The 144,179-nt window shown below is 35.0% G+C and overlaps 1 pseudogene; it reads right to left on the bottom strand.

The window, feature by feature from the left end:
• Window positions 1-53,810: 53,810 nt before the first annotated feature.
• Window positions 53,811-56,300, bottom strand: LOC131065153 (cold-responsive protein kinase 1-like; annotated as a pseudogene).
• Window positions 56,301-144,179: the final 87,879 nt, after the last annotated feature.

Genomic DNA, 144,179 nt, shown 5'->3' with positions numbered 1-144,179 from the left:
GGAGTTTATTTCCAAACTTCTCAGAGAATTTGTTTATTTCCAGGATTCATTTCCAGTGTTCACAGGAGGATTTGTTCATCTGATATTCACAGTGAGGTCCTTGTTCAACTCACAGGGAGATTCAAAAATAATCATAGGGAGGGAATTTAGAATAACCATAAAGGAAATATTCACAGAGATTAAAAATAATCATAGAGATTTAAATAATTACAGAGAGAAATTTAGAATAATCGTAGTGAAATCTATCCTTATTTTCAACTAAATTTTCACAGAGAATTTATATAACCAGATAATGAAATCGAATGAGAATATCACAGAGGGAATAATCACAGCGAAATCTCTTTAAAGGATGAGATTCAAATTTCTATTCGAAAACCAGAGAGGTGAATTTAGAGAAAGGAGATAAGATGGACCTAATCTAGTTCTTCAGCAAGAATCGATCTAATTCTTATCAAGAAATTTAAACAAATTGATCTAATTCCTATCAAGAATTTGAAATATATTGATCTAATTTCTTAAAAAAATTGATCTAATTCCTATCAAGAATTTGAAACAAATTGATCTAATTTCTTAAACAAATTGATCTAATTCCTATCAAGAATTTGAAACAGATTGATCTAATTTCTTAAACAAATCGATCTAATTCCTATCAAGAATTTGAAACAAATTGATCTAATTTCTAATTTGCAGCAAGAACAAGATGCATGATTCAAAATAAAATAAACTAAATAAGAAGAACCTGGATACTTGCAATTGATGTAGAATCCCCTACGAATCTTTCAATTGGCCTCCCTTGATATTCAAATTTGAAAGAAATCCTCCAAAACAATCTTAGCTTTTTTTTTTTTTTTTTTCAAAAGAATGAAATATGACTACAAAAAAAATTTACTTGAGAGAAGAATTTCTTTATGGAATATCCAACTTCCATTTTTGAAAACTTGCATATCATTTTATAAGAAACCATCCCTCTATTCCACTATCTATAATTTTAATTAAAAAATGAGATTCTTTCCCAATTTTGGTCTTCATGCAAAATTGATTAGACTTAGTGGGAGGAGTTACATGAAAGGTGGTGGAGAATCCTCTAGAAGCTTCTTATTCTTCCTACAACATGTGCCATAATTGGGTGAGGAAAATTAAATAAATAATTAAGAAAAATGTATATTTTCCATGTGTGTGTGTGAGTTTTATTATTTTTATCCTTTTATGATATTCATTCAATCATTTAAATAGTTTATCCAAAAATATAATAGAGTTTGTATTTTAAATCCAAAAGTGATAAAGGAGGGTTGTGACAAAATATTTCAATTAGTGATTTAGTTTCATCATTTAATTTCATGTCCAAACTTTGAAGTCTACCACTAAAACTCCAACAATGGTTTAGTGGATCACTTTCAATTGTGTCTCTTCTTTCAGCCGCTCTGGATAAGGTTCTACGATGTTTGTTTAAATAGCCATTTATATCACTTAACATTATTTTATTGACAACTATTTTGTTAACTATAGCAGTTGTTATAACTTGTCATGCCACATTCTTATCTTTAGATCAGCTTGTTTTTCCAATAGAATCAATGGCACTGGCAACAGTAGATACAACTTTCTTATATGATTCATCTTTCCTTTTTGGTATTGTATAAATTCATAAATTTTTCATGACTTTACACATTTTTAACATTTTCATTAATTGTAGCATTTATTGGCATTGGAATCCTAGCTTTTTATTATAGAAAAATTATTTATATAATTTGTTTGCATGTGTTCTGATTTATCTCCAAGAAACTAAACCATTAAGATTATCTAACACATTCCAATCAATAGTATACAATTTACATTCATTTTCATTTAAAGAGGGTGGTGTATTATTTTCAATTTTCAATTCTTTTCGTTCAGGTGTATTAAATTCATATCCAACTTCCTTTAAGTCATCAATTTGATTTGCATCATACTCTTGGGGATTTAAAAACATACCAGGATTCGCATCCACATGAAAATTTTCATCATCAGTCAAAGTTTCATCTAAAGATGCACTCATATTTGGTTCTCCATTGCTTGTGTCCATCATGGTCTCTTCAAAGGTTTCATCTACAACAGGCATTGAACTCGATGCTTCAGTATTCTTCAATTGTCATAGTTGTGATCTTCTATCTCTTTGGAATTTTGCCTCTTTCTCTCTTTGTGCCTGAATTTACTCTGATTTCATTGTCTTCCTTTGTTTCTTTTGACATTGCTTTGAACCCATCTTTACAAAGTCCTCTTGAATAAAAAATTGATTTCTTTTCAACAAAAGATTAAATTTCTTGCCTTCTCGTGAATTTTGAGTAAATGGTTGTAAAAAATTGAGCCAAATTGTGTAAATAGTCTATGTCAGTACGGATCCCAAGAGATTGTCAATAATTTTCAGTCCTTTTTTTGATGGTAATGACTATTTTTACAACAGGCCCCCATTTTTAAAACGGGGGCTCGTTATTAAAAATAACGGTAAAAAAATAAAATGGGCCCCCATTTTGTGAAAGTTGATCCTACAGCCTGCCTTCTGCATTGGTTGTAGGTTTGGGATAGGCATGGAATGCCTAGACCTTACACTTGGACCTACAAATCCAAACTTGGATCAATGAAAGAACAAATACGAACTTCTACAATATTTTACATGCCTGTTATTAGACAATTTTTTCACGAAATTCAAAACCTATTTCACATTATAATGTGTAAATTTTGAGCATGTAATTTTTTTAAATTTTTTATTATTTTCTCCCATTTTCATTTAATTTATACTGAATCTGGTCCATAAACTTGAAATATCAACTAATTTTGTTTATTGAATAATTTTTTTGTTTTAATGTTTTTTGAAAACAAATCATGTCATTAATCTAAACACCAATATTTTTTATTTAGAAAAACACTTTCAAAAAATAATAAGTTTAGGTCAAATTATGTGGGTCGTACATGCCAAGTTTTTAAAACGATAGTTAGGGTCAATAAAAAATTAATAAAAAATTAAACATTCAAAAAAAAATACAAAGAAATATGCTCATCAATCTTGATTGTGTTACAAATCATCTCCCAAGACGGTTTGAAAAAAGACTTATTTTTGTCAAGAAGTGTGGGTTGTACATGTGCATGGTATGGTCTAGAAATGGGCATTTTAAAATAAAGATTTTTAGAAATACATTTTGAATGTCAATTTATATTATGTGGTATTAAAATAAATTACATATTTGGAATGTAGACTCGGAGGGATATATTTTTTATTCTTGACTTTTTTCAAGATTCAATCTCTAAGTGCTTCAAATTTTCAGCTCAAATGTGGCAAAATCTGAAAATTAGGGAAAACACTTCCACTTTTTGGACAAAAAGTTGACTCAGCTTCTTGCACTGACGCTTATATGGTTCAAAAGTTAAGTAAAAAAACTTTTATTTAAAATAAAATAGCTCCATATTGATATCATAATATATTACATTTATATGTATACACATTAACAAATTAATTAAGTAATTCATCAGATCATTTTCTCAAGTCTCTAAAGATTGTCGATATCATTTTGTTGAGTTCAAATAATAATAGATAACTCTTTATCTTAGAATTGACTTTTTAATATGTAGGAATATTTATTCATATTTGAGACTTTGTATGTAATTAATTATCTTTTAAATCATTTGTTAGATTTTATTAGATGTGCATTTCTATAACTATCCTTGTTAATATATATAATATTAATTTTTTAATTAAAATAATATAAAATAATTTTCAAAGAATAAATATATAAATAATACATTTATTTATTTATTTTTCATGGAGGTCAAGACCTGCGAGCACGACAACCCGCAAGCTACCAGCCTAGTGAGGGCCACTAATACATTTATAACAATATTATCATTCATAATTATTTTCTTAACTCTCCAAAGAATATATGAATAGAATATGGATATCATTTGGTTGAAATCAAAGAATAATAAGTAGCATTTTATCTTAGAGTTGACATTTATAAATGTAGCAATATTTATTCTTATGTGAAATGTGATTATTATTCAATTGTTTTTTGTATCATTTTTTTTGATAAAGATAAAACGGGTTTCACATGGACCTGAAACCAAAAGTTTTACATAAACTGGCCATCAGCCAAACAGACATGAACCAACATCAAAATAGGGGAGCACCCCTGAACAGTCACAAAAGCAAAAGAGATGCAGACAAACAAGACAAAACAAAATAAAAACCCTCAATTAAGAGAGTGCACCAAATCCTTGTTCTTTTGGATGGAAATCTTGTTGATTTCCTCCAGCTCCTCCATAATGAATCTGGAGGTACCCTTGTGGCTACTCATGCTTCTGGTTGTGAAACTAGGACTAGTGGTTTTGTTGTCTCCAGCAGCCATATCTTCCCCTCCAAGATCTTTCACTCGTTCATTGTGGTGGGATCTGTAATCAACAACCATGGCTCTTTTGTATCATTTGTTACTCTTGATTAGATGTGCATTTTCCTCACTATCTTTTTCAATATATATAATATTAATTTTTTATTTAAAATAATATATAACACTTAATCTTAAAGAATAGATGTATGAATAATATATTTATAATAATATTTTCATTCATAAACTTGTTTATTCGACTTTCCTAATAGTATATGAATAGAATATGTATATCATTTTCTTGAGTTCAAAGCATAATAAATAACTCTTTATCTTAGAGTTGACATTTTTAAATTTACAATCTTTATTCATATGTGAAATTTTGTTAGTAGTCAATTACCTTTTAAATCATTTGTTATATTTGATTAGATGTGCATTTCCATGACTATATATAATACTAATTTTTAATTAAAATAATATATTTATAATAATTTTATATTTTTTTTCAATAAAAGTGGATTATTCCACTAAACTTTTAAATTAATATTTTTTATTTTTTACATAGGATTCAAAGAGCATACCAGAGGAAAGAACCCTAGGAAGAAAACCTCTGATCACACCTCATAAAATAAACCTATAGTATCTAACAGATCAGTTTATACACCCCATCCAAAACCACATATAAAATGTGGTCACAACACATATAATATCAGTTTTACATAGAGCCCATATAATTTTCAAATGTAGACTCCATAGCTGCTATCAATGGAAGAACACAAAATTTTCCAAAGCCCTCTGCCAAATCCCATGAGCCAAAAACCTTCCTCCCAAAAAAGAAAGTATCAAAAAATCTTTGGAAAAACACTATTGTATCAAATACCTTGAGCTCAAACTCTCCTCTAGACAACGAACATGAATACTTGAAATGAAAGGGGAAAGTGAGAATAATTATCATCATAAAATTTTACATCAACATTACTCAAAAAAATCACATAACTATTGTTGCGAACCTTCCCATACCCTAGAAGAAATTTCCTCAAAACCCACCTCTCGCTGATTAGCATTGCTATCAATGGCTAAATTTGCCAAATAATCTGCAATCTTATTAACTTCTCTATAACAATGGGATAACAAGAAAGATTCAAACAATTCTAATTTTTGTAAAATGAGATCAAGTATATATTGCAAATTCCAACAATTTGATTTATTTTTCATAACACATTGAATAATCACCATAGAATCACCTTAAATTATTAAGTCCTTAATTCCCAAAGAGATTGCCATATCCAATCCAAAAGAAAAAGCATGAAATTCCACATAATTATTATTTTTAAAACCAATAGCATGACACTTAGCTCGAAAAACATTTACATTGTGATAATAAATTACCATGCCTACCCCAGCTGGCCCAGGGTTACCACGAGAAGCCCCATCAAAATTTAGTTTAAAGTGCCCCTACGGAGGAGGTTTCCATCTAGCAGAGCATCTCTTACCTATTGCATCATTCTTTTTAAAAATTGAACCATGAGAGGGTAAAACCGACAACATCTTCCAATCTCTAGTAACTCTACTATCCCAGTGTGAAAAAGAAGTAATATTGTCAAAATTCTTATAAATAAACAAGAAAGCAACCTCAAAGATTGAAGACTCAATTTTTAATAGAACCTCAGACACATGAGAACTTGTTTTTTTAAATATCCTATTGTTTCGCTCTAGCTAAATATTCCAAATCACAATAGATGGAGATATGATCCAAAGACATGCATAAAAAGATGAGGCAAACATAAAGAGCCAAGATCTAAAATGGGAAATGAGATCCTTACCAATAACAAAGGATATATTTAACTTCTCAAACAACCATTGCCAACATTCATAAGCATAATCACAATGTACGAAGATGTGTGAAGGAGATTCCAATTTTTTTTTACAAAGCACACAAGGGAAAACAACAGTAATACCAAGCATGTCTAGTCTCATAGCTGTAAGGACTCTGTCCTAAACTGCCAACCAAGCAGAGGCTCTAGCTTTAGGAAGACAAGGCGAATGCCAAAACAACTTATAAGGCCAGGATGATAAATCTTGAGCAACCATAAGAGAGTTGTAACCATCTTTAACAGTGTAGTTACCAGAAATATTCTTTGTCCAAATAAGTTCACCCTCAGAATCAGAAAGAAATACAATTCTATCCCCCAAAATCTTCTCAAAATCTAATTTCATACTTTGATCAACATCTAAGAAATCAATCGACTTCCATCTAGCTAGCTTAAGGGGTCCACTAGTCACAATTTCAAAATAATCTGCTACAAAAACACCCCAAAGGGAGGAAAGAATAGTGATCAGAGGAGACCAATCCCTAATATTCACCAGAGGTGTGTGTCCATTCCATATTTATAATAATATTATTATCATTTATAAAACTGTTTTCTCAACTCCCCAAATAATATATGAATAGTATATAGATATCATTTAGTTGACATCAAAGAATAATAAATATAATTGCCATTTTTAAATTTAGGAATATTTATTCTTATGCCAAAGTTTGTTACTAATCAGATATCTTTTCTATCATTTGTTAGACTTAATTAGATGTGCATTTTCTTCACTATCTTTTCCAATAAATATAATATTTATTTTGTATTTAAAAAAATATAAGACACTCTTTCTTAAAAAATAAATATATATAATATATTTATAATATTATCATTCATAAATTTGGTTTTTCAACTCTCCAAAGAATATATGAATAAAATATGAATATCATTTTGTTTACATTCAAAGAATAATAAATAACTCTTTATCTTAAAATTGACTTTTTTAAATATAGAAATATTTATTCTGAGTATAATTAATTACCTCATTAAGATAACCAGTAATGATGGTTGATGTTTAATATAATTTTAATGCCCCCCATTAGAGTAGATCCAAAGACAACACTTTTGTCATACCTATGCAGCCCTGTCCCCAAGAGCAACGCCACACTCGGATGAGAAAGCAATTTTATTTTAGATATAGAAATTAGAATTATCTATGCATAAATAGTCGCAATTTATACAACTTATGCTAAGTAGATGGTAGCTACTCGTGCATGTAAGGAAGTAGTGGTTATAGAGGTTGTGATTTATTATTTGGATTGAAACAAAAAATTGTATGCAATGAACATGATACTTACGATATAATATATTTGACCAATAACCTTATTTATCATGTTTGATGAAAGTATATTAGAGTACAATATATATTTTGAAGAGAAATACATTAAAGAAAATGGGTAATACCTTCATGCATATAACAATATTCTTGATTTATTTGACAAAGATATTAAATATATTAAGAAATTTTATTGGCATATAGAATAGTAATGAGCATAATTGCTTTAAACAATTGATAGTTTAGAATTATAGATATTTATATAAAGTATTTAGCAAGAGAGAGGATGTTAGTAATTTTTTGTATACTTGTATGTTCTATAGTTATGAGAAACTTCAACATACTTTACATTGTATGTTATATAATTTTTGGGTTTTTTTTATACTACTTTGGATGTATGAATAATTTACTATTTCTAATATTCATACACGATTAAGGATGAAGTATGAGATTCATTATTGTATAAGAAAATGGTTGAGTTTTATACAATAAAAAAAAATATTGCTATACTAGAAATTCTTTTTTTTTTTTAAAAGATGAAAATATTACATATAATATATATATATAATACTAAACATATATGATTTAATTAATATATAAAAGTGGTAAAGATGAAAAAATATGGATCAACCTCAACTACGTATAAGACCAAAAGGGAGGGAGACATTCTCAAACTCAACATAAGTGTTTGCAGATTTCTAATAGCCCTTCCATGGAGGGAGACTAGCTCGACCTCCAATCAAAAAGACTATAACTACTATGAACAAACTGACAAATTATATACGGGGAATGAGGAAGCAAAGCTCAGCCGCCAAATACAAGAAGTTTACATTATAATTACTTGAGGAAACTAGCTCAACCCAACTCGAGCCATAAAAAGAAGAGTATTTACAAAGAGAAAACATTGAACTTCAAAGATTGATGCAATGGATGGGTTAGATTGAAGGTCCTCTCAAAAAAAGAGGTCTGCAAGCTCTGCTTGGCCCTTAGGGAAGTTGTAACATCTAACTGCATCATCAAACATTTGGTTAGGCAAGTATTCTCTATGAATGAATTTACCAACAATGTTGCCATGTTGACCGAAGTCTTGACACAGGTCAAGACAATTAGAAAGGAAAATAGATAATAACTGCAAAGGGAAGAGAAGGGGAGGAGACGAAGCTGACAAGATATGGTCAGCAATTAATTCCCTAATTTGGGAATTTTTTAGAGCAAAGATACTACTCAAGTGAACTTTGGAGCACTAACATGGAATGCGGAATTCCCATTTTCTCATCGACAATTTTATTCTGAAATTGTATTGCATACAGGCCTGATTGGAATGATTTGGAGAAGTTGCCGTGTTGGTCGCCACGAAGAAAGACCTAGCTGCTGCTAACGAACCAAGAAGAGAATGTGGACAAAAGACCTAGATTGAGATTTAAAGGGAGCTACACATGTGGACAGCTTAGTTGGATTGATGGCAGGATAGGGAAATCGTCCTACTAAAGATGTGCTGATAGAAAAAATGATTAGAGGCACAAATGAGCTAGGACAGAAGTGGATATGAGCTGTCTAGTCCCCCAAGCTGAGAGATAAGAAATTGTCACCTACAACTACAGTCCTCAAACTAGTTGCTCTTGCAATGAGAAAAGGAATAACCACCTACCAGTATGGCCCTCGAGCAAAGTGCATTTTTGATGTGCAACCATGGGATACTAAATTATCACAACAAGCTAGAGATCAAGTCATGTTGATCTCAACATGATGTTCATGATGTGACTGACAAATACAAGCACCTTGATTAAAATTTGCCTCAAAATAAAACGAACACCTGCAAAACAAACAAAATCTAAATGAAAATCAAAATAATATAGCCAGTTCTTCCCCGAGATTGGGAAATGAGAATAACTCATGATATGTAAAATGCCTTTCACATTGAAGGCTAGCACCTATATGATGGTATGATGAATTAATAAGGATCCTAACAACTACTAAGAGGGGGTGGGGGGTGAATTAGTAGATAGAAAATAGACTAATCTTTAACCAAACTTAAAAACCAACTCATAAAACAATTCGTGAACTAACCGGTTAAAACACTGAACAATAAACTATAACTCTAGTTACAAGTTTACCAGTTAACTGATATAACAAAATGACAGATTTGAAACATCAAACCATTTTACCAAAATATGAAACCACTTTACTAACAATAGCAAAAGTACATTTCATATTACTTCCAGCCAACTTAACACATCTAAGTGGCTTTATCAATTAAGCAAATTAACCATATAAAAAACATAACCACAAAAACCATTCACCACTTGACACAATGATTTTTTATGTGGAAACCCAAATGCAAAAAACCACGGTGGTGATGAATACCCACAAGTATTCTGAACTCTTCTCAAGTTTGCCCTATTAGGAGCTAAGCCTGTTAAAATTTTACAAAATGTCCTGTTAAGAACAAATCCTGTTAGGGACCACCCTGTTAAGGGATTGACTATAATTCCTTATTAGAAGCAATACCCTGTTAGGAGTAACCTCAATAGAAGATTTGAAATCCAAGCTAATAGATCACCTAGATAGAGGATTTGTTGATCTAGTAAATAGCACTACTCTGCTTGATCAGATCCTTTGCATGCTCCTATCTACCTTCACACATATTGTGGATACTTCTTCTGGTTCGGCAATCATTCACATTGACACAACCAAAATTGCCAACACTACAACAAAACAACTCATCGACCTTATAAGCAAAACAATAGGTCGGTAACACATCACAAACCTAAGATCTCATAGATATTAGAAACACAAATCGGTTCAAACATAACCATTGGATTTACATAGAAATCATTGCACATTGTTCAAGACAACCTTGACCGCTCCTTCATCACTACTCATCGATTCTTGTAACTCATCACACAGTTTCCTCTTCATGCAATGTACTCTCTTATTCCCAAGATAAATCTGTTATCTCTACATGACAAAAACACTTTGAAACTCATCACATGCAATATGCATACATGGCATAATCATTACAGATCACCATTTGATCATAAATTAATATAACTGATTCATAAAGCTCAATTAGTTAGGGTTTGGTATATCAATAGGTAGGGTTATCAGTTGATCTCACTGCTTCTAGAGTAATACCAATTTCCTTCACTTGCTCAACTACCGGTTGCATAACAATATTATTACCGATTACAATTGATATCAATGACAACACAATAGTTCATCAATGCAATCTTCAATTAAATTCCAACAATCTCCCCTTTTGGCATTGATGGCAATACAAATATCAATACCCTTGATTGTGATGATTGAGAGTAATGCACATACATAGGTATAGGAATCATGGTTTACATTTTACCATTTACTCTCCTTCAAATCTCCATGTCTTTAACTAGTAACTCACTACAGTTCTTCTCTTAGTTCTTGTCCCTCATAATCATACAGGTCTTCTCCCCCTTTGACAACAATGCCAAAGTGAAAGTAAAACATGCAATGTTGTACTTCACTGTTTTACATCAAGTTGCTCCCCATGTGGAGTAGCTCCACTCTAGACCAATCCGTCTTCAAGATTCTTCAGTTAGCACTGGGACTAATGTCATCCACATCTATTCAATGGACCTCATGTAGGGGCACAACCCCTAGCTGACTTCTAAGGTACTCAAAAGTAGCCTTAGGTAGAGGTTTAGTAAATATATCCACCAACTGTTCCTTAGTGGATACATGCTCCAGTATCACATCTTTACTCTACACTTTCTCTCTCAAGAAATGATATTTCAACTCAATATGTTTGGTTCTAGCATGCAACACCCAGTTCTTTGAAATATTTATTGCACTGATGTTATTACAAAAAAATGTGACTGGTTCTGTGATCTTCAACTTAAAACCTTGCAGAATGTGTTTCATCCAGATTCCTTGGGTACAATTCATATACGTTGCAACATATTCAGCTTTAGTAGTTGACTATGATGTACAAATTTGCTTCTTGTTGCTCCAAGATACAAGTCTTCCTCCAAGAAAGAATGCACCTCTGGTTGTACTCTTTCTGTCATCAACGTTTCCTGCCCAATCTGCATCTGTATAAACTTTCAAATCAAAGTTACCTGCATATGGATACCATAATCTATAATCAATAGTACCTTTCAAATATCTGAATATCCTTTTATTTGAAATTATGTGTGTCTCCTTTGGGTTCTTCTGAAATCTGGCAACTTAACTGCATCAGCAATATCCGGTCTGCTATGAACAACATAATGCAATTTTCCTATCATTGATCTATACTCTTTTTCATCAACGAATGTGGCATCGTCCTCCTTAGACAATTTACAACCTATAACCATTGGTGTCCCAACTAGTTTATAGTCTCCCATTCCAAATGTCCTCAATACCTCTTTTACATATTTGGACTGTGTGATAAAAATACCACTCTTCATTTGTTGAATTTGCAAACCTATGAAGAATTTTTATCTCTCCTACCAGAGAAATTTCAAATTCACTTTTCATCCCATTTGCAAAGTCATTACTCATGTCATCATTGCCTCCAAAAATGATATCATCCACAAACACTTTACTAACCAACATCTTATCTCCTTCAGTCTTGAGATATATATTGTTGTCTTCACTGGTTCTCTGAAAACCTATCTTCACCAAATGTGAATGCAGTATTTCATACTATGTTATTGGTGCTTGTTTTAGTCCATATAATGCCTTGTGCAGTTTTCACACCATATCCTCTGAATAAGTCAAAGTATAAACATCTGGTTGTTCAATGTAGACTCCCTCTTCTAGTATTCCATTTAGAAATGTTGAATTCATATCCATCTGATATACTTTGAATATCCTATATGCTGCAAATACAAGTAGAGTCCTAACACTTTCCAATCTTGCAACTAGTACAAATGTCTCACCATAGTCTTCTCCTTCTTCCCAAGCATAACCTTTGCATACTAGTCTGGCTTTGTTTCTAACTACTACTCCATCTTCACTCAATTTATTCTTGAAAACCCACTTAGTACTTATTACATTTTTGTTCACCGATGTGGGTACTAGGGTCCATGTCTTGTTCTTCTCAATCTGGTCATGCTCTTCTTCCATAGCTTTGACCTAGTGCTCATCTCCGAAAGCCTCCTTTGTTGTTTTGGGCTCAATAATGGATATCATACAAGAATTCTCTCTAATTTTTATTCTGGTCAACACTCCAACATCTTTATCACCAATAATCTGATTAGAATCATGATTGAGTCTTACATACCTTGGAATAACATGATCAGGATCATCAGATTCTTCTTCCTCACTATCTTCATCTTCTGTAGAACCTACTTGTTTCGGTTGAACTTGTATTGCAACATTCATCTCACCAACTTTTGGCTTCAATGGTTCTGGCGCCAAGATCAAAATGTAAGGTTCATCTTCCTTCTCTTCACTGGTCTCTCCCGAATCTTTAGAACACTCTTCCACTCGGACATTAGCACTTTCAACAATTTTTATGTCTGGTTGTTGTAACATTTGTAGGCTTTGCTCTTGGTGGAGAACCCAAGAAATATGCCTTCATCACACTTAGCATCAAACTTACCAACATAGTCAGCTTTCTTGATAAAATATTTACTGCCAAAAACCTTAAAGTAACTGACATTAGGTGATCTACCATACTAGTATTCATAAGGAGTTTTATCCTTACCTCTTTTAACCAATACCCAGTTCATAGTGTAGACTATTATGCTGACAGCTTCTATCCAGAAAGTATTAGCAAAGACACCTTGTATTAGCATAGTTCTAGCAGCTTCAACAATTGACTGGTTGTTCCTCTCTGCAATACCATTCTGCTATGGTATCCCGGGTGCAGAAATCTACCTCTTAATTCCATTGCTTTCACAGTATTGAGTGAATTCCTGAGAAATAAATTCGCCACCTTGATCAGTTCTAAGACACTTTATCTTCTTTCCACTTTCCTTTTCAACTAGGGCCTTGAATGCCTTGAACTTGCTAAATGCTTCTTTTTTGTCCTTCAAGAATGTGACCCACATCATTCTTGAGAAATCATCAGTGAAGATCATAAAATATTCATCACCTTGAATGCTTTTGGTCCCAATTCGTCCACGGAGATCTATATGAACCAAATATAGCAAATGTTTTGCTAAGAAGGATTTCCTCTTAAAAGTCGAGGATGCCATCTTTCCTAACTGACATTCCTTACATAGAGCATTCATCGGTTTGTTCAACCGAGGCAAACCTCTTACCAATTTGGACTTACTGACTTTGACAATGTTATCAAAGTTTACATGACAAAATCTCCTATGCCAAAGCCAACTATCATCTACTTTAGCAATTAAACAGTTGTTGACTTTAGGATTTAGATGAAATAGATTACCTTTTGTCTACTTTTCGGTTGCAATTAGTTCACCTTTTCTTCCATATATTTTTCACATTCTATTCTTGAATTCGAATAGATAGCCTTTGTCGGTGAGTTGAGCAACACTCACAAGATTGTGTTTCAAGCCTTCAACCCAATACACATCATCTGCACTGATCTTCCTATTAAGAGAAATGGTTCCTTTTCCTTTTACCATACACGGTGTGTCATTTCCAAATATTTCTGCACCTCCATCAAATTCCTTCAGAGTAATAAATTTACTCCGGTTACCGGTCATGTGGTGTGAACAACCATTGTCAATAGTCCAATCATCAGAACTATCCTTCTCATCAGATGTCTCCTCTTTAATGTCAACAAAGACAATATCTTCATTAGAACCATCTTCAGATTCCACATCTGTGATTCCTCCATCACCAACAATGAGATAATCTATTTTGCCTTTGTCTTTGTACTTCTTATACTTCTCTCATTTATGCTCATTGTCTCCATTTGGACAGTTAGTTGCAATGTGTCCAATCCTGTTACATGAAAAACACTTCAAAGGTAATTTACCTTTGTACTTACTAGTACCTCTGGGTAACCTCTTGGCCAGCAATGCCTCAAGATCAACCAAATTGTCTTCATTTTAAACTTCTCTACTGGATCTAGATTCATGACTATGACTAGCTTCTCTTCTTTACCTTACCGGTGGATTAGAAACTAAAGGTCTAAATGCAGACTCTAATTTCTGAATACTCCCATCATAACTATTTAGCTCAAAAGCAGTCAATTTGCCAATGATGGAGTCAAGAGTTACCTTAGTTTTACCAATAGAGTTTAGCTCCTGAATGGCTTCAACTCTGATAGCATAGACTGGTAAAAGGGGTCTCAACACCTTGCTAACCACTATGGTATCCTCCACTTTAACACCAACACTTTTAATCTCATCGACTATCTCCTTGATCCTCTGACCATACTATTGAATATTCTCTCCTTTAGCCATCTACATGTCATCAAATTGACCTCTCAAACTGTCTTCTTTGGCAATCTTCACATACTCATCACCACTGTAAATATCTTCAAGTTTCTTCCACACATCATGAGTAGTCTCCAAACCATGGACATCAACATACTCTACATTAGACATGGAACTAATAATGGCCTCCAATGCTTGATTATTCTCTTGTAGTTCCTTCTTTTGATCATCAGATAAAATCACACTAGGTAAGGTATATTTGGTAACCACATGTTCCCAATATGGGCTTCCTAGTCTCTTAATATATATTTTCATCCTATCACTCTAGATTCTGTAGTTTTCTCTATTGAACTTTGGACCTTCTTTCTTCATCATGTTCTCCTAGATCTTTACCTCAAGCTGTTAGGCTTAGACACTACAAGACCTAAAATGTTTTGATACCAATTTGATGGTATGATGAATTAATAAGGATCTAGTGAACTACTGAGAGGGGGGGTGAATCAGTAGATAGAAAACACACTAATTTGTCACCAAACTTAAAAACCAAATCATAAAACAATTCCTAAACTAACTAGTTCAAACACTGAACAATAAACTATAACTGCACTTACAAGTTTACCGGTTAAATGATATAATAGAATAATAGATTTGAAACATCAAATAATTTTACCAAATAATGAAACCACTTTACTAACAATAGAAAAAGCACATTTCATATTATTGTTGATGAACTTAACACATCTAAGTAGCTTTATTAGTTAAGAAAATTAACCATATCAAGAACACAACCACAAAAACCATTCACCACTTGACATAATGATTTTTGACATGGAAAACCAAATGGGAAAAACCATGGTGGGGATGAATACCCACAAGTATTCTGAACTCTTCTGAAGTTCTCCCTGTTAGGAGCCAATCCTGTTAAAGCTTTACAAAATGTCCTGTTAAGAACAAATCCTGTTAGGGACCACCCTGTTAAGGGATTGACTATAATGCCCTGTTAGAAGCAATACTCTATTAGGAGTAACCTCGATAGAGGATTTGAAATCCAAGCTAATGGATCACCTGGTTAGAGGATTTAGATAGCACTAGGCTTGTTAAATCTTACCTGGTTAAGGGATTTAACTATTGTAATTGTTAGAGAACAACAAGGGTTTGCTGATTTTGTAAATAGTAGTACTCTACTTGATCAGATCCTTTTCATGCTCCTATCTACCTTCGCACATACTGTAGATACTTCTTTTGGTTTGGCAATCAATCACACTAACACTTAACCAAAATTGCCAACACTACAACAAAACAACTCATCAACCTTATAAGAAAAACAATAGGTTGATAACATATCACAAACCTAGGATCTCATAGAGATTACAAACACAAATCGGTTCAAACATGACAGTTCAATTTACATAGAAATCATTGCACATTTTTCAGGACAACCTCGACCACTCCTTGATCACCGCTCATTGATTCCTATAACTCATCACGCGGTTTCCTCTTCATGCAATGTAATCACTTATTCCCAAGATAAAATTGTTATCTCTACGTGCCAAAAACACTTTGAAACTCATCACATGAAACATACATATGTGGCCTAATCATTATTGATTATCATTTGATCATAAATCAATATAACTGATTCACAAAGCTCCATCGGTTAGGGTTTGGCATATCAACAGGTAGGGTTACCGGTTAATCTCACTGCTTCTAGAGTAATATCGGTTTCCTTCACTTTCTTAACTACCAGTTGCATAACAACATCATTACCAGTTACAATTGACATCAATGACAACACAATAGTTCATCAATACAATCGTCAATCAAATTCCAACACTATATAGGCTAGAAAATATGATATATTATTCTCCTCCTTGTAGTAGTGTGACATTTGATAGCTTTGAAAGGAAGTCAATATTTCATAGAATTCTTAGAAGATATATTTCTAGCCTCAATTGTTAATCTCTCAAAGACTTAGTACATTGAGTGTTGGTAGAGAGTCTCCTTCAATGGCTAGATGAGAGTTATTCTTTGTTTTTGCCAATTTGAGACCAAGGAATAAAGCCTAAGCTCTAGTTATGTTATTTGTTCATTTTTTATTTATTTTTGGATGGAATAGCTAAGATGGTCAAACCTATATGTGATCTAAAAATACATCCCAACCTTGAGGGGCCAAGATTACCTCTTATAGAGTTGTCAAAAATTTATTTGAAAAAACTATATTGGGGAGGTTTCCATTTTATAGATTTTCTATCCACATTGTATGGAAGGTTGAACAAAAGGCTTTCCTTGAAATGGAAGGATATCTACTTCCATTCATTTAAGTGATATGAGTCATAGGATGTGAATAAAGAAGTGAAAGATTTAACATTCATAGAGATAGAAGCCTCAGTCCCTTTAATCACCTTTTATACTAATTAATTTTGATACATAAAAATACTTTTTCTTCTTTACCATCAAAGGTTTTAGATGAGTATTGTAGGGGAAACTTTCCATATGCATCCAAAAAAACCATCTTGATGAGGAAAAGGCAAACAATTTAGAAGTTTTGAGAGTGAGTTTTGTAAATGAGTTGTCCATTTCAATTTGTTAATTAACCAAACCCAACAAATATGAGTGAAATCACATTATAGAAGGAGATGGTCTTAGGTATCAGGTGAGAGTTACACAACACACATTTAAAGCTATCAAAGATGCCTAGTCTTGCAAGTCGATCATTGGTAAGGATTAATTGGTTAATGGAAATCCATGTAAATGTACTCACTTTGGGTAAAACCACTTGAATCTAATAAAAGAGAAATGCTTGAGAAGATTGTGCAGGTCTTGGCAATTCAGGTATTCATAACCTTTTCTTACACAATAAGAGCCTGAGGGAGAAGCTACCCATATCAAAATATCTTTTTTTGAAGAAGGGTACAAATCTCTATGTTGAAGTAGCTATGTGAGAAGATATTTTTGGTCTTGTAAAAAAGGGAGGTTAGAAAAATATTTCCATTTTTCATGGGTAACATTATTCTCTTGATACCAAGTCATATAATCTCTAAATTTAACTTCCCAATGGATTTGAAGGATATATTTTGATTGTGAGAGAGTTTGGTTATTAGCAAGAGGGTTTTGACCAAGACAAGAATTCTCCTAGAATAATGTCTTATTGCCATCATGAATAACCCAAATTAGATGTGGAAGGGTCACTTCTTTGCACTTCATCATGAAGTTCCACATTTTTTATCCTTGAGGAGGATCCACTACTGAGAAAATTCTTTTAGGATCATTTGGGTCTAGGTAATTTTTGTTAATGAATTTTGCTCACTTTGAAGATGGCATATAGTATAAGTTCCAAACTAATTTGGCCCCTAAAACCATATTTCTAGATTCTAAATTATGAATTCCTGAAGTCCCTAAAGATTTGGATTTGTAAAGGTTCTCCCATGAAATGAGTGGAATTTATTTCTTGTTATCCATGTTCCCTTTCCATTAAAAAATCCTCATTTTTTACTCTGAATTTGATAGAATACTCTTGGGTATTGGCACATAGATATTAAGTAATTCAAGATAGTTGAAAGAATTGAGTTAATGAGAATAATTCTAGCAGCAAATGATAGCCATTTACTCTCCCAGGATCAAATTTTTCTTTGAATTGAAGAGGAGATTGTAGAATAATAGGAATATTTATTGTTGGCATTACGTGAACCGGTATATGAACCAGTATGAGGATATAATGACATTGTATGTTGTCATTGATGTCAATATGCTGGAAAGGAGAGAACCGGCATATGTGAGAACTGGTATAACATTGTGAATTGACATTTGTGCCAAAGTGAGGCAGTGTGTTTGTTTAGATGAACCGGCATATGATTATGGAAACCAGCACATGGATGCGGTGTATGACTATTGGTTGGTGGTCTAAACTTCAGGGTTTCCGGTTGGAGTGCTTCAAGTCTGTGTGGCTCAACCAATGACATTGTGTGATGAGTTAGCATTGTAAAGAAGAATAGATCATGTTGCCACTTAAGCCTGTGTTTGTGGAGGATCTTGCATGAGGAAGATTGCTCCTATCCACCTTGAGAATGTGCGAAGTTTGTAAAATGGTGATAACGTGTGATCGGTTATCAGCCACTAAGAAATCAATGGAAATGGATGATGGAGAATGTCTTGAGATTGGATCAACACTATTGCATTTAATGTAGTGTTCTCAATGGTCAGGATTGAACCGTTTGAATTCCTTGACCTAACAAGTTCAGGGTTTAGGGTTTATGCTACTGACCTACCTGTTGTCTTATAAGGTCAATGTTGTGACTCTTTCAGAGTTTGTTGGCAAAAGTTGTGTGTGTGTATCTAAGAGAAGAGATATGTGATTCTTTCTAGACCAAGAAGAGAGAAGTGATATCTACAGAGTGTAAGTGCAGATGGTGAAGAGGAGCTTAAGCGGATCTGCATTAGCATAGAGTGCTATTATCAGGTCATTTATATACCTATTGATCTTTAACCACTTCAATAGTTGTGAAATCCCGTAACAGGGTAGTCTTAACCAGCTTGTTGTGAAATCCCTTAACAGGGTAGCCTTAACCAGCCTATTGTAAATCCCTTAACAGGGTAACTCAAAGTTACTGAGATCTGGAGAGCTAGAGAGCTCTAGGAATCCTTTAGCTATTGAGTTCTTGAAATCCTCTAACAAGGTGCTCTTAATAGAGTTTAACCCTTAACCGGGTATTGTAGCTATCGCTTAACCGGGTGATCCCTAACAGGATCAGTTCCTAATAGAACCTATTGTATCTATCTTTAACCGGACAAGGCTTCTAACAGAGCAGACTTCAAAAGAGTTCAAAAAGTTTGTCGGTATTCATCCTCACCATGGTTTTTCCCAGTTGGGTTTCCACATGAAAAATATGTGTGTCAAGTGTGATGAATTCTTTATGTGATGCTATGATTTGTTTTCAGTTAAGTGGTGATGCATGCTGATCTTGTAGTGCTATGTACATTTGTGATGGTAGATTATTTGCTCATGCCTTAAGGTGAAGTGGAAATAAAGTGTTAGTTTTTATGAGATGATAAGAGTCAACTGGTCTATGCTTATCTCAGACATTCTGGGTTTGCCAGTTGAACTCTATTGAAGAACCGGTGTCACTGTTTGTCTGTCTGTGCACAGTGTCTCCTGACAAACCAGTTTAAGTTTATGTTTTTGTCTATACTGATTCACCCCCCCCCTCTCAGTACCAGTTTGGTACTAGTTGTTCATCATTAAGTTATCAATTGGTATCAGAGCTAACCTCCAGGTCCTCTGTGTTGTAAGCTTAACCGCTTGAGGAAAAGATCCTACTGAAATGATGAAGAGGGAAGGTCCAAAGTTCAACAGAGATAATTTCTGTATATGGAAAGATAGAATGAAGATATACATTAGAAGCATGGGTGCTCAACACTGGAGCTATGTTGAGAATGCTTATGTTGCCCCTACCGGTACCCTTACTGATGACCAAAAGAGAGAAATGTAGGAGAATGGGCAAGTCATAGAAGCCCTAATTAGTAGCTTATCTGACATTGAGTTTATTGATGTCCAAGATAAAGGAAATCTGAAAGAAGTATGGGAAGCTCTTGAAAATATTTATGGCAGTGATGAGAATCTAAAACGAGGCAAGGAAGAAATCCTTAGAGGAAAGTTTGAAGACATGTAAATGGTTGAAGGTGAGACCATTCAACGGTATGGAACAAGAATCAAAACTATTGTTAGAGATATCAAGAGTGCAGGTGGTACCATGGATGATGCCACTGTGGTAAGAAAAGCTTTGAGAACCTTATTACCGGTCTATGCAATAAGGGTTGTAGCTATTCAGGAGTTGAGATCAATAGACAAGAATAAGGTATCTCTAGACTCCATCATTGCAAAACTGATTGCCTATGAGCTAAATAGTTTTGATGGCAGTGTTCAAAAGACTGAATCAGCTTTTAAATCTTCTGCTACACCATCCAAAAAAGGATAAAGAAGCAAGCACCAGTGATGGAACAAGATAGGGTAGAGTAATGGATGATGAGGAATTTCTAATGGAATTTGAGGCTCTTCTTGCTAGGAAACTTCCAAAAGGAACTAGTAAATACAGAGGTAAGCTTCCTCTGAAATGTTTTTCTTACAACCGGATAGGACATATTGCTGTAAATTGTCCTAATGGTGATAACAAGGACAAACTGGAAAGGTTCAAGAAATTCAAAGGAGGAAACCAGAGAAACTATCTTGTGGTAGTTGATGAAGGTGTCACAGATGAGGAATCAGAGGATGAAGAAAATGAAGACATTGTGTTTGTTGTTGTCAAGGAAGATACATCAGACAAGAAAGCTCTAGTCCCCTAGTTTAAAAATTCCAATGAGTGGATCATTGACAGTGGTTGTTCTCACCATATGACTGGTGACCGGAGCAAGTTTCTATCCTTGGAAGAGTATGATGGAGGTGTGGTTTGCTTTGGCAATGATGCACCATGCATGGTCAAAGGAAGAGGGTCCATCTCTCTGAATGGAAAGAGGAGTGCTGACAATGTGTACTAGGTTGATGGTCTCAGACACAACCTTCTGAGTGTTGGCCAACTGAATGACAGTGGACTCACTCTATAATTCAAGAATGGAGTGTGCAGAATCAAAGGAAAGGACGATGACATTGTGGCCACCAGCATGCAAACCAAAGGTAACCTATTTTAGCTGAATGCAAATGTAAGTACATGTCTTATGGCTAAATTTGATGATAGCTAGATATGGCATAGGAGACTCTACCATGTAAACTTTGACAACATTGTGAGGGCTAGTAAGATCAAGGTAGTTAGAGGGTTGCCGGTGCTAAGAAAACTGGATAATACCTTGTGCAAAGAGTGTCAATTGGGGAAAATGTCTTCCTCAACCTTTAAAGGTAAAACTTTCACTGCTGACAATTTGCTTGATCTTGTGCATACTAACTTGTGTGGTCCTATGAAGACTAGAAGTCTGCAGGGTGACAAGTACTTCATGATTCTCACTGATGACTACTCAAGAATGATGTGGGTCACATTCTTGAAAGATAAGTCTGAAGCCTTCGGAAAATTCAATGCTTTCAGAGCATTAGTAGAGAAGGAAAGTGGCAAAAGGATCAAGTGTCTAAGAACTGATCAAGGAGGAGAATTCACTTCCGGTGAATTCAACAAGTATTGTGAAGAACATGGCATCAAGAGGCAACTGTCTGCCTCTTGGACTCCACAGCAGAATGGCCTAGCAGAGAGGAATAACCAGACTGTGGTCGAAGCAGCTAGAACCATGTTGGTTCAAGGAAAGGTAGCTCACACCTTTTGGAGAGAAGTGGTGAGCACTACAGTCTACACAATGAACCGGGTACTCATCAAGAAAGGTAAGGATAAAACTCCTTATGAGTATTGGAATGGTAAGACACTAGTAGCTAGCTACATCAGAGTGTTTGGTAGAAAATGTTACATCAAGAGGAGTGAACACCAAAGAAAATTTGATGCTAAATGTGATGAGGGAATATTCCTAGGATATTCCACCAAGAGCAAAGCTCTCAAGTGTTTCAATAATAAGACTCAGAGAATTATGGAAAGTATTAATGTAAGAGTTGATGAAACCTTTGAGAAAACTAAGGAAACTGGTAGTGAGCAAGCGGCAAATGAACCGGTTGTAACCTTCTGGGAACCGATTGTCAGTCAACCAAGTATTAGTAACAATGTTCCTACATCGGCAAATGTAGATGCTGATACTGATGGAGATGAGGATGAAGAAGAAAAGAAAGAGGAATCTGTTAAGACCATTCCTCAGTATGTCAAGCTGAATCATGATCCTAAGCAGATCATAGGAGATAAGGATGTTGGAATCCTTACAAGAAGAAAGGTCAAAGAAAGCTCATGTTTGATCTCTGAATTTGAGCCTAAGTCATTCAAAGAGGCACATAGAGATGAAGATTGGATCAAGGCAATGGAAGAGGAACTTGACCAGATAGAGAAGAATGGTACATGGTCCTTGGTACCCAGACCAGAGCATAAAAATGTCATTGGTACCAAATGGGTTTTCAGAAACAAGCTGAATGAGCATGGCATAGTGATTAGGAATAAAGCCAGATTGGTATGCAAAGGATATGGTCAAGAAGAAGGAGAAGATTATGGAGAAACTTTTGCACCAGTAGCAAGGTTGGAAGGAGTTCTCATGATTCTTGCATATGCAGCTTTTAAAGGATTCAAAGTATACCAAATGGATGTAAAATCTGCATTCCTAAATGGTGTTCTTGAAGAGGAGGTGTACATAGAGCAACCAGATGGATTTGCCCTATCTGAAGATAGTGACATGGTGTGCAGGCTACATAAAGCCTTATATGGTCTAAAGCAGGCACCTAGAGCATGGTATGAATGTCTGCACTCCCATCTTGTGAAGATTGGATTTGAGAGAACAAGTGAAGATAGCAATAGCTACTTGAAGTTTGAAGGAGATCAGATCCTGATCTGTGAGGTTTTTGTTGATGACGTTATCCTTGGTGGAGATGACAAGATGAGTCATGAGTTTGTTGATGAGATGAAGAAAGAGTTTGAGATGTCACTCATAGGAGAGATCAAGTTCTTCATTGGAATGCAGATCCAATAGATGAAAGATGGAATCTTTATTGCTCAGTCCAAGTATGTCAAAGAGGTGTTGAAGACCTTTGGCATGTAAGATAGCAAACCGGTTGGGACACCAATGGTGACCGGTTGTAAACTATCCAAAGAGGATGACTTAGCATTGGTTGATGAGAAGGAATATCAATCAATGATTGGTAAGTTGCATTATGTAGTGCATAGCAGACTAGATATTGCACATGCAATTGGCATTATTGCAAGGTTCCTAAAAAGTCCGAGAGAATCCCACTTGATTGCAGTCAAGCAGATTCTTAGGTATCTGAAGGGAACAGTTGACTATGGATTGTGGTATCCATATAGCAAGGACTTCAACTTGAAAGTATTCACAGATGCTGATTGGGCTAGTAATGTAGATGACCGGAAGAGCACAACCGATGGTGCATTCTTTCTTGGTGGTAGACTGGTCTCATGGATGAGTAAAAAGCAGAGTTGTATCTCTCAGTCTATAGCAGAAGCGGAGTATGTTGCAGCCTTCATGAACTACACTCAGACAATCTGGATGAAGCATGTACTAAATGGCTTCAAAGTTCCTGTATCTGAATCGGTAAGCATATTTTGTGACAACACAAGTGCTATCAATATTTCAAAGAATCCGGTTTTACATTTTAGAACCAAGCACTTTGAACTTAAGTATCATTTCTTGAGGGAAAAGGTTCAAAACAAAGAGATTGCACTGGAACATGTTTCCAGCAAGGACCAATTAGCAGACATATTCACCAAACCTCTCCCAAAGGCAACATTTACCCACTTGAGAGGTGAATTAGGGGTGCTACCCCTTCACGAGGTGAACTAAAGGTATGTGCTCCACATTAGTCAGGTATTGAATGGTCAAATCTTTTCAGGATTGATGTTTTGAAGGATGCTACTCCTCAGGGGGAGTAGCATAATGGACCAGGGTAACGTGTGCCTCCACTTTGGCATTGTTGTCAAAGGGGGAGAAGATATGAAGCGGAGAAGATATCTGCAGAAATTTGGGGAGAAGATGTGAAGCGGACAGATATCTATGAGTATTGCCATCAATGCCAAAGGGGGAGATTGTTGGCATTATGTGAACCAGTATATGAACCGGTATGAGGATATAATGACATTGTATGTTGTCATTGATGTCAATATGTTGGAAAGGAGAGAACCGGCATATGTGAGAACTGGTATAACATTGTGAACTAACATTTGTGCCAAAGTGAGGTAGTGTGTTTGTTTAGATGAACCGACATATGATTATGGAAACCGGCACATGGATGCGGTGTATGACTACCGATTGGTGGTCTCAACTTTAGGGTTTCTAGTTGGAGTGCTTCAAGTTTGTGTGGCTCAACTAGTGACACTGTGTGATGAGTTAGCATTGTAAAGAAGAACAGATCATGTTGCCACGTAAGCCTGTGTGCATGGAGGATCTTGCATGAGGAAGATTGCTCCTATCCACCTCAAGAATGTGTGAAGTCTGTAAAATGGCGATAACACATGATGGGTTATCAACTGCCAAGAAATCGATGGAAATGGATGATGGAGAATGTCTTGAGATTGGATCAAGACTGTTGCATTTAATGTAGTGTTCTCAACGGTCAGGATTGAACCGTTTGAATTCCTTGACCTAACAGGTTTAGGGTTTAGGGTTTATGCTACTGACTTGCCTGTTGTCCTATAAGGTTGATGTTGTCACTCTTTCAAAGTTTGTTGGCAAAAGTTGTGTGTGTGTATCTAAGAGAAGAGATACGTGATTCTTGCCAAACCAAGAAGAGAGAAGTGATATCTACAGAGTGTAAGTGCAGATGGTGAAGAGGAGCTTAAGCGGATCTGCATTGGCATAGAGTGTTGTTATTAGGTCATTTATATACCTTTTGATGTTTAATGACTTCAACAGTTGTGAAATCCCCTAACAGGGTAGGCTTAACTGGCTTGCTGTGAAATCCCCTAACAGGGTAGCCTTAACCGGCCTGTTGTAAATCCATTAACAGGGTAACTCAAAGTTACTGAGATCTGGAGAGCTAGAGAGCTCTAGGAATCCTTTAGCTATTGAGTTCTTGAAATCCTCTAACAAGGTGCTCTTAATGGAGTTTAACCCTTAACTGGGTATTGTAGCTATCCCTTAACCAGGTGATCCCTAAAAGGATCTGTTCCTAATAGAACCTGTTGTATCAGTCTTTAACTGGACAAGGCTTCTAATAGAGTGGACTTCAAAAGAGTTCAAAAAGCTTGTGGGTATTCATCCTCACCATGGTTTTTCCCAGTTGGGTTTCCATGTGAAAAATATGTTTGTCAAGTGTGATGAATTCTTTATGTGATGCTATGTTTTGTTTTCGGTTAAGCGGTGATGCATGCTGATCTTGCAGTAATATGTACATTTGTGATGGTAGATTATTTGCTCCTGCCTTAAGGTGAAGTGGAAATAAATCATTAGTTTTTATGAGAAGATAAGAGTCAACTAGTGTATGCTTATCTCAGACATTCTGGGTTTGCCGGTTGAACTCTGTTGAAGAATCAGTGACACTGTTTGTCTGTCTATGCATAGTGTCTGCTGACAAACCTATTTAAGTTTATGTTTTCGTCTGTATTGATTCACCCCTCCCCCCTCTCAGTACCGGTTTGGTACTAGTTGTTCATCATTAAGTTATCATTTATTAGTTGCAATGAAAAAGGGAATGCCAAGATATTTACAAGGAAAAAAATATTTTTTAAAGCCAAGAAAGTTTTAAATTTAGTTGGAGATTAAGGTCTGAGTGATGAAAAAGAATACCTTTGATTTTCTTGCATTAATTTCCTAACTTGATAAGCAATACTTGTGTAGAGATGATTTGATAATATTTAATATTTATTTATTCTATCATTTTTAAGATCTTATATGCACTAATTTTATTATACCACTTCACTATGTTTTTTTTCTTCTACAACAAAAGAAATTTTTCTCTAATCTAAAATATTAAATTAAATTTTTTTACTATTCAACCATATTTGTAACTACAACTTAAAAATAAGAAAATATGGTTGTTTATAATTACAAACCATAAATTACCAATATTTAGAGGTCAAGAACACATAATCCAAATATATCACATCATAATATTTTAATATCACTAAGCTTGTTCAAGCTTAAAAAAAAAGTAAAAATTTGATGCACAAAGAGACTATTGTTCCTTCTTAGTATTATAAGTCAAATAATTGCACTAATAAAAAAATAATCAAAAAAAAATTTCAACAAAGAATTATGATATCCCAATTTTTTTTTTTGTTTGAATATATTGTCTTACTATTTAAGTCACATCAATATTATAAATCTCAAGGAAATGGGTTTATTGACAACTTCAATTTTCATTAATTTTGTTGGAGAGACATCCGTTGTGTGTGTACAATGTTTTCTTGTAGATGATTTGTAGTTATCATTTTTAGTTTTCTTCTCTTCATTATATCAAAGGTAAGTTAGTACAGGTGGGATAAGTTATGATAGGAGTCATGTATGCTCTAGCAACAAATAGGTAATCTCACATTTCATTCCTAACTTATCCATTTTTTATTATAAAATATTTAGTGATCATCATATCACACTCTAACCTTGTTCAAAATATTTTATAATAACCTCATAACACCTTTTAGAAAAAAGCATAACCTTAATATTATCAACATAAACAAAAAATTCATAGTGTTTAATAATTCTGAATCTCAAAATGAGGTTATTGATGTTACTACTATAATGGTGAAAAAAAATATCACCAAATATTCTAGTTGTGGATCAATTGATTTCCTCCAAAATATCAAATTTAAATATATGGAATCTTTAGTGTGGTGGGTGACAACAATAATATGATGGAAACCATTGTGTCGTTGAGAGAAAAACGTAACTCATGAATGCCTCCCTTGCTGACTACTAAATGCATGCATGACTCTATAACAATTTTTAAAAAAACTCTTCTACAATAATATAGTCTAACACAAGAGTTTTTGATAGTATATCAATCTCTCATTGGATTCTCTCTCTTTCATAGTTTTAGACACTAGTTTCATGCTTGGCTGCCCTAGTTACAATGCCTCCTCTTGCTTACAATATAGTTGTGGATATTCTAATTATTGATAGTGTTGTGGTCTTGATGCATGCACATACTCCTATCTATTTGACTTTGGTGAATGCTTCCCCTATTTTTGGGGTTCCTGATCATACCCATCGAACAGTACTAGCAATTGATGTTGGTGCTACCCATGTAGTTGAGTTGGTGGTTTCTAGTGTTGCCCTTGTTAGGATAACCAATGAACAACTGAGAGGGGGGTTGAATCAGTTGTTAACAGATTATAACTTTTAATCCACAATACAACCTTAAACAAATCATTTGCCGATAAAGCACATACAAATGCCGATATGGAAAGATATTGGTAAACAATAAAACTTAAAAATTAACTAGATAATCAATGCAAAGCAACCATACCACATAACACCATGATTTGTATGTGGAAACCCCAGAAAGGAAAAAACCATGGTAGGAAGCCTACCCATAGTTAGATGATACTTCTGCAGAAAGTATGTGTTACAACAAGAGGCCTACACTTGCAAGAAGGCACACTTCCTAGAGCGTACTGCTCATTACAAAAGAGTCTCACTGACTACAGAGAGGCTACAACCATCTCAAGATAAATAGACAACAATCCAATAGAGTGAACTGCTAGAAATAGCCTCTACCATGCTTGATTACAGTCCCGGTTAAGCTCAGTGCTGAGGACTAAAATCGTCTTCTAAATCCAATTCGATCACCAATGATTGACCAACTCCTTTGCCTAAATGATATTATAGTATTGACTTATTGCATTCCTTGATCATGACCTTTCCAATAACCATGATACTTTACAAAGAGTTTCTACGTCTTATTTATACAAACCCTAAGGCCTAAACCAATTAGGCCAGCCACCTAAAGATATTACAATAAGATCATTACATAATTCCATTTACAATGATATTCCATGTCGTCTTAAGACCAAAACAATAATAACAAATTGATAAATCATCTCGAGACATCCTAGTAATGTGTAAAGTACATGTTAGCATGATATTGGTCATAATCTAGATAGGTATCGGACCTATTCTAGGTCCACCATGCCAAAGCAATTTCTTCAAGTAGTTGAAGCATGATCAAAGAACATCTTCAAAGTAATCCATGAAGAAGCTGCACCAACACCAATTATGCATCTTGTCACAATTCATAAATGGAAGCTCTGTCGGTAAAGCCTTAAACCAGTGTCGGTAAGGGTTTACTAGAATGTATGATAACATCCGATTACCATGACAATACAAATTGACCAAAACATGCTCATGGAGCATATAACACATGCAATCAAATATACTTCACTGAACCAAACATGTCGGAAGTGTCCAACAGATAGTCTCTTCTGTCGATAACACTAGATCTTCTACTGGTAACCAAAACTTGTTTATCGGTAACCAACCATAACAGCTAGTGTTGACATCAATGACAAAACATCAATGACAAAACATCAATTCAACACATAATCAATTCATTTGTTATGCCAACAATCTCCCCCTTTTGCATTGAGGGCAACACTAGATGTGAAAAACATCTAAGTACCAAGAAATGCCAAACAAGTCTCCCCCTATGGAAGACAACCAACAATCAATAATTCTCCCCTATGAATGATATCTTTGTAAGGTTTTGAATGATTTTTCACATTACTATCACTCCCCCTTTGACATCAATGCAAAAAAATTGACAAAAATATCAAAGCAATGATATAAACCTCTGATCTCAAAGCTGACTACTCCCCCTTAGTAGTAGCACCACTCATCAGTGCTGAAATGAATAATGTCTCTGGTAATGCATGTCATACTGATGACAAACTTCATCAATCAAGTCTCTATCGGGGGAGTAGAAACCCCTAACCTATCTCTCAAATAATAAAATGATTCCTTAGACAATGGTTTAGTGAATATGTCTACAATCTATTCTTTAGTGTTCACATAAACCAATTTGACTTCCTTTGCTTTAACCTTGTCCTTTAGAAAGTTATACTTTATTGAAATATGCTTAGTCTTAGAGTGAAATACCAGATTCTTAGACATGTCAATAGCTATAGAGTTATCACTGTAGATAACTACCGATTCACTAAAGTTGACCCAGATATCCTTCAACATTTGCTTCATCCACAAGACTTGAGTGCAATTAGTTGTTGCTGCAACATACTCAGCTTCTGCAGTAGATAAAGAAATGCATGACTATTTTTTGTTGATCCATGAAACCAGTTTCTTTCCAAGAAATAAAGCTCCACTAGAAGTTCTCTTCCTATCATCAGTATCACCTGCCCAATCTAAGTCAGTATATGCACATAAGGTGAAATCATCATTTCTGGAATACCATAAACCATATTTTATTGTTCCTTGCAAATACCGAAATACCCTCTTTACTTCACATTCATGATTTTCTTTAGGATTAATTTGATATCTTGAAACAATACTTACTGCATTCATAATATTAGGTCTAGTCTAGTTAGATATAACAAACCACCAATCATAGACTTATACCTTATCAGATTTACCAATGTAGAAGTATCCTTGATAGATAATTTCTCACTTGTAGCCACAAGAGTACTTACCAGTTTGGAATTATCCATACAAAACTTTTTAATCAATTCCTACAGATACTTAGTTTGACAGATAAAAATGCCTTTGTTAGTTTGAGTAATCTGCAAACCTAAGAAAAATTTCATGTCCCCAATCATGGATATTTCAAATTCATTCTTCATCTTGTTAGCAAATTCCATGCACAGTTTATCTTCTCCTCCAAAAATGATATCATCAACAAAAAATTCAATAATCAGATTATCATTATCAGTGACCTTATAATATAGATTACTATTAGCATTGCCTTTAGTAAAACCAAGCTTCAAGAGATATTTATCCAACCTTGCATACCAAGCTCTAGGAGCCTGTTTCAATCCATATAAATCTTTCTTCAATCTGCAAACCATATCTTTATCATCTGTCAGTGAAAATCCACTAGGTTGCTTAATGTAAACTTCTTCCTCAAGCTCACCATTCAAAAATGCACATTTAACATCCATTTGATAAACCTTATAGTTCTTATAAGCCGCATAGGCAAGAAATAGTCTAACAGCTTCAATTCTAGCTATGTGTGCAAATGTCTCACCATAATCAATTCCTTCCATTTGAGAATATCCTTTACAAACCAATCTATCCTTGTTCCTTATAACTTGACCATCCTCATTCAGTTTATTCCTAAAAACCCATTTAGTTCCAATAATATTCTTATTTTTAGGTTGGGAAACTAAAGACCAAGTTTCATTCTTCTCTATTTGATCTAATTCATCTTCCATAGCCTTTAACTAATGTTTATCCTTACAAGCTTCAATAATAGTTGCCGGTTCAACTTGAGAAATAAGACATGCCTCGTTATTTTCTAGTTTTCTTCTTGTCATAATTCCCTTGTTTCTATCTCCAATAATTTGATCTTCAGAATGATTTAATCTTACATACCTTGGTGTCTTTTTAACTTCAGGTTCACTACTTTGATCATCAGTCATAGTTGATTTTTTTGATTGTGCCTGTATAATTGTCTGATCTTCCTGTACTGGTTGAGGCATTATTGGTTTTGGTTCATCTTCCATCAAAGCATAGAACACCCATTCTTTTCCATTTCCAGATCCACTAGCAAAGTTTTCTATCAGTTCATCTCTAGAGTCATCAGCTACTCCTTCCTCATCTGCTATGTAGCATTGTTTTCTTTTCTTGAATCTATATCTATTAGGGTTTGGGTTAAAATATTTCTTAACTCTTTCCTCAAACCTTGCATTCCTTTTAGGACATCTAGATGAAAAATGACCAATCTTATTACATGAAAAACATTTAAAAGGTGCTTTTCCTTCATACTTACTTCCAGTTGGTCCTTTAGGTATTCTTCTAGTAAATAAGGCTTCAAGTTTCTCAAGTTCTACATCTTCTTTCCTCATGTCTTCCAATTATTTTTCTTTCTTTTAGTAGATGTTAATGATGATCAATGAAAAGAAGGTTCAGACTTTACAGCTCCAAAAGATCCAAATTCTTCAAGCTCAAAAGCAGATAATTTACCAATCAGAATGTCTCTGTTAACTAAGGTGTTTGCCATTGTTCTTAACTCATTAATTGCAGTTGCCTTCATCTTGTAAGCTAGTGGAAGGGCTCTCAAGACTTTGGAAACTATTTCATCTTCACCTAGAAATCCTCCACAACATTGAATTCCCATAACAATCTCATTTACTCTTTCCATAAACACAATAATTCTTTCATTATCTTCCATTTTCAAGTTTTCATATCTTACCCGATAACCATCAAGTTTAGCAATTTTGACAGTACGATCACCTTCATTCAAGGTTTTAAATTTGTCCCGCATAACTTTAGCCGATGATTTGTCAGTCAATCCATAATCTAGTGATCAATAACTGCACACAAGAGGGCTTCTCTAGCTCTGCAATCATTTTCAATATTCTTATCCAGGTCTGCAGGAGCAGGATTGCTAGATGCCAGATCATAAGGTGTGTATCCTTTCTTAGTGATCTCCCAAATATCCTTTCTAAGACATCTAACATGAGTCTCCATTCAAATTTTCCATATCCCATAATTTGTTCCATCAAGCTTAGGGATTTCTCTTCTGAAAATAGTTACCAGTCGATTAGTTGCCATAGAATCTACCTCAAGTGGTTCAACTTCTACAAAAGAGGACCAAAGCTCTAATACCAATTGTTAGGATAATCAATGAACAAATGAGAGGATGGGGGGGGGTGAATCAATTCTTAACAAATTATAACTTTTAATCCACAATACAACCTTAAACAAATCAAGTACCGATAAAGCACATACAAATGCTGGTATGGAAAGATATCGGTAAACAATACAACTTAAAAATTAACCAGATAATCAATGCAAAGCAGCCATACCACATAAAACCATGATTTGTACATTGAAAACTAGAAAGGCAAAAACCATGGTGGGAAGCCTACCAACACTCAAATGATACTTCTATAGAAAGTATGTGTTACAATGAGGGGCCTACACTTGCAAGAAGGCACACTGCCTAGAGCGTACTTCTAATTAAAAAAGAGTGTCACTAACTATAGAGAGGCTACAACCATCTCAAGATAAATGGACAATAATCCAATAGAGTGAACTACTAGAAATAGCATCTACCATGCCTAATTAAAGTCCCGATTAAGCTCACTGTCGGAGGACTAAATCCTCTTCTGAATCCAATTCGATCACCAATGATCGACCAACTCCTCTACCTGAATGATATTACAATATTTGCACATTACATTCCTTGATCATGACCTTTCCAATAACCATGATACTTTACAAAGAGTTTCTACCTCTTATTTATACAAACCCTAAGGCCTTAACCGATTATGTCGGCCACCTAAAGATATTGCAATAAGATAATTACATAATTCTATTTACAATGATATGCCATGTTGTCTTAAGACCAAAACAATAATAACAAATCCATTAATCATCTCGAGACATCCCAATAACGTGTAGAGTACATGTCATCATGATACCGGTCCATAACCTAGATAGGTATCGGACCTATTATGGGTCCACCACACCAAAGCAATGTCTTCAAGAAGTTGAAGCATGGTCAAACAACATCTTCAGCATCCTAAAATCCATGAAGAAGCTACACCAACACCAATTATCCATCTTGTCAAAATTCCTCAATGAAAGCTCTATCGGTAAAGCCTTAAATCAGTGCCAGTAAGGGTTTACAAGAATGTATGATAGAGTATGATAACCAAGCCAATACCAACTAACCAAAACATGCTCATGCAACATATAACACATGAAATCAAATATACTTCACTAATCCAAACATGTCAGAAGTGTCCAATAGATACTCTCTTCTACCAGTACCACTAGATCTTCTACCAGTAACAAAAACTTGTCTGTCGGTAACCAACCATAACAACTAGTGTTGACATCGATGACAAAACATGAATTCAACACATAATCAATTCATCCATTATGCCTATAGCCCCCTCTCTTTCATTCACCTTTTCTGTAATCCTTGCAGTGCTTCTGCTCGTGTGAATCAGGTTGCTACCTAGAAATACCTCTCCAATGGCTCAAAAACCCTTGTGGTGCTTCTAGACTAGGAGGTGTCTAATAATATTTCACTTTTTAAGAGAAAAGGTTTAATTCTTAAGTTAATTCATCTTTGGCTGATGTTGTTGGAATTTAATAATTTAATTATTGTGCATTAGATTAATGTGGTGGATTGTAAGATGGAAATTTACCATTGTCATGAAGGGTTCTTTGTTGTCTATTTTTCCTCTCATAAAGATCAAGATGAGGTTATTGATGCGGGGGACTAAAAATGGGTTTTTTTTCCCTCTCTATCTCTCTCTCTCTCCATTCTTGAATACACTCCATTTACTCATTCAAGCAATATATTTATGTTCCCTTTATTTGAGTAATACTTCCCTATCTTTCCCTACTATTTTTATGTAAACTAGCTAATGAGGCTATTGGTAATGCTTTGGGTCTTTTCCTTAAGGTGGACTTGGGTACTAGTAATTTCTAACACACTTCCTATTCCGATATCCTTGTCAATATGGATTTAACATTTAATTCTTTGTTGGGAGAGATTATTCTTCAAGTGAATGAGTGTATTTGGAATCTAATAATCGATTATGAAGGAATTCCATTTTGTTGTAGATTATATTTTTCTACTAGATATTTGGCTTGCACTTAATCCTTTGACTATTGTTTTAGGTATTCCTCTACTTGATGGAAGACTTCTCTTCCAAGCCATCTCATGGTATTTCCTGACAACTCAAATGATTATTCAAGCGATTCTTTTGATTTGATGCCCCCTGTAGACACCTACCTATCCTAATTAAATAAATAATTTATTTATTTTATTATTTTTTACAAAGCCTTCTATTTATGTAATTAATTCACTAATATTCTTCTAGCCTTTCCTTATTTAATAAATATTTTTATTTATTTAAATATCTTTTACCTAAATTAAATAATTTTTTTTTTTACTTAATTGGCCCCACCTCTTCTATTAAATTAAATAACTCTTTATTTATTTAATTAATTCATGATATTTTTCCCTCAATGACAAGTATCATTCATCTCTTAATTCACCTTTTACCACCTCACTAATATTTTCCTATTTTCTCTATCTACCCTCTAATCTGAGATGACCATTTATAATCTGTCCACCTTTTAATCCTAGCCCTTCATTTCTAGGGTATTGTCTATATAGAGGATCCTTTCCTTATTCTTCCAAAAGGAGAATTGAAGAATAAGTACCTACATTTTGTCAAATTGAATACACAACAACTATCCATTCTGTATTGACCTCTTGTGCACACAAAATTTGAGAGCAACCAATATCAAGAAAGATCAATGGAGATAGGAAACAATGGAGATCAAACCCTATGATCATGTGAAGGTATAATCTTGCTATTTTGGTTGTTTACAAGTTTTTAGGTTCTTCATGGTGCATGGCAGATTTCATTCTAGAACTAGGGTTTTATGTGGTTGAATCTTTATAGGCTTTACAATATTTGAATTCCCAATTTCATTGTATATATTTTGGCATGTCTAGTGGGACATGGATTTAAATTAGATCTATATTTGTGTAGTTTTTTCTAACCCTATATTTTTTATTTTGTACAAACATTTAGAGGCTAACCTTGTGCAAGTAGGGTTTTGGACACAAGTGTGGAGTTTTGGAAATATTTGATCAGATCTCACAAACGGAAATGAATTTTTGCACAATGTTTATTTCTACATGATACCAATGGTATAAAGAGTTCTGAGTCCAAAAATTTGAATTTTTGGATTAGTTTTGAATTATTTATAGATTTTTCATGATTTTTCATAACAAATAATAATTTTGAGAGCAAATTAACAAATGTTTTGGATTTTATCATATTTCTAGAAAGATCTCAAAATTCTAGAGGGGGTGTATTCCCACCTCTTCTATTAATTAAATAAATCTCTATTTATTTAATTTTAATTCATTTTCTTTTTCCCTCAATGACACTTGTCAATCATCTCTTAATTTACCTTTATCCACCCTTCATTAACATTATCCTATTTACTATACCTACCCTCTAATTTGAGCCAACCATTTATCCTTCAACCTCTTAATCCTACTCTATTTCTAGGGTACTCTCTATAAAATATGATCTTTTTCCCTATCCATCCTTAATTATATAGTCATCAATCAATCAAGTGTTCACACTCTGCTGAATTACACAAAGACAATCCATTCTTTATTGAGCTCTTGTGCATAGTACAAAATCTAATAGCAACCATAATTAAGATTATGCAAGATCAATGAAGATAGGAAACAACGGATATCAAAACCTAATGTGCATGTGAATGGTATAATATTTCATATTTGTTTCTTTGCATGTTTTTTAGGTTCCTAATTGGTGTATGGTGGATTTTATGTAGAATTAAGGTTTTACGTGGTTGAATCCTATTTGGTTTTACAATATTTGAGTTTCCAATTCCATCACACACATTTTGCCATGCTCGATTTTTTTGCATTTCTTTCTTGTGTGTTCTCATATTTAATGAAAAATCCAAAAAAAAAAAAAAATTCAAGAAAGAATAAATAAATAAATGTTTCAATATCAAAAATAACCTCCTCCACAAACTCATACAACCCAAACTCAAAATTCAAGGATTGTATTGAGAAAATAGTTATTAAAGTTAAAGAACTTAGGCAAAATCCCCAAAATCACGCACACATTTCTCCAAAAAATAAATCCTTAAATTAATTTTTGGAATACACATACAACAGAGGAATAAAGATTAAACTCTGGGTGAACCAACAAAATCAACCTTCTAATAACTTGTTGCTAATAAACTTATTATGCTTCTTGAGAATAAACCTTTGAGCCTAGAATGAAACCCTAATGGCAGAATCATAATTAATTTTGTGAATACCATAGGAGCCATGGACATAAAACTTATAATTTCTCATGATTGAAACAATTCATTCAAAACTTTATTGACCAAGGTGACACTACAATTGTAGAAAACATAAATAATTCACCTAATCAGGAATTAGGCATGTGTCAAAATACTCCTTTCAAGTAGTATGATCAAAATCATATACCTATTTATAGAAATGACTCATCCTAAAATAAAGTTTCTATCTCTCCCACCATTCCCTCATCTCCTAAATCTTTAAAACCTAAATCTCTACCATCTCCGTGAAACAATGAATCCAATTATAGTTACACCATTCAAGTTTATCTTCAAGGGCTATCCACAATAGAAATCCAAGATAATCCACTTCTTGATCCTACCCATGATTTAAAAATCCTATAAATAATGCCACCATATGCTCTATCTCCAATCAAACCCACTCAAGAGAGTCACATCCAATATATAGTCCCATCATGCCAAAACATGGACTCTATCCCAAAACCCCCCATCCATATATCTAAACTCCTACCCCAGTTCAATAGGATAATCTAAAGTATCGAGAAAAAAGTCCTAAAATGAATCAAGATCAAGATCCCAAAGCTTTTTCATGCCATCCAATTTTGGACCAAGATCCCATCTCCCTAGAATCTCATGTTGATCCACTTTTACCTTTTTTATTCCATTCATGATATCCCTTCCATCCTTTCCAATGATCTTATTCAAAATTAAGAGAATTTAGGCACCCTTTCCACTCCATCCAATGATCCTCTTCCATGTCAAGCTCAAAGTATCCCTTCATCCCATTGTCATAATCCTCCATATCCTCCTCAAGATCCTTTCATCCCTCCTAATCCCTTGCATGATCCTAATCCTCCTCAAGATCCCATCACCCCTATCCAAGCTATTTATGATCCCCTTACATATCAACTTGGTTCATCCACTTTCATAAAATTAGGATTACTCCATTAGCTTATCATTCCCTCCATACCATATCCTCCCCGAAACAAACTTGCATTATATTTTAAAATCAACAAGTATCTGATTGCTAATATGATTTGTCAAAGAATTCACTATCAAGGAAAATGGTTAGGCATCCATGAACAAGGTATATTGGAACCCCTTAATTTAAAAGCAAATACAAATTGTCACAGCCTTGATTACATAGCTGACTCTCAAGACATTGGTATCCATGTTGAGTCTCACATTCCTCCATCTTAAACCAAACATACACATCTCTCTTCATCCTTTCCACCCATATTAGGTCCATATGCCCCAAATCCAAATCCTTCATTCCTTCCATCCATCTTGTGTCCTCATATCCCTCCATCTACTATCCATATCAACCTTACCTCAAAATCAAATTACCATACCATAAATTAAGGTCAATAAAGGAACACATCCTTGAGAACCTTCCAATCATGTACCTACATGAAGCCATCCAAAATACCTCCATATCACTCTTACACATCCATAAATCCTAATGCTTTTGGAAGCAATTTGGATGTCAAGCATAAAATTCATGTGTCCAAAAATCTACATGTGTGTAAGGATCAACATGTCACATCTAAAAGACTTGCAAAAATAAAGAAAAGTTTGATCCAAAATTTTAAAAAAAATCCTCAAAGGCCCATCAAGAAAAAAGAAAAAGAAAAAATCATGTGGATTCCTAAGTTGCTCATATAAGCAATGCTATTTAAAGAACCACAAAGGAAATAAAAATTAAAAATCGTGTGGATTCCCAGTTTTCTTATAGAAGAATTTCATCGTAAAGAAAAATTAAAATTGACATCCAAAATTACTATTGAAAAGACTTCTTCACTCCTCCAACTAAACATCTCCTAAAAACCACTAGCTTCAATCCCCCATCATCTCCTTCCTCCATTTTAGGTCCTTATGTGCTAAAATCCACATCCACTTCTCCATCAAAATCTCTAAATCCAAAATCTATTGTTATTAGATCACTCCACCCCTTAAGGTGTGTTACAATATGAATCTTGCCAATATTTCCATCCATCCCTACACAAATATTTGAACACGCCATCCATTATCCAACACCTATTTTCTATCACTCCACTCCTCTGATCCAATCTTTTGCATAAATTCTTACCATATTCCATCTCATCATCCATTTCATCTCCCTTTACCATTATCCTACCAACATCCTTGAGCATACCTTCAATAGCCATGGTCCACTGTAGCACATCCTTCCAAGAGTATTATCCAAAGAACAACAAGATGCTTGACTCCTCTCTCCATCTCCTATCATGCATCCATTATCTTCCAAAAACACCAAAAAGAAAAAGAGAAAAAAGAAAAAAAAAATGAAAAAAAAACGTAAAGAGAAATAATTCCTCCAATGGTGAAAAATACTTCGTGTGGCACCTTGGTGATGCAGAGGGTTTTGTGTTAATGAGAAAATTCTTTGGTTTCTTTCAAGGGTTAAAACTTGGCACCATCCAATGGTCCAATCTCTCCAAAATTCCAAAGGTTATTAAGATTCTCCTTGATCCTTCCCAAGGATCAATCTACTTAGGAAAACTTAGTTTCTCTAGGAGACTCCTACTCCTATGTACTCAACCCCTAAACCAAGACACCTCACAACCCGAAGCCCTTTGCCAACAAGACCTTTTTCTCAAATGGTAGAGTTTTTCATATGTGAGTGTTTGTACATGTTTTTCATGGTATTTTTATTGACCTTGAACCCTTGGGTTAGTATTTACAAGTCCTTTGTGCCTTTTGTCCTTAGGGACCTATGAAATAGGGCTACAAGCAATTAGGCCTTTGTTTTGACTTTTCCCACTTTATCTACCAAACTCTTTGAATGACCCCCTGAAAAAATTTGATATTCGAATACCCTTTTGGGAATTCTTAAATATTTCAAACTTCTGCATCTGGGTTTTGAGTGCAAGTGTTCAAACCCTATTGGGCCTATTTGGGTCTAATTAGTCGGTATAGGGTTTTTGGCCTCAAAACGTTCACCAGTCAGATGGAAATGAAGTCAGGGCTCTTGGAGAGGGACTACACATGCCTAAGGGTCCCCTATAATAAATTTTTTACCACCATTGTGTCCACTATCCCAAGGATTCATTCAATCCTTCACTACATAGACTTGCCACATGGAAGAACCAGGAAATCACTCCAACAGTACAAGGTGAAACCTTCTGCTCCCCAAACCAATAAAATCACCTAGTATACATGGTAATCCAACATTCCTCAATGTTTCATACCTTTCCCATTGACAAATGTTGAATGGTGCCTCCTTTTGCATCCAAACCCTGGTTTTGGGGGTTTTACTAGGCAGCGAGAAAGAAAAATCAACTACTCCTCAACCAAAAAACTTCAAGACCTCAAAACTACTTCAAATGAAATTTTATTCACTACTACAACTATTTCAAGGCATCAATCCTTCCAAAAATCCATACAAATTTGTACCAAATCTAGGAACACAAGAAAAAGTAGTAAAAATGACAGTTTCAGATTAGTAGGAAGCATAAATTTCATTCAAAGTCTCAATCTAACCTTTGGGAATCATTCCTCAGGATTAAATAAGGCCAAGTAATCCTTCCAACCACTTCCCAATGTACCAATTCAACCAACTAGCCATTGGGAAACCACAACTCAAAAATTTGCAAAATTGCTAATGACAACATGGCAACTTTTGACAAATTATAACATCACACACTTGCCTTTGTATCAAATGTTACAAAATGGACAGACAACATCTCTATGACCCCTAGACACCAAAAAACATAAATAAAATAATCATACAAGGCTTGTGACCAAGTATACAACTTTCGAGCCTTGGGGCTTATTACATAGAATTGGACCTACCATATCCATTTAGGACCTACATAAGAAACCTTCAAGGAAACACATCATGTTTCTTGCAAACACATGTTCTATCACCTTTGAGTGCCCCCACACCACTTGGAAATTACTGTGATGGAAACCTGGGAAATAGGTGTCACATGTAATCCATTTTCTGCTTGCACTCTACACTTGGGGGCAATTTCCATCCATACTTCCTATCTACCTCATCCTCCATTATCTATCACCCACCATTATCACTCATAGCATTGGTTATCTCTCATTCACTTTATCTATATCCATATCCACTCTTCCACCTTTGATCTTGACAAGATTAGGTATCTCCATAAACATCATACATCCTTTTTTACTTCACCTTATCTACACCCTTCAATCTATATCAATTGTCTTATCCATATATTGCTTCAATCATCCCTTACAACATATGATCTTCCTTATCCTATCTTTATCCTATCTCCATCCTTCGATCATGATGAAAACTAAGGACATAAAATACAAAATATATTTTTAGAAAACTTCTTGACATGTCCATTCCTATCAAACCCATGCTATCCAAAGCACCATTCCATTACCTTACATTACAATATTGATCCCTTAGCTTGGGTTCTCATTGTGAGATAATCCTTGAAAACCAAATCAGCCTTGATTCCATAATAAGTTACCTCCATCCTTCACTTATCCATTTCCACCCGCATAATTTATTCATTTGCTCATATTTTCCCATGCCTTGCTAGACAATAGGGACAAACCTTGATATATGTCTTATAACTCAATCAATGACATGAAAAACTTTTAAAAATCTAAAATATTTAAAAAAACTTTTAAAATCTAAAAAATATTATAAAATTTGAAAAATACAGATAAATAAATAAATTGAAAAACCTCTAAAATAAAAAACAATAATTTTTTTATATAAGTCTAAAAAATTAAATCCAAATAATCAGAAAAACTTTTTAAAATCACAATATTTTTCAAAAAGAAAAAATCCGTAAAATCCAAAAAAAAAAAAAATATTTTTCAAAAATCTAAAATCTGCAATAAACTGTCTTTTGCATAGACAATAAACTTTGCACAAACACAATTAAAACAATGAGCTTAACAAATCATGGATTAATAGACAAACTACAAAGCTAAATTACAATCTTACCAACCAAGTAACTGCCTATCAGTTTTAGCATCTTTATCAAACAACATGCATCTATAAACACATCATTCCTAAAATAGGCACCTTATTATATATCATTTCCTATGGATACATGTTGTTGGCAATATGGATGAATTGATTATGTGTTGCATTGATGTTTTGTCATTGATGTCAACACTAGCTATTATGGTTAGTTACCAGTAACACTAGCTGTTATGGTTAGTTACTAGTAGAAGATCTAGTGTTACGGGCATAAGGGACTATCTGTTGGACACTTCCAGCATGTTTCTATCAATGAAGTATGATTGGTTTTATGTGTTACATGTTCCTGGAGTTTGTTTTGTTCAGTTGGTATTGACTTCGTGATCGATGCTATCATACACTCTTGTAAACCCTTGCCGACATGGGTTTAAGGTTTTACTGGCAAAGCTTTTATTGAGAATCTTAGACAGGATGCATAAGTGGTGTCCAACAGATAGTCCCTTATGCATCTTGTCTAAGATAGTAAATGAGATTGTTATGGGAATTCAATATTGTGGAGGATCTCTGACTGAAGATGAAATAGTTTCTAAAGTCTTGGGAGCCCTTCCACTGGCTTACAAGATGAAGGCAACTGCAATTAATGAAATGAAAACAATCGCAAACACTTCAGTGAACAGAGACATTCTGATTGGGAAATTATCTGCTTTTGAGCTTGAAGAATTTGGACCTTTTGGAGCTGCAAAGTCTGAACCTACTTTTCATGCATCATCATCTACTGGCAAGAATGATTGGAAATCCTTATATACAAAGGAATTGGAAGATATGAGGAAAGAGGATGAAGAATTTGAGCAACTTGAAGCCTTATTTTCTAGAAGAGTACCTAAAGGACCGACAGGAAGTAAGTATGAAGGAAAAGCACCTTTTAAATGTTTTGCATGTAATAAGATTGGTCATTTTGCATCTAGATGTCCTGAAAGGAATGCAAGATTTGAAGAGAGAGTTAAGAAATCATTTAAGCCTAATCAGAACAGATATAGATTCAAGAGAAATAAACAATGCTACATAGCGGATGAGGAAGGAGTAAGTGTTGACTCTAAGGATGAACTGGCTACAGACTCTTCTAGTGGATCTGACAATGGAAAGGAATGGGTGTTCAATACTTTAAAAGAAGATGAACTAGAACCGGCAATCAAGAATGAAGAAAAGGCCTTGGGAGCAAAAGTTGATGTTAAGGATGAATGGGTAATTGGTAGTGGATGCTTGCATCATATGATTGGAGATAAAAGGAAGTTTTTGTCCCTACATGAATACAATAATGCTCAAGTCATATTTGGAGATGACAAAGCATGTATGATCAAAGGCAGAGGTAATATTTCTCTGGATTGTAAGCATAATGCTGATAATGTCTATTATGTAGAAGGTTTAAAGCAAAATCTTTTAAGTGTTGGTCAATTGGTGGACAAGGGATTCCAACTTCAATTCAAAGATAGAAAATGCAAAATCATTAACAAAACTAGTTTGGAGATTGCAACTGGTATTGAGACTCGAGGTAATATCTTTCACTTGAACATTGGTAATAAGACATGTTTGATTTCTCATATTGATGAGAGTTGGCTATGGCAGAGGAGGTTGTGTCATGTTAATTTGGATTGTATTGTTAAGATCAGTTCAACCAAGGAAGTTAGACATATACCTAAGATTATGAAGCCTCATAATCTAGTATGTAAGGAATGTCAATTGGGAAAGAAAGTTAGAACCTTTTTTAAGCGCATACATGATAAATCTAATGATTTTCTTGATTTGATTGACACTAACTTATGTGGTCAAGAAAGGACTAGAAGCTTTCAAGGTGATAGGTTTTTCATGCTGATAATTGATGATTACTCTAGGATGATGTGAGTGAATTTTCTTAGGGAGAAGTCTAAAGCCTTTGAGAAATTTGAGATCTTTAAAGAAAAGGTAGAAATAAAAACTGGATTGAAAATCAAATGTTTGAGATCAGATCAAGGTGGTGAGTTCACTTGTCATGAATTTAACAGTTACTATGAGACAAATGGAATTAGTAGATAGTTATATGCACCTCGTACTCCTTAGTAGAATGAAGTAGTGGAAAGGAAGAATAGAACCATTTTGAATGCAATAAGAACTATGATGATGGAAGCCAAATTGCCTCACATCTACTGGAGAGAAGTAGTGAGTACAACAGTCTACACATTTAACAGATTTCAAAGAAAAGGTGAAACCGGTAAGACCCATTATGAATTATGGTTTGGACATACACCTACTATTAAATATTTCAAAAATTTTGGAAGTAAATGTTATATCAAGAGGGATGATTCAGTTGGGAAGTTTGATCCTAGATGTGATGAAGGGATATTTCTTGGATATTCAATTCAAAGAAAAGCATATAGATGTTATCACAAAAGATTGTACAAAATTGTTGAGAGCGCAAATGTGAAAGTGGATGAGCAACACAAAAATCAATCTATATCATATGATAGGGAACCGTCAGTGGAAATGATCATAATTAAACCAACAACACCTCAACCAGTACAGGAAACTGAGACAGTTACACCGACACAATTAAATTTCACAAATGTGAAAGTGGATGAGAAATACAAAAATCAATCTATATCATATGATAGGGAACCGTCAATGGAAATGATCATAATTAAACCGACAATACCTCAACCGATATAGGAAACTGAGACAGTTACACTGACACAATCAGAAAATTTAATTGTGATTGATGATCAAAGCAGTGAACCTGAAGTTCAGAAGACACCAAGGTATGTAAGGTTAAATCATTCTGAAGATCAAGTCATTGGAGATAGGAACAAGGGAGCTATGACAAGAAGAAGACTAGCGAATGAAGAGGTATGTCTAATTTCTCAAGTTGAACCAACATCTGTTATTGAAGCTTGTAAAGATAAACATTCGTTAAAGTCTATGGAAGATGAATTAGTTCAGATACAGGAGAATGAGACATGGACTTTAGTTCCCCAGCCTAAAAATAAGAATGTTATTGGAACTAAATGGGTTTTTAGGAATAAACTGAATGAAGATGGTCAAGTTGTAAGAAACAAGGCTAGATTGGTTTGTAAAGGATATTCTCAAATGGAAGAAATTTATTATAGTGAGACATTTGCACCAGTAGATAGAATTGAAGCTGTTAGACTATTACTTGCCTATGCAGCTTATAAGAACTATAAGGTCTATCAAATGGATGTTAAATGTGCATTTTTGAATGGTGAACTTGAGGAAGAGGTATACATTAAGCGACTTGATGGATTTTTACTGACAGATAATAAAGATAAGGTTTGCAGATTGAGGAAAGATTTATATGGATTGAAACAAGCTCATAGAGCTTGGTATGCAATATTGGATAAATATATTTTGAATCTTGGTTCTACTATAGACAGTGCTGATAGTAATTTATATTATAAGATCACTGATGATGATATTTCTAGATTATTGAAGTATTTGATGATTATATAATTTTTGGAGGTGAAGATAAATTTTGCATAGAATTCTCTAATAATATGAAGAATGAATTTGAAATGTCCATGATTCATGATATGAGATTTTTCTTAGGCTTGTAGATTACTGAAACTGACAAAGGCATTTTTATCTATCAAACTAAGTATCTAAGGGAATTCTTGAATAATTTTGGTATGGATAATTCCAAACTGATAAGTACTCCTATGGTGACAAGTGAGAAATTATCTATCAAGCATACATCTACTCTGGTAAATCCAAAAAGGTATAAGTCTATGATTGGTGGCTTGTTATATCTAACTCAGACTAAACCAGATATTATGAATGCAGTGAGTATTGTTTCAAGATATCAAAGTAATCATAAAGAAAATCATGAATGTGCAGTAACAAGGATATTCCGGTATTTGCAAGGAACAACAGAATATGGTTTATGGTATTCTATAGATGATGACTTCATTTTATGTCCATATACAGACTCAGATTGGGTAGGAGATACTAATGATAGGAAGAGCACTTTTGGTGGAGCTTTCTTTCTTGGAAAGAAATTGGTTTCATGGATCAGCAAAAAATAGTCATGCATTTATTTATCTACTACAGAAGCTAAGTATGTTGTAGTAGCAACTAATTGCAGTCAAGTCTTGTGGATGAAGCAAATGTTGAAGGGTATCAAGGTAAATTGTTGTGAACCAATAGTTATCTATTGTGATAACTCTGCAACTTTTGACATGTCTAATAATCTAGTATTTAACTATAAGACTAAGCACATATTAATAAAATATAACTTTTTGAAGGACAAGGTAGAAGAAAAAGAAGTCAAACTAGTTTATGTGAACACTAAAGAACAAATTGCAGATATATTCACTAAACCACTGTCTAAGGAATCATTTGAATATTTGAGAGATAGGTTAGGGGTTTCTGCCCCTCCGGCAGAGACTTGATTAATGCAGTTTATCATCAGTTTGGCATGCATTATCAGAGATACTATTCATTCCAGCATTGATGAGTGGTGCTACTACTCAAGGGGAGTAGTCAGCTTTAGGATTAAGAGGTTTATATTCTTGCTTTGATATTTTTCTCAGATTTCTGGCATTGATGTCAAAGGGGGACTGATAGTGATGTGAAAAATAAATTCAGAATTTTACATTCATAGGGGGAGAGTTATTGATATTCAGGAGATTGTTGGTTGTCTTCCATAAGGGGAGACTTGTCTAGCATTTCTTTGTACTTAGATGTTTTTCACATCTAATGTTGTCATCAATGCCAAAGGGGGAGATTGTTGGCAATATAGATGAATTGATTATGTGTTGCATTGATGTTTTCTCATTGATGTCAACACTAGCTATTATGCTTGGTTACCGGCATACAGGTTTTGGTTACCGGTAGAAAACCTAGTGTTACCAGTAGAAAGGACTATCTATTGGACACTTTCGGAATGTTTGGATCAATGAAATATGATTGATTAAATGCGTTACATGTTCTTGGAGTTTGTTGGTCAGTTGGTATTGACTTGGTGATTGATGATATCATACACTTTTGTAAACGCTTACTGGCATGGGTTTAAGGTTTTACCGATAGAGGTTTTATTGAGAATATTGGACAGGATGCATAAGTGGTGTTGGCGCGGCTTCTAGATGGATTTTAGGATGCTGAAGATGCCCTTTGATCATGCCTCAACTGATTGAAGACATCGCTTTGGCATGGTGGACCTAGATTAGGTCCAATACCTATCTAGGTTATGGACCAGTATCATGTTAACATGTTCTCTACATGTTACCGGGATGATTTATGGATTGGTTATTATTGTTTTGGTCTCAAGCCGACATGGCATATCATTTTAATATGGATGTATTTAATTATTTTATTATAATATCTTTAAGGTGGCTGACCTAATTGATTTAGGCCTTAGGGTTGGTATAAATTGATGTAAGATCTCATTATAGATCATGGTATGGAATGAAAATGTAATATCATATGTGAAGGAGATTTGGTCGATCATAGGTGATCGAATTGGGTATAAGGAAGAGTTCAAAGGCCTCCGATATTAAGCTTAACTAGGAGTATAATCAGGCATGGTAGATGCTATCTCTGGCAGTTCATTCTTTTGGATTGTTCAATTATCTCAAGGTGGTTATAACCTCTCTGTATTTAGTGAGACTCTTTTGTAATGAGAAGTATGCTCTAGGAAGTGTGCCTTCCTGCATGTGCAGGCCCCTCATTGTATCACATACCTTCTATAGAATTATCATCTGACTATGGGTAGGCTTCCCACCATGGTTTTTTCTCTTTCTGGGTTTTCCACGTACAAATCATGGTGCTATGTGGTATGGTTGCATTGTGTTCATTATCTATTTTATTGTTAAGTTGTATTGTTTACCAATATTTGTTTCTGCTATTCTAGTACTTAATGTTTATATGCTCTGGTTAAAGGTTATTAAGTGGTTTGATTGATATAATATGTTAACAACTGATTAACCCCCCCCCCCCCCCTTCTCAGTTATTCACCGGTTATCCTAACACATATTTCCTATAATAGGCATATATCATGTCCTATGGATATATATTTCCTACAATGAACATCCTATCATGTCCTATGGACACATCTTTCCTACAATGGACATCCTATAAAACATCATTTTAATAAGAACACTTGACAAGAAGATCTAAATAATTATTGACTTGTTTGGTCCAATGAGTCATATCTTTTCTTTGATTTATCTTTATCATGTTTGTATTATATTCCTATGCTATTCAAGGATATCCACAAGTGATTAGACTGGCTAGGATGGATAATGTTTTTTATCATTTGATTGTTTTTTTGTGGTTTTTCTTATCACTCCTTTCAAATAGTATGTGAGTTATCTAGGTTTAATCATATCTAGATACTTGTCTCTGCTTTCCATAATAAACTCAATGATGTTATATCACAAGAGTTCATCACTCTTATTCATCTCTATCTCCAATATCCACTCTAGCCTATAACCACTTATGTTTCCATTGATTTACCATATCCTTATCCATACCCCCTTCATCATCTATTTCATTCTCTTTTAGCCTTATCCACTATCTTTCCTTTCAAGAGAACACATGTGTTCTCCTAACCCATATGTCCTCTCTCGAGGGTGTCATCCTAACTCATCATCCATCCTATGGATAGGGCATCATGCTTCTTGTCATTATCCCTATCTTAGCCACTATATTTTTATCTTCTTTGAAACAACGTGACAAGTTGCATTGTTTCAAAGAGGGGAAAAATGTAGACACAAAAAAATGTCCTCGTCCAATTAAATAAATATTTTATTATTTTATCCTAAACCTTATATTAATTAAATAGATCATTTATTTATTTAATTAATTCACTAATCTTCTTCCAGCCTTTCCCTATTTAAATAAATAATTTTACTTATTTAAATTATCTTTTCCCTAAAGTAAATAAATATTTTATTTACTTAATTGGCCCCACCTCTTCTATTAAATTAAATAAATATTTATTTATTTAATTCATTAGCTTTCCCCCTCCAGCCCAAGTGCCATTCGTCTCTTAATTCACCTTTAACCACCACCCAAATATTTTCTTATTTTCTATATCTACCCTCTAATATGAGCCAACCATTTATCCCTCCACCTCTTAATCCTAGCCTCCATTTATAGGGTATTATTTCTAAAAGAGGATCCTTTCCTAATCCTTCCAAAAGGATAATTCAAGCATAAGAACATTCTTTTGAATTGCATACACAACAGAAATTTGTTCTTTATTGAGTTCTTGTGCACACAAAATATTAGAGGAACCAATATCAAGCAAGATCAATGGAGACAAGAAATAGTGGAGATCAAATCCTATGAGCATGTGAATGTATAATCTTTCTATTCTTATTGTTTGCATGTTTTTAGCTTCTTCATCGGTGTATGGTGAATTTCATTGTTGAACTAGGGTTTTATGTGGTTGAATCTTTATAGGTTTTACAATATTTGAATTCGCAATTCCATAAGATACACCTCCCATGCCACTTTGACTTATTTGAATATTGCAGAAAATGTGTCCTCTTTCGTTATCCTAATACTCAGTGGATATAGAAAATCTCCTCTTTCTTTGGTTATCTTAGATACTTAATATCATCTTTTGGTTTTTCTACATACTCAATCTCTATTGTGAGAGGTGTGTCTCTCTAGGTTTGGTTCTCATTTTTATAGTCTTTGATAATGACTCCTCCCCTACTCCTAAAATTTTTACTCATGATGATACTCCTTGGATAGTTGTTCAATGCAAGAAAAACTCATTATTTGAAGGTATCTCCTTCTTAGGTTGTTCCTTTGGAGATAAAGTTGGGTCCTCGATTTTAATTGATTTTTCAAGTTTCTTGTTGGTTTTTTGTTTCATAATAGGATTGTTGTCCTACAAGCTAGTTCTTTTTTTTATTTATCTATTATTTTATATTGTTTCTAGTTAAACCTCTGGTAACCTCCTTGTTTTTTTCCAAGGTTCATGTCCTATGGAAAACCCACCTTACCTTAAAACATAAATTATTTCAATAAAATTAAGTTGTACACATCATACATGATTCTCCATGACATGTTCAATTGTTAGTTCCATGTATGAATAATTTTTTGGTTAAAAGTGTGATTTGAAAAAAGTTAACATGTTTTTAATGCTCATGATAAGATTGAATGTCTTTTACAATTTATTTTCTATTGAACCTAAAAAATGTCATAAGATGATGGAAGAAAAGAAGATCATTGAGTAGACATGGATAAGAAATGGATGAGGATGGGAAACAAATTAAAAAGTTAAAAGATGATTTGAGAAAAAAAATTCTTAGATAAAAATTTGGATGTGCTAGAAAATATAATTTATTCTATTTTTTGAACTAAAATTTTATTAAAGTGTTGGTAAATAAAGTGCCATTATGAAAAACCTTGTAATCATTCAATGGACAATAAAAAATGTTGCAGTTGTGATGTTGATGATATTGAGTGGTTGTCAATGATGTCAAAATAATAGTTATCATTTATATTTTTTATGTTCTTGGTATTGGTGATTCAAAATATGTGTTCACATAATCTTTTGTTCTCTAAAAACATGTTCCAGAATAGATCATGTGTTGTTGGTTATTCGGATATCTCTGGTTATTGGATATGGTATTGATTGATGATATTCATGCATATCAAGGTTCCATTCTTCTCTCTGGTGTACTATGCAATGAGTCTTTGGGCCTGGATTAAGTCTGGAATTTGAGGATGTGTAGAAGCTTGTGGTGTAGCGTGTGTATCATGTTTTGGGTCCAAAATTTGTAATGATTATAACGTGTTGATCTAAATATTGATGTGTTTTGTGCTATGGTCTACTTCTCATTCCTTCCCACCTTCGGAATATTTAGTGTTGACCTATTTTAGATCTTTGGCTTGGCTAACTTGGAAGATTATTCTTCTGAGAGACAATATATATACGAGGATGATCTAATTGTGTTTGATATAAAAAGTGTGACATTATTTTGAAGATATGTGAGATTGGAAAGGAAATATCTAACTGTTGGTGATATGTGAGAGTCTATTGGTGTTAAGTTACCAGAAGAAGTCTGGTTTTGCAGATTGTGTTTCAACTGGTGGATTCTTTCTTTCTTTCTTTCTTTCTTCAACAGTGAGCCTTTTTTGGGGTAGTGAGCCCACCTGCAGTGAACATTTTGGAAGTGAGCCACCCTTTATAAAAATTACCCGAATTGGTGTTTTATATTGAGAAATAACATTCTCTATGGTTTTCCCTTCTTGGATTTTCCACATCATATCTGGTGTTCATGTTTAATCTATTGTATGTTCATGTTTTCATGTAATATCTTTGTTAATTAATTTTAATTATTTGGATTTGGATGTCAAAAAGATTTTGGGAATTTTTTTAAAGTTAACAACTAATTCACCCCCCCCCCCCAAACTCTTAGTTGCCTCGATATTCAAGAATTGGTATTAGAGCTTTGGTTCCTTGAAGAAGAGATGAACCGCTTGAGGTAGATCCTAATCTGATGACACATAAATGGACTACTCCTATCTTTGAAGTTTCCTATTATAGATTTTGGAAAGTAAAGATGAGAGGCTACTTGTTCTATTTGGGATACAACACTTGGAAAGAAATGGAAACTAAGTATGTTCAAGTAAGAAATGTTTTTATCACTACAGATGAGATTGAATATTATGAAGAGAATGAAAAGGAAAAGGTATTCTATCTTTAGTGCTTTATCAAAGATTAAATTCATAAAAGTTATTTCATTGAATACTACTTATGAGGTTTGGGAAAAGTTGAGAGATCTATGAAGGAAATGATAGAGTCAAACTATCAAAGAAGTTAATAGCTAAGCGCAGATATGAGAACTTGAAAAGAGAAGGAGAGGACATAAGTATATACTTTCACAAGATTGATAGTGCAGTAAATGAAATTAGAGAACTTGGCGGCATCTTGATGAATTAAGATATAACTAAAAAGATCTTGATGTCCCTACTAGAAAGCTATAGTGACAAGATCTCACCTATTGAAGAAACCTGTGATCCAAAGAAGTTCACTAGAAAGCAGCTTTATGGCACTCTATCAACATTTGAGATAAGGAAGTTTGGAAAAGACAAAGCTAAGACTGAGTCTGCCTTTAAAGCATCTAAGGAAGATATGAAAGATTTAAGTTCAGCTGAGATATAAGAAAACTTTGTAAGGATGTTTAAGAAGGGCACTGACAAAGACAAAGGTATGTTACCCTTTAAATGTTTTATATGTGAAAAGATTGGTCATATTGCTACTAGGTGTCTAGAAAAAGATTCAAGGAAAAATATAAGAAATTAAAGGAAAATTTAATAGGAGGGCCTACTATGTCAAAGATGATGCTGGTATTTTAGATAATGAATCTGATTATGAAGATAGTGATTATCTATTTTTTGTATAAAAAGATGTACCTAATATTTGTTGTAGAAAAAGATGTACTAGCGCTACTGCCTTACATTCTAAAAGAGATAGAAATGAATGGTTGATTGATAGTGGATCTTCAAATCATATGACTGATGATGAAATTAAGTTTGTGAAACTTTATAAGTATGATGGTGGTTCTGTTAGGCTCGGAGATGATCATACAACACAAACTATGGGAATTGGTTTTATTTATTTTCATGGAAAGCATAATACTGACAATATTTACTATGTGAAGGGTTTGCATCATAATCTTTTGAGTGTTGGATAGATCTGCAAAAATGGTTACAATGTTGTCTTTTAGGATGATGGTTGTGAGATCAGGAAAGGATCCAAAATTGTTTTTGGAGAAGAAAAAAGGACTAGTGGAAATATGTATCTACTAGAAGGAGCTACAAAGCATTTTTTGTTATCTTAGATCAATGATAGCTAGCTCTGGCACCAAAGGACGTGTCATATCAATTTTGACAACTTAGTGAAGATTAGTTCATTAAGTGTAGTGAGAAATTTATCGAGACTGAGAAAACTAGAAAACAACATTTGTAGAGAATTTGTCAAGTTGGAAAGAAGACAAGAGGAAATTATATTGGAAAGGAGCATTCATCCATTGGATTGTTGGACTTAGTGCATACAAACTTATGTGCTCTGACCAGAACAAGGAGTATATAAAAGGTGAGAAGTATTTCATGGTATTGATTGATGATTATTATAGAATTTCATGGGTTTCATTTTTGAGAGAGAAATTAGAAGCATTAGAGAAGTTCAAGATATTCAAGGCTAAAATTGAAAATAAAGTTGATAGAAAGATTAAGCATTTGAGGTCTTAACAATTGAGGTTTTCGATCATTATGACCTAGTTTGATTTTTGACATTTTTTTTAACAACATCAATTTCAAACCATTCTATTGATTTCAATGACTGCAAAATTTTGGTCTGCAATCTTTGATTTGATCTCCTCTTTCACATCAACATCATCCTTGGAGTATCTTTATTGGCAATTGCCTCTATTGTATTTTGGTGTCTAGTAGCTTCTATCATCTCTAGCATGGTTTCTTTTGAATTTTCCCTTAGGCATCATCCTGCAACCTCTTGGCCCTATTCTCTACATTTTTTCCTATTCTTACTCAGATTTTTGCACTCTTGAACCATTTTCCCTAGCTCTAATTCCATTATGAAGGTGGGCAAAGCCATAGATTTAACAAACAAAATTTATATGAAATTGTGTTGTTGAACTTGCTTGAAACTATTTGCACATGCTTCTTTTATAGAGGACTTAGAGAAAAAGAGAAATTTCTATAAATAAAAAACTTAGGCCGACATAATTTAGAAATCTTATTTTATAAAAAGCTATGCATGGTTGACAAAAAGAAAAAAAACAACTAAAGACAAAATGGTTAGAAATTAGTAGAATATTCTAGCTTAAGTTGATCTTCAACGTAATTAGAATCCATAAATTTTAATGAATGTAATGTTTTATTTAAATAATTTCTCCCTTCCTAACAAATTACATAAGATAATGTACCATATAACTATCTAAAATTCTTATTTACTTCACAACTATATCTTCATTTACAATGTCAAGTCTAGTTCAAAATATTGTAGACATGAGTATGCCAACTAATCTAATATAAGAAATTTGACACGTTTTCTCAGTGTTACTTTATATTTGAATTTTTTTTGCGTCAAATTTTTTGTATTTATAATAAATGAAATTTTCATAAACTTACTATCTTACAACCTAAAACTTTACAAAATCAGTTCAACATATTTCTCTGTTAATACACCCACAAATTTCCATTTTCATAATTAATTCTAATTTCTAAATTAAAAATAAATTTTATAACACTGAGATCTTTGAATTTTATACACATCTATTTTTAAAAAAGTGAGGATTAAATGCAAAGATAGAAAGGGAAAAAATATATTGGAATATTTTAAATACTATTTGAAAATAGGTCGGGGGAATTATATAATCGATTAGATATTAACACTCCATCCTTCCTTGCTGCTCTCCATGTGTCCATCAACCAGAGAAATAGTCACTGTTATCGAGCATCAAGGGATTGTGTAATTGTTGCATTTGATTCTGTCAATTCTTTGTACCGCACGTCCATGAATGATGGTTGCAAAGGTTTCTGAAAATCATTCTCATCTTTACTTAAGCGTATTGTCACAACCTCAGACATTGATGGCCTATCTCTGACAGAAACTTGTATACATTGAAGGGCAAGGTTTATCACCCTCAACACCTCTTCCTTGCTATACCCTTCCATCTCCTTTTCACTTTCCACCACATGTAAAACCTGGTTGTCCTCGTATAGGCTCCAAACCTACCACAGGTTTTTTAAGCAAATGATCAAGATTTTTAAGGGAGAGAATAATGGGATTAAAGGATAATATTATAGAATTTTAAAATACCCATTGAAGAAGATATTGCATATGAGGTGGTTGCTTAAAGTCAATGCTTTTTCTACCACTGACAATTTCAAGAACCACCACACCAAAGCTATAGGTGTCAGCTTTCTCTGTTAATTGCCCACGGTTAGCATATTCAGGAGCTGTGTATCCTCTGCAAAATTCAAAATATATGGTCTTACTATCTCTATTGAAAACTTTGGAATTAGAAAAAGAAGTTGATAAAGTAGGAGTTTCATCACAGTGTTCCTGCAACTCTTGTGCTAACATGAGATTTATCATTTGGAAGAAGTCTTGCCAACCCAAAATCTGCTATTTTTGCCTCAAAGTTGTGGTCAAGTAATATATTGCTTGATTTAATGTCACGATGGATGATACAAACATGGAATTGCTCATGGAGATAGGTCAGACCACGAGCAGTGCCTAGTATAATGTTGAACCTTTCCTTCCAGCGCAGAAATCTTCTATTTTTTCCTACATGAAGGGCAATTCACTAGACTTTGAAAACCCATCATGTTTGTTGTAACAGATGAAATAAACAAAAGATGAAAGTTAAGGAATAGAAAACCAAATAATATTCTGTCAAGGCTCCTATTGGGCATGTACTCATAAATCAGAAGTCTTTCTTGGTCTTGTCTCTAACATCCAAGTAAACGCACAAGATTTTGGTGACGAACATTAGAAATGAGTTTCACTTCGCTTTTGAATTCAGAAATTGCACGGGCAGAGTGACCTAATGTCAGCTTCTTTACTGCCACAACTTCGCCATTTTTCAATGTACCCTGCAAAAATCAAATATCTCATCGTTTGAATACATCAACGCAGAAGCCTAATATGGACAGCAAATAAATAATAATTTACCTTAAATACTTCACCAAACCCTCCTTCTCCAAGTTTATTTGCTTGATCAAAATTGTTAGTTGCCTTTTTCAGTACCTTGAAATCAAAATCCTCTCGCTCACGGAGTTCAGTTGCTCCTTCCCTATCCGCTGTTGCATAAATTTGTTATATTAGTACTAATTAAGATCGAATTAACTTGCAAGACTTTTGCTTCATTATATTAAATTTAGCCATTAATAATATACCTCTTTTCTGGCTTGGGCGCCCTATCTGCTTCCGGAAGACAAGGATACAAGTTAGAAGGGTAAGTAGGAATACCCCTCCCCCAACAGCAACTATGATCAACTCTAGAGAACTCGCCCTCTTCCCTGAAAAACAAAACGGAGAATACCTCAACCCTGAATAAATCATTGCAAGTAGGAGTAACTGTTTGAATTTTTTTTAATAAAAATCGATTTAGGTGATCGGCTGAAGCTCTTCGTTACTTATTTTATGAAATTAAATTTCTGAAATCGTAAATTCAAAAATGCTTCTAAGGGAAAAGCGTGAAAAGCGTTAACAAATTTGCAATCACTTCAATTGAATGTAATTAAATTCTAACCTGTGGGTAAGAAACGTGCTAATTCGATAGTCGCATTGCTTGGAAAAAAGGGTTCGGAACTATATCGTAAGTAGCAGCCGGCGTCTAAAGCCCGTCCCTCGGAGCGAGGAAAACACTTGTTTATGTTTTCCTGAGCAATACTCAGGCAATTTTTGCAGGAATCCTCTTGAATGGAACGCAGACAGAAGGCAAGTCCATAGATAGTGGTATTAGACGGCCCGTTCCTCGTCTGCGCAGCAAAATAATCTTTTATTTGCGGAGTTGCAGTGCAAAGATCACTTATCAAACTTCGACCAGTTGCCGAAATTAAATCGGAATTGGCCGCATCGACATCGCCGCAGAGTGGTTTATGTGTGGTATCAGTGTATAGATCATAAAAATAGATACTCTCGTAACGCAGATAACAACCGTCGTAGTATGCTTTGGCGGACACACCGGAGCAGTTGCGAATTTGGTTCTCTGCAACTTCTATGCAGTTAACGGAATCGGCAGAGGACTTATCCTTTCTGCACTGCGCCAGAACGTATACTGAATCTGTTGTTGTCTCTGAAGATGTCTCCTCGTCTTTTGTAGTAAATCCAGATGCACCAACTTCTTTCACCACAGATGAAAGGGCGGAGTTCAAAATTTGCTCAAAGAGGGATGCGTTGTTGGGGGGCCAAAACTCTGGGGTCTGCATTTGTAGGCTAAAAGTGTGGTCTCTGGGTCTGCTCTAATGGGGGCCATTATTAATATGGGAAATAAAATAGTAAACCTTACAGTATTCTCCACTTGCAGACGTCTTCCAGCCATGGCTCTGGATTTTCCCATTGATATTCGAGAGACGCTTAAAAGTGCGACTGGAAATGAAAGGGCTCTTCCTCTCTTGAAGCGTTGATATTTCAGATCTACTTCTCATTTACTTTGGATAGATTGAAGCAGCAACTGTAGGGGATTGGTTCCATTTGGAAAAGTTTCTACTGTGGTAAGGTTTAATAAATTCTTCTTGCAAATTCTGCCCATTTTTTTAATCCGCATCGTTGAAAGTTTGACAAAATATGAGCGGAATTTCAGGCAAGCCACTTGGAATGTTTCAGTGAACCTGCTCATTAATAAATGGTGCAGGCTGGTGTGTTGCTCGCCGGCCAAGTTGTTCCAGCTGCACCTCTTTAGAATCTTTGAGAAATATGATTTGATTATGATTGAAATATTCCTTAGTGTACCTTAATTAACATTTTAAATTGATTCAGATGAACCGGAAAGAATTTTTACAATGAGGAACCCCCAAAAGGATCAGCTATGTCGAACTTTATGGTGAAGAGTAGAGAGGTAATCTTACCTCACCTTTCTTGGGTTGTTAATTCTCGAGATAAGGCTCTCTTCTGGACAGAATCATGGAATGGCCTTCCCTCGATTAAATCCTCTTGCAATCTGTCCAGGGCTCATGAGATTTTGGAAGCCTTATGGGGTCCTAAGGTTAGTGACTATTTTACAATTGAGTCAAAGGATGTGTTGTGCCGGGGGGAGTGGAAAGATCAATCAGATGTTTCGAAAGCTAATGAGGATAAAATGGGAATACAAAATGTTCTGAGTCAGAGGTTTCTCTGTATTAATAAGGAGAGGGATAAACTGATTTTGACTAGGAATAGTAAGGGGAAGTATAGTGTTAAAGACGGATATCAATCTTTGGTTAAGGGGAGGGTTAATGTAGACAGGAAGGAGTTCAGCTTTTGTTGGCATGATGCAGTGCTTCCAAAGGCGGGGGCCTTTCTTTGGTTAGCCCTCCAAAACAAAATTCTCACTAGTGAAAGGTTGGCTTCATAGATTAGGTATTGCTGACACTTTCTTGTGTGTTTTATGTGGCAAGGGTATGAAGGACATTAATCACTTGCTTCTCAATTCTGATTTTGCCCAAGATTGTTGGAAATGGGTTTTAAATAAGCTAGGTTGGCAGGGGCCCCTTTCCAATTCTCTAACCAAGCTACTAATTGAATGGCCATCACTCCATAAAGGTTCCTTCTTTGAGGAAATCTAGAGGATTGTTCCAGCCATTGTGGTTTGGGGATTGTCATGGGAAAGAAACAAAAGGATCTTTAGAAAGGAGACTTTGAATGTGGATAAGGTATGTGAACTCATTGAAAGGTCAATTTTAGAATTTGTTAATGCATACACAATGAGGTAGAAGTCCTTGCCCTCAGCTTTTACTTCAGATGATAATTAGGTTCTTAATAGATGGAGTCAAATTAGTATCCCTTTCAAAGGTATGTTCGTGGGGAAGAACTCCAAGAAGGATTCTCATAGGCAAGTTAAGTGGGAAAAGACACTGAATTCATTTTTGAAGTTGAACGTTGATGGTGCTTCCAAGGGGAACCCAGGCAGATCACGGGTAGGTTGTGTTTTAAGAGATCAAAATGGTTGAATTGTGAAGGTAGCTTCCTATAGGCTACCTAATGTTTCAAATAGTTTGGCTGAGGCAAGGGAACTTTTGGAAGGTGTTAAAATTGCAACCAACATGGGAGTGTCCAAGCTACATATTGAGGGTGATTCGCAGATTATCACCTCGGGTCTTATCTCCAAGAAGGTGATAGATTGGGAGTTGTAGTATGTGTTTGAGGAAGTTTGGTAGCTCCTACTGAGATTTGATGATTTCAAAATAAGTCATTCCTATAGGGAGGCGAACCAGTTGGCTGATAGGTTATCTAATTTAGGGGTAGAATTGGTGCAGGGCTCGTGCGCTTAGGAAGTCAATGAAATTCTAGCCCTGTTAAGTGATAAGCCAATCTTGGCCAATTTGGTTGAGGAATTGGGGTTGGTTTAATAACTTTGTAAGGCAAACTAATTGGGGCAGCGAAGATTGGATATGTAAAAGCAGTCTCAAATAGGTCAGTACAGACAAATATTCTATCAGCAACAACATCTACCCCCTCTGCATCTGTCTAGATGTTAGGCTTGCATTCACCAACCATCAGTTCCAAGGATTCAAACTAAAAGGAAGAGCAGAGTAGCAGTTCAATTCAATCTCATAATAACAGTCAATCATAGTCAAGTGAACTTGGAAAAGTTATAGGTTCATCTTCGAAAGAGGATGCTAGGAGTTCTACTGCAGGTGAACGTTGAGAGCTAAGGGATCAAGTATAGGTTCATCCCATAAAAAATAAAACAATTGCATTGTGGGTTCAGGTAAGGGAGGATCTCATAAAGGAGCTGGTGGGGGGAAGGTAAATGCATTAGGCAAAAATACATGTGAAAAGAAATTGCAAGCTAGTCATGCAACTAATAAGGCAATGGAAAATGGTCATGGGGATAATGTAAGTAGTCATAGATTAATAGTTAAACCCCCCAATCCTAGATGAAATCCTGCTCCAAGTGTCAATGTGGGACAACTGAGGACATGGTCTTTTCAGCAAGTAGAGGGTCTTATCCTATCACTTCTAACAAACATGAGACAAATAATGTGAAAACAAAAAGTGAAGGTTGATTTTTTTCATGCTGGTACTGCCCTAGAGGTTAATAATAAGTCCTGGGGTAGAGCAATTAAGTTAAAGATGGCTTCACAAAGGGTGAGGATGGAGACAGATTATCCACTAGTATTCCAAGTGAAGATCGCAGTAGAATAGGTGAAGTAATTAATAGAACACTAGAGCACCTAAAATAACTCTATCATCAACATCAACTAAAGAGATCATTTCAACAAAGGGTGTAGTTGATGCCAAAATAAGTAGGGTATGTGAAAAAATTCAAACAATAGTATCAGGGAGGAGTTGTGCACATGTTTGTAAAGCTACTTGTAGAGATGAAGCGGCTATGAAGCTTTTGGCAAATGTGGCAGCATGTGCGCCATGTAAGGATGAGAAAGGTTTCCATGGCAACTCTACAAGACAAGAGCTTAAAACAGTAGGTGATAGTTTGGTCGAGTCTACAATAAAGTGCTCTATAGATGGTCTGAATTCTCAAGTTGTTGATGATGAAGATGACAAAAGTACCATAGATAAAAAGTGGTCATTTCCAAGCCCTCTCCTCATGACACATGGTGTCTACATGATTGGACTCTCAGCTAGGTAGTGATGGACATTAGTCGCTTGTGTGTAAGCTGGTTACCATAGTTCAAGATGGTTCATAGAATGGGTGGTCTCGCCTTATATTCGGTTGTAGTTTGAGATGGTTGGTTTTGGAGTAGCAGTCGGAATCATCTGACCTTTATATGTAATCCTTCATTTCAATAATATAAGTACGAGTCTTTGACCCTTTGCCAAAAAAGAAAAAAACCATTTTAAATTGATTTTTAAAGTAAAACATTTTATTAATATTGATGCAATGCAAAAGGGGCACAAGGCACAAAAGACAAGTTCAAATGTTAGTGGATTTGTCACAACCAAAACGAAATATAAATGAATTTAAAAAACTCAACATGCATATCAAGAGAGACATACAACATACAATAAGAAGCATACATAAATGAAAAAGGGAAAGAAAACCCTCCAAGATGCTCCCCAAAATGCTCATAGATATTCTTCCTTTGTTCCTCTCCTCTCCAAGTCCCACATGAGTGTAGCTCTCAGGTTTTTGCACTATCCATGGATGTCATATGAAAATTCAAGATGGTTGTGAAAATGACAACAAATGCTTATGCAAGTGTAAATGATTTACTATGAGAAAGCACCTACTTAGTCTATGTAAATCTTAATATAATAACAATGAAAATTCTTCTTAATGCTCTCTAAAATGACTATAAGTTTGATGCACAAAAGACTTTGGATCCTAAAATTGAAGAATAAGAGCTCTATTTATAGGATAAATAGGGCAATGGATGGTCAAGATTGAGTAATCTTAAGGGCTAGGACTAAGGGGTTTATGATCCATGTGATGGTTTTCAACCCAATCCCATGATGACAAATGTCAACATGAGATGGCTTGAGAGGAGAGGGAAGAAGCACTAAATGCTTGAGATGACATGAAGGTTACCTTGGGAGGGTTTGGTTAGGCTTGAGTTAGTGAATAAAGATTTTCATCCAATGAATAATGCCTTTATCCAATGGATAAACTCTTGTGCAAGAGTTAATGGGGATAACCATGGTCAAAGCAATGAATGTTTGAAGAGACCCATGAATTAAATGAAGGTTGAGTTAGAGGGAAAGCCTCTAATCATGTGAGTGAGTTGAGTTAACCATTAATGGTTATGTAAGAGCCATAAATAGTTTAGAAGACTTTGAGGGTTAACTTGTTGAAGGATAAAAAACCTTTAATGCATTTCAAAAACTTTGGAGGCTTTGAGAAGTGACTTCTCTTTGCTTAGAAATGTGATAATAATTAGGGAGGGAAATTAGGCTAATTTGGAATGGATTAGAAGAATCTAGAAGTGGTTTAGGATGCAAGTAGGTTTGGTGGGTGAGAGAAAATAGGATTTTTTTTGGAAATAAAATCTATTTATTGGTGCAACTTGCATTTGTACGAGAATGCAAGTGGGATGGGAATTACATATTTAAATAAATATTTATTTATTTAAATGAGGAAAGGGGTTAATTTAAACAAATATGCTTTATTCATTTAATCAATTGTTAGAATATGGTTTATTGAATTAATTTAAATAAATTAAATAACTTATTTAATTAATAGAAGAATAGGTTTAAGATTAATTAATTAAAGATCAATTTAATGAAGTGGACAGCTTTATGTGTTTGCATTTGCCCCTCTTTGAGACGGTGCGGTTTATCACGTCATTTGAAGGAAAAAAAGATAGGTATGAGAAATATGCCCTAGAAATGTTAATTTAGCGGGTGGTATGCCCCCTCAAGAGATGGGCCAAAAAATTTCAAAAAATCGGCGATCTCTCGAAAAAGAGAAAGAAGTTGGGGGGAGGTAGAATAGAAGAATTTAGAAATAATGGTGAAAGAATGGGAGAGAATGGAGTGAATACAGAGAAATAGCAAGGAAGTGAGTACCCTTAGGTCATGCACGAGATATGGTGAAAATGCGATGTTTGTGCTTTTGATTGATACTGTACAATTGATCAAAATTGGTTGGACAATTTGGTGCAATCGGTTGAATTGCTCCGGTTGAGTCAAAGTGTGACAGTTGATGTCAGTTGTTCGCTTGGATAGGATGAAGTCTAAGTGAGTGAGTCAAAGTGACCTGTTGTGACTTAGACAATTGATGTAATTGCTCGATGAAGTCAAGGTATTTGAAGCAAAATACTCGTTGAGACTTAGACAATTGATGTAATTGTCGTTTTGATTGTGTTTGATTGGTTGATCAATTGATAGTGTTTGCATTTGAGGTTGTTTGTGGAGTTTGTTGGACTTAGTGTATCCATTGAGACTAGGTAATTGATGTAAATGCCTATTGTAGTCTAGGATTTCCATAATTGATTACCTATTGAGACCCAAAGATACTTGATCAGAAAGTATTTGTTGATAGTCTAGGTAGAGTGAGTCGATGTACCTGTGTAGACAGAGTAACTTTCTTTTCTTATAAGATGACCTAGGATGGGAAACATAGCCCCTCCTATTAGAGATGGATGATGATGAACGTGGCTTGATTGAGTTGATGGGACACGATGTAGAGTATGTGATGATGATGATCAAGATACAGAGGGTGAGGGGAGGGGGATTCAATGTTAAATAGAAGATATGGAGGACCTAGGACCCAATCCTATGTAAGAGGAGCAAAATAGAGTTTCTATTGTCATGACTATGTAGGAATGATATGCAGCAATACGGATTTATGGATGTATGAAATGCAAGGGAATGCAATATATACAAATGAGATGAAATGGAGATCCATAGATTATTCACAGTGCTTAATTTTCATAATCAAGCATGGTAGTATCGATCTCAGCCGAGGTATCATTAACCAAGGTTGAGTGCTTCACCTATAAGAAAACATCGCAGACAAAGAAAGTTCCCCTCCATTCTGGTTCATGTACAAATGGTTGAGGTATACGCTATAGTTAGTAAGCCATAGTGATCCATGACTATATTTTTACATAGGATCATGTAGCTTAGTGAACTTCCCATGTAGACACCATTAGTATATGCCCCAAAACTTCATTGGAACAATCCGTAGATAGAAAACAAATAAAAATATATCAGGAACCATCCCAGCTACTCTAATCACTTGTGGATATCATGGAGTAGATTAGGAACCTGATATAAATAAACAAATAACAAATCAACCAAGTACTTATCAGCTGAACAAAATTTTCTTGTCAAAGAAAATGTTACCATGTCTTGTTTGTGGAGAAGTATGCATCCTTGTGAAGATGGTTGTGTGCATATGTTTTGATTGGTTGGTTTATTTGATAGGTGGTCATTGTTTGAGTAGCTCAAAATGTTGTTTTGTGTCTTTTTGTGATGTGTATGTACAAGAAATAATATATGGTGTAATGTTTTCGATTGATTTTTGATGTTTTTGTCACGTTTTTAGATGTTTTGAATGTTGTGAATGTTTTCGGTATTATCTTTAGGACATTTTGCAAATGTTTTTGGGATTTTGCTAAGATTTTATGAATGTTTTTGGTATTATTTTTAAGACATTTTTGAATGAGCAACTCAATGTATCATAAGCAATGGAGGATTCACTTCCATCAATAGGTTTAAGAATATTTGCCCCCAGTTGGATGTCGGTATGAAAGTGTGATGTGAGACACATGAAGTAATAACCCTGATTGCAGATCAATAACAAGCCATGGTATAAATAATGGATAAATGGATGCAATGGATGTGATCACAACAAGTCTGAAAGACAATGGAGCCATATCCTTTACGAATGGCACCTGTTTACCAGGTTTTCACCACCCTACTTACGCAAGGTGCCACAAGAGTGGTTTTCACCATTTCGAAGAATGATTTTTCTTTACTATTTTTTTTTATTTTTTTATTTTTTAAAATTTTTTATTTTTTGTATTTTGTTCAAGACTATTTTCTAAATGTCTTTAGTATTTTCTAATATTGGAGGAGCCTGATGCTCTGCACAGCTTATGTATCAAACCTTTTGAGATGCATGTTGTTGATTGGATCTGCTAGTGGTTCTCCTTCTGAAGTTGCTAATTGATATGCCACAAACCCGAAGACGACAGTGATGACATATGGACCCTGCCAATTGGATTCAAACTTTCCCTGATGTTCTCTATTCATTTGGTTGTGAGGATTCTCCCTGAGAAAAAGATCTCCTACTTCAAATGTGCAAGGTTTGACCCGATGATTGTAGCTTATGCTCATGCGCTACTGATAGGATTTTAGGTGATTGTAGGTAGCTTGTTGCTTTTCATCAAGCAATTCCAAGTCTTGAAGACATGAGACTCGGTATTCTTCATCATATATTAGATTGTGCAAGGAGACCCATATAGATGGTAATTCAACCTCAATAGGCAAGATGGCTTTTGCTTCATAAACGAGTGAGTAGGGGGTTGCACCTGTAGGGGTTCGAATGCTAGTTTGATATGCTCATAGTTTTGGATTTAAACGAATGTGCCAATCACGACCAACATGATTGAATTTCTTTTTGAGGATCCTTAATATATTATTATTGGATACTTCGGCTTGACCATTTCCTTGTGGGTAATATGGGGTGGAAAAATGGTGTTGGATATGAAACTTCTCACAGAGTTCACAGACATCTTCATTTTTGAAAGGGAGTCCATTATCTGTGATGATGGACATGGGTACACCATACTGACAAATTATGTAATTGAGGATGAATGTGGCGATCTGCTTGCCGATGACTTCGGTGAGTGGAACGGCTTCGATCCAGTTTGTGAAGTATTCTATAGCGGTAATAATAAATTTATGAGCGTTAGATGAAGATGGATGGATTCTACCCACAAGGTCAAGTTTCCATTGACAAAAGGGCCATGGTGTTGTGATAGGTTATAATTTCTATGCTAGGGTATATATCAGATCTCTGTGAACTTGGCACTTCTTGCACTTTCTGACAAAGTAGTAGGAGTCTTTTTCCATGGAGGGCCAATAGTATCTAGCTCGCATGAGTTTCTTTGCTCATGAATGACTACTTGAGTGAGCCCCACAAACTCCTTCATGTACCTCTTCCAAGGATTTGTTTATCTCATCTTGTTCCAAACATCAAAGGAGAGTACCATCAAGACTTTGTCTGTATAGGGTTTCGGTAATGATGATGTATCTAGTGGTTTGGCAGATAAATGTTTTTTGTTGGTTGTTTGATTGGTTAGGGGGAAGTGTGTGATCACGTAGTTAAGTGAAAAACTCACCATACCATGGGGAGTCAAAACTGGTAAGGCGACATATCATTTCAAATTCAGGGATATCATAAGTGGGGATCCAAAGCTATTCTACCAAGACCACATAGCGTGTCAAATTTTGTGGAAGATCTAGGAGAGATGCAATTGTAGCCATTGCATTGGCAACTTGATTCTAATCTCTTGGTACTTGTTGAAATGTGATAGTTATAAATGATTCTTTGAAACTATACACCATCCTTTTGTATGGCATGAGCTTATCATCCTTTATTTGGTATTCATCAGTGACTTGTCGGATGAGCTGGGAATCTCCATATACTTGTAGTTCTTTTAGATTCTATTTTACATCCAATGTGAGTCCTATGATCAAGGCCTCATATTCTGCTATATTATTTGTGCATGGGAAAGTGAGCCTGTATGACTTTGGGATGATGTCACCTTGAGGTGTGATAAAAAAAATTCCTGCCCTCGAGCCATTATTGGTGTATGAGCCATCAAAATATAGCTTCCAGGGTTGTGTAGTTGTGATCATGAAAATTTCTTCATCCAAAACGTTAGAAATAAGAGGATGGTTGCCCTTGAGTGGTGCATCAGGCAACTGATCTGCAATAACTTGTCCCTTGATAGCTTTGTAGTCCACATACTCAATATCAAATTCACTCAGAATCATAACCCATTTGGCCAAGTGTCCTATCAATGCTGCCTTTCTAAGTAGGTACTTGAGTGGATCTATCTTGGCAGTAAGTTTTACTTTGTGCATTAGCATGTAGTGCCTTCATTTGGTGGCTGCCAAGATAAATGCTAGGCAAGCTCGCTCAATAGGTGTGTAATTGATTCATAGCCTACTAGTATATGAGAGATGTAGTAGACAACACATTCTTTTCCTTTTGCATTATACTGTGCAAGCAATACTCCTAATGCCATGTTTGTAGCTGAAATGTATAACAATAGAGGTCTACTTGGATCTGGTGGAATCAAGAATGGTGTATTCATTAGGTAGTCTTTTATCATCTGGAATGCAAGCTAGCATTTTTCATCCCATTGAAAGAAAATATTTTTATGTAATAGATGGGTGAAGGGATGACATTTATTAGCCAATTGTGTGATGAACCACTAAATGGATTGTAGTTACCCTTGTAATTTCCTCAATTGACTGATATTCTTTGGAGGTGGAATGCCATGATTGCATTGACTTTCATAGGATCTACCTCAATGCCTTTATTAGAGACAATGTATATTAAGAGTTTCTCGGAAGTTACTCCAAAGACACATTTCTTGGGATTGAGACGAATGTGGTATTGTTCCAATCTATTGAATATTTTATCTAGTACTACAAGATGACCCTCTCTTGTTAATGATTTAGCTATGAAATCATCTACATAATCTTCCATTATTGTGTGCATCATATTGTCGAAGATGGTGGTCATGGCTCTTTGATATGTTGCCCTTGCATTCTTTAGACCAAATGGCATTACATTCCAACAGCATGTTCCCCATGGATAGGTGATAGCAGTTTTGTGTTGATCCTCTAGAGAAATTTTAATCTGGTTGTACCCTGAAAAGTCATCCATAAGAGAAAGCATCACATGACCTGCTATTAGATCGAAAATCATGTCGATGTTTGGTAAGGGGAAGGAGTGTTTAGGACATGCTTTGTTTAAATCTCTGAAATCATACAAATACGGATGCCCCCATTAGGTTTATGGATAGGTACAATATGGGAGATCCACTCTGCATAATCAATTGGTTTGATGAAACCAGCATCCAAGAGCTTTTTAAGTTCAGCCTTTACAAGAACGACAATCTGTGGGTGCATCTTTCTGAGCTTTTGTTTGACAGGTTTAGCTCCTTCTGCTATAGTTAAGTGATGCATGACCAAATTTGGATCTAAGTCGGGCATGTCCACATAAGACCATGCAAAGTTGATTTGGTGCTTCTAGAAGAATTCCACAAATTTTGGCTATTCTTTAGGAGTTAATAGAGATGCCAAATGTATCTTGTAAGGAGTCTTAGGGGTCCCCACATTGAATTCTTTTGTTTCTTCTATTAGGAAGGTTGATCTCCCCTAATTTTTACTAAAGGGGAGGATGTCAAACCTTTCATCCTCAGGCGCGTCAAAGAGGTTTTCACCTTTGGATATGCTCTCTATTTTTACTATTTTGGGATGAAAAAGTGCCACCATGTGTTTTTCACTAGAAGATCCATGCTTTATTGCAATATTTTTGCATCTAAAAGTTTTGGCATCTGCCCCAAAGTATGTTGCACTCTTAAGTTCAATGGTAAACCCAGCTTTATCATCCCTGCCTAGTATGTTATCCCATAATTATAGAAATTCTATGAGTGCCTCATCATTTTGGAAATGGTCAAGGCATGGGGGATTTGGCTGGTTCCATTCAATGAGTTCAGGATGAATGATAGGCATTACTTCATTGATTAAGTTGAGTTCATAGGAGGCATTTGTGAGGGTTAATATCGAGGTGTGAAGTTCATCAATGGTACTCTCCTTGTCAGATTTCAGCGTAGGGTTTTACGTAGGGCCTGTGGAAATTACTTCTAGCTCAGGAACCTAAAAAAATTTAATCCATGCTTCTCCATAAACTAGTATATCCTTACGAGGTGGGGCACGTCATGTTTCTTCCTCATCTAAACTATTTAAATGCACTGAATCCCATTCCCACTCATGTGAGTCTATCTCATAATCACTCTCTAGCATCCAATTACTGATCCATGTGATGGCTTTCAACCCAATCCCATGATGACAAGTGTCAACATGAGATGGCTTGAGAGGAGAGGGAAGAAGAATTAAATGCTTGAGATTACATGAAGGTTACCTTGGGAGGGTTTGGTTAGGCTTGAGCTAGTGAATAAAGCTTTTATCCAATGAATAAAGACTTTATCCAATGGATAAACTCTTTTGCAAGAGTTAATGGGGATAACCATGGTCAAACAAATGAATGCTTGAAGATACCCATTAGTTAAATGAAGGTTGGGTTAGAGGGAAAGCCTCTAACCATGTGGGTGAGTCGAGTTAACCATTAATGGTTATGTAAGAGCCATAAATGGTTTAGAACACTTTCGGGGTTAACTTGATGAAGGATAAAAAGCCTTTAATGCATTTCAAAGACTTTAATGATGCAATGCAAAAGGGGAACAAGGTACAAAAGACAAGTTCAAATGTTAGTGGATTAGTCACAACCAAAATGAAATACAAATGAACTTAAAAACCTCAACATGCATATCAAGAGAGATATAAAGCATACAATAAGAAGCATACATAAATGAAAAAGGGAAAGAAAACCCCCAAGATGCTCCCCAAAATGCTCATAGATATTCCTCCCATGTTCCTCTCCTCTCCAAGTCCCACATGAGTGTAGCTCTCAGCATTTTGTACTATCCATGGATGCCATATGAAGATTCAAGTTGGTTGTCAAAATGAAAATAAATGCTTATGAAAGTGTAAATGATTTACTATGAGAAAGCACCTAATTATTTTATGTAAATATTAATATAATAAAAATGAAAATACTTCTTAATGCTCTCTAAAATGACTATAGGTTTGATGCACAAAAAAGACTTCTGATCCTAAAAATGAAGAATGAGAGCTCTATTTATAGGAGAAATAGGGCAATGGATGGTCAAGATTGAGTAATCTTGAAAAGGGCTAGGATTGATGGGTTTATGATCCATGTGATGGTTTTGAACCCAATCCCATGATGAAAAATGTCAACATGAGATGGCTTGAGAGGAGAAGAAGGAAGCATTAAATGCTTGAGATGACATGAAGGTTACCTTGGGATGGTTTGGTTAGGCTTGAGTTAGTAAATAAAGCTTTTATCTAATGAATAATGCCTTTATCCAATGGATAAACTCTTATGCAAGAGATAATGAGGAAAACCATGGTCAAGGCAATGAATGCTTGAAGAGACCCATGAGTTAAATGAGGGTTGAGTTAGAGGGAAAGCCTCTAACCATGTGGGTGAGTTGAGTTAACCATTAATGTTTATGTAAGAGTTATAAATGGTTATGTAAGAGCCATAAATGGTTTAGAAGACTTTGGGGGTTAACTTGTTGAAGGATAAAAATACTTTAATGCATTTCAAAGACTTTGGAGGCTTTGATAAGTGACTTCTCTTTTCTTAGGAATATGACAATAATTAGGGAGGGGAATTAGGCTAATTTGGAATGGATTAGAAGAATCTAGAAGGGGTTTAGGAGGCAAGTGGGTTTGGTGGGTGAGAGAAAATAGAATTTTATTTAGAAATAAAATCTATTTATTGGTGCAACTTGCATTTGTAGGAGAATGCAGGTGGGGTGGGATTTAGAGATTTAAATAAATATTTGTTTATTTAAATGAGGAAAGGGGTTATGTTGACTGATGGATAAATAATCAAATAAATACTAAATATTCATTTAATTAAGTGGATAGATTTATGTGTCTACAAATATATTTAATTTTATGATAAATTTAAATAATTTAATATCGAAGACATTATTAAGTTGAGAATAATAAAAGTAAATATGGAGTATAAATTGACACAAACTAAAATGAAATAAGAGTTATTTCAATTTGATATAAGGTGGATTTGGATTATTGTGATATTGTGACAAAGTTAGAAATAGTTTATGTGTATATTTAAAGTTTATTCTAGATCAAGGTATTTTTCAATACTATGTGTTTAAGAGGAACCTTTAAGAGTGTGAGAGAATAAAACAAATTTTATAAATTAAACAATACTTTTTACTCATGACAATTATCATATTAACATATTTACCTTATATTCTTTTCGTTGTTTTGCCTGATTCTTTAGTGTTATTATTTTTGCAAGGCTTTGTGGTGTTGTGCCTTTGTTTTGCTTCTAGTTGGTTATTGTTTCTAGACTTTATCACTGATTTTTTTATATTTCCGTATTTGGATCTGGGTTTCGGGTCCTTGTGAAATCCTTTTTATCTTAATCAAAAACATATTTACATTATATTCTTTTGATGAATTTGTAAATGAAAGCGATGTAATGATGAAATTTACAATTTAACATTTTAGGAGAAGATTTTAATTTATCCTATTAGCATAATTAATTATTTAGGTGGGATCGCCTATATTTGATAAAATTAATCAACAAATGAGATAGAAAGTTTTATCAAACTATTATGATAGGATGTGATTACATGTAAGGTGTTTGGACTCACATTCTAAGGGCATCTTTTTAGGTTGGAAAATATATCTAGCTACATAAATAAAAGAGGATTCTTTCATTGTCAAATAGGAAAGCCTCACATTTACATGTTCTATATTTTGATATTGGAGAATAGAGGCTAAAAGTTTCCTCTACAACAAGATTTCTTTTAATCTAATTTCTTTTATCAAATTCTTGGAAAATACCACTATCAATGGCATGGGTAATCACTATACATATATCCCAAGGTCTATAACTATAAAAAGAATACAATAGATATTGTTAAAATAAAAATACAAGGACTAACATTTGCAATTATATCAAGAATAAAATCATTAAATTGCCTTTGCATTTAGCCAACATTCTATTTGAGCAATACTCTAAAATGCAAAACAATCCATACATAGTTATACAAAAAGGAGAGGAATCTTGACAAAAACTATTCTCACTATAGAAAATAAAGATACATAATTCTCAATCCAATTGTTTTATACTAACTTCAATTATTCACAATACATGCATATCACTTTTCTATATTTTCATATTCTACAAATCTAGTCTACAACAACTCAACATCGGCAATGAAGAATAACTATATTTACTTCACTCAATTTTTATTACAAAATGTCAATTATATATATATTTACTTTTCTCATCTTACTATCTAAATTTATTTATTTTTTGTAGAAATCAACTCTAATTCATGACTTGATGTAGGAGCATCTCCAGTTCTTGGCAATCTTGAATCAACTAAAAACATTTCTTTTCAATTTGTTTTCTGTTTTGTAGTTTCAACATTTCTTTCTGCATTTTCTTGCATTTCCTCACCGTATCTATTGAAGTTAGATTTTCCTTAACGAAATGATCATCTTTCTTATTCCTAAACCACAAAGCATTTGGGTCATTTTCTGGCAAGTTATCGCTTCTAGATTCTGAGATAGTTTCTTGATTTGGACACTGGAACTGCCTAGACCTATTTTTCCTATTGGAGAATCTTTCAGATCCTTTCCATAGCTTGCAGAGCCTTGGGTCATTCATTCCAATGTTCCTTGGCATGTGGTCGACCTTCCCTTTGATCTGCACTTCATGCTTTGGATTTTCTAGAGGAATCTCTTTGGCGGAGGCCGACCTATTTTACATGTTTGATCTTGTTATTTGGCATTCGATCCCATTTGGACCGACCAGATCTTCTTGGATCACATAAATCATTGTAATTGAGAATTAGAAATCAATGAGATAGAACATAGAAGATAGATCTTAGAATTTAGAGGTCCAGAGTTGACCTATTTTGTAATTGAGCATGTATGTGGCAGGCAGTGAGTCAAATCTTGTAACCCGGATGTTACCAATTATCTATAATCAGTTTTCATGATCTAATTCATTTAGTTATCCATTGGCTCCATCATATCCTCTTGTTTCCGTTGTGTTTACTCTTGCTGCTCAGTCTGGATTGATCTCTTTGAGGTCCCTCCTAACTGGTGACTGCATTAGGTGGTATCAGAGCGAGATTTCATTTCAGAGATTGCATTATCCTGAGAATTTTATTGTGGGGTGGCAGACTATGGATCCGACCTATAGTTGTAGAATATTGGCATGAAGATGGCATGAAGAGGAAATAGGAATGGTGAAACATGTGGGAATATAGACCTTGTTGTGATGGAACTATTTAGAGGAATTCCAACATAGTTGGAAGGTGTTGAGACAACCTAGATAAGAGGCTGACATATTGAAGATGTGAGCGAAGATGAAGAACAAGAAGCACTGACAGAAAAAGTAGCAAATCCACTAGCAATTGATCTAGATGAAGAGAGGTTTTTGCGGGTCTTTAGTAGAGCGAACACTAAACCACATTTTACCCCACTAGAGTATGATGGAAAGTTAGATTTAAATGAATTAATGGATTAGATCTTGGAGATGGAGAAGTATTTTGATTTTGAAAACACTGCAGAAGAAAGGAAGGTGAAATATGCCTATACCTAGTTGAAAGGTCATGCGTCTTTTTGGTAGGAACATTTGTTGGTTGATAGATAGAGAAGAGGTAAAGAGAAGATCAAATCATGGGATGGGATGGTTGCTAAGTTAAAATCAAAGGTTGTCCCAGGTGGTTATCAAGTAAATTTGTTCTAGAAGTTGCAAAACTTGAAGAAAAAAGAATCTATTGTGAAGGAGTATATCGAAGAATTTTACAAGTTGAATATCTGATCCAGACATGTTGAGGATGAGGTTGAACAAGTTGCAAGATATTTGAATGGATTAAAGATGTCTATACAAGATGAAATTAGTTTGATCAAGTTGTAGAGTGTTGAAGAAGCTTACCAATATGCCTTGAAGGTAGAGCAAAAGTTAAACAAAATACACGAGTAAAGATAGAGAGGTAGTGGTGGAAGGATTTCTGGAGGAATATTTCAAGGAGGAAGGGGATATTCTAGAGAAGGAGCAACCTATACAGATCAGAACAAGGAAAAATAAGTGAACAAATATGGTAGTTCATACTAAAAGAATGACATAAATTTCTACCCAAGAAGAGAACCTGGTGGTTACCAAAATGAGCATTTTGGAAAAGATGACATAAGACAAGATAAGAGAGTGTTTAGGGGAACTTTCTATAAGCATGGAGGAGAAGGACATCATGATTTTGAATGTAAGAAGATAAAAAACACTCAGATCAGCTAACAACATTGGTGGAAGAAATTCCTATTGGATCAGCTAACAAACTATAAGATGGAGAATTTTTTTATGATGGGGGGAGCTTTGTGTCATACCGGAGAAGATGAAGAGACCTTGTAGAGGAGGAATTTTTTCAGGACTAGATGTAAGGTATCTGGTAAGTGTTGTAAAGTTGTTATTGATAGTGGTAGTTCAAATAATCTTGTTTTAGAAGAAATGGTGAATAAATTGAAGTTGGAAAGATTGAAACACCCTAGGCCTTATCAGATAGCATGGATTCAAGATGATCATAAGTTACTAGTAATTGAGCAATTGTTGGTGAGATTGAAAATAAAAAATTATCATGATGAAGTTCTGTATGATATTATGTCTATGGATATTTATCACATATTGTTGGGTAGACCTTGGCAGTTTGACAGATAGGCGATACATGATGGGAGAAAGAACATATACAATATTGTAGCGAATGGGATGAAACAAACCTTGTTACCCTTGGAAGAGCCCCTGAAGATTGAAGTTTGTATGAATGCTAGAATCTATTTAGTTGATATAAGGAAATTATTGGATGGAATGAGATATGAGGATGTGTGTTTTTCCTTAGTTCCTAAGAAGACTGAGAGCCTAGGGCATGAAGAAGAACAATCAGAGGAGATAAGGGAGTTGATGATAGAGTATGAAGACATCATTTCAGATAATGTAACTGGTGGATTGACACCCATAAGGAGTATCAGTCATTACCTATAAGGAGTATCATTCATTACATGGACCTGATTCCCAGAGCTAGTTTGCCTAATAAAGCTGCACACTAGATGACATCAATAGAGAATGAAGAGTTGAATAGATAAGTGTAGGAATTGTTGAAGAAATTTTTTATCAGACAAAGTCTGAGTCCTTGTGCAGTACCAATAGTGTTAGCACCTAAGAAGAATGGAGAATGGATGATGTGTATCAATTCTAGAGAAATAAACAAGATCACAGTGAAGTAGTGGTTTCCTTTACTTAGGATGGATGACATAATGGATTATTTGAGTGGAGCTAGATACTACACAAAGATAGATTTGAAGAGTGGATGTCATCAAGTCAGAATCAGAAAAGGAGATGAGTGGAAGACAATATTGAAGACAAATGAAGGATTGTATGAATGGTTGGTGATGCCTTTTGGTTTGACTAATGCACTAAGTACTTTTATGAGGTTGATGAATGAGCTATTGAATAAATTCTTGGGTAAGTTTTTAATTGTATATTTGGATGACATTCTGATTTTTAGTAAGACAAAAGTGGATAATTTGTTGCATTTAAGACAAGTTTTGTAGAGGTTGAGAGAAGAAAAGTTGTTGATAAACCTAAAGAACTATACTTTGATGAAGGAAGAATTAGTCTATTTGGGATTTGTGATATCTGCGGATGGATTGAAGATGGACCCTAAGAAGGTAAGAGCAATTGTTGAATGGTCTACACCAAAAAGCATTGGAGAGGGAAGATCATTTCATGGATTGGCTAGTTTCTACCTGAAGTTTATAAGAAATTTCACTTTAGGTTGTAGCCCTATGACTCAGACAATGAGAGGAGATAAGAAGGAATTTAAGTGGAACACCAAAGTTTTGAACTATTGAAGCAGAAAGTAACTGAGCAACCTATGTTGGCTTTATAGGATTTCAACAAAGTATTTCAAGTAGACTATGATGCAAGTGGGAATGCGATTGGAGTAATACTGAGTCAAGAAGGGAGAGAAATAGCTTATTCCATTGAGAAGTTGAATGATGCCAGAAGGATATATTTGGTTTATGATTAGGAATTTTATTCCATAGTTCAAGCCTTGAAGAAGTGGATAAATTACCTATTGCCTAAGGAATTTGTGTGGTATACCGATCATCAAGCCTTATAGTATTTTAATAGTCAGAGTAAGTTGAATTAGAGACAAATGAGATGGGTAGAGTTCTTGTAGAGTTACACCTTTGTGTTGAAGCATAGGAGTGGGAAGTCAAACAAAGTTGTTGATACATTAAGAAGAAGGAGGAATTTGCTAACAAAGATGAGAATAACAGTAGTAGGATTTGAGGAGTTGAAGACCTTGTATGACGATGACCCAAATTTTGCAAAACCTTGGAAAGCATGTAGAGAACCGATTACGGTGGACAAAAGTTGGTGATTAGATTATTTCATTCAGGATGGGATGTTATTTAGAGGAGTCTAGTTGTGCATACCTAAGAGTTCTATGAGGGATAATCTTATAAAAGAGAAGCATAGTGGAGGATTAGTTGGACAATTTAGTGTTGATAAAATAGTAGCATTGGTAAGTGAACATTACTTTTAGCCTCAGATTCATAGGGATGTTAGGAAATTTGTGTAGAGTTGTAGAGTTTGGCAAATTGCAAAAGGTAGTAGCAAGAATGTGGGAATGTATAAACCATTGACAGTATCAGAGAGACCTTGGGAGGATATAAGCATGGATTTCATACTTGGATTGCCTAAGACATAGAGAGGGAATGATTTTATATTTGTGGTGGCATATATATTCTCGAAGATGGCTCATTTCATACCTTGTAGGAAGACATCAAATGCGGTGCATGTAGTAGACTTATTTTTCAAGTAGGTAGTCAGATTACATGGATTACCTAAGAGAATAGTTTCAGATAGAGAAATTAAGTTTGTTGGTTATTTTTTGAGAACACTTTGGAAGAACATGAAGACATATTTGAAATTCAGTTCTATTTTTCACCCACAAACTGATGAATAAACAAAAGTAGTAACCGGAGCTTGGGAAATTTATTGAGATGTTTAGTTGGAGAGAAGACCAGAAGTTGGGATTTGATTCTTGCACAAGTAGAGTTTTCCTTCAACAATTTAGTAAACAAAAGTACTAGAAGAACACCTTTTGAGATTGTTATTGGAGCACACCCTAAAGCTGTATCAGAATTGAGGGATGTTAGTAAGGAAGACAAGCAGAGTGCAAAAGCAGAAGAATTTGTAGATCACATGAAGGACTTACATATTCAGGTTAAACAACATTTGAAAGATATGAACAATAAGTATAAGGAGAAAGTAGAAGAGAAGAGAAAACATAAGGAATTTGAAGTTGGTGATAAAGTGATGGTTTATCTAAGTAAAGAAAGATTTCCAGTTGGAACCTAGTTCAAATTGCAAATGAGAAAGTTTGGAACTTGTAAGATCTTTATGAAATTATGGAAATGCATATGAAGTAGAGTTATCAGATAGTTTGAGTATTTCACCTATACCTAACATTGCAGATATACAATAGTACCATGGATCAGAATTCAATGAAGATGGTATTGAAGACTTAAAGGAACATTTCCCTCAAAAGGAACCAGAGAAAATTGAAGTCATTTTGGACAGTAGGATTGGGCATAGTACTCGGAGCAGTCAGTACATGGAGTATCTTGTGAAATGGAAAGATAGACCAGTTGAAGATTCATCTTGGATTCCTCAAGTAGAGGTAGACCCCCATGGTTTTCCTCTAACCCTAGCAAAGTGAGGGACTCACTTTTCAACAACCCTGGATACCTGATGCAAGAACATCCCTAGTTCTTGGCAACCTTGCATCAACCAAAAACATTTATTTTTCAGTTTGTTTTCTATTTTGTAGTTTTAGCATTTATTTCTATATGTTCTTGCATTTTCTCACCAGATCTAATGAAGTTGGATTTTGGTTAAGGACATGATCATCTTCCTTATTCCCAAACTGCGAAGAATTTGGATAATTTTTTGGCAAGTTATCACTTTCAGATTTTGAGACAGTTTCTAGCTTCGGATACCAGAACCACCTAGACCTATTTTTTCTGTTGGAGAATCTTGTAGAGCCTCAACTTGTTGATTCCAATGTTGCTTGGAATGTGGCTGACCTTCCCTTTAATTCGCACTTCACCCTTTGGATTTTTCAGAGGAATCTCTTTGGTGGAGGCTGACCTATTGGTTTTACACTTTTGATCTTGTTCTTCGGCATTTGATCCCTTTTGGGCTGACCAAATCTTCTTGGATCATATAAATCATTATAATTGAGCATTAAAAATCATTGAGATAAAACATAGAAGATAGATATTAGGAATTATAGGTCCATAGTTGACCTATTCTATAATTGAGCATGCATGTGGCAGGCCAATGAGCCGAATCTTGTAACCCAGATGTTATCGATTATATATAATCAATTTTTATTATCTAAATCATTCAGTTTTGCATTGCCTCCATCATATTCACTTGTTTACATTGTGTTTACTCTTGCTGCCTGGTACAGATTGATCTCTTTGAGTTCCCTCTTAACCGATGACTGCATCAAGACTCTAAGGAGTAAACTCATTCTATCAAAATTCACGTTTCTTCTTTATTAAGCTCAATTTGTGATTTTTATTATTTTAATGAGTAAGTATTATCTTTATCATATTTTATTAAATAATTTTACTTGTGTTCACAAAATAAAAGTGGGTGGATATAAAACTACAGCCCTAGAGTCCATATAGGGCTAATACATAGATCAAAAAATATTTAAAAAGTACATTGTATTATTGTTGTCTACCACTATACTAAACATTCAAGGGGTTTCAATGTAGGTTTTTGCAAGATATTTGTTGATCCACATCCTCAATTTTCCTATTGGTATGGTTTTTAACCCTTTATAAATAGTAACATCAATAGTTTCATTTATATTCAATAATTCTTAGATATTATGCATCTTTGGTTATCTTGATAATATTAAGATTTGTGCATTTCATTAAAATGTGCCATGAGATTATTATAAATTACCTTTAACAAAGTTAAAAATTGATATGATCAACATAGAGAATTTGATTTAAAAAAATTATGGATAAGTTAGGAGTGATACCTTGGATCTTCTAACTATTGCTAGAGTGATTGAGGTCCTATCCTAACCTAGGCTAGCTCTACTAACTTAGTTTTGATACCATAAACAATAAAAATCAAATAAAAATGATAAGTACAAATATTCAATAAGACAACATAATACATGCATAAGATGGCTCTCCAACAAGATTATTTAAAATTCAAGTTGCCAATAGACATATTTCCTTTAGATTTATAATATTCATGAAACTTTATAGTAATTCAATATATTTAAAGAAAATGAATTTTTGACAATATTATAATTTTTTGTTGAAAGAAAAATTTTATTAACTTTTTTTTAGAAAAATGATTATAGGCTATATATAAAATAAATAAAATATAGTTTTCATAGAGTAAAAGCATAGAAATGATAATAAATGAGAAGAGAACTAGCTAAAAATATAGCACAGTAGAGGTTTAAAACAAGATAATTATAGTATATAGTAGCATATCATATACAATCTATGAGCTATTAGATTAGATATAAAAGAACAAAAGATAGCTATGGAGATATAATCCTACTTGGTACTTCCTAGGGTTGTTTTTTCACCTTTGCCTTCTACATGATCCGAGTGAATTAGAAGAGCCATTACCACCTTAGTCTTGGCCTAAGTCATGAACAAGGAGTATCCCATTAAACTAAGCTTTTATGCCTCTATGTGAGCTTCAAGAAGTCTTGAGAAGAATCCCAAATATACTAGTCACTCTCCAAAACCATAGAAACACTTGCCTCAAATCTACAAAACCATGTTGCCCTAGGGATGATTCCTTCCCTCGCCTAGCAACCTAATCCTCCATCCTAGTCCTACTCTTGGCAAGAGGTATCAGTTGGTTATATTTGACTTGTTAAATTTTGTTGGATCTTTTCATTTAGACTTGCATAGTTTGCCCTATGACTGCAACTATTTATGACTACATTCTTTTTTCTCCATATCCAAGTATGTTACAATAGGCGCAGACTGGGGAATATTTTGATAGCAGGGCATGTTTTGGATCTCTCTTGTACAAACTGGTGACCTGGTATTAGTGTTCGTCAACACTTACCTTCTTGTGTACAAGAGTTATCGGTGTGTTTGAGGGTCTCCTTGCACATACCCACAACTATGTATCAGTGTTTCTTAACACTTGCATAGTTGTGTGTAAGGAATTCACATTTATCTGAGAGTCAGTCCACGCCTTGGGTTTCTCATGGCATCCTGATTTCTATAATCAGTGGTGCAAGTCACCCAGGGCAATATCAAACTAGGTTGGCTCTCCATATTTGTTGTGCACAAAATCTCATCATCATTCCATCAAATCCTAAACTCAATAAAAACATGGAGTTCTCAAAAATTTCCCCCACTTCCCATATATTCCATATTCTTCTATCTAAGATCATTGTGTTATTATTGGTATATTCCCTCTTTTTATTAATTCATTCACATCATATAGAGTGCATTTCTTAGACAGTCATATTTTTCACAAAATATTTACCATATAAGATTGCATCACATAAATAAAAGATATACTCATCCATATAGCATTACATTTAGACTGCATCATAAATCATTCATACATGTGTATTTATACATAAAGCATAAAAATCACTCATCTTGCATCAAAAAACTATGTCAGCAACACATCATAAACATACATATATAAGCATCCACTCTGCATCACAAAATAGGACATCATAAGAAAAACAAAAATAATCCATCACAATAAATGCTACACATCATCTGCCACCAATCAAATCATGTATATATATAAAGAGGTAAAAGTTTCTATCATGATACAATGATCACCCGTGAGGGCCCATTTTCCTCTACAGTCTCCTATCTCCTATTCTTCCTTCCAAATCCTTCATGATTACTTCATATTTCTTCCTCACTTATTCTCCTACCTCTATTTTCGAGAATTTTTCATCTTTTCTTTCCGAAAAAATTCTTGAGGGGGCATACACCTCCCATGCTTTACATTGGGGCATCCTTTCCTACTTCTATCTTCTACACATCACCAAATTTGCAGCTGCATAAAAGAGGGGCAAAATGTAGACACTTAAACATAATTATTTTAATTATTTTTAATTCCCTCACATAATTAATTAATTATTTCAATTCAAATTCCCCTCAATATTAATTAATTAAAATTAATAGTGTCACTATCGTATGTGACTGATTTATTTAATAAATCAATCCCTTTCTTTATTCTTCTAAAAGTTGAATCCTCATAAATCTTCATCTTAGCTAATTAATTCCAATTAATTAGTTATCCCACATAATTCCTCTAAATCACCTTTCTAATTTATCTCTAACCTAATAAAGTCTTCTAGAATCCCCCTAAACCCACTTAACATTATTCTTCTAATTTTTAATTCCCCCACTCATTCTCTCTCCTAGTCAAATCCTCCTAATTCTTCCTCTAATCCCCTCCTAATGAGTTTCTAGTGGCTAATCATCATGATTAGCCACAGAGTCAACCCCTTGTCCCTTCCATCCAACCAACAGCTTTTAATGCTTTTTTCCTAGGTGAATGTGAGATTTTCAAAATCTCACAATCCTCTAGGGATCTCCTTTCCCAAGGAATTTTTAATTCCTTCTTATTCCTCTAATCCCCATGATCATCCCTTTTTGGAGAATTTTTAATTCCTCCTCTCCATTCTTCAAGGAATGTCACATCCCTTGCTCCTCTCAAGGCACATTGGGATGTCTTCCCAATGCACCTTGCTCTTCTGAAGGTGCCTTGGGAAGTCCTCCCAATGCACCTTGAGGAGTGTGGAGACAAGAAATGCCTTTAAGACATATCTCTTGGTTCCCACACCCTCTCTTGGACCTTCTGTGAGCTCACATGCAATCCTAGCCCTTCATCTTGGATCCATCCCAACCATCCATTCTTCCTATCCTCTTCCTATAAATTGAGGACTCCATCCCTTCACTGATCATCTCCAAGTTCAGTAATCTTATGCTGCCCTTTTGAGCCTAGGAAATCATCTTAGCAACCTTAACATGTCCAAATCATATCTCATCCACAGTTAACCATTTTGTCCATATCATCCTCCTAAAATCCCTTTCATATTTTACGCAACATTGGATAGTCATCCACATCAAGCAAGCAAGAGGAGCACATCAAGTGGAGCATCATCCAAGGGTGCCTTCACTTCATCAAGCTCCATCTGAAGGAGACGGTATTGGTTTGTGAGGTATATGCATTTCATTCTTGTTTTGAGCATTTCAAACTATGTCTTTGGATTTCATGTGATTATATGTTCGATTTGCATATTTGTTATCTAATCCACCTCACTGGTCTTTTATCCTCTTCATTTTGGCACACTCGGTGGGACCCGCGTCCCTAAGAACTAATGTTTTTTATGAGTTTTTGTGAGTTGTTAGACTTAGGTTCCGAAATAGCGCGAGTGACTGCAAAACAACATGAGTGACTCAAGTTCAGCGCGAGAAAAAACCTACTTCAGTGCGAGTGATAGTGTTTCAATGTGGCTGACTTCACATATTTCAATTTTTCTTAGCCGCCTGTTGTTTGAAATTTAAAATTTTACTATTTGTTTGTTTGTTTGCCGCGAGCATGGGCGTATTAGCACTAGCATTGGCATTTTAGCATGGGTGCTTTAAATCAACGCGAGTGTTTTTATGTTAGTCTTGCCCAGCTATTTAAATTTTAATTTTAAAAATTTTACCTGCTAACTCCCACAGATCCCTGTTTTCAGGTTCAACATGAGCGCAGGCGACCAGTGCAATGGACAAGTATAAAGTTCTTTCTATTTTGTATGTTTTGTCATTTTTTGTCTATTTTTTTATTTAGCTCAGCACGCTTGATGTCTGTGACTGCACTTTCAGGTGCGTCCGCTGTCTGTGCAGTGCAGTTAGGACTAATTTCCATCTTTTTAGTTTTGTAGCTTAATCTGACCGTCCAAGAAAAAAAATTGATTATGTTTTTTAGTCATATCCTCTACATCTTCACTCTTCTTTCTTCCAAACTCCACTAGATCCCCCATATTTCCATTTTGCACATTTGCTTCCTTGCGGACCTTATCCCAAAATCCACTTTTTGAAGCCCAAAATCTCACATTCCTCTATTTTTAGGGTTTTCCATAACTCCTTCCACTTTTATCCAATCACCTCCAAAATTTTCCGAATTGTCTATCTACAACTTTTTCTTCTTTGTCCCTCTTGGACAATTTTTTCCATTCCTTCACCTCTCCTCCAAAATCCTTATTTTATGCTTGCCTATCCCTTGGAAAGTGGCAAAAACCTACTCAAACCCCATTTACCCATCAAAGCTTCCTCCAAAGCCACATTTGTCATTAGTAGAAAAAATTTTATTCATGTTTTTCTACTTATTTCCAAAAAATAAAAAAAAATTATATTTTTGTCATTTTGTTGTCTTTTGCAGGACGCTTGTTGAAGACTTCATTTTTCAAACTACTAATCAAATTGTTTTGCAGGTTGCCTAAGAAATCCGACCAAACATTGTGTTTTTTTAATCTTTTATTCTAGGCATCTAGATCTTAATTAGGGGTAAAAGAACTCTTTCTTTTTGTGTTTGAGGAAAGTCTAGAGGTAGGAGAGTATGCTCTTGTCTACATAGACAATCAGAAATCCCGCTCCTCGAACCTTTTCTTGTTTGATTGCATGCTTACCCTTAGCGGGCCTACCCTCCCAACTTTCTCTTTGAGAAGGTAAGAGGGGAACGACCCAAGTGATTACACCCGGACCTGGGGTTCCCAACTCACTATAATAAATACGCCATTGACTATGAAAGGGTTAATGGTTGGGGCTATATGAGAATTCACTCTCACATTAGGTGCTTAATAGGATCCTAGAGATCTCAATCATGCTTGTGTTACTAATTTCTTGGTGCTTTGTTGGGCTATAGGCCTCAATTGCACTTGCACAACTTCGAAGGGTAGCTCCTAACGAGAAGACTTACTAAACACATTGTTCATAGTAGCCAAAAACTTTCTAGTCGTTGGTGCAGGAGGTCGGACCTCTGAAGCCGCCCATATTTTTACAGCCCTTAGTAGAGACACAAATTTTTCCATGAGGAGTTTTCATGGGAATTGATGTTTGGCTGCCCCGAGAAGTGAGTGTCGTGGAGGGGAGCCAGTGGGGTCAAGCATCTAAGTGTTCACTCTGGGTAAGTGTAGCTGGGAAACCAATTGGGATCCAATGACTATTGTCCTTTCCAGCCTTAAGAATATTGTATATGAGCATGAGTGTCTTTGAGTTAATATGCATTTGATCATTGTGTTTTCTTTGGTTGATAAATACTTGCCAAGAGTAGGCTAAAAACATGTCATTATCCTCAAAAAATTTGCAAAACATTTATCCAAACACAAACAATTATCCAAGTCATTACCCACATAAAATCCAAAATTGCGTCAAAACTCCATCCGTCCTATGTCCCGTGAGCTCAAAGTGAGAAACTAAGAGTCTGTGCTCTCCATTAAGGTTTAGATTCATTCTTTGAAAGACCAACTACCATCAAAATCTAGGTGGTCATGTCCCTTCATACAACTTGCCATTTGAATCAATCCTCTTTTGAGTCATGTTCATGCCAAGAGCAACCTAGTCATCAAATTTCTTCCAAGTCATCACTATCACACCCCCTCAATCAATCATCCTCAAAATTCCTAAGGACTTAGCACATCAAATCAATCTCTCACCATTATCAAATCAATCATCAAAAATCCAAATCCAAGCATCATGCAATCCAATTTAACCTCACTTCAAGGTTGCATACCTTGTGAAGTTCGATTTAGACCTCATCATTGATCAATTGGCCTTTGTGCTTGAAGAAGAATCCTCTCCAATTATCATTCGCCTAAATCATTTTGAGTCGATCAAGACTCTAAACTCATGTCTCTACTTTGCCTAGGGTCATTAGTCAACCCTTAATGTAAGAGAGGCTTTCTAATCATCATTCCTAGGTCTAACTTCTACCCCACTTGGTCACTACCTTGCTTGGGGTTTAATCCACCACCTAAAATCCTCATCCAAGGACTAAGGTGTCAAATCTTAATCAAATCTAGGCTCTAATCCAAGAACCCCACCAATCAACAAAATCCTTTGTCATCAAAGACAAAATCCAAAATTCCATAAACATCTTGCTAAGTCCTTTCATCAAAAGATTTACTCCTCCAAGCTTTTTCTAACTCTCATTGTGCATGGTCACAACTCAATCCCAAAAGAAAAAGATGGCTGAACAACAATATGGCATGTTGGACATTAGTGTCCTATACGAAGATTCAACACAAGAACCTACACAAGGTGGGCAACCTAGCAACCTAGATCAAAGCCAAAATCCTAACATGGTTAGCCAAGATGAGCTCTCCCCGGAAGTGCAAACCTTTCTAGCAGACTCTTATAACCAAGAGATGATTGAAAAGTTCCTCCAACACAATCCTACTACACTTCTAAAGACCCTCCTTGAAAATGGAGCTCAATTTCCACCCGAATTAGATAAATCCACCATCGGTCAACAACCACAAGGAGACCTTGCTCCCTTACAAAGTGCTGCACCTATTATCCAAAATCAACTAGTTACAGCCCCACAAATCATCCAAGCTCAATCAATGCCACCTATAGCGCCTCCCATAGTGGTCTCCATCCCACCTCCTTCCTCTTTACCATCTATACCATTATCAAATCTGATCTCATCTATTCTCCAACATGCTTCTGTGCCACCTCCTTCAATTCAACCGCATATTTCCATTCCACAAACTTCCATTCCTACCAACAATGTCGCAAATTTTATCCAGGCTGTACTCAATCCTATCACAACAGTTTGTGGATGACAACCAACTATCACTCAAATCCCTACGCCATCGGTCATCACATCTCATGTCCCCTCCTCATCATCATATCAATACATGGGTGGTGGTGTACCTTCCTTGACTCATCTGATTATTGGGGCAAATACAATACATCATTATCAAAATCCACAACAAGATCTCATCAAGGAAATTCAAGACATGAAAAATATCATCAGGGACATGAAAGAAGGGACTAATAAAAGGAAACATTACTCATTTGAGGAATTTTGCCCTTGTCCTTATGACCCATCTATATCAGTTGCATCATACCCTCTAGGATTTGAGATCCCTAAATTCACCATGTATGAGGGCAAAGGAGACCCCCGCGACCATGTCCAGGAATTCCACATCTTATGTCAAGAAGTCTCCTATAGTGACCTTTATCTTCATAGACTCTTTCCCAGGAGTCTCACGGGAGATGCCCTGGCATGGTTCTCATCTCTACCATGAGGTTCCATTGTCTCTTTTCTAGACTTGGAAGAGAAATTTGTGGCCCACTATGCTCACAACATGGCTAATGATGTTTCTATGATGGACCTATGTAATACAAAACAAAGGCCCGAAGAAACTTTCACCAATTTCCTACAAAGATGGTGACATCTTATCAAGAAATTCTAGTGGGACATGCCAAAACAACATCAAATTGAGCTATTTCAAAAGAACATGGTCCTCAAACTTTCAAGACCGTTGACATCCCAATGTATCAAATCCTTCCAAAAATTGACTGATAAGGGCCTTGCTCTTGATCGTGTTTTGTTGGAGGAAGGTACCTTGAAACATTACCAGAAATCAACACAAAATTATTCCTCTTACCATAACAACAAGCCAAAATTCTGGTCTAAAAACAAAAATGTGGTCAATGATGGTATAACTGATGCAAAACGGGTCCAAACAGTGGCTGCTCCCCAGAAATCCACCACCAATAATTAGCACTCTAAAAATCAAAACAATCAAAATCAATCCCAAAAACCTCACAACAATGTCTCAGTCCAAGGATGACCACCCCAATGAAATAACAGAGCTCCAAGAGACTTTACTCCTCTTGCTGAGCCTATCGAAATGGTGTTTCAAAAACTTGTCCAAGCAGGTGCGGTGGTGTTTCCAATCACTCGCCCATTTGATCCTAATCAACCTAAACCAAGATGGTACAATGAAAATGAGTATTGTGAATATCATCGTATCAAGGGACATGACACACGAACGTGTATGAAGCTCAAATCCTACATAAAAGATCTCATTGATAGGGATGAGATTGAAATAGCAAACGCAAAACCTAGAAATAACAATGACAAACTTAAAATGTACCAAGAACCATTCCCAAAGCATGATAAAGGAAAAGGCTCACCATCTAATGCTATGAGTTATGACTATACCAATCACATAACAGGCTTTGACTCTTTAGTAGGTTGCATCGAGCTAGTAGACAACCATGTTCACATCATAACTATCCAAGGAGTTAACTCTCCCCCTCCCCAAAGTAGACCAAATCCAGCTAGGATAATCATCCAAGGCACCATGCCTTCCACCTCCCAAAATGATTGCAATGTAACCACACGTCGAGGAAAAGTCACCATCCAGGGAATTCCCCCCCCACCAAACCCCCCACCTATGTCCTCCAGCCACCGATATAACCTCCTGGACCAACTTGGAAAGACTCCTGTGCAGATTTCCATTCTAGAACTTCTCAAGATGTCCCCTGTACATAACGAGATTTTGGAACAAGCCCTCCTTGAGTCTCGCTTTCCTGATAACATCAATGCTACTCAATTCCAAGCCCTCATTGGAAACCTTGCCGCCCAACAGCACCTTGTATTCACCTCCAATGATGCACCCATAGATGGAGACCATAATAAGCCTTTTCACATCGAAGCCCTTATCCAAAAACACAATCTCAAATTTATTTTGATAGATGGTGGATCCGGACTTAATCTGTGTACATACAAATTAATAAAACAATTAGGACTTTCTAAGGACTTGGTAGACACAATAGGAAGGATCACCATAAAACCATACGATGATGCAGAAAGAGTTTCGAAGGGCATGATCACCTTACCTCTTCAAGTGGGCCCTATTACAATTGAAACCCCTTGCTAAGTACTAGATCTTGATCTCCCCTACAACATTCTCCTTAGTCGGCCCTGGAATCATTCCTTGCAGGTCATACCATCCACCTATCACCAATGCATCAAATTCCCCTTTAATGGAAGGGAAATCACTATCAAAGGTGGTCCCCAACCTTTTCAATATTGTAAACTCCTAGAGGGGAAGCATCCATATCATTTCGCACTAAATAGACCCTCACCAACACCTCCACCTGACTCATCAAATGTTGCCTCCACTTCATCCCAACCAGATACTCAAATCAAGATCTTGGACAATGGTTGTGGAGAGTACAAATTGGAGGGCATCTTCTTAATAGGAAACCTCCCTCTATCTCCTGAGTCATTTGGCAAACCTAAAGAACTCAAAAAAGAGCCAAAACCAATCATGAAATGCCAAAATACCACCTTCCAATAATGGGGCCCACTTGATGAGGAGAGCCTCGAAGAAAATGTCTCTTCATGGCTATACCAAGAAGAAGATGAAGATACAACAAAAATATCCAAAAAGATGTACCCAAAAGCATCAATCATAGTCAAAAAAATGGGTTACAAAGGACATGGCCTGGGACCAGAAGAGAAAGGAAGAAAAGCACCCATCAATCCTATCTCCTACAAATACAACAGAGGCTTGGGGTACACCCTAGTGCCCAAGATTACTATCGTTGGTGCCCCTTCAAGTCTTTCTTCAGATGTCAAAAGTGTTGATGAAGAGGAGTTCCATGAAATGCCTTATGAATACGAAAATGATATCTTCTTTGACACTCACATCAATACCATTACCCCCGTAACCCCTTCTACTTCACATGAGTTACATCTTATCCATCTTGAACTCATAGACTAGTACCAACGAGACAAACCCATGTTAGACATCTGTGCTAATAACAATGCTCTCATTACCCTCCTAATAGTGCAAAATCTAGAAGATTGTAACAGAGTAGAGGGTATTCAACTTCATAAAAAGGGATACTTTGGTAGTCAGGTCAATGCCCTTAGTCACAAAAAGGAAAATCAAAACAAAGAACATGATTCCTTAGGTGAAAACCTCCCCAAGGCACCTTTGGATGAGCAAAAATTAAAAACAAAGGGTGTATCCAAAAGTGAAAACCTGAAAAAGGCACTTGATAATGAGGGACTTGACCTCCCTACCACTAGTTACCTTCCACAAGACAGATCAAATTTGTTGATAGAGGAAATAGATAGCATCAACATGGGCATCAAAGCCATCCCACAAAATGTGCTCATTGCCAAGTCCCTCACAGAAAAGGAGAAACAAGATTTCATCAACTTCCTTATAGAGGTAAAAATAAATTTTGCATGGTCCTATGCCGATATGCCAAGATTGGATCCTGCCTTGGTAGTTCACAATCTTGCTGTCTGCCCAGATGCAAAACCTATAAAACAAAAACTACACAAAATGCACCTGCATATTGCTCTCCTGGTCAAGGAAGAACTCCAAAAGATGTTAGATGCAGAATTCATCAAACCCATAGACTACGTTGAATGGGTCTCCAACATTATACCTATAGGTAAACCTACCGGGGGCATCTGTATCTGCACAGATTTTTGAGATCTAGATAGAGATTGTCCTAAAGATGATTTCTTGATCCCCAACATAGACATGATTGTGGACCTTACAGTGGGACATGAAATGCTATCACTTATGGATGGGTTTTCCAGATACAACCAAATCAAGATAGCAGATGAGGATCAACATAAAACCACATTCATGACACCATGGGGTACTTTCTGTTACCGAGTCATGCCTTTTGGACTTAAAAATTCTGGAGCTACATATCAACGTGCTATGACAACCATTTTTCATGACCTCTTGCACAAAATTATGGAGGACTATGTGGATGATCTGCTAGGAAAATCCAAGAGAAGACAAGAGCACATTCCCATTTTAAAATAGATCTTCGAAAGATTGGAAAAATACAAACTAGACCTAAACCCCAAAAGTTGTGTGTTTGGCGTCACATCAGGAAAACTACTAGGATTCATTGTTTCCCACAAAGGGATCAAGGTCAATCCTGCAAAGTAAAAGCTATTATGGAAATGCCTCCACCAAAGACTCTCAGACAACTATGCAGTCTCCAGGGAAAAATCCAATCTGTGAGACATTTCATTTCATAGCTAGCAGACAAGTGTCATCCATTTGCACACCTATTGCGTAAAGATACAAGATTCAAATGGGATTGCTTATGTCAAAAGGCCTTTGAGAAACTAAAAGAATATCTAGCATCACCTCCAGTTTTGATGCCACCTACTCCTTGAAAGAGCATTGGGGGCATTACTAGCACAAACAGATGATCAAGGGAAGGAACATGCAATTTACTACATCAGTCGAACATTGGTAGGATATGAACTCAAGTATACCCCCATTGAAAGAGCATGTTTGGCATTGGTGTTTAGCACACAAAAACTCTGACACTATATGCTAAACAACAAGACAAAACTAATTACTAAAATTGATCCACTTAAATATCTCCTATCAAAAGTGGCTCTCACTGGCAGAATGGCCAAATAGGTCATGCTCCTACATGAGTTTGACATCAAATATGTGGACAGAAAGGCAATCACAGGACAAGTCATTGTAGATCAATTGGTGGAAGCTCTACTTCCAGGTGACCATCCCCTTCTCACAAAATTACCAGATGAGTTCATTATGACTGTTACGACATCCTCCACATGGTGATTGTACTTTGATGGCTCCTGCACCCAAAATGGATCGGGGGCAGGAATATTATTGGTTACAATTCAAGGAGATGACATCCCCAAATCATACAAAATAGCCTTTGCATGTACCAATAACATAGTAGTATATGAGGCACTAGTCACAGGTTTGCATCTGGCTATCCACTAGAATATAAAGGAGTTACAAGTTTATGGTGATTCTCAGCTCGTTATAAAACAAGTCAATGATGAGTACTAGACAAAAGATGATAAAATCCTTCCTTACCATACCATGGTTGAAGATCTTAAGCAACATTTCACAGCAATCACATTTAATAAAATCCCACGAACAAACAACAGGGCTGCAGATGCAATGGCCACCATTGGCTCCCTCCTTCAAATGCTAGCGCATAGTCAGAAGTGTGAGTTCTTGGTTGAGCAATTATTTATACCAGCATATGACCTGCCAGAGTCTAAAATGGTGTGTGTTCTCATTGGTCTTGAGTCCCCTTGGTACCAAGAAAGCTTCGCTTTCCTCAAAGACAACACCATTCCCACACATCTCACAAAAACCCAACAACAAACCTTCATCCGCCGATGTGCTCGTTACACCATCCTCAGAGACACCCTATTCAAAAGGCATTTCAATGGTTCCCTCCTAAGGTGTTTAGATAAACAAGAGGCACAATGGGCATTACGTGAAGTACATGAGGGTATTTGTGGGGCACACTCAAGTGGGCTCATATTGGCTAAAAATCTTTTGAGAACAGGATACTATTGGCCTAAAATGGAGGTAGATGAATATAATTATGTAAAGAAATGCATGCCTTACCAACAACATGGTGACAAAATTCATGCACCATCACAAGAATTGCAGTCATTTATAACACCATGGCCCTTCTCATAGTGGGGGCTCAATCTCATTGGAAAATCCACCCTTCATCTTCCAATGGACATAAATTCATTATCACTGCCACCAAATACTTCACCAAGTGGGTAGAGGCTATCCCTCTTACTTTCACCACCGGCAAGCAAATATCCAAATTCATCTTGAACTACCTAATCTATCGATATGGCATCCCAAAAGTTATCATCATAGATAATTGCAGACAATTTAAAAACCAGGATGTCAAAGAACTCTGCCAAAAATTCAACATCCAACACCACTTCTCCACTCCATATTACCCCCAAGGCAATGGCCAAGCTGAGGCTTCTAATAAAACCCTAATTAAAATCCTCAAAAAGACAGTCAATGAAGTGGGCTATGATTGGCACCTCCAACTCCATCCTGCGTTGTGGGCCTACCGCACCTCCATCCGCACCCCCACAGGTGCCACTCCTTATTCCATACTATTTGGTTCTGAAGCCATCCTTCCCCTTAAGATCGAGATCCCCTCTCTAAGGGTATCGCTGCAAAATATCTTACTAGATGAGGAATACAGAATTGCCTGCTTACAAGAGCTAGAATTGTTAGATGAAAGGCACCTCAAGGCCTTGAATCATCTCCGGGTATATCAAAACCGTCTGCACATGAGTTATCATAAAAAAGTCAGAACCCAAGAATTCTAGATTGGTGATCTTGTCCTCATGGAGAATCAGAAAAATCTACAAGAAAGAGAAAAGAAAGGCAAGTTCGAGCCTAATTGGCTTGGACCATATGTAATCACAACAAAGTGTGGATCAAGAGCTTATCAGTTGGCTACTCTTGAAGGCAATCCTTTGGATGAACCAATGAATATCATGCACCTCAAAAGATTTTATGCCTAGTCCCCAAAAAGTCTTAAATTGTCAAAAAACCAAAAAAATAAAAAAATCAAGAAAAATACAAAAAAATAAGAAAAAGATCTTGAAAAAAGTGTCACTTTGGTGAAAACCTAGCAAACAAGCACCATGTGACACAAAAAAAAAAGAAAAATCTACAAGAAAAAGAAAGAAAAACAATTCGTCTACTAGTGAAAACCACTTTGTGGCACTATGGACAAGTACCTTGGTGAAAACCTCCATGTAGGCGCCAAGGTAAATAACCGGATCCACTGTCTATCAGGTCGACACTACCAATCACCCGCCATCTAGTCCACCTATTTGCAACATTCCTTCTTTTCCGCCTCCCAATAAAACATGCGTATGATGATGAGTCTTTGCCTGAGTCATGAACAAGGAGTGTCCCATTAAACTCAGCTTTTATGCCTCTATGTGAGCTTCAAGAAGTCTTGAGAACAATCCTAAATCTACTATCACTCTCCAAAACCATAGAATCACTTGCCTAAAATCTACAAGACCATGTTGCCCTAGGGGTGATTCCTTCCCTTGCCTAGCAACCTAATCCTCCATCCTAGTCCTACTCTTGGCAAGAGGTATCAGTTGGTTATATTTGACTTTTTAAATTTTGTTGGATCTTTTCATTTAGACTTGCATCTTTTGCCCTATGACTGCAACTATTTATGACTACTTGGTTTTTTTCTCCATATCCAGGTATGTTACAATAGGCGTAGACTGGGGAATATTTTCATATCATGGCATGTTTTGGATCTCTTGTGTACAAACTGGCGACTTGGTATTAGTGTTCATCAACACTTACCTTCTCGTGTAAAAGAGTTATTGGTGTGTTTGAGGGTCTCCTTGCACATACCCACAACTCTGTATCAGTGTTTCTTAACACTTGCATAGTTGTGTGTAAGGAATTCCCATTTATCAGAGAGTCAATCCACACCTTGGGTTTCTCATGGCATCCTGATTTCTATAGTCAGTGGTGCAAGTCACCCAGGGCAATATCAAACTAGGTTGGCTCTCCACATTTATTGTGCACAAAATCTCATCATCATTCCATGAAATCCTAAACTCAATAAACCCATGGAGTTCTCAAAATTTTCCCCCACATCCCATCTATTCCATATTCTTCTATCTAAGATCATTGTGTTATTATTGGCATATTCCCTCTTTTTATTAGTTCATTCACATCATATAGAGTGCATTTCTTAGACAGTCATATTTTCCACAAAACATTTACCATATAAGATTGCATCACATAAATAAAATATACACTCATCCATATAGTATTACATTTAGACTGCATCATAAATCATTCACATGTGTATTTATACATAAAGCATAAAAATCACTCATCCTGCATCCAAAAATTATGTCAACAACACATCATAAACATACATATATAAGCATCCACTCTGCATTACAAAATAGAAAATCATAAGAAAAACAAAAATAATCCATCACAATAAATGCTACACATCATCTACCACCAATCAAATCATGTATATATATAAAGAGGTAAATGTTTCTGTCATGATACAATGATCACCCTGAAGGGTCATAATATAATACAAAAGTAATGCAGGGAGCTAGCTCATCCCTCCTGTGTCACCACCCCCCTCTGCTATACCCCCCACCCTGCCATGAGGGCCCATTTTCCTCTACAGTCTCCTATCTCCTATTCTTCCTTCCAAATCCTTCCCGATTACTTCATATTTCTTCCTCACTTATTCTCCTCCCTCTATTTTTGAGAATTTTTCATCTTTTCTTTCCGAAAAAATTCTCGCAGGGGCATACACCTCCCATGCTTTACATTGGGGCATCCTTTCCTACTTCTATCTTCTACACATCGCCAAATTTTCCGCTGCGTAAAAGAGGGGCAAAATGTAGACACTTAAAAATAATTATTTTAATTATTTTTAATTCCCTCACATAATTAATTAATTATGTCAATTCAAATTCCCCTCAATATTAATTAATTAAAATTAATACTGTCACTATAGTATGTGACTGATTTATTTAATAAATCAATCACTTTCTTTATTCTTCTAAAAGTTGAATCCTCACAAATCTTCCTCTTAGCTAATTAATTCCAATTAATTAGTTATCCCACATAACTCCTCTAAATCACCTTTCTAATTTATCATTAGCCTAATAAAGTCTTCTAAAATCCCCCTAAACCCACTTAACATTATTCTTCTAATTTTTAATTCCCCCACTCATTCTATCTCATAGTCAAATCCTCCTACAAATCCTATCCCACCTAATTCTTCCTCTAATCCCCTCCTAATGAGTTGCTAGTGGCTAATCATCTTGATTAGCCACAAAGTCAACCCCTTGTCCCTTCCATCCAACCACCAGCTTTTAATGCTCTTTTCCTAGGTGAATGTGAGATTTTCAAAATCTCAGAATCCTCTAGGCATCTCCTCTCCCAAGGAATTTTTAATTCCTTCTTATTCCTCTAATCCCCATGATCATCCCTTTTTGGAGAATTTTTAATTCCTCCTCTCCATTCTTCAAGGAATGTCATGTCCCTTGCTCCTCTCAAGGCACATTGGGATGTCTTCCCAATGCACCTTGCTCTTCTCAAAGTACCTTGGGAAGTCTTCGCAATGCACCTTGAGGAGTGTGGAGACAAGAAATTCCTTTAAGACATATCTCTTGGTCTCCACACCCTCTCTTGAACCTTGTGTGAGCTCACAAGCAATCCTAGCCCTTCGTCTTGGATCCATCCCAACCATCCATTCTTCCTATCCTCTTCCTATAAATTGAGGACTCTGTCCCTTCATTGATCATCTCCAATTCCAGTAATCTTATGTTTCCCTTTTGAGCCTGGGAAATCATCTTAGCAACCTTATCATGTCCAAATCATATCTCATCCACACTTAACCACTTTGTCCATATCATCCTCCTAAAATCCCTTTCATATTGTGCACAACATTGGAGAGTCATCCACATCAAGCAAGCAAGAGGAGCACATCAAGTGGAGCATCATCCAAGGGTGCCTTCACTTCATCAAGCTCCATCCGAAGGAGAAGGTATTTGTTTGTGAGGTATATGCATTTCATTCTTGTTTTGAGAATTTCAAATTATGTCTTTGGATTTCATGTCATTATATGTTTGATTTGCATATTTGTTATCTAATCCACCTCACTAGTCTTTTATCCTCTTCAGTGTTGTTTTTTAAACAATAAATATTTTTTTGTGTTCAACTATTGTTCCTTTTGAGTTAGATATTAAAGATAGAGATAACAAACATTTATGACTTTTAATAGGTATTTGATCTATTTAAGTTTTAAATATGTCATATTTTACATAGAAATACAATATTCTACTAATAACAAATTATGTTTTTTTATTCAACTACGAAGGTTTTTAACATTAAGTTTTAGTTCAATCTTTTAAGTCATTTTTTTGGATAATTCATACGAGACATGTTATTTTAACAAGGTGCATGATGATTCATCCCTTCAAACCATAGTTGTAGATAGTTAAGTATCCATTTTAAATTTCCAAGAGAAATAGAGGTCTTACGATATTCCATGTACTAGCTACAAGTTGACAATGTTAGCTTGTATTATTATTGGTCCCTCTACCCTACATCAGGTCATGGAGAATGATTTGATGGAAAAAATGGATGATGAAATATATGTGGTTTATGAGGCATCTTATTGTCAGTCATTTTTATTTAATCAAAGCTACCTTAATAACACCCAAATCTTCAGGTCTCACTTAATGACGTTGGGATCGCACACTTCCCATTGTCTTTTCTCGGCTTGCTTCTCAAAGGGTTTTTGCAATTTTCTCTGCAAATTTTTTTTCATGTCTAAAGAAGTTCTAATGGTGGAGCATATGGGGGGTGAAAGATTTTTTTACGAACCAGAAAAAACTAGATGATTTCAAGAATGACCCCCTGGTCTAGATTTTTTGCGTTGAAGGAGGGGTTGTCGACTTTTTGGAATCTCTGTTGGGCCATGATGAACAGCTCTCGACTGCTTTTTCCTGCTCCAAGCCTCAGAGGCATGTTTTGGTGGGCCACATTTCTTTCGATGTCTCTAAGGAAACAATTGCCCAGGCCATGAAGGTGGCCCTTGATGGATGATGCTGGAAGCGCACCAGCCATGTTGCCAACACCGAAGGCCTGAAACGCTTCTTCTGCAATCATGAGGAACCTGTCAAACTCCAAGGAGGGTTTTCTCAGGAAGGGCTCAAAGACCTATGGAATATGATCTACCTTATGATCATGAATTACTTCACTCTTGAGGGCAAGCACAAGGTATTTTGCTACTATCATTTGCCCCTTTTGAATCATTTTCGCAATAATGATTTGCTATGTCTTCCCTTTTATTTACCGCATTCCATTGAAAGCTCTTTTAAAGACACCATGGACCCCAAGAATGGGGATAAGCCACCCGACCACCTTCACTAGGGCCTCATTTATAGGCTGTACAAATTTCATGAGTCCCTTTGCCCCCCCAGAACCTCCCTCTCTCTCTGAGCCCCCCATGCCTACTCCTCAATAGCTTGTCACCCTGTCTATGGCCTTCCCCAAATTTTTCCAATATCCACATGAAATCTTTGCTATGGTCAACTTCTCCAAGTCTGTTCCTTCTTATGCCTTCATTATTTCTTTATCTGTGATCTTTCCCATCTTGACTTTGTCTGCCTCTCCCAGCGTTTCCCACTCCCTGTCCAAGGGTAAAGGCGAAACCCCTGTTAAACACAAATGTATTGTCTTTGATGACAATTCATCCTCTAAGGATGCTGAGAATGATAACCCTTCCCCTGATTCTGAGGTTAAAAGGAAATCCTCCAGATTGGCTTCCAAAAGATTGCACAAAAAGAAGACCCATGTGATTGAAAATATTGACTTGGAGGAGGACCCCATTGAGGACAAGGAGGGAGAGGACCCTAAAACCACTATGGGGGCCCCCAGTCAGGATGTTGTTGAAGCGGATATGACTAGGGACCCTATGGATTTGAGCATTATTGTTACTCCTAGCATGAGCAATTCTGAGATGCAATCCTAGGACTATTGATGTTAAGGATAGGGCCCCTATGAATATGGGCACTGTGGGTGTCATGGGTGACGAAAATTCTGATACCAAAGCCTTGGACTCTGGTGACTTGGTCTCGGATTTAAAGATGGAGGAATAGGTGATGCACTTTATTCCTCGGATGGTCCTAGGAAATGATATTGACTACTCCCTTCCAGAAGATGTGACCAAGGTGATGGATAAGACTATGGATGAGATGGCTACTATGAACCCCTAGGGTATCCCTACTCTGGAGCAAATAGAAACACTATGCACAGATGTGTTGGACATCACTTAGAGGATTGAGAACCTGGGCCTTGTGCTTGAATTGTAGGCTATCATGGATGATGTCAATCGGCTCGAGAGCAAGGTGGAGGCTTGGGATGCCCAAATTGTAGGCCTTAACATATTTCATCTACAGATTTTACATAGCTCAGCACTCACCCTCTCTCTGCTAAGGGAACGTACTGCAGACATAGATTTAGGATAAGAAGGAGACTAAGGACATGTATAGGTTCTTGTTTAATGAATGGAAAATTGTCATTGATGACACTGGGGTGCGAAAGACGTCCCTATAGTTTGTTTTTTGTGTTTTCTGCTTGCTATTTTTTTATTTTCTAAGACTTGGTCTCATTTTGCTGATAGTTCTGTTACTGCTAATGCTATTATAGTGTTGTTTTTGGTAGTGTGGTCTCCTTAATATTCTTCTATGTAATGGGTCAGTGCTTTTGTTCTCACTGCTTTTTTAATAAAAGCCACCCAAATCTTGATTATTTGTTTCTAGGAAATGATAGAGGATACATTTATTCTAAACCTAATTGTTTAATGGCATCATAGACTGGAATATATTCTCATTTATTCTTGAGATAATACCCTAAGAAAATTCCCCTAACATATCCTTTTCCATTAAATAAGTCATATTTTTTTACTTCATTATATAAATCTTGGTCAGCTACATATTCATCTTGAAAAAACTCAATAGAAATATGAATCAACTAAGTATAGGATTGAGTTAGATCTAGACAATTTTACAAGAAATTTGAAAGTACGTAGGATGGATAAAACAATGTTGGTGCTTCTAAATCAAGAATAGCATGAACAATGACTTTGTGAATGACCTCTTCTACTTTGAGATAGATGAGGGAAAACATCTTGCAAAGTTGTTCATGATGAAATAATCCACAAATTAGGTATTCCCAGACATGGAATGGAAGCACTACTCAATAATTCATTAGATAATAACCCATAGTGGAGCAAAAAATTCAATAGAAAGAACAAGGTAAAGTAACTAAATGAGATGGGGTAAATGAATTTGCTTATTGAAAAGTTACTTATTTGAAATCGTAGAAGTGTCTAGTCTAAGAATACATTTTATAGATTGATTTAAAATTAATAATATTACCCTTAAGATGCTCAGCCAAATACTTAGATGTCCATGCAAAGATATTCAACACCAAGTAATGATCAATTGGCAGTCTTATTTAAGGGAAAGTTAATGATGTGTTAAATCATAAAATATCTTTATAAATTTTATGTACCTACAAAATCAATCACATGTTACACAAAATAATCCTTTTCTTTCTCAACTCAATTGATATGATTATTTGTAGCTATTCAAAAACATTTTTCTCTATTCATTTGAAATGATTGTTACAATTGTTGGATATTGTACAATATAGAATTACTAGAGAACACTTGCTAGCCATCATTTCTCTTGCAACCCATATTTTCTAACCAGCCTACCAATTTATTAGCCTCCCTATAGTAATGTGTTAGCTTGTACCTTTCTATATTATCTAGCGTTCCCATAGATGTTATAAAATATAAAGTGATTTCTAATTTTTTGAATTTTTATTTTTGTACGAATTTTTTTTTACATGGGAATCACCTTCAATTTGAAGGAAATTGATGTGCAATTTTTTTTGTAAGCAGTAAACAATGTATAAGTGCATGTGCCTTAGTTAATTCATTTGTACCATTAGATAATTTTATTTCCATTACACTAGCTATCTTTCTTGAGTGAACCCCACAAAACACAACCTTCAATAGGTAAACTTGGTTCCCCATGGAAGCTCCATCGAAGTTTATATTGATTATGTCTTAAGGAGGAGAAATAAATGGAAAAAATAATCTATCCACTATTGTTTTAATTCAATGAAATAGGATCCCTTGAAATGGTAATAAAATTCACTTCCATTTAATTACTATATAATAATATCAATATATGAATATAAATGCTATTTTTTTAATTTTACAACATAAGCTTTGACCACTTGTATGATAGATTTTTCAATGTGAGCACAAATTGGATTTTTTGTTGAAATTTATTGTCTAAATATTCTTCTACTATGTTCCCACCAAATGTTCCAAATTATCAAGGGTGGCACCATTCTCCAATTGCTACCAAATAGAGCTTTATTATGAAGAGGTGGACAACTAGAAAACAAATCCCATAAATTTTTTGGTAGAGGACCAAAGTATTGCAACTTGTTTTTGACACTACTCCAACAAGTTTGTGAAATTTACACTGCATGAGAAACTAATCAACATCTTCTTATGCTTCTCCACAAATAACACATCTCAAATGAGTTGAGATACCCAATTTGACTAATATTGAACCAGTTGAAATTTTCTTTCTTAGAGATAACCAAGTGAAACAACCTACTTTTGGTAGAACCATATCATTCCAATAGAATGAATAGGATCTTCGAGATTGGGTGTGTTCTCCATGATGCAAAAGAAACTTATATCCTTTCTTAATATAATAGATACCTAAATTTTTGCATTCTAAATTATTTTATTGAGGTCATTCTTAAAGAGAATATATTTTTCTTTGAGAAGATTGGTCAAAAAATCTTTTTGAACTTGTGTAAAAGGGATATCTTCAAAGGATTTCGAGGATACAATGTTTAAATTTCATTTAGAGTGATAGAAATAATGTTTAACTTTGAAACTCTCTTTCTATGATTTATCTAACACAACCTTTATACATTGCATATAGAGGTAGCAGACTCGAGTGGTGGTACAATGGTATAATGATTCAAGCACATGAATCCATTACTTCTTTTATTGATGAGTTTTGATTATAAGAATCTTAAAGTTTTTTTAAAGATTCAATTCATATCAAATGAGTTGTTCAATGGAGAACTATGTAACATAATTTTATAAATTATCAATTTGATTGTACTAATCATCATAGAAAGAAGATTGACCATGATCTTTATTGACGGATTAATTGAATCCCTCAAGGGGCTAGTAAGAACTTTTAAACTACATATCGTAGAAGAGGCCATCGAGTGGGATTTGAAAATTTAACCTTCGTAGTGAAAAATAATTTTTACATGAATTTTCATTCCAAAGAATCCATTTCACAAAATATGTATAGTATACCATGATTTACATTAGAACTAGAAATTGAGGTGAGGAATAAATTAAAAAGGAATACAATTACGAGAAGCCATGGTTTTCTAGACATAAATTTATGGAGAAAATATATTTCATTCCATTTTTGTACATTTTAATGATGAGTTAGGATCTAAGGAACTAAAAGTTCAAATGAAGAAGATAATCTAAAATAGGAAGAGGCAATCTTAAGGGATACTCGTTTGATGTTATCTAGTATATTTGAGGAACAAACCCTTTTACATCTATTGTTTCTTGTAAGTTCAAAGGATAACTTTATGCATTGGCATTGGTTTCACTTATAACATCACTAATGAGGGATTATTAGCTAAGTGAGGCCTCAAGATAGTAGATTTGAAGGGCTTATTATTATGGTGGTTGACTATTTTACCATCCAATGTAGTAATATGATCTCCCAAAAACATCTTAATATGGGAGGATATAATATAAAGAATTAATCTTATACTTTTCGCATTGTATACATGCATATGAACCTAGGTATCAAGTGTTTTCACTCATTAGGAGAGATTCTATCAACTATTGATCCAATAACTAAAATAGCCAAGAGAGATATGCTAGAATGGTATTTTCTTCTATATAGGATTACAAAGACAAATTCAATTTATTAGATCATTATACTAGAATTTTATTGTTCCTTACACTAAATTTATTATTATTTATATGAAGTTATCATTCTTGGCCAAAATAATAATAATTATTATATACATTATTATTATCATTTTAGGATTAACACTGTAAGTATTATTACTTGTAGATGACTACTTAAGTTAAATAGATGGATCCATAGATGATTATACTATATCTGTTCTACCCAAACTACTTCTGAGGTGCTTAAAATAATATTTTTTTAATTGGATTATTTAACATGTCTACAAAATTAAAATAACTTACATGAAATGTCTTGAAAATGAGGCATATTTAAGGAATTTGTCTTCAAACAAAGATGAGTGGGAGAAGAGTGAGAGAGAGACAACTAGGGTTTCGAAGGGAAAGGGAGATGTAGGGGAGGATGCAGAGGATGATGGTGATGCGGATATGGATGAGGAGGTGTTGTCTTCACAATTCCCTTCCCGTTCTTGGACAATTTTTTTGGGCTTCCTAGTGTTTGGAGCTTCATTTAGGTATTGTTTATTGGCCCATGAATTTTTAACTCTCCAACATCAAGTATTTTTGTCCTTTACATGATGGTTGTCTTCATGGGTGTCTATTGATCCTCTTGAAGTTATAATTGTGTCCTTTCATAACTTCAACAATGCTTACGCACCTTACTTTCTATTTTTATGATGTCATTGGGGATTTCATTTGTTGCTTGTGATTACCACTGTCTATGGTGGTTTGGGGTTTCAGGTTCCCTTTCCTTGTGGGGTATTTTAATGGTGATGGATGGGGTGAAGGCTCCTTGGTTCATTTTGCTATTGGTTACCTCTCTAGTAGGGGTTGATTGGAATCTCTACCCTATGGGAGTTTTCTTATTTTTGGCTTTAGATGTTAGGGCCTTGGCCTTGGGCCTTTTTGTTGGTGATGGGTATTTTTGGGCTTTGTCTTTGTAGATTTATGAGGAAGTCAACATTCTTATTAGAGTTGGTTCTTCACTGGTAGCTATTGGTTTTCTTTGGAGGATTATTGTGGGATGGATACCCTACAAGATATTAACTATAGTGGGATTTGCTTCCCTTGTGCCTATAAGTGTGCTGAAAGTTGGTCTTCTTTGGTGGATGTTGCTTCTTTCATGGGTCTCTTCTTTTGGTCCCTTCTTCTTTAATCATTTGGTGGGATTTTCTAGGGTGGGCTCTAAGAGTGTCATTTTCTCTACTCCTTCTAGTGGTCCTATAGAGGAGGATCATATTGGCAATATCCTGGATTTGGTTAAGTGTTGTCATTGATGTCGATGCTATATCTTAGTTGGACCTATCCTGGTTAGTCTTGGTTTTCCCTGTGGTTCTGATCGGGTATGATCAGATCTCTGGAATTAGTTTTGGATGCTTATTTTGGATGGTTATATGCTTGCCATATTCTATTGGTTCATGATTTGGTGCTCCAGTTGTTATTGCTTTTGTTCCTCATTGATATTTCTTGGTACCAGTTAGCTTTACCGGTAAGTATTATTTATCAATTTGCTCAGATGATTTTGATCTGGCTCATGGGAATGGTTTCTATCATGCTAAAGGTGTTTCTTAGCTGTGTCCTAACTATTTGGTGGCATTACTTTGTCTGGCATGCTATTATGGTAGTCCTATTTGGATCTGGTTAAACTCTCTATTATTTCACTGAGGGTTTCTACTAGTTGGTGAAGCGTGTTGGATTTTGATCCTAGAAGAATTTTCGGCGGATGGAATTATTTGGTAACTTGAATTAGGTTAATTATATGTAATTTAAATCATAATATTGGTCTTGTGGTATCATGTGATGTGATTTTTGTAATCATGGGTTTATGGGTTTAGAGTTTAGTCGACCTTGTCAATAAGGTTGATGATCTGTATTTATAGGTGATATATTCATGTAATTGGTATGGATGGTTATGGGATGGTTATGTTTGCATTATCAGAGACTATTTTATGTGCGAACAAGGTTAAATCATTCAACAAAGGTTTGAGGAAGGTTATGTATTACAGGACAAACATTTGTTCTTAACCAAAACTGTATCAAGCATTAGTAGATGTTACGTTCACATTTCATTCTTTTGAGAATGTAGTCTAATGTTTTGTAAGTCAGTGAGACTTCCCTTTGTGATGAGCAATGAGCTCTAGGTGGTTGGCCCAATTGCAGGTGCAATCCCCATTATTATTATTTCACATACTACTGTAGAAGTAATATTTGATTGAGGGTAGGGTTTCCCATCGGGGCTTTTCCCTTTATCGGGTTTTCCATGTAAAAAATATTAGTGTTGTGTGTACTGTTCTTTCATTTTTTATCATTTATTATGTTGGTTACTTTGTGCTCTGGTTCAAAGGTTTTGATATGCAATACTTCTGATTTCTGATAGTAAACTGATTTACCCCCCCTCTTAATTTACTCCCAGTATCAGATCTGTCTAACAATTGGCAGCAGAGCAAGGTCCTGTTTGCAAAAGCTTACTCGCTTGAGGAGATCCGATGGGATTAGCATCAAGTTCTTCCTTTAATCCCTATCGGATGGAGAGTCCCAAATTTGATGGTACAAATTAAAAAATATGGAAGGCGAAAATGAAGATTCATCTCAGATGTCTTGGAGCAGATGTTTGGGAAATAGTGGAGAAAGGGTATATACCTTATGATCCTAATTCTGGAACACCGACACCTACTAATGACCATAAGAAAGATAAAAATGATGTTAGAGAAAAAGAATCATTGCTAAGTGCCCTATTTGATGAAAAATTATTGAATGTCATAGAGTTGGAGAATGCTAAGCAAATCTGGTTGAATCTTGAGACTTTTTATGAAGGTGACCAAGTAGTAAAGTTTGCAAAACTTAAAGGTTTCTGGGTAAGATATGAAACTTTGAAGATGGAAGAAGATGAGAAGATTAGTTATTTCATGGATAGAGTGAATGAGATTGCCATGGGTATCAAATATTATGGCAGATCAGTTAGTGAGGATGAGATTGTGTCAAAGATTCTGAGAGTTCTACCTCCTACTTACAAGATGAAGGCTACTGCAATCAATGAACTCTGGAAGATGTCAAGTACCCCTGTTACTCGAGATACATTTCTTGGGAAATTAACTAATTTTGAACATGAAGAAATTAGAGATAAGAGTGATACTAAAATAGAGATTGCATTTAAAGCATCTGCCTCCAGTAAGAAGAAGATAGACTGGAAGGAGTTGTATGCTAAATATTTGGAGGATATTGAGAGAGAAGAAAGAGAGCTTGAAGAGCTCGAAGCCCTAATTGCTAGAAGAATTCCTAAAGGACCAGCTGGAAGTAAGTATGAAGGAAAAGTCCCTTTTAAATGGTTTTCATGCAATAAGATTGGTCATTTTGCTTCTAGATGTTCCCGAAAGAGCTGCTATGAATCATGAAATATTTCTAAGGAATTATAAGAATAATCTAGAATATCAGAGCAAACCTAGATTTAGAAGGAATAAGGATAAATCATGCTATTATGCTGGTGATGATGATTTTGGTATTACTGATGATGATGATGATGATGATGATGATGATGATGATGATGATGATGATGTTGATGATGAAATTGTGAGTAGATCTGATAATGGAAGATCCGATAAAGACTGGGTCTTTATTGCTATCAAGGATGATTCTCCAGAATCTGTCATTGAAGCAACTCATACTGAGGAGAAAGATTTAGCTACTAAAATTGAAGAAAATGATGAATGGGTTATAGATAGTTGATGTTCACATCACATGATGAAATTTTTAACACTGCAAGAATTTGATGGCGGACTAGTCATATTTGGAGACAACAAGGCATGCTAGATCAAAGGCAAAGCAACAATATCATTGGATGGTAGGACTAATACTGAGCATAATATTTTAAGTGTAGGTTAGATGGTGGATAGAGGATTTCATTTGCAATTCAAGGATATAAAATGTAGGATCATCAATAGATCTAGATTAGAAATTGCTTTCAAGACTCAAACCAAAGGAAACATCTTTCATTAGAACTCCGATGAGAAGGCTTTCTTGATTGCTTAGATTGATGAAAGCTGGTTATGGCATAAGAGAATGTGTCATGTAAATTTTGTTTGCATAGTGAAGATCAATTCAACTCAGGTTGTCAGAGATTTTCCCAAGATTGTTAAACCTCATAATCTAGTATATAGAGAATGTCAAATGGGTAAGCAAGTTAGAACTTCTTTCAGAAGTATACATGCTAAATATAATGAAATTATTGATCTTATTCATAATGATTTGTGTGGACTGGGAAGGACTAAAAGATTTCAAGGTGATAGATACTTTATGTTACTTATTGATGATTATTCTAGAATGATGTGGGTAGAATTTTTGAAAGAAAAATTTGAAGCTCTTGAGAAATTTAAAATCTTTAAAGCTATGGTTGAGACGGAGATAGGACTTAAGATAGAATTTTTAATATCAAATCAAGGCAGTGAGTTTATATTTAGTGAGTTCAACAACTTTTGTGAAAGGGATGGAATTAGAAGACAAATTTCTACACCTAAGACTCCACAACATAATGGATTAGTGGAAACAAAGAACAGAATCATATTAGATGCAGCAAGGACAATGATGGCTGAAGCTAGATTGCCTAATATCTATTGGAGAGAAGTTGTCAATACGACTGTATACACTTTCAACAAAGTACACATTAAAGGTGATACCAATAAGACTCCTTATGAATAATGGTTTTGTGATACCCCTACTGTCAAATATTTCATAATTTTTGGAAGTAAATATTACATTAGATGACATGATGCAATAGGAATATTTTTGGGTTATTCTACTAAGAGAAAAGCATATAAATGTTATAACACAAGATTGAATAGGATAATTGAAAGCATAAATGTCAAGGTGGATGAACATGGCAATAATCAAATCAGATCATATGACTATGGACCAAAAGATGAATTTATCAGACTTGAACCAACAATGCAAGAATCAATTCAGAATAGTGAACCAGTGACACCGGTAACATAAGAAAATTCAACTGTGATAGATGAACAGCAGAAAAAGTTAGAAAATCAAGAAAATTCAAAGACTCCTAGGTATGTGAAACTAAATCATTCTGAAGATCAGATCATTGGAGATAAAAGGAAACGTCTGATGACTAGAAGAAGACTAGCTGCTAAAGAAGTATGTTTAATTTCTCAAATTGAACCAAAATCATTTATTAAAGCAAGTAAGGATGAAAAATGGATAAAAGAAATGGAAGAAGAATTAGATTAGATAGAAAAGAATAAGACATGGGAACTAGCTCCTAGACCTAAAGACAAGAATATTATTTAGGAATAAATTTAATGAGGAAGGTCAGGTTGTGAGAAACAAGGCTAGATTGGTTTGCAAAGGATATTCATAGGAAGAAGGAATTGATTATGGACAGACTTATGCTCCGGTTGCACGAATTGAAGTGGTAAGACTATTTCTTGCCTATGCTACACACAAGAACTACAAAGTATATCAAATGGATGCCAAATGTGCATTTCTGAATGGAGATCTTGAGGAGGAACTCTACATTGAGCAACCTGGTGGATTTTCTTTATCAAAAGACAAAGACATGGTTTGCAAACCGAAGAAAGCTTTATATGGACTAAAAGTGGCCCATAGACATTGGTATGCTAGATTAGACATATATCTTTCTAAGCTTGGTTTTAGCAAAGGTAATGCTAATAGTAACTTATTTAAAAAAATTGAGCATGATGACATGCTGATCATTGAAGTCTTTGTGGATGATATCATTTTTGGAGGAGAAGAAAGCCTATGCATGAAATTTGCTAATGATATGAAGAATGAATTTGAAATGTACATGATTGGTGAGATGAAATTTTTCTTAGGTTTGCAGATTTCTCAAACTGATAAAGGTATTTTCATTTGTCAAACTAAGTATGTGAAGGAGTTACTTAAGAAATTTGGATTTGAGAATTCTAAACCTGTCGGTACTCCTATGATAACCGGTTGCAAATTGTCAAAGGATGATGAATCTCCTAAAGTGAATCCAAGCAGATACAAATCAGTGATTGGTGGATTGTTGTACCTAACTTAGACTATACCTGATATAATGAATGTTGTTTGTATTGCTTCTATATTTCATTCAAATCCTAGAGAAACTCATGATATTGTTGTTAAGAGGATATTCAGATATTTGGTAGGTACAACAAACTTTGGGTTATGGTATCTAAAGAATGATGACTTCACATTATGTGCCTATACAAATTATGATTGGGCGGGAGATGTGGATGATAGGAAGAGAACTACTAGCGATGCATTCTTTCTTGGGAATAAGTTAGTTTCATGTCTTAGCAAGAAACAATCATGCACTTCATTGTCTATTGCTGAAAATAGCTCCAAATTGATATATATATATAAAATAATTCATAAAATTATTTTCTCAACTCTCAAAGATTATATGAATTAAATATGGATATCATTTGCTTGAACTAAAAGAATAATAAATAACTATTTATCTTACAGTTGACTTTTTTAATATGCAAGAATCTTTATTCTTATATGAAATTTAGTTAGTAGTCAATTGCCTTTTGTATAATTCATTTGATTTGATTAAATGTACATTTTTATGACTATCTTGTTCAATATATATATATACATACATATATATATATATATATTATATTTATTTTATATTTAAAATACTATGAAACACTTATCCATAAAAATAAATATAAATAATATATTTATAATAATATTATCAAATATCACACATCATTCAACTAAACAAAATCCAAATAAAACGATTCCATCGGATGAAAACAATGCATATATAAGAATTGTTCATTTTAAAACTAATGATTGCGACTCATCAATTATACATATACAACCAGGAAAAGCTTCAAACTGATTTCGCTGTGGAACTCAGACTTTTTTAATTGTAGTGAAATTTTCGAGTATAGTTAATAATATGTGGTAGATTGATTTGCTGAATGAAATCTGGAGACTTTTCCAAATATTTGAGTGTAATAGTGTATTGAGTCTATGGTCTTAGTTGTTTTTCTTTATTTCAAATACAATAAATAATACCGTTGTTCTATAGGTTAGAATTGATGTCTCAACTGCAATTTAAGAGTCTATATAATAGAGCTCCTTTCTCTCTTCTATCAAAACAAATCAAAGTTATTATTTTAAGATAAACAAATTTAAGTGTCTCTCCGATGTCAATTGGAAAAAATTTCATCTATGACTATCGTCTAAGCTTAGTCACATTCCAGTTAGAATTCATTTGAGCACTTGTGTTTAGGCATTATAATTTTAAGATGAAAAACTTGTGGTTTTTTTTGGAGAATGATCTTATACAGAGTTTGTGTTTAAATTTTTTTCAACGAAAATTATAGTTCAATTATTTTGATATAGTCTATTGTTATTGTTGCTATGATTTTTTTTAATATTTATTGTTAGTGTAGAATATATTTTACTTATTAGTTCATAAGTAATTAGCTCGTGTATTTTTACACATGGCTTTAAGCCACCTTAGGTGGGTTATGTAGCAACTTGGAGAAATTGTCAAAATAAACCAAAGCACATGTAGGCACTTCTTCGCTACTTGGTAGATCTTACTAGTTGCATATGGACACTAAAAGTTGATTAGGAAAGTTCAAAGTAGAGACTCCACTATCAATAAAGCATCCAATTGAACTGGTTATTATTAGAAATAGGGGTTTGTTTTTCTTTGCCTCCATAGGCAATAGATATATCAATGTTTTTTACTAAGTAGAAAACCTTTTTGATATTTTACTAAGTCTAATGTGAAAAGAGGAGGAAATGGGATGATTTTTGGAGCCACAAACCAAGGAAGGGCCAAGGAATGCTCAAGTTTCTTGGATATAGTTCTTTTATAGTTGGAACATTTCCTAAGGATCTACTTCTAATGTTTCTTTGACAAGGAGTGACATTAAGGATCATAAATATTGAGTCCTCTCATGACCTCTACAACAAATTATCAAAATTTAAAGACAGTCTCAACCAAAACTCTAATGTTGAACCTACATTTGGAGCAATGAATAGGTAAAAATCATTTATGCTTGAAATTCCCCAAATCTACTACTAATGTTGAATCCATGAGCCAAAAGACGAACAAGAGTATTATTGTTTCCCAACATAATTGCCACACATCCAAATTATCTCCTAAAGTCATCATCTAAGACTTAGTCTCCATCATTAAAAGCTTTTCTTGCATGTCAAATACATAGATCTTTATTTCATATAGTAGTTTCTTAATTATTGCTAACATATTTAATTATCTCATCTTCAAAAAGGAAAATTTAATTTGTTAAGTGTAAGTATATAAGTAGAAAAATACAAAATATTATAATTTTTTATTAGATGCTCGAATCAAATATTATTGTTTTAGCAATAAATATTTTTTTCCTAAATTATTGGAAACAAAATTGTGCTCTTATTAAATTAAATTTTTCCTTCCATTAAAAATGTCCATGTTATAAAACTCATAAAGTGTAAAAACTAGGGGGTCACCTAATATTGCATCATAGGGGATTTCCTAATATTTCAATTTTTATTTTCTAAAAGAATTAACCTATTCTTGATGATGAGATATTATAATCACTCTTAGGTTATGAACCTAAACAGGGTAATCATAAGACCTACTGTGATGGCATGTTGAAACATATTAGGTAAGATAATCTCATGCCTTATCTGTGTGGAATTTTTCTTCAAATATTTAAAAAATCTAAGAAGAGTAAGTAGATTAATAATCATGATCATATTATTTGTATAGTTACATTACATATAACATATGTCACTTTTTATGTCATCATTGATATTGAATCTCTGCATGAATTATGGATCAAAATTTGGGAGATTAATGAAGAGTCAAATCTTTCTTCATTCCAACATGATCTTGCTATGATCAAAAAATGAAATTCCTACATCTTGATACTGATATAGAATGTCTTATTGGTATAAAGTAATCATCATTTTACCATCATCACATGTTGATATCTTCATGGTTTCTTGTTATTTATAACTTCACCAAGATATCATCTTTCCATATCTAGCTCATGTGAATGCATATCTACTTGAAATTTCATTCCTTTTCATAATTCTACCTTATTGATCTAGGAGACAACATAGATGATTTTATTTTCTATTTAACATTGGCTTCAATGAATTTGCATCATCATTTTCATCTTCAAATATTATTGCTTTTCTCTTATTTACACTAACTACTATCATGATATATTTGGTATCTATTTATTAGTATACATATTAGACTCAACAATTATTTATTTTGACACCTTTCTATAGTAATAAATCAAAATATTAATGTTCTAGTTTACAACATATTACTTTGTATATGGATACCTCATGAAGCCCGCTAATCAAGATCCATAACTACCCATTTAAGCTACTACTAAGGAGGGAAGTGACTCTAAAATGTATTTTACTTAATATTTGAAAGTAAATTCTCTTATTTATTTCTACACATAGATTTAAGCCACCTTAGGTAGGTTATATGGAAACATGGAGAGTTGGTCAAACTCACCAAGACACATTTTGTCACCTGTTTGCCACTTGGTGGAGCCTACTTTGTACCATTTAATGATTGTTAGGAATGATGTTTTATCTAAATGAACCACTTGACCTATATGTACACACATTTTTATTATGAATTTGGTTTTTACTTGATTCTAGTAATACTCTTAGCCAATCCAACTAATAATTACCAATGTCATATAACAATTTGAATATGAGTATTTACACCTATTATTTTCTATTCAATATAATAATTACCAATGACTATTATTGTAATAAGAAAGATATCTCAAATTTACACCTACTATTTTCTATTCAATATAATAAACATATTGAGACTTATTATTTTAAAATAAAATGATATGATTGATGCATAAACTATAATTTTAATCTAATTCATTTAAATTTTGAGTGAATGTTACGATTGATAGTGTTGTTATTCAAATAATAAGTTCTTTGGGAAAGTTAATAATTATACTTATATTAGTTTTTGTCCTAAGACATTATAGTCCTACGGAAGCTAATTCTTGCTAGCTTGTGTTTTTTTTAATAATTTAATTAGGGAAGGGCCCCAACCCATACAATTTTCCACTTAAAACATATAATAAAAAAATGGACTTGGAGAACAAGCTCCCATAACTAAATAGTTTTAACCAAAGTAGCACAACAACAAATAATAAGTCTAACAATCTAGTGAACTATGAAATAGCAATAACAAAGCTCTTCCTCTCGATTGGCCACATCTCTCATTGCCACAAGCATCAAAAGTAATAGTGTTCCTGGTTGTGGGGAAATAGCGATAATCATCTACCAAATGATAACAACTTATAACTCCTACTAGCATCATGCATCACTATTTTGCATGAAAATTCAACTCTTCTTTACTTCTAGGTCACCTGAAGACTTGTAAAATATGGGGTATGGTTGTTGTGCCTTGCACCATGTCGACCCCACCCTTGCTTTATTGGTTAATCACTCTCTAATGGAAATGTAGCCACTAATTTTTGTAGTCATCAAGTCTCATTCAACCCAATCCCCGATCTCTGATAATGTTGTGTCAAAGGGGTCCTCACAAGTCCCATATTGGTTGATCACACTTTTAGGGTTTTTGCACACACATGTTTTGTTGTACCATGTTTTTTAGGGTTGCCTGATAGCTTGACTCTCCAGTGGAAGAAATCCCATAGTAGATAACTTGTATGGTAAAGAAGAAACAAGTGGACCCCACCTAAGTCAAGATGGTGACTATTAGTGGTATGGAAGATGGCTTCCGTAACTCTGTAGTCAATGTTCAAAGGAACACCATGCCACATGCAGAATTGTAGTGCACATAACATGGTGTGTTAGCATGACTGCTAGAATCACAGGGGGGTTCACATAATAGATAGAGAATATTCAAGAGTATGATGACGTTGACAAAAAAATTGCCCACATGGATGTTGACAAGTGCGACCCAATGATAAAGGTGAATTTGAAAACATAGCTTGCACAAAGAAAATCCAATTTCTATGTTCAATAAGGAAATTTAAATTGTAGGTGAGGAAAGGTGGTATCGACACACCGTAAGTGGTGATTTGCAATCTAATCAGATCCGATATTAGAGATGAAGAAGAGAGGTGATCACATTTAATGAAGACCAATTGAGTGGATTGAGAAGATCAACTATCTTCTGTTGACAAGATATTAGATTGATGAGTAGGTGAAGCTTACAAAAGCTAGTAATCTGAACAGAGAACAATTTTGAAGATAGATGGATGCATTTAATTATGGTAGCCACCAGGAGATCAAATCAGCCTATACATCATTCAAATTAAGTTTCTACTGGGAATTTTTTTGGTTTTTTGCTATTATCATACTCAATATAGAGATAAGAGTGTATATGGAAAAGTGAGTGGTGAAGTGTTGAAAGATGGTAGCAGGTGAGGTGAAGAAAGTGCTAGACAGTTGAAATAACTAGAAGACAACTCAAAAGGGGGGGTGAATCAGTTGTCACCATATTACTGGAACCTTAAGCAATTAAAACTTTATTACCAGAACCCAAAAGATCAATACCGGAATGCATAAACCAGTTACCGAAATAGCAAATATACCAATTAAGAACAACTAATAATCAAAGAATAAATACCATCCACATGAAACCAAGATTTGTACATGGAAAACACGGTAAAGGAAAAAACCATAGTGGGAAGCCTACCCACAGTCAGATAATACTTATGCTGTAAGTATATGATTACAAATAGAGGGGCCTGGACTTCCAGGATGGCCAACAGCCTAGAGCACACTGCTCATTAAAAAAGGAGTCTCATTGACTACATAAAAAACCAGACTACAATCTGGAAGAAGGAATGAACTGCAATGATTATATCTCCTATGCCTGAGTATAATTCTGGTTAAGATCAATACTGGAGGACTAAATCCTCTTACATAAAACCAACTCGATATCAAATGATCAACCAAATCCTTTGCATGAATGATTATTACATTATTCTCTCCTTACATATCCATATCCCTTACCTCATGATCTACAATGAGATCTTACATCACATATATACAAACCCTCGACCACAAACAATAAAGTCAGCCACTAGACAATAAAACATATTACATAATTACAAAACATGTCGGCCAGAAACCAAACAAATAATATCCAACCCATAAGACATCTCGAAAACACATCGAGAAGTTCAATCAACACGTTACATTAAGTTGGTCCATAACCTAGATAATCTAGAACCCAATTTAAGTCCACACACGCTAAACAAATGATCCCAATCAACAAATTCTTGAACCCAATCACCTTCAGCATCCTAAATCTCCACTCAAAGCCGCACCAACACCACTTATAAATAACATCAAAGATCTTCAATAATGCTCTGCCAGTGAAACCCTCATCAGAACAAAAAACCAAGCTTACTAGTATATAGGATAGTATCCGATCACCAAATCAAAACCAATTGACTAAACATAAATTTGAGTAGCATGAATAAGCCAATTCCAAGAACCAAAACATTCCAGAGCATACCAAATCAGCATGATCTAATCCAACCCGAAACCAACCAACCTACTGGGACGAGAAGGATACCGGTAAAGTAGCCAAAATAGCTAGTGTTGACATTAATGACAAAACATCAATGCAACACATAATCAATTCCTCCAAATGGCATACAATCTCCCCCTTTGGTATTGATGGAAACACTAGATATGAAAAAATCTTACCGGCACTAAGTTTTAAGTTGGAATAGTTTGTTTTGGGTTATAATTTATCAACAACTGATTCAACCCCCCCTTAGTTGATTTGAGTAATCAAGCTGATTTGAAGGTTAGTGAAGACTGAACTGGTGTGCACTTGAGTAATTAACTGGTAAATGAGGCAGCGCATGTAAAATAAGGTATTTCTTTGAAAAATCCTTCTTCTAATCTAGTCTATTTCAAATAGAACCATCTTCTAAACCAATAGAGAAATTTATGATCACATCTGTACCTATGGAGGTTATGAAGTTAGTATGAATTATGTCTTATAATGCTTTATCTCAAGTTCCTAATGGTGTCATAGTGAAAGGCGATTTGTCTAGCTACATTGATTGCAAAATTGAGGTTTTAGGATCATTGTCAATATATTCTGAGTTGAAATCCCTTTACGATGAAAACAGAAAGTTTCAACTTGAGTATATTAGGGTTTATGACAAAGGTTTTCATAATGCAGTGTATATTCTTGAAGATTTTAAAGAGGAACATATATGAATTATTCGGATTCGTGTTCATGGGGAAAACATGTATTTGGAAAAGACTCACACTATAACCAAGGAGGCTATTCAAGTTGTAACTGGTTTTTTCTCAACTGGTGAAGTATCTAAGCTGAGGCAAATTTCAAAAGAGATAGTAAACACTTTAACCTTATCAACCTCTGATGGGCATGCTTTTTCTGTCAATAACATCAAGGACCAAGCAGTTAAGTTGCTAGCTATGGTTATAGGCTACCAGATATTCTATTCCAATAGAATGAACAATGTACCATCTGTAGCAATTCATACTGCTTATAAAATGATAGTCTAAAAATGCTAATTATGACTTATAAGCTGAAAATGCTAATTATGATCTATGTGAGGCCATAAGGAACCAATTAATATTGAATCTTTAGTCTATCAAGAAGGACACTAGTCAAAAGTTTAAATTTTGTTAGTTGCTGATTGGTCTATTCTTTTAATTGCAGAATTTCCTATCGGGGATTGGTGATCTTGAATGGTCTAAGGATATACCAGTAACTGCCCAGATTAAGAACAACATTTAGGTTGTGAGGAACACCTTCTCTGCTGCAATGAATAAATATTTCAATTAATTTCAAAAGAAAATGAGTATGAGGGTAACTCTATGTGAGGATGTGGTGAAAAACTTTGCTAAGGACATCATTTTCACAGTCACCACTAATTTTTGTCCGATGGAGGCTATTGAGCCTAGAGAAGATGAAATGGAAGATATGAGCTATGAAGTCAAATATGACTTATTGATCAGTTATGCCAATAACCTGTTGGCATCTCTAGTGGACAAAAAGAGGGTAGGATTTGATATAGTCAAAGTTCAAACTGCAAAAGCTGAAACTAGTAGTGTTCCAACCATAAGTGGTAAAGGTAAGAGGAAGAAGGTTGAGAAAGCACCTTTGGTAATAAAAAGAACTAGAGTGACCCAAAGTGTCCAAACTAAAAAGGATCTGAAACATAAAGTATATGTAAAGAAGGAGACGGCATCAAAGAAAAGAGGTCGGAAACTGATTCTCCAAGTAGAATCTGAAAGTACTAATACTGAGGAGGAACCTAAGAAAGTGAAAGCAATTGGTAAATCAGCCAAACCAGTGAAAGAAGTGCCAAAGGCAACTATGCCTATTAATGTCTTAACTTTCAAGATTTAGACTAATTTTAAGAGAATGGTGAAGACATTAGGAAGAAGCAGATTTCATAATGTCAAAGATCATTTTGATTCATTCAATGAAGATCACAAGGATAAAATTGTTCAACAGGTAATCATTTATTTGTGCCATTACAATAGATTACCCCATGATCTTGAAAAGGATATTTCTAATTCCTTACATACTATTCTTTTGAATAAATGGGAGGAAGCTATGAAGAAATAAAAACAAATTATAGATGATGTATTTGTGAACTATTTTTTAGATTTGTCAAAGGATGAGTAAATGAATTGCTTGATAAGTACAAAGTCCATTTTGCTTTCAAGACAAGAAGGTTGCAGCTACTTAGTGGAAAGGTGCAAACTGTTGAAACTGAAACTCATTAGATTGCTCGTAATATCCAATGGATGCAAGAGCTTATACATTCTTCTAAGGATGAGAAAGATACTATTGATGTACCTAGAATGGATGAGGAAGAAATTGGGCAAGCTGATATTGTCTATCCTATGAAGAAGAAGGATGACACTATTTCCCAATGAGTCATACTTGTTGATGATATTCAGGAAGCAATAGATCTATCTAGAAACATTACTGCACCAGAGATGCAACCACCAACAATTTCAGACTCACAAGTTACTTCATTTGAGATACCGACAACTCAACCAGGAGTGGATATTCCACCAGCCAAGGAACAACCAGTTAAACCCCAACTCCCATTGGTTTCACAGGCCACTCAGAAGGAATCTGATGAAAAAGTTGATACACAGATTGTTGAACAAGAACCAAAGAAAGAACAAGAGAAAGAAAAGATTAATAAGGTAACATCTGTTGAACCGGTAAAATCATTAGTCATACAATAGACTGATGAAGATGATGATGACTCATTACACATTTCAAGGCCTATAATTGTTGTAATATGAGTGCATCAGAAATGATGAAGATTGCAACTATCATGCAATCTAGGGAACACAAGAAGAGACTTAAAGAAAAGAGAACGGAAATAGAAACCATTCAGAATGTTGTGGATATTCTAACAAGACTACTATCGGGAACTACTACAAGGCATTGACAACTCCTATTTGCAAACTTGGTCAATTGGTTGCTGATGCATCTGACCAATTTAAGTCCCGAGAAGAAGCAACACAAACTTATGCTGATAAGAGTTATAGGAAGAAGCATGGAGAGCATCTTATGAAAGAGATTGATATAGGAAAAATTTCTCTATTTCTTAATAAATATTTATTAAGAAAAGATATTGAAATAGGAGGGAAAATTCTTGCATCTACTTCTAATGTTTCATTCTTTTATTCTGATATCAATAATAGGCGAATTGAAACAGAGCAAGAGCTAGACAAGATATGCAATGCATATGTACTACTACAAGATTCTATTTTTTCTTTTGGCAAATCTGTGGATGATTTACAAAACAGGTTAGTACCTATGATTTTGAAAAGGCAAAATGACTCCAATCTGTGAAGGAATTGAAGAATCTACTCAGACCCCAAGTGGACATATTGCAAAGAGCCTACAAGAATGCAGAAGCAATTTTATCTACTCTAGAAACATGTACACTTGATTCAATGTAAGAGTTCTATACTCAAATTATGACCATAATTGAGATCACTGAGAACTTGTTGGAGACATGGGAACATTCTTTTTCTCAATTGAAGAGAAGCTTTGGTGATATTTTTCTGAGGATTGCACTGCATACATCTTGATTCAGATTTTCAAGTTTTTGTATATATGTAAAACATTTTGCTACAAATTTTTCTATATATATATGTATTTTTCTTTTCAATTTGGCATTGTTGTCAATGGGGGAGTAGAAATATGTGTGTGTGTTGTGAAATTTTTTTATGTTGTATGTAGTAATGGGGAGTATATATATATATATGTGTACAATTTTTTTTTGAAAGCACACTTAGCGGTATTGCTGTAAAATTTTCTCTGTGTTGCCATCAATGCCAAAGGGGGAGATTGTTGGCTTGATGATGATTGTAATGAATAACTTCATATGTTGTCATTGATGAAACACATACACACACATATGTTCACATTGTCTACTGGTGTGACTTCAAAGTTGTTTATATTACAACTGGTATACTAGAAGTTTATATCTAACCGGTATATACATGGAGATAACCAGTGTGTATTTATATATGGATATACATAACTCGATGCTAACATGAAGATCCAATGGAATTATCAAAGGAGCATCAAAGGACAAACTGTTTATATGTTTAACTCCAATCGGTATTGTTGTTCCAACTAGTATTCATTGATTATGTGATGAGTTATCACTAGTCATGATGAGATATCCTTACCGACAATTTTTTGTGGTATTTTTGTGATGAGTCATGATTGTTTGACAAGATACACTGCACCTAGAAAATTGTGATATAATTTATAGATTCTGACATGAAATCTAAATGTCTATATATTGATATCACAATGAACTATTTTGTATGAGCGAAGAAGATATGTTTTGAGATGATTTGATATGAAGGCAGAAGTGTTAAGTTGCAAAGTATGTTGGTAATAAAGTTTTGAGTGCACAGAAGAGGATCTATTCAACAAAGTTGTGATACTACTAGATCACACCACTTGTTGTTTTCTAATCACTGCAACAATCAAATCCCCTAACCAAGTAAGCTCTAACAAGCTTCATTGTACAAATCCTCTAACCAAGTGATCCATTAGGTTGGATTTCAAAATCCTCTACCGAGGTTACTCCTTATAGGGTACTACCTTTTACAAGGTATAACTTTTAACTAAGCTTTGGGATCTTTAATAGGATTTGCTCCTAGCAGAGCAACTTTTTGTAGACCTTAACTAGTCAATTATCTATTACTGTAGATAGGTAACTTGTGAGTCCCATCTCACCATGGTTTTTCCAATTTGGGTTTCCCATGTATAAACACTTGTGTTATGGTGGATGTTTTAATTATTGTGGATTATGTTATATCATTTTGGATTGCATGTATATTTTTTAACAAACTCGTTAAGTATATCTACCAGTTAGTGTTTAAAGTAGTATTAATTTTGTTGTCATTGATTCACCCCTCCTCTCATTGCTTTACAAGTCCATCACTTTCCCCACAAAGAGGAATACTTCTAGTTTCGGTGCCTATGGTGATGAGCAATGTGGCCAGTGGAGAGGAAGAGATTTGTAATTGCTATTTTGCACTAGACAAGAGAATTTCTATTTCACAACAAACTGGAACATTCTTAGGAACACAATGAGTGGTGACAAACATAATATGTAGTCCATAAAAAAACTCTTGTGCATTAATGCCAAATCTGCATCTATCCTTGTTGACATCAATGACAACTCAATGCAACAATCTCCCCCTTTGGAATTCCTGTCCAGATCGTGCATCTTCTCTCCCTTTGAAAACAATGGCAAAGGGACTACCAACCTTTCTCATTTTCTTTCTTTTCTCAGCTCAACACTCCCCCTATGACAACTGCATTGTACATATGGTTTTAATCACAATGGGTTTATCATATACAATTATGTTGTACCTGTGCATCTAAAACACCATTTAACATTTTGTTGACCCTATTTGGCAATGATAGTCTCCCCCTGAGAACCAAAATCAATATGCTCCATCATATTAGGAGTAGAAATGAGTTTAAGGATGTAGAAAGTGAATCTATGAACTCCCCTTGAACCATGGACCTCTATATCCATTTAAGGTCTAAAGGATGAAGGGACAACACCCAATCTCAGCTGCAAATATTCAAAAGTGTCCTTACATACAAGTTTTGTAAAAGTATCAGCCAATTTCTCTCTAGTACTTACATATTCAACCATGACTTATTTTTTAGATACCTTCTCCCTCAAGAAATGATACTTAGTTTCTCTATGTTTTGATCTGGAGTGTATGATAGGGTTCTTGAAAATGTTAATAGCACTTGAATTATCATATTTGGTAGAGATGAGATCCGCATACTCTACCTAAATGTCCTTGAGTATTTTCTTCATCCACAAAATTTGTGAACATGTAGCGGTAGTTATATACTTCGCTTCAGTGGTAGATAAAGAAATGGATTCCTATTTCTTGTTGTACCATGAGACCAATCTATCACCAAGGGAGGAAGCTCCACCACTAGTTCTCTTCCTATCATCCACACAACCTACCAATATGCATCTATGTAGGTTTGCAAAGTAAAGTCATCATTCTTTGGATACCACAAACCATATTCAAGTGTACCCTACAAATACCTGAAGATTCTTCTCACAACATTCATATGAGATTTCTTTGGAGTACATTGAAATCTAGCCACCATACACACTACTTGTACTATATAAGGTCTGGAAGTAGTTAGATACAAAAAGAATCCCAATCATATATCTATACAAGGTTTGATCAATATCAGGTGACTCATCATCTTTACTCAACTTGCATCCAATCACCATGGGAATACTAACTATCTTGCAATCTTCTATTTGGAACTTTTTCAACATGTCTTTTGTATGCTCAGTTTGGAAGAAAAATATACTTTTATTCTGTGGTGATATTTTCAGTCCAAGAAAGTAAGACAACTCTCCTAACAATAACATTTCAACCTTTGATTGCATTTGATCAACAAATTCTTTACACAAGACATCCTTATTTTCAATAAAGACAATATCATCAACATATACAACTATAATCATGAGATTACAATTAGTTTTAATCTATAAGTTGATGTCAACACATCCCTTTTTGAAGCCTTGTTGATGTAGATATTTTTCCATCCTAGAGTACCATGCTCTGTAGGTCCCAGAGACAACTGAGAGTGGGGGGGGTGAATCAGTTGTCTAATAAATTCAAACCAAAAACTTATTAACCAACTTAATTCTTAATACCAGTAAGACAGTGAAGTATGCCGGTAAATAGTGTTAATAAAAAATTGTTGTATCGGTAAGAATTAATGCATGAAACATAAGCACAAAGTCATCCACAACACATGACACCAATATTTGTATGTGGAAACCCTGTAAGGGGAAAAACCATGGTGGGAAACCTTACCCACAATCAGATGATACTACTGCATATAGTAAGTGTACAAAGAGGGGTCTGCACATGCAGAAAGGCCAACAGCCTAGAGCTCACTACTCAATAACAAATGGGAGTCACACTGACTATAGTTGGATGGTTAAATCCAATGAGAATGTACTGCACAAAATAGCATCTTCATATGCTGGATTCAGTACCAGTGTAATGCTGATATGCTTCTGCAAAAACCTAACTTCACCTTTGAATGATGTCTTCGTGTATACCTCTACTTGATCTCGCATATACCTTCACACAATTCTTTTTCACATTCCACACTTGATCTTACAAATAAGATCTTACATTTATACCATACCCTAAGACCAATTTTAGTAGGTCGTCTCTACAAGATATTACAATAAAAACATTTTACAAATAATACAATATCCGATGCAATAACCGATTGAACATGTTGTCTTAATGCATTTACAACAATAATAAATCATCTCTAGAGCATGCCATGCTGATCTAGAAAAGATAAGCCTACTGGTGAAACCCTAGATAACCTGGACCTATTTGTCAGTAAAAGCAAATATGCAAATAAGAGTATACCAATGATTATTACTTCAAAATAAAGTGTCCACATGATGTCTTTGATATTACCAAGTGTCTTCCATGTCATTGCAGGTACCGGTGAACATTATATCCTACCGGTGAACATTATACTGGTAACTGTTGCATAGTTTACTGTTTGCCGGTGAATGTTGCTGGATCTCCAAAGTAGGTGTATTTAGTAGGTGTTGACATCAATGACAAAGCCATACCAAAATACCAACAATCTCCCCCTTTGGCATTGATGGCAAAACAAGATGGAAAAACCATCAAAGTGCCAAAACAGAAATGGCAAGTACAAAAACCAACAATCTCCATTTCTCGCCCTGGGAGTAACATCTGTTTATCAAAGATTTATTTTCAATACCAATCTCTCCTCAAAAAGATCATGCATTTTTCATATATCTCTCCCTAATGTATTTCCATATATCTCTCCCCAATGTTTTTCCATATATCTCTCCCCCTTTGACATCAAATGCCAAAGTCACAAAAAGTCAAGTTCATACAAAATACCAATAAATTCAATATACCAACTACTCCCCCTGAGAAGTAGCTTCCTCATCAAATACTGGAATAAAAGATTTGTCCATTTAATTTTGTTGGTTGATGACAATCATCAACTGTCTAAGTCTCTACCGGTGGAGGTATGACTCCGAGTTGATCTCTAAGATACTCTAAAGTTTCCTTAGGCAAAGGTTTTGTGAAAATATCTACAAGCTATTCTTTAGTATTCACATAAACTAGTTTTATCTCCTTTTCTTCAACTTTTTCCCTTAGAAAATTTAGTTTGATAGAAACATATTTTGTTTTAGAATGTAATACTGGATTCTTAGATATATCAATTGTTGTAGTGTTATCACAATATATAGAAATAGGTTCCTTGCATTTTACCTTTATGTCTTTCAACATTTGCTTAAGCCAAAGTACCTGTGTACAGTTTGTTTCTACTGCAACATATTCTGATTCTGCTATTGATAAAGATGTACAACTCTGTTTCTTACTTAACCAAGAAACTAATCTCTTTCCAAGAAAGAATGCTCCTCCAGTGGTGCTTTTTCTATCATCCACATCTCCTGCCCAATTTGCATCTATGTATGCATATAGATCAAAATCTTCATCTTTAGGATACCATAATCGAAGATTTGCTATGCCTTGTAAGTACCGAAAAATCCTTTTTACTATTGATTCATGATTTTCCTTAGGATTACTCAGAAATCTAGAAACTATGCATACTGCATTCATAATGTCAAGTCTAGTTTGAGTCAAATATAGTAAACCTCCTATCATAGATTTGTATCTAGTTGGATTAATAGGTGTAGATTCATCCTTTTGAGATAATTTGTCATTTGTAGTCATAGGTGTGCTTACCGGTTTAGAGTTCTCCATCCCAAATTTGTTAAGTAGTTCTTTCAAGTACTTAGATTGACTCAAAAATATGCCTTTATCAATATGTAAAATCTGCAATCCTAAAAAGAATTTTATTTCTCCTATCATAGACATTTCAAATTCATGCTGCATTTCAAGAGAAAATTCTTTGCATAATTCATCTTCTCCTCCAAAGATTATATCATCAACAAATACTTCAATAATCAAGATGTCATCATTAGTTACTTTGTAATATAAATTGCTATCTACATTTCCTTTAGTAAAACCAATCTTTAAAAGATACTTATCCAATCTCGCATACCAAGCTCTTGGAGCTTGTTTTAATCCATACAGAGCTTTTCTTAATCTGCAAACCATATCATTGTCATCTGTCAAGGAAAATCCATCAGGTTGTTCAATATAGACTTCCTCTTCAAGATCTCCATTCAAAAATGCACATTGAATATCCATTTGATAAACTTTTTAATCCTTGTGAGTTGCAATGGCCAAGAATAATCTAATTGCCTCAATTCTGGCTACCGATGCAAAGGTTTCATTGTAATCAACTCCTTCTTTCTAACAATATCCCTTACACACTAGTCTTGCTTTATTTCTGACAACCTTACCATCTTCATTGAGTTTGTTTCTAAATACCCATTTGGTTCCAATTACATTTTTATTTTTAGGCCGGGGAACTAATGTCCAAGTATTATTTTTCTCAATTTGTCCTAATTCTTCTTCCATAGCTTTAGTCCAAAATTTATCTTCACATGCCTCATTGATAGATAATGGTTCAATTTGAGAAATAAGACATACCTCTTCATTTGCCAATCTTCCTCTTGTCATGACTCCTTTAAATTTGCTTCCAATTATCTGATCTTCAGAATGATTCAGTCTTACATACCAAGGTGTCTTAGTCTGTTGTTGTTCTTCATTTACTGTGGAATCCTCTGATGATACCGGAGTAACTGGATCATCATTCTGTACTAGTGGATTTATTGTCAGTTCATTTGTCATAATTTTTGTTACCGGTTTAGAGTCTATATACCTTGAAGTTCCTTTGAATTGCTCATCAATCTTTACATTTGTACTCTCAACAATTTTTTGTAATCTTTTATTAAAACATCTATATGCTTTACTCTTAGATGAATAACCAAGAAATATTCCTTCATCACTTCTAGGATCAAACATTCCAATATACTCATCTCTTCTAATATAACATTTACTTCCAAAAATTCTGAAATACTTAAGAGTAGGAGTATTACCAAACCATAGTTCATGAGGGGTCTTACCAGTTTCACCTTGGATGTGAACTTTGTTGAATGTATAGACAGTAGTGCTTACTGCCTCTCTCCATAACACATGTGGTAGATTTGCTTCTAATAACATACTTCTTGTTGCATCCAAAATGGTTTTGTTTTTCCTTTCAACAACTCCATTCTGTTGTGGTGTCTGGGGTGTTGAAAACTATCTTTTGATTCCATTTACTTCATAGAATGTATTAAAATCTCTAGATGTGAATTCTCCTCCTTGATCTGATCTTAAACATTTAATTTTCTTACCGGTTTCATTTTCAACCATTGCCTTGAATAGTTTGAACTTCCCAAGTGCTTCTGATTTTTCTCTGAGAAAAGTAACCCAACACATTCTAGAATAATCATCAATAATTAGCATGAAATATCTATCACCTTGTAAGCTTTTAGTTCTAGTTGGACCACATAAATTAGTGTGAATTAAATCAAGAGCATTATTTGATTTTTCTGGAATACTTTTGAAACCAGCTCTAACTTGTTTTCCAAATTGACATTCCTTGCAAATTGTATTCTGAGGTTTCACAATTTTAGGTAGATCTCTAACTGCCTTAGAAGTACTGATTTTTAACATGCAATCAAAATTTACATGACATAGTCTTTTATGCCATAGCCAACTTTCATCTATATGTGCAATTAAGCATGCCTTTTCACTGTTATTCAAATGAAAGATATTACCTTTGGTCTGATTACCAATTGTAATTTCCAAACCAATTCTATTCATGATTTTGCATTTTCCATTTTTAAATTGTAACTGAAAGCCTTTCTCAATTAATTGACCAACACTTAAAAGATTATGTTTTAATCCTTCAACATAGTAGACATTGTCAGTGTTATGTTTACCATCAAGAGATATTGAACCCTTACCTTTGATTGAATAGGCGTTGTCATCTCCGAATCTTACTAAACCTCCATTGTATTCTTGAAAGTTCAAGAATTTACCTTTGTCTCCAGTCATGTGATGTGAGCATCCTGAGTCAATAATCCATTCATCCTTTGATTCAACTTTAGTTGCTAGGGCTTGTTCTACCGGTTGAGCAATAGGTACCGGTTGATCTTCTGTTATAGCAACAAAGACCCATCCATTGTCTATTGGATCCTCATCAGAATCATCAGTCATACCTTCATCAACAATGTAACAAGATTTATCTTTGTTTTTCTTAAATCTGTATCTCTAATATTCAGGATTAGGTTTGTATGTTCTTCTAGCTTCTTCTCTTAGTCTAGCATGTCTATCAGGGCATCTTGAAGCCATATGACCAATCTTATTGCAGTTAAAACATTTAAAGGGTGCTTTACCTTCATACTTACTTCCAATTGGACCTTTTGGCATTTTTCTTGCAAATAGTGCTTCAAGTTCTTCAAGCTCTTCATTTTCCTTCTTGGTTTCTTCAAGTTCTCTTGTATAAAAGGCTCTCTAGTCTGATTTGTCAAAGGATGGAGTAGATGATGTTGATGCTTTGAAGGCCAAATCAGTTTTTATAGTAGTAATAGGACCAAATTCCTCAATTTCAAAAGCTGAAAGTTTTCCAATCAATGTATCCCTAGTTACTAATGTATTAGGCATTGTTCTCAACTCATTTATAGCAGTAACCTTCATTTTATATGCCAGTGGCAACCCTCTTAATATTTTTGAAACAATCTCATCTTCACTCAAGGTTCCTCCACAACATTTGATACCCAAAACAATTTCATTTACTCTTTCCATAAAAGTAGAAATCCTTTCATCTTCTTCCATTTTCAGATGTTCATACCTGACTCGGAAGCTTTCAAGTTTTGCAATTTTAATAGTGGAATCCCCTTCATTCAGTGTTTCCAAATGATCCCAAATAGCTTTTGTAGTGGCTCTATCTAATAATCCCATGATTTGTTGATCTGATAATGCGCTCAAGAGTGCTTCTCTAGCTTTGCAATCATTTTCTTCATCTTTGGCTAAAGTAGTAGGAGCAGTCTGACCAGCTACAGTAGTAGTATAACCATTCTTAGTAACTTCCCAGATGTCTTTACCAATGTAATTCAAATGTGTCTCCATTCTGATTTTCCATATCCCATAGTTGGTTCCATCAAGTTTAGGACCGTCCTTTCTGAAATAATTAGTAGACATTGGATCTCCTCAAGTTGTTAAACTTCTACAAAAAGAGGACTAAGCTCTGATACCAATTGTAGGTCCTAGAGACAAATGAGAGGGGGGGGGGGGGGGGGGTGAATCAGTTGTCTAATAAATTCAAACCAAAAACTTATTAACCAACTTAATGCTTAATACCGGTAAGATAGTTAAGTATGCCGGTAAATAGTGTTAACAAAAAATTGTTGTACCGGTAAGAATTAATGCATGAAACATAAGCACAAAGTCATCCACAACACATGACACCAATATTTGTACGTGGAAACCTTGTAAGGGGAAAAACCATGGTGGGAAACCTTACCCACAATCAGATGATACTACTGCAGATAGTAAGTGTACAAAGAGGGGTCTGCACATGCAAAAAGGCCAACACCCTAGAGCTCACTGCTCAATCACAAATGGGAGTCACACTGACTATAGTTCGATGGTTAAATCCAATGAGAATGTACTGCACAAAATAGCATCTTCATATGCTGGATTTAGTACCGGTGTAATGCTGATATGCTTCTGCAAAAACCTAACTTCACCTTCGAATGATGTCTTCGTGTATACCTCTTCTTGATCTCGCATATACCTTCACACAATTCTTTTTTGCATTCCACACTTGATCTTACAAATAAGATCTTACATTTATACCATACCCTAAGACCAATTTTAGTAGGTCAGCTCTATAAGATATTACAATAAAAACATTTTACAAATAATACAATATTCGATGCAATAACCGATTGGACATGTCGTCTTAATGCATTTACAACAATAATAAATCATCTCCATAGCATGCCATGCTGATCTGGAAAAGATAAGCCTGCCGGTGAAACCCTAGATAACCTAGACCTATTTGCCGATAAAAGCAAATATGCAAATAAGAGTATACCAATGATTATTACTTCAAAATAATGTGTCCACATGATGTCTTCGATATTACCAATTGTCTTCCATGTCATTGTAGGTACCGGTGAACATTATATCCTACCGGTGAACATTATACTAGTAACTGTTGCACAGTTTACTATTTGTCGATGATGTTGCTGGATCTCCAAAGTAGGTGTATTTAGTAGGTGTTGACATCAATGACAAAACCATACCAAAATACCGACATGCTCTAGGTGCCTATTTTAGACCATACAATGCTTTCCTTAATCTACATACAAAATCTTTATTCTGAAGAAATTGAAATCCTTCAGGCTACCCAATGTACACCTCTTCTTCAAGATTATCATTTAGGAATGTAGATTTTACATCCATTTGATATACTTTATAACCTTTGTATGCTAAAAATGCTAAAAACATTCTAATGGCCTCAAGTCTGGCAACAAGGGAAAAGTTTTTTCGAAGTCTATACCCTCTACTTGTGCATATCCCTTGCATACTAATCTTTCTTTAATTCTAACTAATTTCCCATCTTAATTTACCTTGTTCCTGTAGACCCATTTTATGTAGATTACATTTTTATCAGCAGGCCTTGGTACCAAATCTCATGTTTTGTTCTTTTCTATCCATTGAAGCTCTTCTTCTATTACCTTCACCCATTTCTCACTCTTGCTAGCTTCGTTGTAGTTCTTTGTTTCCATTTATGCCAAGAGAAAAAAATTGACTTGTTCATTGTGTGTAGCATGCTTCCTCCTTGTTTATACACCTCCATCTTTGCTACCTATAATTTGATTTTTAGGATGATACTTCTACACATACTTATTGGGTGGATTATTTTTAGTTTCCTCTTCTCCACTTTCATATTGCCCTTCATCTGCATGAAATGGTTCCTCAATCTGATTTATGACATATTGCTTTCCTTTTTGCAAGTCTTCATCAACTCTTACATTTACACTTTCAACAACTTTCTTGAGCCATTTTTTGCAATATTTGTATGCCTTGTTGTGAGTTGAGTAGCCTAAAAATATGCCTTTATCACACCTTTCTTCAAGACTCCCTATTCCATCCTCATCTCTTTTGAAAAAACATTTTCTTCCAAAGACTTTAAAGTATTTGACAAAGGGTTTCTTGTCATACCAAATCTCATAAGGTGTCATTTTGTTGTTCACTCTCAATCGTTCCTTGTTTAAGGTGTATATAGCTATATGGACAGTCTCCTTCCAATAAACATCAGACACATTTGAGTCATTCAACATTTTTATTACCATTTCCTTGATTGTTCTATTATTTCTTTCAACAACACTATTTTATTGTGTTCTAGTAGCAGAATATTATCTTTTAATTCCATGTAGTTCATAGTAATCTTCAGATTTATTTGATGTAAGCTCATCTTCTTAGTCTGATCTCAAACATTTCACCTTTAATCCACTTTCTTTCTCAACCATTTTTCTAAAAAAATTGAACCTTTCAAATGCCTGTGACTTATTCTGCAAGAAGGTAACCCATGTCATCCTTGAAAAGTCCTCTATGAGCAACATGAAATACTTTTCACCATTTATATATCTTGTCCTAGTAGGGCCACATAAACCTATATGCACCATTTCCAGTAGAATTGAGGTTGAATATTCCTTTGTCTTGAATCTCACCCTAGTATACTTCCCATTTTGACACTCATCATAGATGGTGTTGGTTGGTATAGTAATCTTAGGTATGTGTCTTACATATCCCTTTCATCTTACTTTGACAAGATGATCATAATTTATATGGCCTAATCTTCTGTGCCATAACCAAATCTCATCTACTTGTCCTATCATACATTATGACTCATAGCATTCCTTTAATCTATACACATTTCCATAATTTCTCTTATCTTCTGCAACTAATTTCCCATTACTTTCTTTCCTTATTTCACATCCCTAGGAGTCAACTGTAAACTTGTAGCCTTTGTCACACATCTAACTTACATTGAGTAAGTTGTGTTTTAATCCTTCAACATAATATACATTTTGTGATTTCAAATTACCATCAATACTTTATGTTCCTTTGTGATGCAGGAGCATCCTTGATTCTTGGCAATCTTGCATCAACCAAAAATATTTATTTTTCAATTTATTCTTGTTTTGCAGTTTTAGCATTTCTTTTTGAATTTTCTTTCACTTGCTCACCGGATCTTGCGGAGATGTATTTTTCTTGTGAACATGATCATGTTCTTTATTCTTATGTCACGGGATGTTTAGATCATTTTTAGGCAAGTTATCACTTATGGATTCTGAGATAGTTTTCTAGCTTAGAACACCGAAACCACTTGGACCTATTTGCTATTGGTGAATCTTGTGGATCCTTTTTGAAGCTTACGAAGCTTTAGTTCATTGATTCCAATGTTCCTTGTTGCATGGTTAATCTTCTCTCTAATCTGTACTTCATCCTTTGGATTTTTTGGAGAGTTCTCTTTGGTTGAGGCTGACCCGATGGTTTTTGCATGTTTCATCATGTTCATCATTGTTTGATTATTCTTGGGCCAATCAGATCCCTCTAGACCATATAAATAAATGTAACTAAACACCATAATTTATCATAGAGAATATAGAAGATAAATCCTAAGATTCAGAGGTCCGGAGTTGAGTGGTTCTATAATTATGCATGTATGAAGCAGGCCAGTGAGTTGAATCTTGTAGGTTGGATGTTAATGGTTGTTTGTAATCAGTTTTCATGATCTAATTCACTCAATTTTGCATTTCCTCCATCATCTTGTTCTTCTTTTGTTGTGTTTTCTCTTGTTGGATGGTCTAGATAGATCTCATTGAGGTCCCTCCTAACCGTGACTACACCAAGTGGTATCAGAGAAAAATTTCATTCCGGAGATTGCGTTATTCTTAAGATTTTGTTGTAGGGTGGTGGACTATGGATTTGACCTACAGCTGTAGAGGACTGGCAAAAGATGGTGCAAAGATCAAATAGTAATGGTAGAGAACATGGGAATGCATACCCTACTATGATGGAAATGTTCAGAGGAATTCCAGCCTAATTAGAAGTCGTTGAGACAACCGAGGGAAGAGGCTGACATATTGAAGATGTGAGTGAAGATGAGGAAGATGAAGAAGCAGAAGATCAACTGGCAAGCCCACTAGCAATTGATCCAAAGGAAGAGAGTTTCTTGAGGGTTTTGAGTAGGGTGAACACTAAACCACATTTTACCCCACTGGAGTATGACAGAAAGCTGGACTCAGATGAATTAATGGATTGGATATCAAAGATGGAGAAGTATTTTGATTTTGAGAACACTGTAGAAGAAAAAAAGGTTAAATATGCCTATACTCGGTTGAAAGGTCATGCATCTCTTTAGTAAGAACATTTGCAAGTGGAAAACTAGAGAAGAGGTAAAGATAAGATCAAAACATGGAAGTGAATGGTTGCTAAGTTAAAATCAAAGTTTATGCCAGCTGATTACCAAGTAAATCTATTCAAGAAGTTGCAAAACTTGAAGCAAAAGGAATCAAGAGTGAAGGAGTATACTGAAGCATTCTACAAGATGAATATTAGATCTAGACATGTCGATGATGAGATTGAACAAGCTGGAAGATATTTGAATGGATTGTGACTGTCTATATAAGATGAACTAAGTTTGAACAAGTTGCAGAGTATTGAAGAATCTTACCAATATGCCTTGAAAGTAGAAGAGAAGTTGAGAAAAATACATGAGTAGAGACAGAGAGGTAGAAGTGGTAGGTTTTCCGGAGGAAGATTTCAAGGAGGAAGAGGATATTTTGGAGGAATGGCAACCTGTATAGATTAGAACAAGGAAAAGGAAGTAAGCAAAGATGTTACTTCATACTGGAAGGATGACACAAATTTCTACCAAATAAGAGAGCTTGATGGCTACTAGAATGAAAATTTTGGAAAAGATGACAGAAGACAAGATAAGAGAGTGTTTAGAGGAACTCTCTTTAAGTGTGAAGGAGAAGGACATCAAAATTTTGAATGTAAGAACACATAGACCACTGGGAGAACAACACCAGTAGAAGAAAGCCCCATCAGATCAGCTAACAAACTAGAAGATGGAGAATTGTTGAGGATGAGGAGAGCTTTGTGTTATACCAAAGAGGATGAATAACCCTTGCAAAGGAGAAATTTGTTCAAGACCAAATGTAAGGTATCCGTTAAGTGTTGTAAATTAGTTATTGATAGTGGTAGTTCAGATAATCTTATTTCAGAAGAAATGGTGAATAAATTGAAGTTGGAAAGATTGAAACATCCTAAGCCTTATCAGATAGCATGGATTCAGGATGATCATAAGTTGTTAGTAAGTGAGAAATGCTTGGTGAAACTAAAAAATTGGAAATTATCATGATGAAGTTTTGTGTGATATTATGCCTATGGATATTTGGCACATTTTGTTGGGTACACCTTGGCAGTTTGATAGGCAAGCAATACATGATGGAAGGAAGAACATATACAACAGTGTAGCAAATGGGATGAAGCAAACCTTGTTACCCTTGGAGGAACCCCTGAAGAGTGAAGTCTGTATGAATGCTAGAATTTGTTTTGTGGATGGAAGGAAATTCCTAGAAGGAATGAGACATGAGAATGTGTTCTTTGCCATAGTTCCTAAGAGGAATAAGAGCCTGGAGCCTAAAGAAGAACAACTAGAGGAGATAAAAGAGTTACTAATAGAATACAAAGACATCATTTTAGATAATGTACCTAATGTATTACCATTTGTGAGGAGCATAAGTCATTGCATGGACCTGATTCCTAGAGATAGTTTACCCAACAAAGTTGCACACCGAATGAAACTGACAAAGAATGAAGAATTGAATAGACAAGTGCAAGAATTATTGAAGAAAGGTTTGATTGGAGAAAGTTTGAGTCCTTGTGTAGTGCCAACAATGTTAGCACCTAACAAGAATTGAGAATGGAGGATGTGTACCGATTCCAAAGAAATAAACAAGATCATAATGAAATATCAGTTTCCTTTACCTAGGATGGATGACATAATGGATTGCCTAAGTGAAGCCAAATACTACACAAACATAGACTTGAAGAGTGGATCTCATCATATCAAAATCCAATAAGGGGATGAGTGGAAGACAACATTCAAGACAAATGAAGGATTGTATGAATGGTTGGTGATGCCTTTTGGGTTGACTAATGCACCAAGTACTTTAACGAGATTGATGAATGAGGTATTGACAAAAATGTTAGGTAAGTTTGTTCTTGTATATGTGGATGACATTTTGATTTTTAGTAATACAAAAGAGGAACATCTATTTCATTTAAGACAAGTTTTGCAGAGGTTGAGAGAGGAGAAGTTGTTGATAAATCTTAAGAAGTGTACTTTCATGAAGGAAGAGTTAGTCTATTTGGGATTTGTAATATTTGTGGATGGATTAAATATGGACCCTGAGAAGGTGAAAGCAATTGTTGAATGGCCTACACTAGAAAGCATTGGAAAGGTAAGATCATTTCATTGACTAGCAAGCTTTTAGTGAGACAATGAGACGAGATAGGAAAGAATTCAAGGGGACAACCATAGCAAATTAAAGTTTTAAATTATTGAAGCAGAAGGTCACTGAGCAGCTTGTGTTAGCTTTACTAGATTTCAAGAAAGTATTTCAAGTGGATTGTGATGCAAGCAAGGATGCAATTGGAGTCATGTTAAGTCAGGAAAGGAGAGAAATAACTTATTTTAGTGAAAAGTTGAATGATGCAAGATGGAGATATTTAGTGTATGACCAGGAATTTTATGCTATAGTTCAAGCCTTGGAAAAGTGTAAACATTACTTGTTGCCTAAGGAATTTGTGTTGCATATTGATCATCAAGCCTTGTAGTATTTGAATAGTGAGAGTAAGTTGAATCAGACACATGTGAGATGGGTAGAGTTTTTGTTGGTATTATGGATGACTTCGTCATGTGTTGTATTAGTTTAGTCATTGATGTCAACACTTATCTTTCTGGAGGTCTACATTGTTGATTTGGCACTCTGGTTATATTGATTTATTGTTTAACCGGCACATTGTGGTCTCGGTATGGATATTGGCTTATGCACAGTCACCGGTATATGGTTCACCAGTAGTGATGGTGACTTGTTATCATCTGGAGATCATTTGGTTATGTAGAAGACATGGATTGGATGTTTGGATTTGGTGTTTTACTTATTGGTCTGACCAGGTTCACATATTTGCCTTAACCGGCAGATAGGTCTAGATTATGTACCGGTACAAGATATCATGTTCCAAATCAGCACGACATGTTTTGGAAATGGCTTATTGATTGAATAATGTGTAAATGTATTGAGCCAACATATTGTATCGCATCAAGACTTATTTTATAAATGTAATATCTTTAGGGAGCCAACCTAATCATTAAGTCTTAGGTTTTGTATAAATAATTATAAAATCTTATTTAAGATCATTATGAGTGTGTGCAAATATTAAAGATCATTGTATAAGCAGATCCTTGTGTGAATCACATAGATATTAGAGGTTGAAGAAAAGGTTATGAAGGTGTTTGGCACTCATGGTCAGAGCTTAAACCAATACTAAATCGAGAATTGCAGATGCTATTATCAACCAGTACATTGTTTATTGGATTTAACCATCCAAATATAGTCATTGTGACTCCTATTTTGTGATTCAACAATGAGCTCTAGGCGGTTAGCCTTTTTGCATGTGCAGACCCCATCATTGTATACACTTACTATCTGCAGTAGTATCATCTGATTGTGGGTAAGATTTCCCACCATGGTTTTTCCCCTTACAGGGTTCCCACGTCAAAATATTTGTGTCATGTGTTGTGGATGTTGTTTTCCTTTCTATTTCATGCATTAAGTTATATCAGTCCTGCTATAACTATTAATCTATTTTACTAGCACTAAGTTTTAAGTTAGATTAATTATTTTTGGGTTGTAATTTATTGACAATTGATTCACCCCCCCCTTTCAGTTGTCCTTCTTGTTCCTAACAATTGGTATCAAAGCTTAGTCCTCTTTTCTTGGAAGCCCAACAACTTGAGGAGATACTATGGCAGCAAATATTTTCAGGAAGGATAGTCTGAAACTTGATGGAACTATGGTATATGGAAGATTAGAATGGAAACACATCTAAACTACATTGGAAGAGATATATGGGATTTTACAAAGAATGACTATGTTGGTCCTACTCTGAATAACCCTAATCCACCGACATTGGCTAAAGACTTGGAGAATGATTGCAAAGCAACAGAAGCACTTCTAAGTGCATTATCAAATCAACAAATCATAGGATTATCAAACAAATTTACTACAAAAGCTATTTGGGATAAAATGGAAACATTGAATGAAGGAGATACCACTATAAAGATTGCAAAATTAGAATGTTACCGGGTCAAGTATGAAAATATAAAAATGGAAGAAGATGAAAGAATTTCTGCATTTATGGAAAGAGTTAATGAAATTGTTCTAGGAATACAATGTTGTGGAGGATCCCTAAGTGAAGGTGAAATTGTTTCTAAAGTTTTAGGATATTTTCCACCTGCTTACAAAATGAAAGTAACTACTATTAATGAGTTGATAACAGTGCCTAATACATCAGTATCTAGAGATATTGGCTAGAAAACTTTCAGCATTTGAGCTTGAAGAATTTGGTCTTTTTGCTACAGTCAAAACTGGTATAGCTTTCAAAATATCATCATCATCATCATCTGACAAATCTGATTGGAAAGCACTTTATGCAAAATAACTTCATGTTATCAGGAGAGAAAATGAAGAGCTTGAAGCACTATTTGCAAGGAAGATTCCTAAAGGTCTAGTAGGAAGTAAGTATGAAGGTAAAGCACCTTTCAAATTTTTTAATTGCAATAAAGTTTATCATATGGCATCTAGTGTTAGGGTTTCAAGCAGATCCGAAGCAAATATGGACTAACAATTATATGCAGATTTAAATATAAAAGATAAAGAAATAAAAGAGGACACATATAACACAGAGATTTAACGTGGTTCACCCAAAATGGGTTACGTCCACCATACACAACCGTCCAATCTTTCTTATTATCCAGAAAAAATAGTACATCAACCTTATAATGCCTTAAGCATTCCAGCCGCTTATAACATGCATTTTTAGGGCAACAAAAAAAGTCGGCCTTTTTAGGGTTTTATTACAATGTCAGTTTTCATCAACAAAAAAACAGCAAAAAAAATTTTCTCGAGGGCTACCGCCCTCGAACCCCCGTAGCGGCCTTCACCCACTTTGGGGGTTGTCATCCCCAAAACCCCGTAGTGGGCTTCGCCCACTTTCTCGGGGCCTAGCCAAGCCCCAGACCCCGATGAGAATATGTGCTAAGTGTACAGTACTTTTGTTGATCAGTCGCCACATATCAACAATCTCCCACTTGGAGACTAATGAGGCTCCACACCAAACAATCTCTCACTTGAAGACTGATACTAGATGACACCAATCTACTTGCAACATCCGCTAGATAAAACACTAGGACTCGAAAGGTATAAATTTCACAATTATCAATCAAGAAGACCAACAAAAACTAATGAATAAATTAGCTTCTCCTGTGGAATTGCCTTCATGAACACATCGACAGGATTCTCACTTGTGTGAGTCTTCTCAAGCCGTAACTGACCCTCATCCAAAATAGTCAGGATGAAGTGGTACCTAAGCTGAATGTGCTTTGTCCTTGAACAAAAAGTAGAGTTCTTCATAAGATGAATGGCACTCTGGCTATCAGTATACAATGGGCTATCCTCTTGTGTCTAACCCAATTCCTCCATAAAACATTGCAACCAAATCATCTCCTTGCTGGCTTCTATAGTAGCAATATACTCAACTTTAGTGGTTGAAAGTGCAACAACCTTTTGCAGCCTAGAAATCCAACTGACTGCAGTTCCCCCTATAGTAAAAACATACCCTATAGTACTCCTCCATGAATCAATATCACCCACCAGATCAGAGTTAACAAATCCACTCAGAGTAGCATTAGATCCTTTGAAACATAAGGCCTTCATAGTAGTTCCTTTCAAATACTGAAGAATCCATTTCACAACATTCCAATGTTCCATACCCGGATTACTCATAAACTTGCTCACAACTCCCACAACATGTGCAATGTCTAGCCTTGTGCATACCATTGCATACATCAGACTGCCAACAACTGATGAATACAGGATGTTAGACATTTTATTTACCTCTTCTTATGCCTTTGGACACATCTCCTTAGTCAATTTGAAATGACTAGCCAAAGGTGTACTAACTGCTTTTGCATCCTGCATGTTAAATCTTTTCAACACCTTCTTTATATACTCACGTTGGGAAAAATTCAAGGTTCTATTTTTCCTATCTCGTATAATCCTCATATCGAGAATTTGCTTAGCTCCACCCAAATCCTTCATAGAAAATGACTTGGCTAATTTCTGTTTAAGATCATTTATATGTTGCATGTTAGACCCAGCAACAAGCATGTCATCAACATAAAGCAATAGGATAATATAACTACCATTATCAAATCTCTTAAAATATACACAATGATCAGAATGACATCTATGATAACCGTGTTCAACCATGAAACTATTAAATTTTAAATACCATTATCGAGGTTCTTGCTTTAGGCCATACAGACTTTTGTTCAACCTACACACCAAGTTCTCCTTATCTTTGACCTCATATCCCTGTGGTTGCAACATGTAAATTTCCTCCTCCAAATCTCCATGGAGAAAAGCTATTTTGACATCTAATTGTTCAAGATGTAAATCATCTGCAGCCACAAGACTAAGTACAGTTCTAATTGAAGTCATTTTTACAACTAAAGAAAATATGTCATCATAATCTACACCCTTTTTCTGTGCAAAACCTTTTACCACAAGTCTGGCCTTATATCTTTTCTGACCTCCTTCCTCCTCCTTCAGCTGATAAACCCATTTGTTAGGCAAGGCTCTTTTTTCTGCAGGTAAAGGGACTAAGTCCCAAGTCTTATTTTTCATCAAGGAGTCCATCTCCTCTTTCATGCCTAGCTCCCATTGTTGTTTGGCATCCACCTACATTGCTTCTTCATATTCTTCTGGTTCACCAGAATCAGTTAATAAAACAAAATACAAAGAAGGAGAAAATATTTCAAAGGTTCTACTTGACCTCGTAGAACGTCTAACAATTGTAGGAGTTTGTGGGACAATCTATTATTGCTGAGCATCAGGTACCTGTGGTATTTCATTTTTAGGAATCTCATCTAACACCACATATTCTTGTTTGTCCTATTCATGCTTTTTTTCCTGCATCTGTTCTTTATACATAACCTTCTCATTGAATATAACATCTCTACTTCTAATTATTTTCTTATTTTCAAAATCCCATAACCGATAGCCATATTCATCTATCCCATATCCAATGAAGGTACATTTATGAGATTTAGCATCAAGCTTGGTTCTGTTTTCTTTATCAACATGGACAAAAGCTTCACAACCAAAGGTTTTTAGAAAAGAATAATTTACCTTTTTACCAGTCCATGCCTCCTCTGGAATACCACCATCCAAAGGGGTTGAATGTCCTCTATTTATCAAATAGACAATAGTATATACAACATTTGCCCAAAAATGTAAGGGCAATCCAACATGCATTCTCATGCTCCTCGCGCATTCCATGATAGTCCTATTCATTCTCTCTGACACACCATTTTCCTGTGGAGTTCTTGGAACTATCTTCTGCTTTCGAATCCCATTTAAGGAGCAATAATATTCAAATGCTTTGCTGCAATACTCACCTCCATTATCCGATCTGAGACACTTCAACTTTTTTCCTGTCTCATTCTCAACCAAAGCTTTCCATTTCTTAAAAGTTTCAAAAATATCTGATTTTTGTTTTAGGAAATATACCCATGTTTTTCTGGTTGAGTCATCAATAAAAATAACATAATAACAAGAGCCACCAAGAGATGATACCTGAGTCGGTCCCCATACATTTGAATGTACAAGCTCTAACTTCTCACTCTTCTTCTCTTTCCCAACCTTGAGAAATCTGACTCTTTTCTGTTTACCATAAACACAATTTTCACATAACTCTAATTCAATCTTCTTTAGTCCTAGCAATAGATTTTTGGAGTGAAGGGTTTTCATCCCTTTCTCACTCATGTGCCCAATCCTATGGTGCCACATTATCGAATATGTTCTTCCAATATCTATTGTTGTTGTCCCTGCAGTAACTTTATCTATAGCAGCTAGGGTAGAGTAAGTGTTACCAGTACATAGATATAATGTGCCTACCTTCGCACCTTTAGCTACTACTAATGATCCTTTAGTGACCTTCCACATACTGTATGAGAAGGTAACTATGTAACATTCACTACCTAGTTGCCCTGCAAAAATTAAATTTCTTCTTAAATTAGGAACATGTCTTACCTCCTGTAGAAACCAGTCGTTTCCATTTTGCAACTTGATCTTTATCTTTCCTTTTCCAACAATTTGACATAGCTCATCATCACCCAAATATACCTGTCCAAAGTCACCTTGAACATAATCTAGAAAATATTTTCTATGGGGTGTAGCATGAAATGAAGCCCCAGAATCTATTTCCTAGGAATCATTAACATTATCCAGACACAAGATTAAAGCATCTTGTAAAGTATTACTTGCAATATTAGCTTCCTTATTGTCATTTTTATTTTTGTCTCCTTCTTTGTTTTTCCGAGACCAACAGTCTTTCTTTAGATGACCAGGCTTTCAACAATACCAGCAATCTTTCTTTCCTCTAGATTGAGAGCATCCTTTCTTTGACTTCCCTCATGACTTCTCATTCCCAGCGCCTTTTCCTCTTTCCTTTGATCTTCCTCTGTTCTCCATATTCAAAACACTACCCGATGATGTTGGAGTCTCACTTGTGCTTTTCCTTCGCATTTCCTCACTTAGGATAACACCAACAATATCATCAAATACCAAAGTATTTTTACCAGAGATAGAGTTACTTACAGCCATAACCAAGCTATTCTATCTTTCTAGCAAAGAACATAAAATCAAGAGAGCATTAACCTCTTCTGCAAAAGTAATTTTTACCGAAGATAATTGATTGGTAATTGTATTGAATTCATTTAAGTGCTCCACTACAGATCCTCCCTAACTCATTTTCAAATTAAATAGACACTTCATAAGAAATACCTTATTCGAAGCCGAGGGTTTCTCATACAACTTATCCAATGTCACCATCAAATCTACAGTCATTTTTGCTTCTGTTATATTGAATGCTATAGATGGTGCAAGGCAAAATCGAATGGATCCCAGTGCCTTTCTATCTAAAATGTCCCACTCTTCATCTGACATTGTGGTTGCTTTCTTTGCCTTTCCTTCCAATGGCCGCCACAAATCCTTTTGATACAGGTAATCCTCTATCTTTATTTTCCAGAAATGATAATTCTAGCCATTAAACTTTTCGACCTTGAATTTGGAATCCTCCATTGCTCCCACTCAAATCTGAAAGTCCTACCAATTTACAGAAAACCTCACTCTGATACCAATTGTTAGGGTTTCAAGTAGATCCGAAGAAAATATGAACTAACAATTATATGCAGATTTAAATATAAAAGATAAAGAAATAAAACAGGACACAGATAACAAAGAGATTTAACGTGGTTCACCCAAAATGGGTTACGTCTGCAATTCATAGCCGTCCAATCTTTCTTATTATCCAGCAAAAATAGTACATCAACCTTACAATGCCTTAATCATCCCAGCCATTTATAACATACGTTTTTAGGGCAACAAACAAAGTTGGCCATTTTAGGGTTTTATTACAATGTCAGTTTTCATCAACAAAAAAATGGCAAAAAAATTTACGGGCTGAGTGTATAGTACTTTTGTTGATCAATCGCCACATATCAACATCTAGGTATCTTGATAGACATGAAAGACTAAGAGATGAAGCTAAGAGAACATATAAACCTAACCCTGAATATCAGAGATACAGATTTGAGAAAAACAAAGATAAGTCATGTTACTATACAGATGAAGGTGTTATAGATGATTCAAATGAAGATCAAATGCTGAAAGTTTTCCAACCAGAGTATCTCTAGATACGGATGTATTAAGCACTATTCTCAACTCATTAAAAGTTGTCACTTTTATTTTGTAAGACGGTGGAAAAGCTCTTAAAACTTTAGAAACCATTTCATCCTCACTTAAAGATCCTCCACAACATTGTATTCCTAAAACAATTTCGTTAACTCTTTCCATTAATGCATAAATTCTTTCATCCTCTTCTATTTTTAAATTTTCATACTGGACCCAGTAACATTCCAACTTTGCAATTTTGACAGTGGAATCTCCTTAATTCAGTGTTTCCAGTCTATCCCAAATAGATTTTTCTATAGATCTGTCTGGTAATCCCGTGATTTATTGATCTGATAGTGTGCTCATAAGTGCTTCTCTTGCTTTGCAATCATTCTCCAACTCTTTAGCTAAGGCCAGTGGATTAGGGTTATTCTGATTAGGAGCCACATATCCATTCTTTGTAAAATCCCATATATCTCTTCCAATGCAATTCAGATGTGTCTCCATTTTGATCTTCCATATACCATAGATAGTTCCAACAAGTTTGGGATTGTACTTCTTGAAGATATTTGCTGCCATATAATCTCATCAAGCTATTAGGCTTTTGCAAAAAGAGGACTAGACTCTGATACCAATTGTTAGGAACCAAGAAGGACAACTGAGAGGGGAGTAGAATCAGTTATCAATAAATTATAACCCAAAACAAATTATTCCAACTTAAAACTCAGTGTCGATAAAATAGATTAGCAGTTATAGTATTACCGGTACAACTTAATGCATGAAATAGAAAGAGAAACAACATCCACAACACATGACACAGATATTTTGACGTGGAAATTCTTGAAGAGGAAAAACAATGGTGGGAAACCTTACCCACAATCAGATGATACCACTATAGATAGTAAGACAATACAATAATGGGGTCTGTACATGTAGAAAGGCCAACTTCCTAGACCTCACTGCTCAATCATAAAATAGGAGCCACACTAACTACATAGTTGGATGGTTAAATCCAATAACAATGTACTGCATATATTTAGCATCTTCAATGTTGGATTCTGTACCGGTTTAAGCTCTATGCATGAGGACCAAATACCTTCATGGCCTTTAACAACCTTCCTTCAACCTTCAGATGATATCTGCATGATTTGTACAAGGATCTACTTATTTTCTCTCTTCACAATGATCTGATGGATTTGAAAAGCACTAAGAGGGGGCGGGTGAATCAGTGACACTAAAACAAACACAACTTCAAACACTAACCGGTAGATGAAATTAACCAAGCATTTAAACAAAATTCATGCTATCCAAAATGAAATAACAACATCCACATAAAGTAGAACATCCACCATAACACAACTATTTATACATGGAAAACCCAAATAGGTAGAAACCATGGTGAGATGGAACTCACAAGTTAACTATCTGCAATAATAGATAACTGACTGGTTAAGGCCTTACAAAGTGCTCTTCTAGGAGCAAATCTTGTTAGAGATCCTAAGCTTGATTAGAAGCTTATACCCTATTAAGAGTACTACCCTATTAAGAGTAACCTCGCTGGAGAATTTGAGAATCCAAACTAATAGATCACCTTGTTAGAGGATTTGTACAATGAAGCTTGTTAGAGCTTACCTAGTTAGGGTATTTGATTCTGTTTTAATGATTAGAAAGCAACAAGAATGGATTGATCTGTTATGAGTAGCACAATATTTGCTTGATCATATCCTTCTAAGTACATTCAACACTGCTCTTCATCTTAACATTTATCGCTCTTCAACAAAAGCTTTCACTCTAGATGCATATCAGTATTTGCATACCATCATTCTCTATCAGTTTCAAATGATTCACTAAGATGTCTTTAAAATAGACATTCAAATCTTATGTCGGCCATAGGAAATCAAAACACAATTTCCTAGGTGCAGTGTATCTAGACAAGTAGACATAACTCATCACAAAAATGACCATCAAGAAGTCGGTGCTGGTAACTCATCACAAAATCAGATACCAGTTAGAACAGTCAATACTGGTTGGAACAAAACATGTGAACCATTGTCCTGGAATCTTCCACTTGATCTCCATCTTCATCTTTATCTTCATTTTGATGTCGATTTAATGTAACCATAGGTTATCTCTTAAGAACATACCAGTTGATACAGAGTACCGGTTAGAGATAAACCTTAAACATATCAGTTAACAATGCAAACCAATGAAGTTACACTAGTAGTCATTGTAATCATATGTGTGTGTGAGAGTGTTTCATAAGAAGGAAGTTAGAAAGGATGTAGAGAATCTATTTGAAGTCAAAACAATCAATGGATTTGAAGCTTTACAGATTCAAGAGGAAGAAAATGTAATTATAGAAGAAATTCTTGAAGAAGGTGAGATTGGGGACATAAATGAATCACAATATGAGTCTCCAAAAGATACCAAATAGGAGAGTAATAAAGTGTGCTCAAAGGACTCAGAAGGTCCAGATGTTATCATTGGAAAAAAGACCCAGTTCAGTTTGCCCTAGGTTAACCTTAACCCTCTATTCCAAAATTTTTGAACTAATTCGCCCACCTCTTCTTAGAGAAAAGGAGAACCTTGGAATAATAAGCAGTCTGCATCTAAAGATGAAGAAGATGAAGAGATAATAGGAGTGGGAAAAAAGAAAAAACAAGAAAACAAGTTGTTCTAATGGGGTTAAAACTAGAACCAAGTCTAAGGCAGATATTGGTCTTTCCAAATCCCCTCAGGGATGTAAAACTATGAACTAGCATAGGGACTAGCAGAGTAAACAAAATATAGCTGATGGAAGGCAGCGAACCATTCAAGAATCCTACTCCTAGGTTTCCAAATTAAGGTAATTTCCTGGAACATACAAGGCCTAAATGGTCTCCATAAATAGGATGTGCTCAATAATTTTATTAGAGATCATAAGATGGACATTATCCTAGTTCAAGAAACTAAAATGAGTAAGGAAAAAGTTGAAAAATTAAAATTCTTTAAACAGGGGGGTGTTTGTGGTAGTAGTTCTAATGGAGCATCTAGAGGGGTTGCCATATTTTGGAATAAGAAAACTATTGATGGAGATCTGATTGATGGAGATGGTAATATCATTTCTATGACAGTGAAATTCATTGTTGAAGGATAGGAATGGGTGGTCACCAATATTTATGCTCCAAACTCTAAAGCTTGTAGGAGTAATTTTTGGGACAAAATCCAGCAGAAAAGAGGGATTTTTTCCCAAGATAGTTGGCTTTTGATGGGAGATTTCAATATTCCTCTGGACGAGATTGACAAATTTGGAGGAACCCAAGCTCAACTAGATAGCAGGATTGATGTTATGGACTTCATCAATGTCAATGCCCTCATTGATGTTGACCTTTCTAGAGCCTCCTACACTTGGTCTAATCGAAGGGATGGATGAGATCTTATTTAGGTAAGGATAGATAGATCCCTTATCAATCCTAATTGGGTCCTTAAGTATAGATGTTATTTGTCTATTATTAACAGAATAGGATCACACCATTATCCCATTTCTTTTGTTGGTGATCCTATTAAGGGTAAACGTTGCTTTCCATTCCAGTTTGAAAAAATGTGGATTTCACACCCTTCTTTAGAAGCTTCCATTGCCAAATGGTGGAATATAACTGTGGATGGTTCTGCTATGTTCAAAGTTATTAAAAAATTAAGAAATATCAAAGACAACATTAAGATTTGGAATAAAAAGGTTTTTGGAGATATTTTTGAATCCAAGATGAAACTTAAGGAGGAATTAGAATAGATCCAAAACTCTATTCACGAATATGGTTATAAGAAGTTCCACAAGGCTAAAGAAGATGAGGTTCTAGCCAAATTACACTAAATTCTGGTTTGGTTAGAAGCTGGTGATGGAAATACTAAATTCTTTCATATGAAATCAATGAAGCATAAAGAAACAAGCAGAATTTCTAGATTAATTGTTGATGATAAAATTCTTGTGAAAGATGATGACATAGGTGATGAAGTTGTAAGGTTCTTCTCTAACCTCCTGATAGGTACCAAGGAAATTGACATTGTTAAGTAGCAAGATCTGGTTGATAATATTCCTAAGATTATTTGACCTAATCAAAACAAGATATTATCTACCATCCCCTCAGTTGATGAAATCAAAAGAGTTATTTTCTCCTTTCAAGGGGATAAGGCATCGGGCCCGGATGGCTTCCCCATGTTTTTCTTTCAGGAATATTGGCACATTATTGGGGTTGATATGGCCAATATTGTCAAAGAATTCTTTGGATCTAGAAGAATTCTTAAAGAAATGAACTCTACTTCCATTGCTCCAATTCCTAAGGTGGCTGGAGCTGATTCTATGGGTAAGTTTACGCCAACAAGTCTATCTAATTCATTTTACAAGATAATTTCAAAAGTCTTGACTTCTAGATTGCTGGCCATTCTTCCTCTTGTTATCTCTGAGGAGCAAAAATGATTTGTCCCAGTCAGGTAGATTTTGAAATCTATAATTCTTGTGCATGAGAATATCCACTCTCTTAATGCTGCAAACAAAGAGGGATTTCTCATCAAGATGGATTTGGCAAAAGCCTATGATAGGGTTGAATGGCAGGTTCTTTTTAGGATCATGGAGGCCTTTGGATTTTATGAGAAGGTTATCAAAATCACTAGAGAGCTGATATCTACACCAAATTTTTCTATTCTTATTAATGGATCTCCATATAGATTTTTTAGAATCTTCAAGGGGTCTCAGGAAAGGAGATCCTATCTTGCCTATTCTTTTCACTATTTTGGCAGAAAGTTTGAGTAGATTGATTCAAAAGTTGAAAGAGAATAGGACCATCAAAGGGTTGCAACCCTCTTCTACTAATTTCTTCTACACTCATCAACAGTCTATTGATGATACAATATTGTTGGGTTATTCTTCTATTAGTGAAGCTTCTGCCTTCAAAGGTGTTCTCAAATCTTACTCCCTTAGTACTGGTCAGTAGATTAATTGGGATAAATCTACTATTTACTTCATCAACACCCCCTTGTTGAGGCAGCAGAGGATTGCTAACATAATTGGTTGTAAGGTTGAGTTGTTGCCCTCTACTTAGTTGGGTCTCCCTCTTGGTTTGGCTCCTCCAAACTCTTTCTGGAATTCTTTAATTGATAAGTTCAACAAAAAATTGGCTGGTTAGAAAGGCTCTATGTTATCGCAGGCTGGTAATCTTCAGCTTCTTCAAGCCACTCTTTAGAATTTGCCTGTTTATGCTCTTAGTTTGTTTAGTATACCGGTCAAATTTGTAGAAGCTTTAGAAAGAATTTAGAAAAAATTTCTTTGGTGTGGTGTGGAAGATAAGAAAAGGATTTCTTTGGTTGCCTGGGATAAAGTTTGTTGTCATAAAATAAATGGGTGGTTAGGTATTAAATCTCTTAAACCTTTCAACAAAGCTTTGTTAGCCAAATAGATCTAGAGGGCATATGGTATTAAGAGAGATTTCAGTAGGGTGTGGTTTGATAAATACATACATAATCAGCCCATTCACTCCCTTCTCTATTCTAAAGATATCCCTGTTGGATATTTTATATGGAATAGTATGATCAAATCAATTAAAG

Source organism: Cryptomeria japonica, chromosome 10, assembly GCF_030272615.1.
Source record: "Cryptomeria japonica chromosome 10, Sugi_1.0, whole genome shotgun sequence".
In the NCBI taxonomy this organism is placed as follows: Eukaryota; Viridiplantae; Streptophyta; class Pinopsida; order Cupressales; family Cupressaceae; genus Cryptomeria; species Cryptomeria japonica.
The sequence above is the reverse complement of the archived record's forward strand: the minus strand, read 5'-3'. Positions and strand labels throughout refer to the sequence as shown.